Source organism: Dermacentor variabilis, chromosome 7, assembly GCF_050947875.1.
Source record: "Dermacentor variabilis isolate Ectoservices chromosome 7, ASM5094787v1, whole genome shotgun sequence".
NCBI classification, from domain to species: Eukaryota; Metazoa; Arthropoda; class Arachnida; order Ixodida; family Ixodidae; genus Dermacentor; species Dermacentor variabilis.
In genome coordinates, this window is record NC_134574.1 from 167,261,129 (window position 1) to 167,405,307 (window position 144,179).

At 45.9% G+C, this 144,179-nt stretch overlaps 1 protein-coding gene across 1 annotated transcript; it reads left to right on the plus strand.

Annotated features, from left to right (window-relative positions):
* Nucleotides 1–133,477: 133,477 nt before the first annotated feature.
* Nucleotides 133,478–134,176, plus strand: LOC142588928 (uncharacterized). The gene has a single exon (XM_075700739.1). The coding sequence runs from the start codon at nucleotides 133,478–133,480 to the stop codon at nucleotides 134,174–134,176; it is 699 nt and encodes a 232-aa protein (XP_075556854.1).
* The last annotated feature ends 10,003 nt before the right edge of the window (nucleotides 134,177–144,179 follow it).

Below are 144,179 nucleotides of genomic sequence, written 5' to 3' on the forward strand. Positions count from 1 at the left end.
TGAATGTACAATGGGCTAATGGTGACGCACACTGTCGTAGCGCTGCCGTAGCACCATGTCGAGCACGATCTCGTAGCACCCTGTCGTAGCGCTGCCGTAGCACCATGTCGAGCACGATCTCGTAGCACCCTGTCGTAGCGCTGCCGGTCGGGCACAATGACTGTAATGAGAGGATGATCCCTGCTTTCGCATCGCCTGGTTCGGGCACAATGACTGGAATGAGAGGGTGATCCTTTGCGGTCGCATCGCCGCAGTCGCGCCTGGAAACACCTGCCGATGAGCGTTGCGGCGACGATGATCGGGCCAAAATGTCTGCCGCCCCGCCGCAGTCGCGCCGGCAAAACCACGTGTCGCAGGCGAAACGCAACAATACAGATACGGCATTGTGGAAAATATGGCTCACAAGTAACAAAAATATTCTAATGAAGTTTTAATTCGCGATGTTAGAAGCAATGTTGCATTTGGAAAATTGTAGCCTGACAGCCATATGTTGCCCAACAACAACTTAACAAAAATTGTCGTAGGCGTGCAGTATTTTGGCTCTGGGCAGCGCTGAACACAAACGAAAATTAAATAGCCTGTCAGTGACGCCGATCTGCCCAGCCTATCAGAAAACGTCACCTGCTTGCCAGCTGCGTGGGCGCCACTGCGATGACAATTACGACTTATCTTCATTCTGATCCATAAAGCTGAGGTACCGCCAAAAGGTTGGGAACGGAATAGAGCACACTTCGCGTCGGTTCCTGGGGTCACCATGCATAAAATAGAAGGCCGTGATAGAGCCCGTGCCAGCGAAAGCTTGCGCTACTGTTGGTCTGCACTCACAATGGAGAGAATAGAGAGATTGACTCACTGGTGCACTATTTCATATTTCTTTCGGTACTGCCATACTGGTTCGCCCGCAGTCCCAAAGTACTGCAGGCTCTAGTACCAACGACGATTTTGTTTAGATAACTTTTTGTTGAGTTAATCATGACTTTTGGTTCTCAAATCCTGAATTCCTCTGTAATCTATAATTGCTAATTGAGTAGTTATTTAGGATACCCTTATTAATTATCTGCCATATTCGGCACGATACCATGTTCCTAGTGGTCACAAAGACACATAACCTGATAGAATATAGGGAAATATCCTTACAAAATTCACCCTCTTCATAAAATTCCGTGCAGCTGAAACAAGACGCTGTTTGCGACATAGTCGCACAACAACAACAACAACAAAATAATAAAGGATGCTTAGCTAGGACTATGAGACAGTTTTTATTCAACAGCGCGAAAGTGATACAAAAATTTGGAGGACGCTCAAGCTTCTCCTATACGAGTGGAACGCTATAGCATTCAAAGATCTGACTGCTTCTTAATGTAGCATATAATCATAATATAGCATATGTAATAACATATGTAATATAGCATATGTAATCGCAATGTTTACCGGGAAACGCTCACAGCGAACGCTATGCACGAAGGCGGGCTTTCTGGTATAAACGTAGCCCACGCAGCCTCTTGCGTGGACCGCGATGCGGCGGAGGCGAGCGCCATCTGGAAGTGTTTCAAGAAAGCGAGCATGCCGATCCGTGGCCTCCGAGATATTCGCATGCGGACGCACGCAAATGGTGGACGCCGTTGCCGTTCTATGCATGGTGAAAACGCTGGAAAAGGGGTTTCTTTCAGTTTCGTGTAACAGAATTATGTTTACTCGTATATTCAAATTGCAATACGACATCATGTTTATAGGTTCTGTGTAAGTCGTACTTTACAATTTCTCTACGTATTTTAGCTTGAGAAATTCAATTCAGTTACTTTATTGCACCACATGGAGGGCCTGGATAAGTGTGGTTCGAAAATCTTCTTGCCTTCCGACCCCGGATTTTCTGCGATACGGGGCCCTTAACGCTATCGCGTTATAACTAATCTACTAATAATCATGACGGCGGATTTCCACGCGCCTTCTTGGAGCGAGCATGAGAGGGAAAGTGATAGCTTTTAGCCGAACATGTCTCTCGCGGCGCCCGCGACTACGGCCTGTCGAATCGTCATACGCCGCCAAACTCTTCGGCCCCGCTGAGTTTAAAGGCGATCCAGAGAATCGCGGTTCCCGTCGGACGACGGCCGCACTTGTGACCTTTGCACCGTCGCTCTCGAGGCACGCTTCGCCGTAAACGCGATCGCTGGGCGCGCTCGTTCAGCGCCTACAGGGGGACCTTCTCTTGCTGCTGTTTTTGTTCGCCTTCACAACGCGGACTGAACGGAAGAGGGAACCAAGAGCCACATCGCCAGACTGTATGTTTAGCGACGCCCGCTCAGAGTATAACACATCACTCATGAAGAGTAGTTTAGCCATCACTTAGCGAATTAAAGATTTTGGCCCGCACATTCGCGTAACTATTATGTAGAATGTTGATAAAGCTGCAGCCGACAATTCTGTGGCACTACACATCTGGTATATCGGGTACACGAGCAAGGGCTGCTTGTTACCGGAGCATTCTTTATCATTACACTCATTCAAAACGGCGTGAAAAGGGCGTCTTCAGACATATATGACACCCCCCCCCCCCCGTCCCCCTGTTACTACGCCATTTACTGTAGGTGGCGTGTGAGGAACCATCAAAAGGCAGCGCGCTTCGAGTCTTTTGGTTATCAGCGACTTACGATGTTAATAATTACGGCCGTCAAACTCGTTATGCAAACTGTTTCCAATTAAAAGCGAAAAAAAAAGAAACCACAGAGCAAAAAAATGTTAATCTGCATGCACCCTTGAAAGAGATGTGAGATGACATGGGGTTGGTTGATCACATAATACAATGCTTGGGCCTTGTATAATGTGTAAGTCGCGGAGTTATTATTCATACGCAGAAAGAAATTCAAAAGAAACAGGGAATATAATTAAATGCTACTACATACGAGGGGATCCAAAGAGTACTGCGATGAAAGACCGAGCACTGTGCCCACGCAAGGTGACTAACATAGCAACCATGACAGTTAGGACACTCACAGAACTCTTCGCTATTTTCTCATTCATCGATGAGTGCTTCTGCATGCATGCAGCATCATCACTCGACCCTGAATGGAGGCACGTGTATTTCGAAAGCACTCTGACGAGCTGATTTATTTGTATGCTAACTTGCTTGTTTTACAGGTGTTGGCTAATAGCAACTCAGTGTTCCAAAAAACCAGATGGATGCAGCCTCGAGTAACCCAGAGGAGCACAGCTAAACGGAAAGGGCTAAAAAAGTAGGCAATCAAACATGGGGAACGGGATCTGGAAAGCAACCAAGCGTGATTTATTGCTCTTTCACCTCTTCTTTAAAGTTGATATATTCTATGTAAACTAAAAAGAAAACCGTGCGCAGCTTGCATTAGTGGTGCAAGGCTGAAGTCAATAGCGGTGCTTGTGATCACCTAGCACCGCCTAGCACGTGGCTTGCCTAAGTTTATAGGTTTTGCTAAGTAGTTCATAGGCTTCGCTAAGTCGTTTCTAGGTTTTGCCAGTTTCTGGTAGGCTTGGCTCAGTTGTTTATCGGTTTTGCGAGGTTATGCTAGGTTTTGATAAGTTGTCTCGGCGGGCTTGACGCTGCAAGTTTTCGAGCAGTCGCAGGCCGGGATCGCTTTCTCGGCGACGTCGAGTGTTCAGGCGCCGATTCTCGCGTTCCCAGGACTGAAGCTCGGGATGCTCGACTCGGCGTCGCCTCTTCTCAACCGGAGCTTCTGTGTGGTGTTCCGGATAAGCTCGGCGGCGACGCATCGTTTCTCGCTTGGCAGTACGGCGCTCTTCCTGGTAAGCCGCTTCTTCTTCGGGCGTCCGGACTTTCTTCGGTCTTCCCATGGCAGCAGCACGTGTGCACGGAGTGGAGGAAGCGAGAAGTGCGTCGCCGCGCCGGCTGTTCCGAGCTTTTACTCGCCTGTGACGTCACGACTCCATCCTACGCGCGCGGGCTCCGAGGAGGTTACGTGACTTGGTGCTCCCACAGGTGGTTGCTAGGCAAGGCGAGGCGGCGCACAGCTGGGCTGAGTTTTCCGGTAAAGCTCCACGGGGAAACTAAAAGCTTAAACAGTTCTGCTGTTTAAGCCTTTACATAAACAACATTGCTGCTAAAAGTATTAGATAATCGAACTGCATCTGGTGCCATTAGGACCGACTGACGGCAATCCGAGTATACGCGTGCTTTCTGCGACCCGCTTCAAAGTGCGTCGCGGTCTGAGGCGGTGAGAAAAGTCGAAGAACTTCCTACACAACAGCGGAGTCAAAAGCGGAGGAGTATAATTGCGAAAGAGAGTAACGGGAGTGTTATAGCCACGCTTTCTACTTTGAGGCTGCCCATAAATCAGTCAGCCTCATTTGGAGTCGACAGTTTTCTAAGCCGCTGACCCCCAATTGACCGAGTTTCTTTCGTGTTTCCTGAGTTGATATAACTTTCATCGCTTTTAATTCTATCTTGCTTTTTGTTTCTCTTCACAGAAGTGCGGTCATAAAAAAGAAGGCTGCGAAAACGTCAGTGCGGATATTGATGATAGAAGATTAAACATTGAAGGAGATAAAAGGCCTCCCTGCTGACGCGCGAGACTGACTTCGTGTCAACAGAACGCTCACGCGCGATCACATACACACTTGCAGAAACACATGCGCACACATACGCGCGCAGGCACACGCATACACAAAGCACACATACGCGCACGCAAACACTGAGGTACGCAACTGCACACATGCCCCCGCCAAGGTAGCTAAGTGGCAGCGGTGTTGTGCAGCTGAGTACGCGGTGGGGGGTTCGATCCCGGACGCAGTGGCAGTATTCCAATCGTGGCGGAATGCAAAAACAATCATGTGCCGTGCATTTGGGTGCACGTTCAAGAAACACGCATTATCCAAACGAATTCCGGAGTCTGCCACTTCGGCATGCTTTGTAGTGAGATCTTGGTAGGCAAAACACTAAAATTTCAGACGGACGGACGGACGGGCGGACGGACATTCACCGGAAGAGAAATCTCAGGCTAGGAAGGATGTCACTTGAGGGCTTCGTGTATACAGTCGAATATCCCTTATTGCTGGAATTCGCCGACGCGTCAGTTACAGATCTTCCACTGCGAGGGCTCAGCTTCTCGCCGTCAATGATAAATTGCTTGCATGTGGTTAGAGAGCTATACCAGGGGGTCCGATTTCCTTTTTTTTTTGTCATAACGTTACGAAGGCAACAGATAATGGAGCCAAGGAAAGCGTAAGAGAGATTTTGTTCTTAAATTTCATATCTGGAACTGTTCAGGTAAAGAGAAAGGCAAGCAGGTGAAAAGCAGTTGCCGTCAGTGGGATCCGAACCCGCATCCTCCGCCGTCCTCGCGATATGGTCTTACCAATTCTGCAACAGGGAAAGCTCTTCTCGCGCCCAGGTTCTTGTGCACTCATGTATGGGTACGAGATATGACCATAGGAGTGTTAGTCAGCACAACTCATGGTAATAGCGGCAGGTGTGGCACGTCCTCTTGACCGCTATCGACACGTAGCGTTCGAACATTTAGGAGTAGCCGTCTTGCCAGTAAACTCTTGTATGCTGCCGACCTTGCACGAGATCCATCTAGATCTAAGACTCTGGAGAGTCTTTGCTATCCATGTTCCCTCACTGCCATCTTCACCCCCATCATCAACCTCCTTTTTCTCCCGTTTCCCTTCCCCAATACTAAGTAACAGGTCATAACTGCTGGCAGGCCGACTTCTCAGCTTTTCTACAATAATGGGGAGGCGGGACTAGCCAAGCTACCGTTACGCAGCTTTTATCCTGCCATCCCCACCGCTTTGTATACATCAGTGTACTTATGTGGTAAATAAACTTCTTATTCTTAATAAATGTATATAACTCTCTCTGCACGCTGCACCACCTGGCCTACCACCCTCATACAGAAAATAAATGCTGGCTTGGGTGACGGCTTCTTTCCATTCACTGAATCGCTCAAGTTAGGTCAAATGTATAAAATGTCGCTCAGGAGACTTTCAAAGCATAACAGACTCGCTGACGCACTTTCACGAGCATTTTTCGTGTTACTTAATGACGAATAGGAAGAGACACCTCGAAAAACACCGTGCGGTGCTGGCTATCTCGGGCTGGAAATTTTTTAAAAAGTTGACGATGAATGCAGATGGAATCTGGGATACTTAAATCAATAGTTCCACGAAATATCGTCTCCTCGGGATTTCTCATAGTCAAAGGTAAAACCGACGCTGACAAAAAAAAAGGTTAAAATAAAAGAAAAACAAGACCTTCTGCCTCCCATACGGGAACATTTACTTACTGCTTAGACAGCACAAAAATCAATGATGCCCAGCGGTGTTTTAGATGAGCAATGTAGGGAGTTTACATATGGTAATGTACACCACGAAAACTAAAGGAACGAAATAGCGAGATAAACATGCTAGAAGGATATGTTTGAAGTGTTAGCCTGGCTGGTCACCTGACATGCTCATCTAGGGGCTTGGTGATGGTTATATCATCGACAGCCTATTATATCAACTGCAGGCCGAAGGCCTCTTCCTGGGATCTTCAGTTAACGCTGTCCTGAGCAAACCACTCCGAACATGCTCTTGCAAATTTCCTAATTTCATCACTCCACCTAGTTTTCTGCCGTCCGCAACTGTGCTTCCCTTCTCTTGGCACCCATTCTTTAACACTAATTGTCCACTGGATGTCTATCCAACGCATTACGTGGCCTGCCTAGCTTCATTTTTTTTCTCTGTATGTCAATTAGAACATCGGCTATCCCCGTTCGTTCACTGATCCACACCACTCTCTTCCTGTCTCTTAACGTTACGCCTAATATTTTCCTTCCATCGCTCTTTGCGTGGTCCTTAACATGTTCTTGAGCTTCTCTGTCAACCTCCAAGTTCCTGCCCCATATGTTAGCAGTTAAACCGCTGGAATGCAATAGTTGTACACCTTTCTTTTAATGATAATGGTAAGCTTCCAGTCAGGATCTGGCAATGCCTGCCGTATGCGCTCCAACCAATTTTTGTTCTTCTGTGAATTTTTCTCATGATCAGGGACCTCTATGAGTTATTGACCTAGGTAAACGTACTCCTTCAGACTCTAGAGCTGATTGGCGATCCGGAACTCTTGTTTCCTTGCCAGGGTATTAAACATTATCTTTGTTTTCTGCATATTAATATTTAACCCAACTTTTACTTTCTCTGTTAGTGTTCTCCATCATTTGTTGTAATTCGTCCCTGCAGTGATCCTCAACAGGACAATGTGAACTGCAAACGAAGGTTGCTGAGATATTGGCAGTGACCCTTGCTCCCAAGCCTTCCTAGTTTAATAGCTTGAATACTTCTTCCAAGCATGTAGTGAATAGCATTGGAGAGATCATGTTTCCGTGTCTGACCACTTCTTTATAGCTATCTTCCTACTTGTGGGTAATTAAGGTATAACGATCAATATTTTGGCGAGTTGGTAATGGTTGAACATCTTGAAGGGGCAGCGCAATATGACGAAGAGAGAAGACAGGAACACACAGGACAATGCTGAACTCACAACTAACTTTATTCGAAGGCATACACAAACGTTTTTTTTTAGCCTGCGCACTGATAATGACGCCATCGATGCGAGAGCACGTGGCTATGGGTCGTGTACATAAGTTTGTGTTCGAATAAAGTTGTGAGTTCAGCGCTGTCCTGTGTGTTCCTCCTTCTGTTTTCGTCATATTGCGCTGCCCCTTCAAGATATAATTAAGGTAGCTGTGCAATCCCTGTGGACATTTCTCAAGATATTAACGTATGTCTCGTGTACTACTTGATTACGCAATGCCTCCATGACTTCTTGTATCTCTACTGAATCACATTCATCTTCATAATCTGTGAAAGCCATATAGAAAGCTTCATTGTACTCTGCAGATTTCTTGATTCCCTTCCCGATGCTAGCCTGCTCTCTTCGTTGGCTGAAGCGCTGCCTTTATTTTATTGGAAATTATCTTGGTGAATATTTTATACAATAATGAAAACAAGCTAATGGGCCTATAGTTCTTCAATTATTTAGCGTCTCCCTTCTTGTGGATTAGTATAAGTTGACATGCTTCCAGTTGTTTGGTACACTTGAAGTCGTGAGGCATTGCGTATAAAGGGCCAGAAGCTTTTGAATCATGATATCTCCTCCATCTTTGATTAAATCTACTGCTGTTCCATTTTCTCTGGCCAATTTTCCCAGCTCATGATATACGTAGTGACAAACACATAAATAGCAGATACCGAGATGTCACATATCCATTCATGTAAACACATGTGTATAAATTATAGAGATTCTTAAAAAGCCCCCTTAATGTTTGTGGCCCAGAAGAGCATCAACAACGCCTTCGTGGAATGTAACGCGCAAATGGTGCTTTGCCATGGAGCGAGAATGTACCGCATTTCTAAGCTCGAATTCCGTTGCAGATGTAACACTGCCTTAAAAAACTGCCGCTGGGGCAAGTGGCAGCTGTAATGCACAGAGCATGTTGCAAACTGAAGATGTTGCGTTGCATCCTGAACACATTGACGAGTCCGTCAGTTGAACCTTGCAGTTGAAGTAGTTCATGTAAGGTACTTTGAGTCCGATACGGGGAAGGCATGTTTGGTCTCGCCTATTGGGGCCTCGTGACGTATAAAAATCACAACATCGATCGATTTTATATACAGGTCCGTAAAGATGGCTTGCATCTGTCCAGAAGGATCACGGCAAACGCCAAGCGTGTGTAGATACCAGCGTCGCCGAGTCTTTTTATGGGGAAAGGTGTCTGGACCACTTCTTTCGAAGTGTCCATTCTAGCTTTGACAGCACAAACGGCCTGGTCATTGCCTTACATACCACAGTGGGCTCGGAACCTCTGCGGCGCAACATTTTCATGCAGTTCGAAGGGTTTGATGCATAGGTGTCTGATGTCCATAACAAGTTGCTCTTGCATGCGTGGCAGTTTCATTGACTGCAGGGCCACTCTTGAGTCGCTGAAGATGACCCAAGACTCAGCTCTCCGGTCTATAATATAAACAAAAGCTACACGCACAGCACCTAGTTCGGTGGCTGCAGCTGAAGGGCCGTGACTGAGTGGCAGAGATGGCAGACGGAATCGCTCGCAGACGGAATCCATACACAGATGGAAGATTATGTTGGCGTAAGGGAGCCATTAGTGTAAACATGATGGTGAGCCCTGTAGCTGGTGTTTTAATGCTCTCTGGCGAATTATGTCAGCGCTCGTCCGGGAGTATTTCTCTTGCTCTTGAACCCAGATACTGACGTGACAATTGACCCCAAAGATAATTTACACGGTGGCTCCGTCGGTGCAAGAGGGCTTTGATAATTCGCCGGGAGCGAGCTCAGCCCCATAGGACCACTGCCTGAAGCAAGCGGACGACCCGGCACTCCGGCAGCGAATATCGGCTCGAAGAAGCACCTGCTGCAGAAGCACTGGAACCGATAGGCATTTGCTTGCTGCGAGGGTTCCTTTTTTGTTTTTGGGTAGGCTGATGCACAGCCTCAAGACTTTTGCGTGTGTACCAGTGAGCACGTTTATGTTGCTTTGGGAAATACACTGCAGCATACACAATTCAAGTGGAGAAATTATTGAAGGCAATTAAGTCAGCCTCCCATGCCTTTTTATCCGACGGAGGTGTCGCCCGTATAGTAAAAAGCAGGGTTAACTAGCCGGCGGCACTCAATGGTTTGTGAAAGAGTGCGGCAGCTTCCTAGTGTTTTAGGGCAGATGTACCCAGCCGTTTGAAGACAATAACGATGTAAGGTCCCTCAGAAAGGCATTGAAGGGATACATCGGTAACAGCAATCAATCTTCAGCGTTCAAGGCAGGTGAACGTATCGAGGGAGATAATAAAAAAAAAGTTCTATTGAAAAGCCTTATAACCTCGCGATGTGAGAGATACTTTTGAATAGAGAACTTTCTACATTCACTGAGAAAAAGGTAGGAAAATTGGGCGGGAAGCCCGCTTCTGGCACGAGCTTCAGAACGAGCTGACAACCTACTCACCGCTATTACAAATATTTCTCGATGGCACCTTTTAATTTGCTAAAGGATTGATTCGTGGGGTTCAGCTTCAAAAGCAACTTTGGGGCTACGAGTGGGTTTGCAAAATTTTTAGTAGACAGTCGGGACAGGGAGTGGGGCGTGCAAGAGGGGCGGTGCAGTTCTCGACAACTGACCCTGTCAGTCCGAGAAGCCCTCAGTCTGTACTTGCAACGAAGAATTTCGTTAGTCCTGCATGTCACGATTTACAAGCTTCAATAGTTGTCTTAGTAACGCGACCCAATACAGATACAAAAAAATGTGAATATTTCGGGCCTGACACTGAACTATACTAACAACGATAACGAGACCGACTGAATGTATTTGACAGTGTAACGGAAGACAAAAAAAGAACAGCGTGCAACCGAGCTGTCGTATATTGTAAAAATGAAATTTGGTTTATTTTTATTCAGTAGAAAAAATTCAAGGACGGTACATTTGGCTGCTCCCACGGAGGCAAGCCGTGACTCGGGACTTTCACTTGAAAGCCGCGACTGCACATCTAAATTCGGCATGGTTCGCAACGCTTGTTACGAGAGACGCAATAGTGGAAAACCACGACTTATTTTTTCCCAACTGAGATTGTTTAATGTGCACCTAAATCAAAGTACATGAGCATGGTTTCATTTTGCCCAAATGAAAATACCACCGCCATAGTCGGGAATCTTATCCTTGAGTTCGTGCTCAGGAGTACAAGACTAGAACGCCATATTCCCTCAGCTATAGGGGCGGGTGTTTGTCGCAGTCGCAATGCCACATAAACAATGACGAACGAAGTTACAGGCATGGGTTATTACGTAAACTTTTAGCTATTTTATTTCTGCTAGAATTCATCAATTTGGGCCAACTTGCACACATGTGCAATGAGGCAGGGAACAATCATGGTGTGAAGTACGAAGAGTTCTTTGAATGTTGAAGCAATTGAATGTTCGTGCCAGTCCATCTTTGTCCGTTCGTTTGTCCTAGTCTTCGTTGTGTTTGATCGTTCTTTCATCGTCACGAACTAAGGAATCTAGCAACATGCCATAAATGGGCATTCCACATCGTCTGGCTTTGCTCGCGCTATGATGCAAGGAGAAACGCTTGATACCCTCGAAGAGAGCATTCCTTAATCGCGATTTCAGCAGGTAGTGTTTCGGCAAGGTGCCAGAATTCTAAAACAAACTGTACAGCACCTGCTGCTTGACCTCCTGTATGCGAAGTTGTTTTCCCGGAAACGCTTTATTCGCGTTTGTGTTCACGTTACGATTGCTCAGGCGGAGCAGTGGCTGGCGAAGCGAATTTGAGGCCAAACTGTAGTGGCACGACAAACCACCATCGCAGTCGGCCACCGTCGTCTTGGAATAAATCCCCGGGTGCAAGACAGTCAGATAAATAATTCGCCATCCCTCAGTGGTAGCTGCAGATCAGTAGTAGCTGCAGAAATTTCTTGCGTGAAGCAATAGAACCGTGTTCGTTATTTCGTCGAAGCCATTGCGGTTCAGTTTTGAACCACTTACTGTTTATTTGGGCCTATATGCAGGAGCAGTACGTCTAGACTCTCACTCGGATGCTTGCACACTTACGAGTACTCCAAGTGGCGGTGGCATGTTAGGATTGCCAGCGCTGAATGAAATGCATCGAGGGATGACTAGGTAGCATTCTGGTTGACTCTAAGTGCAAGAATTGTGAGAGCGTGCAGTAGCCTCTAGCGAGCGCATAGCGACGCACTTAGCGATGAACGCGCGGAATCGTTGTTCTCATGACATTCTCGTCAGCGTACCGGGCCTGTAGCGACAGCTGGGAAATTTCTGATCAAGGAGACACGCGCTCTCAATATTGGCGAGGACTGAGGCAGTGTGGTTAAATTGTTTCTTTGCATGCGTTGGTCCTTGCGCGCGCGCGTGTTTGTTAAATGGGTTTACGAAAGTATGTGTGGGAGCGCGTGAATCGGTGTGTGGGTGTGGATTCCGCATTTCTGATCACGAGAGTTGGCAAGTTAAGAGATCTTTCATTCTATTTAAATTATTTGTCCAAGTTATTGTTCGTGTACGTCTATTAGTCTGAACATTTGAGGCTGTTAAGCTGATATAGCATGTAATGCATGCAATCAACGTTAAAGTACGAGGTCGGCAACAACGGCATGACATAGCGAAATTATTCGCGTATTCAGCGCCTTTTACGACTGCGAGCGATTCGTGATTGCAGTTTAGCCGACATACGTTTGAGGGGAATACTAGACGGCTCTTCAGCGCATGTGCCTCCTCTGCGCGTCTAGCAGCTTCTTCGTCGTCTTATGGTTCACTGCGACGAAGTCCAGCGGCGCTTTAAACTCCTTTTAGCCTCGCAAGAAAAATGTAATCAACTACACATGCCTCCTCTACCCTATCAGCAGAACACGTCCCATCTGGCCAAGACAAAGAAAAAACCTCACGAACGACGAGTACTCAGACTGCATAGATAATCCGGATGACAGATTAGAGTTCTGTTTCGGCTGTTGTAAAGACGATGGGCGAGCTGCAGTCCTTAAGATTGTTAATCCTTTAATAGTGTGGTGCATTAGCTGAAGTGGCTCGCGAATGAACAAGATCTCTCAAATATGCAGTTGGGTAAGGCGTTTCGTGACTAATGTGAAGTTCACAGAATTATGCTGATTACAGTATACGCACAATCGTGATACTCATTCCAACATTTAATCCTCTCTTTGGCAGCGGGATTAGTATATGGTGGCAGGAAATAAGAAAATCGGCCCATTTGGAAACGGGCGCCGCTAAAAAATAACCTTGTAATAATTTGTGCTTTTGTTCATTACGAAGTGATAAGTCAGCCAGCCGTGCTTCTCATCATCGCTCAGCATTCATTCGTAAACTCTGCAGCCCATAGCTTATTGTGAGTGCCTTCCGGCAACAGAAGCTCGTTTCACACTAACCGTCGCTTTAAGCTGATCATGGCGAAGCGGTTCATAAGCGTGGATTTCGACGCGCTTATAATCCCGGAGCCGTGTAAGGACACTGCCTGCCTCTCTTGATAGCGTTACTGAGTAGTGCACTCAGTAACGGCATAACACGTGGTTCTGACCTCACAAATAAGCTATACCGTTCCAAACTATTTTAGTGTTCTTTTCTACAAGAAAAAAGTTGAAGTAAATCAGATACCGGGATATACTATGCTGTATACAGCCTCTATATAGCTGCCTTAATGTGAATATTTGATTGATTGATTGATTGATTGATTGATTGATTGATTGATTGATTGATTGATTGATTGATAAAAACGAATCGGGGATACCGAGGGGCTCAATATATAGAAACAATCGTTTGAATCCAACAGAGTGAATCGAAGCTAGACATCGAGGAAATAAAATATTTCTATAGCCCTAGCAGAAATGGTTATCGAATGAGGGCTAAAGGTGCGATAGGTGAAGCATTCTTATTAAACGAAAACGAAAGGTAACGTGGAAGAAAACACAAAGTTGGATAGGTGGACGCCGAACCTACGAACCATCTTGTGCAGATTTTCCAAACTGGTGTTTTCGATTCGTGCTGCTGCAGTTTCCCTTGAGCTACAGAGGAGGCCACAACGGAATTATACATCTTTAATGCAGCGTTTCTGTGTTCGTGTTGTCTCTTAATCAGTTAATGAACAGCACCATCAATTGTTTAAAGCAATCTTACAGGCTTTATTGACTGCTTCGAGTTACAAGTCACTCCCCTTATAGTACAACAAACATGTGATTGCACGAGAGTGCTGAATTCTGTTTGCAGTCCCTCAGCAGCCCGCTTATCAGCCTAACGTTTTCCGAAATGTGCACTTCGAAGCATCAGTTTAGTGCCGCCTAAAGGCGGCAACGTCTCATATAAGAAAAACGATTCAAATCAGAACGCAACGGTTATAAATACAGGCAAACTTGAAAGCACAGCAACGCATTCTTGTCATTCCAGACTCGATCACGTTTTAATTGGTGCTGATATTACATCTCATAGTAATTGCTAGTGCTAGCGTACATTCAATAACTTACAGCACTATTTGCGATGCGCGTACGATTGGATGAGGCAGGGCTAGTTTGCTATAGAATTAGCAAAAACAAAAAAATCAGACGGGACATGCTCGCATTGCGCCGAGTGGCAACTTGATAAGTGATAATCCGGTGAAAACGAACAGCGGAAAAATAGATAACAAGAATTCGTGGAAATATGTTAACAGAAAAGCTGTTTACAGTCTAAAGACTGGCGCATGGTGATTTCTTAGCTTCTATTTGTGCTGCTAAAGACTTGCCCCATAGTTTGCACGATGTGTGAGCATCACAGAACTGAGTCTCATTTCACTAGTACAGGACGACGAGGCGATCGGTGTGAAAGGAGCCATCTGGCCTGCGTTTCAAAGATAGCGGGGAGTGCATGAGTTCCCACGTGCTTGTCTTGGTGGTGTTTGTCGAGAAAAATAATGACGGCAGGTCGGCTTCCCTAGCATGGGAACGAGGGCAAAGTAAACAAGAACGAATGAGAAGAAATGACGACGATTGCGACGGAAACAAGCAGAAATACTTAAGTCAATACACAAACGATCGTGTACCAACAATCTTGTACTGGTTCAAGAACTCCAGCTGATCAGCTTGTCAAAATTACCGCTTTAGTGGTTTTGGGATGTTAAACCCTAATTTGGTGTAGAGGGACAATCGCTCTAAGTCAGATTCGCTTTGTTTGCACTCAAGGCAGTGAACAATGTGGACATGATCTCCATCGAAGCGAAAGGCTCTGAAAGCGCTATTGCTTTTTTGTTAATGTTCGCCTGGCTTGTGTGGTAGTCTTTGATCACGTGACACTTTCGTTGCACGCACATTGATTCGGGGAGGGTGGTTTCATTTCTAATTTTCTTTTTCCATTTCCCCTGGTTAGGGCCGACAACCGGGTACTTTTCCAGCTAACTTCGCGATCTTCCTTTATTCATATTCTAGCTGTCGTTAATATCGATCGATCATTCGATCAAAGATTTGCTGGTTCGCGGAATCATCGCTAACAAGATGCAAATAAAGGAACTAACTGTATGAGTAGCCAAACGAAACTGTATATAGAAGCTTTCAGATTGATTCTTGTTTATCCGTTTTCCCTTCATTTTAATTCAGATATCTTCGGCAAACAGGCTTCGCAAAGACGGAGACAAGACCAGAAAATTTACCTGCTCGTTGGCACGGGATCGTGCGAGAAGTTGCTGGGTTTGCTATGGCGCGTGAGAGCAGCGCAACAAAATATAGGGCGTGAAATAAATTTAATTAATGAAACGAGGGGCTGCGGGGAAGGAGACGGAGGGCTATCGCTTTGTACCAGGAAGAGGAGAGCATAATGGGTCTGTAGGGACAGCGTGCAGAGAGATGGAGGTGGGACAAAGGAGGACGCCGGCGCAAGGCGGAGAGAGGCTGTGCGTCCGTGACACGAATACCACTGTGAAGCAGCCCAACTGACTGAAGCAAGGGAACGAAGGTGCGAGCATATGTTCAGAGTGTGGGCAAAGAAGAAACACATGCGGCTCCGCTTGAAGCGTCAAAGAAATTTGACGCCCGGCCATTTGTCGATGGCCTCTTGGGAAATGCGCCGCTCGCCTTTCAGTGTGATGAGAACATCTTATATCGCATCAGCCGCAAGAATTCGGCGCCTCACACATTGCGAATTCCATGGCGCACTCAAATGTGCTTGATTATTTATGATTTCATGATGGTGCATTTGAACGTCCATTGCATTCTGGTTCCCGAAGTGGCCTGTTTAGTATACCTGGATATTGTCTTTCCATTTGATGGTTGCCGAATTTCGACCGCTTATTGAAGAGATAAGATCATTCAGAAAAATGGATGATAGCTACCTCACACGAAACCTTATATAAATGCCGCTTTGCACATGCTCGGAGCATGTGAGTAGTATTGCAAATAAAAACAAACCTCGTTTTCATAAAATCTGATTTTACAAACTTTTTGATTTAAGGAAGTGCTTTAGATTTCACGGCGTATATTCGTAGAGCCAAATCTGTTGAAAAGCTTGCAGAAATTACGTTAACATAATCTTTCACCTGATTTGCGGCGCTTTGGGGAAAAACTTGGTGGAAACAATGGTATGCCGGGTTTGAATTCAAGTGACAGAAGACATTTATCTATAAGAGAGTTTAAGTGCTCCCATAAAGAAACAGTGAGTGTGCAAAAAGGAAACAGTTACGTTTCTTTTTCTCTACAATAAATATCGTGTTATTCGCATGAGTATTTAGGCGCTTTCGAGTTAATATTCTCGATATATTGAAATAATTGGCGTGTTCAATCCAAACTGTTAAATTGAGGCACAACTGCACAACTAATGAAGTCCAAACTAGGCTTACTATAACAAACACAAGTATAATATTATATCGCACAGGTATACTAGGTTCTGTTCGGTGATGGAGAACCTGATGATCGGCCCAGTGCAATCGCCCACGTCCAACAACAGTTAAGAAAGGCAACTTCTTCGTACTCGCTCGACAGCACAGTGTCGGCGAGAGTATCAAAGTGAGGCGGAAGCATTAGAAATTGGCTGCGCGCTGGGTGCAGCAGGTGACAGTGATCCGAATCCACTTAACGCGTGCAAGCTAAGAAGTTAAAACAAACGAGCTATATTAGCGAAACTCATTCTACAGAAGCTATTTTTTCCCGATGAAAAACGAGCGTATCCTCCCTGGTCCTTAAGGTTAACTCCGCGGCGGGCTGGATTAAGATTGGAAGTTTATTTTGTGCCTTCGTTTTACCAAAACATCATTTTCTTGTCTGCTTTATTGTTGCCCCGGTACTTCCTTACAACGTAGCCACATAAATGAGGATTATCAGGTCTGCGGTGCAACAGCGAATACGCTATAACTTAACTTAATCCTCGCCTCCTCCCCCCCACCCACCCATCTCCTTCCGCGTCGTGCTTCGGGTTCAGGCAATGCTCTGCAGGCTCATCAATGGGTTTAGCTATCATTTTTCAGTCCAGAATGTATAAACGCTGTATGTTGACGAAGGGAAGCCAATAAAGAAGCTTTGTGGACTCCCACGCCCCACGGAACCTCCGGTGGGAAAAGCTACTCCGGAACTCTTCACAGCGCTGAATTCGGTGTCCTCACCGTTTATTTAGGTCGTTAAACACCGTAACTCAATCGATAAAGGTAGAACGAATGCGTAGAAAGGGTGACCATGTTCTGGGAAAACGGTATAGATGTCGAAGCACACGGGTCAATTAATGATGCTCTAGCCTACACAGTAGGTGGTAGGAATCCTCAAGGTAACTTTAGAGGCATAAGAACGAAGTAGTGACGCCACATTACTACCCATAAAATTGAATGGCTTCAGTGACCTTCATTAGGCACGAATAATTGAGTTGTTCGGCCTGCATGCTTGAGCTAATCGTAAAAGTGTTCATGTTTTTATATTAATGTTCGTCTGTGCTTAGTGTTTTAGTGATGTTCCTAGAGAACGATAAAACAATTAGAAAGCAGAAACAGCTTAGTTGGTTACGCAACGCCCGAGGAAGGGGGAAGAAAAAAGGGAAAGATTTGAAAAAGTGAGAGGAAGAGAAAACTCGGTGATGATGGTGCTTTAATAGCATCCCCTTCGAAAAGGGGTGGTGATAGTCACCTAGCCTGCTTGATTTAATCAGGTATGCTATACATATCTTTATCTGTTGCTTTTGTATACATCATCTTAACCTTTATTCCCCTTCGAAACCTGCCTTATACCCCTAGCTATGACTACAAAGAAAACTCGTGCATGTGTGCGGATGGCGGCACGCAGAGACGTTCGCACAGGCCGGTCACCCACAGAAAGCACGAAAGTGTCTTCACGGCCTTTTGCACCGACGAACGTTGGGGACGGTGTTGCAGTAACGTTTGCACGGGCAATGGGCGATCATCTGAATGCTTTTTCATCTGAATTATTTTTGTAATTCCCCGCAGGGGCGTCTGCGTCAGCAGGCGTTTGGTGTGTTGCGACACCACATACCCGAGCACACGAGGGTTGGACCCTCCCGCGTGTAGTCGTGCGCGGCTTAGCCGTGTCTGGGGAAATGGGGATCCTGGAGGTTGAGCCGATGCTGGGTGTTTGGACCTTTAAGGCCCCCCGGCGGAGGCAACACATCTCTTTGGCCTCTGCTTATCATAGACGGCACCCCCGGATTGACCCACCCGGGGGAAATCGGCGGTCGCCTTTTCCTGTCCCCCTCTCCATCTATAATCTTTCTTTTGCACCTTTCCTTCTCTCCACTTCTTTTCTTATCTTTTTTCCACTCTAATTTCCTGGCGGCGAGGGTTAACCTTGTGCGGCTAACCAGCCTTGGCTACACCATGTATGGTTATAGTGGTGGCGTACAGCTGGCGTGCGCAAGTCTTGAGATACAAGCCTTGTGGCGTCCCCATGTTGGGCTTGGTGGTGGGCGGCTGGCGCTGCTGCCGAAGACAAATACTTTTTATGGCTACTCCTTCCATTTCCCAAACTGATCGTCCTCTAAAAAGGGGGCGCAACGAAGCAACCACTCGATTTTTCTTCAAGAGCTATGACAACTTTGCAAAGTACCATGTGATCCACGGTGACAGCAATATAACAGCCAGAAAACTATCTCGTTTCAAAGTTTCGAAGTCCCTAAGAGACACATTGGGCCCAGGTTTCAAAGCTACAAGGATGGCTAGTGGCGACATCCTTCTGGAACTGAAAGACAAAGAGCAACTTAAAAAGCTTTCAGACCTCAAATTCATTGGTGACATAGCAGTAACTGTCACGGCGCACCGTTCGATGAACAGTGTTCGTGGGGTAATCTCAGATGAAGACATGCTTGATCTTAGTGAGGAAAAATTGCTTGAAGGTTTTGCAGAACAGAATGGGACCAAAGTTCAAAGAATCATGATCCGTCGGAATGACACCGAAATTCCCACAAAACATGTAATCCTAACATTCGGCTTCACCACACTACCAGACTCAGTAGAAGCAGGCTATGTGAAAATCCGTGTGAGGCCTTATATCCCCACTCCTAGACGTTGTTTCAAATGCCATAGGTTCGGGCACAGCTCTCAGACATGCAGAGGAAAATTAACGTGCGCCAAATGCAGTTCTAACGATCATCCATCTGATAATTGTAATGCTGTATCACACTGCACGAACTGTGAAGGGGATCATCCTGCATTCTCACGGTCATGCCCAATCTGGAAAAAAGAGAAAGAAATTATTGCCCTTAAGATCAATGAAAACATTACCTTCTCTGAAGCGCGAAAGCGACTTACATTTCCTCGCAACGAAAGTTATGCCGCTGTGACTAGGCAGCGCGCCCTCTCACAACGGCCTAAAGAGCCCGCCCTGGTCACACGCAGTGAACCACGGTGGACTTCTTCTGCCCCCACAGAGGCAGCACCCAGTGCTGCCAAATCCAACAACTCGCAAACCTTGCTCTCGTAGGGCTGCATTACTGTGCAAAAACCGAGGCCCGAGACACGTCTCCCAGAGCCTCGTGACCCCGCCTCCACCGCCTCTGAGAAGAAGATGGAGGTTGACGCAAGTACATCGATGCCAGCGGCACCAAAAGACAAGCGCAGCTTGCTTGAGGGACGTAAAAAAGAAAAAAAAAACCCTCGAATAATTCCACCAAAACTAAAATAGTATTATCACTCTACACAGAACACTCCCAAAAACACCTTTGTCATAATGGGTGTTCAGATATTGCAATGGAATGCCAGAGGGCTTTTGTATAACCTAGATGACATCAAAGAATTGTTATCTACGTATAAGCCTAGAGTGTTTTGTGTTCAGGAGACACACTTAAGATCAAGTGACTCGAACTTTCGAACTCAGCTTGGAATTTTTCGTAAAGATCATGATGATGGACATGCTGCATCAGGTGGCGTGGCAATAATAATACCAAAGACTGTTGCATGCCAAAATCTCCAACTTAACACGCCTTATGGGGCAGTAGCCATACGAGCTATTTTGCTGAATAGGCTTGTTACTGTATGCTCTTTGTAAATTCCCCCAGACAAGCGGATCGACATTAATGAGTTTGAAAAACTAATAGTCCAACTTCCTGAGCCGTATATTGTGGTTGGTGATATTAATGGTCATAGTGGACTCTGGGGGGACTCACGCTGTGATGCAAGAGGCCGCGTAATTGAAAAGTTCCTTCTATCCTCTGCAGCAACCCTGTTTAACAAAAAGTTCCCGACTTATTATAGCACTGCACATAACACCTACTCCTCAATAGATCTGGCGATTGGTTCTGCAACACTTCTGCCATTGTTTGAATGGAGAGCTCTCACAGACTCCTTTGGAAACGACCATTTTCCAGTTCTCTTAGAGGCGATACAGACGTATGACCGACCTGTGAATCCAAAAAAATGGAAGCTAAATGCTGCAAACTGGGCAGAATTCAAAGAACTCGCATGTATATCCCTTGAATCCATAAGGCAGCTTGACATTGAAGAAATGACCGCCTATAAAACTGAACACTTTATTCATGCCGCGAAACAATCGATACCGCGAACCTCTGGTAAAATAGTGAATCCTAAGCCCTGGTGGAATGAAGAGTGCAAGCAAGCACGAAAAGAACAAAACAAAGCATGGCGTACGTTTTCCAAATATCCAACAGAAGAAAACCTTATAACTTTCAAACGTGCAAAAGCAAATGGAAGACGTATTCGTTGGGAAGCCAAGAGAGCTAGTTGGAGAAATTATATCGGCTCAATAAACTCATACAAAGATAGCCAGAAAGTGTAGAGTAGGGTTCGAAGGCTGAAGGGGAATACCACACTACCCTTGCCCGTGGTAAATGACAGTGCTACTACATTAGAAGGGCAAGCAGATTCTTTGGGAGAACACTTTGAGCACATATCGAGTTGCGCGAATTACACAAAAGCATTCCTAACATATAAAAAATTAGCTGAGTCAATAGCCTTCTCCTTCCGAAAATCCCATAGCGATGGCTACAATTGCCCATTCACGATGCAAGAATTAAAAATAGCTTTGCGCAACTGCAAAAACTCGGCGCCAGAATTAGACAGTATTAATTATGAGATGGTCAAGAACCTACCCGAGGAAACACTTGAATGCCTCTTATACCTGTTCAGTAAAATTTTCTGCAGTGGTCGATTGCCGTCCTGTTGGAAGGAAGCTATAGTAGTACCAATATTAAAGCATGGAAAAGACCCCTCCTGTGTACAGAGCTACAGGCCTATTGTTCTAACAAGCTGTGTATGTAATGTGTTCGAAAAAATGACAAACCGCCGTTTAATGCACTTTTTGGAATACAATGGAATTCTGGATACCCACCAAGCCGGTTTTAGACCAGGAAGGTGCACAACAGATAGCCTAGTTCTATTTGAGAGTTATATACGAGACGCATTTGTTCATAAGCAATGCTGTCTATCAGTATTTTTTGATCTCGAAAAAGCTTATGACACTACCTGGAGGTATGGCATATTGCAAGACCTCGCGTCGTATGACGTGTCAGGCAACATGTTTAACATAATAAAAAGGTACCTGTCCGAACGAAAGTACAGAGTAAGCGTGGGAACTGCAGTGTCGAGAGTCTTTGTGCAAGAAAACGGTGTACCACAAGGAGGAGTGCTCAGCTGCACACTGTTCTTAGTTAAAATGAACACACTACAAAAAACACTCCCATCATTTATATCCTACTCAGTCTATGTAGATGATATACAGCTAAGCTTTAAATCATGCAATCTGTCCATATGCGAGAGGCAGATTCAGCTGGGAGTGAACAGGCTTTCAAAATGGGCTGACAAGAATGGCTTTCGCTTTAACGAAGAAAAGACGACATGCGTGTTATTTTCTCGGAAAAGAGGCATACATCCTGAACCGAATATTACGATGAACGGGCATGTGCTTAGTGTAAAAAAGGAGCAGAAATGTCTTGGCGTTATATTGGATGATAAGCTCTCGTTTGTGCAACATATAAAAAACATAAAAATGAAATGCTTAAAAACTATGAATATCCTCAAAATTCTTTCGCACGAGTCGTGGGGAACTGACAGGAAATGCTTGCTATCGCTGTATAACAGTTTGATTAGAACACGTATCGATTACGGGAACATTGTTTACCAATCAACTTCACGTTCTGTTTTAAAAATTCTGGATCCTGTACATAACCTTGGCATGCGACTAGCCCTAGGTGCATTCCGTACTAGCCCTGTTCCAAGTTTGCACGTAGAAGCTAATCAGTGGAACCTAGACCGACAACGTAAGTATTGTAGTTTTATGTACGCACTTAAGATTAGTTCCAACCGAGAACACCCGTGTTACCAAATGTTGAGCACAGAAACGCAAACCCTCTTTGCAAAGCGGCCATCATTAGCAAAGCCATTTCCATTAAAAGCACTGTCGCTATGTCAAGAAAACAACATATTGCTGTCGGACGTTCACCTGCATAACACTAACGAGTTAGCAGCACCATGGGAATCAGTCACCATACATTGTGACTTCTCGTTCACAGAAACAAACAAAAAGCATACACCCCAAGAAGCTATAAAACAACACTTCTTATCACTACAGAGTAAGTACAAGTGTCCAGAATTTTACACTGATGCTTCAAAAACTGCTGAAACAACATCATGTGCTGCAATCGGTCCAGATTTTGTAGCCCATTTAAGATTAAACAAATACACAAGTATCTAAACTGCTGAAGCTCACGCTATACTCCTCGCAGTTAAAGAAATAACAATAAAACAGATCCATCAATCGATAATATACACAGATGCCTTGAGTGTGGTCCGGTCAATACACCTTGAAAAACAAAGAAAGAATCCGGTGATAAACACTCTCATCAGCAGCTTAACCTTAGCCTACAAGAGAGGGCTACATATTATAATCTGCTGGGTACCTGGCCATACTAGTATACCTGGTAACGAAGCGGCAGACGCAAATGCGGCCTTAGCATCTCTAAGGCCCCAAATAGACGTAAGTTATATTCCATATACAGATATGAAACCTGTCGTTCGAGGAATACTGCGTCACGCATGGCAAGAAGCTTGAGACACAGAAAATAACAAACTTCATATCATCCAACTCTACGTTACCGAAACACCTGTACACCGGCATAGACAGGAGGAAGTCATCATGTCGAGACTGAGGATAGGACACACACATGCAACACACTCATACTTGCTAACCGGTACTGATCCACCGGTCTGCATTAGATGTGGAAATCAACTCACAGTCATTCATGTTCTAATACAATGCCCTGGCATGGAAGCCACGCAAAAAAAAATACTTTCCTGAACTTTACCGCACCAATTTACTTATGCATCCTGCATTTTTCCTATCGGCTGAGCCGATGTTCCCCCTCGACCGGTTGTTAAGTTATCTTAATGATGTGAATTTTTTGAAGAATATATCTTACCGCTTTTAAACTCATCTTCCCTACGCTACCCGAAATCCGACATAATCATCTTAAATTCTCCCAAGAAATGCAAGCCTTATGTTTTTAATTCCTAGGCCTTTACAGCCACCGCAGTACATCACAGGCATTGCAACCTATTATACCCACTGACATTTTTATCACATTCTACCGCACTACTAAACATCGTTGCTGGCGCTCTTTGGCCGTTGTAGTCCTTGCGCCATAAAACACTAATTAATAATAATAATTTTTGTAAATGTTATTGAGGATGGTATTAGCAGCCGCGGACATGGTACGCAGCACTCTCCAGCCAATTTGACCATAGATGTTGAAATCGCCTAATTTACCTTGAAGCAAAGGTGAACTTGAAGCAAGCAATTTAACTTGAGGTCGCCGCCTCTCTGCGACATTGTCGTGCTGGTGCTAGCAATTCCCGTCCTGGTTTCGCCATGTAGTGCGCAATGTCAGACCTTGAGATGTATGTATTCTTGAACACGGCGTTTTCTTAGGCGAGCTGGTTGACCATAGGCTATAGTGAATAAGAGTAGTTCTAGTAAATTCAAGCACTTGCTGTCATATTACTTGAACCCTTAATCCACCATTGCTGTGTTTTCACTATGTCTTTATGACAACTAGTTTTAGTGTTATCTTTGTGTTCTTTGAATAGCAGACTAGAGCGCACTAGCTCAGGTCGACCTCTCTGTCTTTCCTGTTAATAAATTGTATTCTATTCTATTAAGGATTTTGGATTGATTTTCTTGTAAATTGTTCACGGCACATTGTCATAGATAACCGCATTGTGATAACTCCATGTATATATCCTCCCTTGTGTATATTTGCGTTTCTGCTTGTCGCTTCACTAAGGCATTTTAAACATGTATGCTAAGTCCTTTTGTTCTTATTTCTGTGTGTCTGTATAATTAGGACCATAGTGTTTATTGATGTCCTCGCTCTTCCTCCTCCTCTTCCGCAATAATCCAAAGTAGGTCTTTCAGGGTTGATAAATGACCATAGAAATCATAACGAATAAGTGAAAATCACAGTGGAAGTAGACAGGGGCAACGACGCAGTGTGCAGGACAGGCACCATACGAGCAGTGTGCCGTTGTCCTCTTTGTTGCGCATCAATCCTTCCTTCGTCTTCAACCAACTTGTCTAAGAAATTACCGCAGTAAAGATAATAAGCTGGGCTAGCTGGGTCTTGTTGAAATTAAATTTTTCTAGCGCAGAATGTTTAGGCACAGGTATTTACCCTGGGTATTTGCTTTTTGCACTTGTAAACGTGCATTTCACCCAAGAAACAGTGCTAAGAGCAACAAAACACTTCAATGGAGATATTCGGAGTCGTAATGTAAAAGTACAACTCATGCCGCCCCCCGCCCAACCTACTCCCCGCACCATCATTTTCTTGAACGTGCACAACAGTCTCGACTTACCCTTGCAAGAGCACATTTTATTCTAGATCTCGGCCCCGACGAAACCGCGAAAAACCAAGCAATTACTCAACTCAAAAAATTTTCTAATGTAGAGGCACAAGAAATATTTCATTGTTGTTTAAGGAAAACTGCAGATTAGTCCTTTCGCAAGTGCGCTCGTCGAGCGTCTTCTCATGTAAGCCGTTTCCAGCGAAATTCTCCGCTTTTCGGGTGAATAAATATTCTTGGAAACAAAGCACGACCTGCTCGGTGCGCTAGTTCCTCGATCCATCCTATCCAGAATGGTAATTCAAACACACATAATCGCACAAGAAGGCAGATCCTGTGTGATTCAACTTTGAACCGCAACAAAGAGGATCCAGAGTCAAGTGCTGGGTCGAAGAAAGAAAAAGTAAACAAAAAGTCGCAGTTTCCTCCGAAAGGTGAAGCATCGATTGCGCTAGCAAATTAGTGGACAGCTATGCGAAGTAAGGATAGTAGTTTTATCGCCCGTATAAAATTGTAAAAGTAGGCATATCAACTAAACTAACAAGCACGGTGCCACCCGCGCACAAGCAAAGATGAACATATCTCACTCGATGACCACGGAATCTCGCTGTTAAAACACCGCAGTGAGGAAACGCGGCAGCAGGAGCGAGCGAATTTACCTTCGTGCAGCCGCTCGCATCAATGCGAACTGCGCCGCGAAGACACAGCGCAGCGCGGACTGTCTGCCCGTCGCAGATGGCTTTCCAGAGACAGCGACCTGGCTGGTGGCGCGCGGCGGACCCTGCCGCCCGAAGTAAAGCGCCCCCCTTCCGCTCCTTCACCTCCCCGCGAAGCCTTGCGCACGATGGAAGGGGGCGCGTTTCCTCCCCGCCTTTCTACGTTCCGTGCGCGAGACTGAGTCGCGATCGCTGGCTCACCCTCGCACTCATTCAGTCGCACATAAGTATACCGCTCGCGGACACGATTTTATCACCCTTGGACTTCATGCGAAACCTCACGGCGACACCAGCGGCGACGCCGACGGCAGAAATGTATCTGGAGTGTCCATGTAATTGCTATCGCAATACTAAACAAGCAAGAAAAACAAATCAGTGGGAAGACATTAAAAAGTTAAGCTGGGATTGTCAAATATTTAGGAGCTATAAGAGTGAACTTGAAGTTAAAAGAAAGGTGCGAAGTTTTTAGTGAATCCTTATTCTTCCGACAACAGTGTTTTGGAGGGCTCAATTTTTTGTAAGTCTGTTTTGCTCAACCAATCTTGAAATGCAGTGCAGGAAAAAAAATTTTGGCTTACGCTTAAGCTTCGCCTTCAAGAGTGGAACGTGGCAGCATTCAAAGATTCCTGACTGCCTTTCATGCTTCCCGGCAACTGCAACTTATGCAATCGTAACGTTTACCGGCAAGTGCTGGCGCCGAACGCTATGCACGGAGTCAAGCTTTCTGGTGGAAACGCGGCCTCTTGCTTGGGTCGATCTCCTGTAATTGTTTCGCGCTTTTAATATTAATACTGCACACGCACTCAGTGCTATCTTCCAGTTTCCTCTTTCTGTTCCCCTTTCCCCCATCCCAATGTAGGGTAGCAATACGGGTGCTCGTCTGGTTGACTTCCCTGCCTTTCCTGTCTAAGAAGAGCTAACATAAAAGCTACGCGCTGTCGGTGTTGTTTTTTTCATTACATGCGTTCGTGGACTGCCGTTCTCAAATTTCTGAGGAATAATTTTGTAAATAATGAAAAGCAAGATATCAATAACGTTGGTGGTAGAAGAGGGGTTGGGTATGCGTAGTTCGGAACCATAAATACTTTGTTTAGCGCAATACAATGGACACAAGAAAGGCAACCAGGACAAGGCGCTACTCTCAACTGACATCATTTTATGGCGTCCCTCCTTTATAGACAGCAGAAACTAGAGGAACATGCGCAGTGAGCACCATGTGCAGGAACCCCCTACATCCGATCACGAGAGCGCACTCATGCGACAGAATCTAAAAAATCATATTCAGCACTGTACAAGTTTAAAGAAGGCACACTAATGCACTGTGACCATAACGCCTGTATGAAGAATGCTTCCGATAACACTCTGGCGGTGGTATCACGGCTCTGTTTCAAAATCGTGGTATTACGAAGCATGGGTTTGCATTTGCATATTTTACAATGTTGAGCCAAATGGGAACCTGTGCCTGTTGGTATAAGTCGCTCATGTTCTCTAAGGCACTCGTCAACACAGCGGCCCGACTGCCCTACATACACTTTGCCACATGACAACGGAATCTTATAAACCACACCGACGCTGCAATCTACAAAATTCGCGTGGTTCTTTTCACAATCTGGTTTTTTTTACTTGTATTAAAAATACGGCTGCACAACATTGACAGTTTCTGAGGAGCAGGCAACACCAGCGGAATTTGGTATCTAGTGGCGACATTCTTTCGATTGTGAGCCACTCTATGGCAATACGGCACAACTTCAGGCCTCTTTTTTTGTGTACTACAGTTACTTTTGTGCCGCTTCCCTTTCAGTTTCTGAAGCAATACCTCTGAGACTGACGTCACCACCACACTTGGGTATCCTGCAGCCTGTAGCCTATTTAACAGTGCAATGACTCTGGTTCGCAGAGTGATGACAAGATTTCATTAACGAAGATTCGAGACACATAAAAGCAATGGCATGTTTCACAATCTTTGAGTGCGCAGACGCATAAGGTAAAAGTTTCTTACGTGCACGTGGAGAGTACACCCAACAGGCGTAACCTGCTTGTAAGGATAGCTACAAATCTAAAAACTGGAGTTTACCGTCCCTAGATAGCTCATGTGTGAAATTTTGTTCGATATTATTTCCACGAAAATGCGACGCCGACGCCGGATCTTCTGCGACAAGGGGCCCTTAACGCTATCACGTTAAAAATGTGCACAAGAGAAATGTCGGTTGAGGCGCGATATCCACCCATTACACTCGGATAAAAAGCAGGCATGATTACGTTGTTCCTTAACCATTTTTTTAGGCCGCTAGGCACAGAATGAGTTCATGGTCAGTGCTCTCGCAACATGCAAATAAACATATTTTTTGCAGAAATTGGAAATTGGCCTTTCCACTCAACTAATGTTGCAGCAACCACCAAGCGCAGGTGGACGTAATCTTCATCGCTCTAATTAATGTGCATTGTTTGATGGATGCCTCGCAGAGCGATGCCCAGTTACCCTTATCCTGCGTCCGCTGACTACATAAGGTACGCGCGCAATATATATATATATATATATATATATATATATATATATATATATATATATATATATATATATATATATATATATATATATATATATATATATATTGCCAACTAGTGCTGATGAAGTTCCCCTGCGCTCACCTTCGTACTGCGATTCTTCTGTGCATAGCGAGTCGTGCCACATATTCGGCAAAATAATATATGCATAGGTAGGTCAGTTAGTGAAGGCAAACTACATAATTATATAAATGAGACATTTGTACAAGCGATATGTCTGTGGTCCAGCGCAGCAGGGAACAGTTCTTTGATTTTAAACATCAATTTTTGCCATTTGACATTGTCATTTCACCTGTTTTGTGCTCTGATTTAGATGAGAGAAATGAGAAAATGTGTTGGTGAACGCTTGCACTATCTTCATAATTGTAGACTGTTTTCTGAGAACTTAATTGTGATGAATCGAGTTTTCTGACTAGTGGCTTGTTCACATTATTTAAGAACCAACTGGTCAAATAAAAGGTAGTCAAATGCTATCGGCCGGACTCCTGATGTTCTGTCTATAATTTTTTATTTCCATCGCTCCGTTTATCTGTCCGTAGCCTTCCCCCGAGCTTCTTCGATATTTTCGAAGCAGTTGCATCATATGTTATAACCCATGGAGAATTGACATGATAGCTTTCACTTTGTGACTGAGAGACGAAATTTGGCGGGCCAGAGCAAAATTTGCCTCCCGTAAATTTTCTTTAGAGCCAGCTGGTCGACACAATGGGCGTGGGAGGAGGAGAAAAAAAAGACATTACTGGTGCGTACAATTTTATTTTTGATCGCTTATGTTTACTTCATAACGTGGCCCCACAAATACCATCTAAAATAAAAGCGAGAGACACTGCTAAGCTTGTACTTTTATCTACATTAAAATTTCCTCTAACAGTGAGATGCGACGACAAATGGCCCGAAGAAAACCAGATGAGCATGTCCATGACCGGCAAGCGCTTCCGGCCAGCAGTTTGCAGTGCTGCCAGAAAAAAAAGTCCAGCACAGATAGAGCAACCGCATTCCATCCGCGTGTGCGTTTGAGACAAAATTTTGCCAGCCACGTCCATAGAGAACGCGCTGTATATCCCCGCATTGAGCATGCAGAACGTGGAACTGAATGATGCACTACACGATTCACGAGCCAGAGAATTGAATTTGCCCTGCTCAGTATGAAACTGCACGCATATGTAATGGCAAAATTTAGTGTTTCCTTTGCATACGACAGTCCACAAACCTTTCTCCCCGACAGTATGTTTCCGGATTCCGGAAGGTGGGCTACCTTCCTAAATCCGGCTTCTCGAAAGACCGTGTTTATCACCGTTGACTAGCTTTCGCTTTAGCTCGAAATGCTTCATGGTGCGTGACGGATGCTGCACGACGTCACCTCCTGTTTTGATGCTAAAGCGCAGAAGGCTAGAGGCCCGTCAGAGAGGCCGACCTCTCCACCTTTTTTTAATTGGAGTTACTTTCTCTCTTCCCTTCTGGACAGCAATCAGCGTACGCTTCCTGTTCGGCCACCGAGATAAGTACTCATTACCGCCTAAGTTCAGCACCAGCCGCAACGCGGTCCACTTGCCCACAACTTTACCATGTGTGTAGTTAACGGCGTGGCTACTCAGTTGATTCTAACTTCACAGAGCCGCCCCGTGAGAAGTACAGGGTACGACATTGTTAATATTCTGGCCACTTGCTTTGCTCTGGTGTGCAAACGTAAGATCTAGCCATGACAACACTCGCTCTACCATCGCTTCTCGGTGGGCTGTCACGACTGATTCCATTAGTGGTTTGACTTTGGGGCCTGCCATTCAACCCACAAGCATTGTGGTCCTTACAACACACATTTCACCATCCTCTCGACCTCGAAAGAGCTCGTCCTGTCGCAGTGAGCGTGAGGCATGTAAGTTGTCAACGTTAAACTATACTGAGGAAGAATGAGGGGATCCGAGGTGGTCTGTTTCTATTAGTCAGTCATATAAATAAAGTTGTAAATTACTGTTGAACGAAAGACTAGTGGGTAATAATAAAACCCGCTTTCATTTACCGTTCCTTTAGAACTAAAACGGAAAGGGGTAAAGGAAAGCGAACGAAAAAGACAACTTGCCGCCAGAGGGTAGAGCCGAACCCACTTTCTGCAATGCGCGTGGGATGCTTTAACAAATTAGCCTACCACAGCGACTATCATCCTCCGCGGTGAAGACGCAAAGAAAAGTAAAAAAAGCGCCAAAACAGTTAATAATATCGTTATTTCCTATACGGTCGTTTCCTTGTTTTTCCTCGCGCCTTTTTCCACGGCATCAAGTATGAACCAACTACCTCAGCGGGTCATCCATCTGTCCACTTTCTCGAGTATTTGTGTATGTGCAAGGTTAGCCCAAGGAAGTTGTCTTATTAGTCACTTTCTTTCCATTCACATTATTATTTCTAGATATAAGTTAGACGTGACAATTCGTCTGTGCCTTCTCTGGCTTCAATGCCCGTTTTGTTCATATGGTTAAAGTACTCAATGTTTTCGCTTTTGGATAAATAGAAACTACCGAAATTATATTCGCGCATGTGTCATTTAGGAGAATGAAGTTTGCGAAAGCGGAAAAGAAATAACGACAGGGTTTTATTTTATGAAAATTAATCGCTACATTTCAGTGTGACTTTATTGGGTTACAGGCTCTGACGCCACGTCCGTTCTCACAATGCCGTTCGTAGTGCTCCGCACATGCGGGAGCCAATGCAATGCGACACCGTTCTATTGACATTGGATATGCGTTATTTCAGCTTACGCTCGATATAGGGAGGTTATGCTTTCGTAACATTATTTGGGTTGTGTGAATACTATGCAGAGTTTAGAAGGAGCATGCGTGGTTGAGTCACCCCCGTGCTCCAATTTTTTTCTTCTTAATGGCCACAGTTTTCAGGGGGACAAGGGAATTTTTTTTTCTTCCAGGAGCATAAGCATCAGTGTTATAAAGATCACTGGCACGCTTAGAACTCATATTCAGTACCTTTCCCGACTCCAGTCTCAACGTCCTGCTTCTCTTTCGGAAAGTAGGCTAAAGGAAGCAATGTAGAGCATTGTAACCTCCTACAGTTCCTCTCTTCTGTCGCATTTCACACCTGCAGCAAGATCACCGTGTCCCTTCTGGTGTCTCCCGCCACCAGTAATTGTGCCGCTTCATTTCAGGAGCTGGAAATAAGTTCGATTTGCCGACATTTGCTTGCCCTGCCAGTTTCCATTGGTGTAAACTGACACTGGCAACGTTTAACACTCGAGTTCTCTCGAATGAAGTAACACTCAAGGCGAGTTACAACAAATGATTGAGGACCTTAAGAGAGAGAGTGTAAGAGTGGTGCTGAAGATCAATATGCAGAAAACAAAGATAATGATCAATAGCCGGGGCAACGGAACAAGAGTTTAGGATCGCCAGTCAGCCTCTAGAGTCTGTGAAGGAGTACGTTTACCAAGGTCAATTACTCACAGGGGACCTAGATCATGAGAAGGAAATTTACAGAATAACAATGGGTTGGAGTGCATACGGCAGACATTCTCGGATCCTGACTGGGAGCTCACTATAATTGAAAGGAAGGCTGTACTATCAATGCCTTGTACCGGTGCTAACATATAGGGCAGAAACTTGGAGACTTAGAAAAAAGCTCGAAAACAAGAACTGCGCAAAGGACCGCGCTTTGTTCCGTATAGCTGTAGCTTTTATGCGGAACATTGTTTTACACGACTTCAGCTTGAAGCAAGCTTAAGCAGACGGGGCGATGTCTCGCACACACAGGCTATTTTACTGGAACACATTTCTGCATATATTATGCTTGTTTAAAGCGTAGCGAATTCTCATATAGAGAGAAGACTTCATATATTTTAAGATATTATTTGGAATGCTGTCTCATTAGGTAACAATAATATATTGCCAAAATTTTTCGCTTATAGCTAGAACCTAAGTGGAACAGGAATAGGAGAGCAGCAATGTCTTCTTAAATGGCGTCACAGTGAGTGCATAAAACGTGTCTACGAGGCGCTGGTTGAGCTCTATGCAACAGTGCACGTTACAGCTTTTCGGCATATATGATTCCGATCTGCTGTAGCCTGTAACGGGATCTAAGGGTCCGATGTTTAATGTTGGCGACTACTTGCCATGGGGGCGCAAGAACATGGTTTAGGACATATGCTGAGTGACGTTCTATATTTATATATGCGTCCCAAAAGGTGAAAACTGCAGGATACTCTCTCCTTTAGCATCTGGTGAAAAGTGGGCACAATAATCAAAGGCAGGCAATCATAGCTCACATGGAACATTTCGAGATGAACCTGCCAAGTTCATCTCGAAACGAAAGCTCTGTGTCCCATTGCAACTGCCTCAGGACACGGCACCTGCTACAGGCGCCAATAGCAGAACGCCTACTTCTGTGACATACCTGCTCCTCATCTGCCTCACTCGCCCGTTCTCATTCCACGCGGGAGTGGATGAGGGGAGGGAAAGGAGGCAGGCTACGGGCGAAGTTGTCTGCTTAGTAGAATTAAACCGCTTCCGAGTTGGGGATCACGCCATCTTGTCCTCTGTATCTGAGCGTACCTGCGCCTGAATAAGTTGGAGCAACATGTGTAAGTAGCGAGACAGTTGCCCCCGCTCGCAATATTTCACCTGACGGGACATACCTGACTCGAGGGGGCGAACATTGTTTCCATATAGGATTATTCCACCACGTTCCTTTGCCTTGGTAGCCACGAAATGGCGAAGCAATCAGCCGAGGTTATTACAGCTGTGTTCATCTAGTAGTTGTTCGTACGGGTGCAGTATTTTTGTTCTCGCTGAAACTATCTCTCTCTCCACTAGAGCTTATTCCCGCCGAGTTCGCGGTAATTCTGATTGCGCAATGGCGTGGCTTTAGTTTCACGTTAAAAATCCGTGCGATGGAATGCAAGGCTCGGGAGGAGAGGGAGGGTTACGCAAGTAGATTGGATGCTCAGAGTGGATGAGAGTCGCGAGCGAGATTGGAGTGCGGGAACGGGCGCAGGAGACACGACATAATTACGGCTGCGCGCGTTGAATTATTTAAGACTGTCGCACGGGCGGTGATTCCCGACTCGTACTCGCCGCTTTACCCCATCTGCCTCGGAAAGAAATCTTGTCTGCTTTCATGGGCTCATGAACAGCATCTTCATGAACAAAATCGCGTTCGTTTAGGCGCACAGCTGGAGCAATTCCAATGTTTCCGGTACAAAAATTTAGATCTTAGGTCAGTGCAAGCTACAAACAGCATTTCGATAGCGTCGAAATACGGGCCAGTTTGCTCTCTTTTAAATATTTGTTTAGAGGCTGCAGGTCGCGAAAAGCGCAATTAGAAAATACTGACACACCTATCGGAGATATTTTTTTCCTCCGGTATTTTGAGGCATTAAGTATATAGCGACTATTTGTCTTTCTGCACTCAACAAAGACATATAGGGTACCAACCTAACGAAGCACGAATGAGTTTATTAAATTGCCGTATTACCGCGTACAGATATCAACAATGGAGCGAAACATGTTAGGAGCCTTGTCTGCAGCTACGACAGGCTTAGTAGTGGTGCATAGAAAACTTCTGAATCGGAGGAATACAAATCAAATATTGTAGAACAAATGGTAAAGGAAGAAGCAACTGCACAAGCAGCTTATTGAGGTCTGGTTTACTTCAAACTCTGACAGGACAATGTCTGACAGGCTATTAGTTTTTGCAGCAATCCTTTCATTGAGCACCTGTGGGAAGAACAGGATTAGGGCATGTATGAAGCAATCACACGATGAATGCGTACACAGGTTCAGTTCTCGAGTTTTTCGGCTTTCCGATTGAGATTCACGGAGAGCCAGCAGAGAAAACAAACTTCCGTTACTTTCAGAGTCAGGAGATTTCAACCTCTCAATCGTTACAACACTTCTAAAGAAGAGTTGCACCAATGAGCTGCATTCTGATGAAGATAGACCTAACTCCTTCAAGCAAGCGGGACAGCTCCGTGGAAAGTGTTGAATCAGCTTGAGTCCGCAAGGGTCACAATAGTGTTTTCGTAAGACACGAGGCTTACCACCAGCATAATTTGGAATCATCCGTGGCACGTGACATAATCGATTCGTGAACGAGACATGTCGCAGAAAAGTGCATGCGCTTTTCGCTAAACACGAACTTGCCGATTGGTGCTGGTCTAAATGGCACGTACTAAATGACAATATTCAAGCAAAAGTTACATGCCTGAAAGCCTCAAGCTATCCTGACGGATTACTCGTTTTCTTGCTTCTCTAATGCATTAATTAGACAGGTCCTGCCTCCATAAACTGAATGGCAGTTTTCAAGCACAAGTTACACGCTTGAAAGCCTCAGGCTATCCTGACGGATTACTCGTTTCACTAGCTAAGGTAACCCGCAAAAAAAAAAAGGAAACCTAACAGCTAAGCCATGGTCACCGAAGAGCAGCCCACAGAAAAGGACCCTATATTATAAGGTCACGGTGATTCCATAAAATCAAATTGCCCATCGACCTTAAAAAATCGGTGAGCGGGTTTATGTACCTATAGTGTTTTCTGACCCACACAAGCTTCTTTTCGATATCAAAAAGAAGCACTCCTATTAAGAAACAAAAAGCTCAGTGGGAAGTCAAGCATCGTAACAGTAACGTGGATTGTGTGCAGGGGATCGGGTACAGAATCGTCTTGAAATTCGGCGAATGCTACGGGGGTCAGACAGCCAGGTGTCTGAAGGATGGTCTGCACGCGTGAACATGCGAATAATCTTAAGAATGGAAAAGATTTTTAGGGTCTGCTTCGCAGCGCATACGGATGTACCTCTCTATTAGGAAAAACAAAAGTAGTCTTTCCACACAGGGACGCTAGCATGGCGTGTGAAGTATGCCCATGCATAAGTAAGCAATCCTTGGCCTTTGGCTTTATCACGACGGGAGTTGGCATTCTGAGACAATGGCAGCGCGACCAGTCAGGTATAATCACATCTTTACTGTCATCTTTGTATATATAATGTAGTTTGCCCTTTGTTTTTCTATTGTAACACCTTGTGTCAGACAATAAGATTTCAATTGGCAGTAAGCGCTTGTCCTCGTTTTTTCCTGTCCGCCCTGTCCCGCTTCACGCTGCGCCACACAGAAATTGTAGGCTGTCGACGCTTCTAGATGACCTCATACCACGCACGCGCAATCTAGTAAGTAGTAAGGGCTGGTAGCATTCCCGCCGCTTTCCCGCAAGAGTGCGACACCCGCGGGAGAGGGACCTCGTCGAACAATGTTTAATTGATATGAATGAGGTATCCTGATTTATACCTGTCGCGTGGGAAACTCATGATAATGTAATAACCAGCAAACTTCCTGCCATAATCACCGTTGTGCAACGCGGACATTCCGGCCTATTATGATGCAGACAACTTGATCACGCAATCCGTCGGCATACTTTTTTTTTTGCGGGAAAGATTGCGGTGCACCGTGATGACTCAAGCTTTGCTTTCAGTTTTCTGAATACGCCTGCTGAGCTATAGTAATCCAATTTTCAACGAGCAGGCTGGAAAGCGACTGGCGCTTAAAGCGTTGCCCAACAATGCAAAGTTTTTGCAAATGTGTGGAAATGCTCTCAGCTGGACTCCCTCAGTGGTTGCACCAGCACCCAACGCAAGCGTTCGCTGAATCGTCCCACAGTTCCTGCACCTGATATCGCGCGGAATTGAAGCAAAATGCTTCCCTTTTCCGTATCTTCTCTTTTGATCTCACACAATGGTGCAGTACGTTCAGCAGTGCACGCGTCTTGCTGTTTCTTTGTCTTCAAAGCATGCTCCAACACGTGAAAAACTGTGATAGAAGTTTCTCCACTATTGGAATTTTTTTCAGACATCTTAGGATGTGTGCAGTGCGTTTGTACAAAGAAAGCAACACAGGCCCAACTGCAAGTACACGAATTTCAAAGGAACAGAAAGCTGGTCAGAAATAGGATTGCATGGCCCCCACCATGTCAGCACCACGATGGGTTGGGCAATGCCAGATAAAATAGGGAAGAAGTGAAAGTGTTACAGAATTAGCTAAAATAAAACAGCAAGAAGCCAACATAAAACATCGCCTGCCATACCAACACTGCAACACGATAATGTAAAACGGAGGGAGTTTCCACTTGGTGCGCTTGACAGCACAAAGGTAGATGTCGGCAGCACAGCATATTGTAGGCATAGCTCAATTCCGATTAACCACTGCGCGACCAATCTCAGGCCTTAACCCTTCTCGCTACCTTACATTTGGAGAGGATAAAGAGCAGAATATAGGATATGTGCATCGTTAAAACAGACGAGCGATAAAGGGAGAGGAAGAATAGGCTGGCAGGTTCACGAAACTTTGCGCAGTTTTGCATCCCTGTGCGTGGGAACGGAATGGGAGAGTGCGAGAGAAATACGTGATTTTTCATCAATCCCACGCACTAAACAAGGCGCGCCGTTTCTGCAGCTGGGCACCGAAATATATCGCCTTCAAGCACTGTAGAATGCCTCGGGTGGCTTGCTGGACTGATGATCTGTGACGCCATGCTTGCATGCTTCACAGGTCACCACGGCCATGCTACCACGGAGGGTTTCAGCAACTATGGGGTTGCGCTGCTGAGCTCGAAATGGCGGGATTGAGCCTGGCCAGGGCTGCGGCATTTCGATGGGGCTGAAACGCAAAATCGCTCGTGAATTTAGCTGTAGGCGCATCTTGAAGAACCACAGACGGTAAAAGTTATACCAGTAGTCACACAGTGCGGTGTGCTTCCGAATCAAATCGTGAATTTGTCGCGTAAAATTCCTGACTTTTTTTTTTGCTTCGGTAACAGGTTGTATGTCCAGTCTGCTCAAGACACACTGGAGATGCTGGCGTCGGCAGCACGACCTCATACACGGTCACGCAATCCAATTGACCTCAGAAACTGCAGCAACGCTCTTATGGCTCTTTGCAAGTCCCACGGATGGGGTCGTTATAATATAATCTTTCAAAGAAAAGCGTTCCATGTATCTGGCCTGGGCCGATACTTAGGACAGGCCTTTATATCCCAAGAAGTGTCTGTCGATAAGAAAGTGTTGCATCATTTTATGGTTGCACGGTTCCTCTAGGATGCGCTGCATGCAGCAAGCGTTGCAATTAGAGCTGCTGGCAATGACATGTTCCCCAGCTCTTTAGCTCGCTTTCCCTGTGGCTTCGGCTCCGTTCCGGTCAAACCACAAGTGCAAGAAATTTACTCGGCAGATTAGTTCTGCGGAAATCAACATGGCCAAGGAAGTTTCATGAAAGGCACGGATACTCATCCCCAGGGAAGTAGCACGAGGCCAGAAAAAGGGACCACATAGAGGTCTCTCTTTATGAGAAACTTGTGCGGGCTTTCTTTGCAACCTTAAGCTTCTATAAGCCGGATGACAACGGTTTCGCTTCGATGATGAATTTACTTTTTCGTTCAACCTGATTTCTTAGGCTATACGACGTGAATTTCAAGCGCTACAATTCAGGAAAAAAAGAAATAAAGAAAACCCAGCGAAATAAAGGAGCAAGAAGTAAGGCACACGCCACAGGGCTTTTGTTCTTTTATTTTCTTTTCTTGAATTCTTTAGCTACAAAATCACGTCCCATGAGATCACCCTTTCGCCCAATAAGCTACTCGTCAGTACTAATCTCTTCGGAGAAGGCACTGACACATTTGTGTTCTGAAGAACTAAAAGGAACAGGGGCGTGTTGCATAGCCAAGAGATTTCTCTGCCTGACAGACTGTTCCAATATTTTTCCCGGTGCAGAATCAGCAAAAGCTTCGCCAAGTGTAATTTGCAAGCTCCGGGCTGAACGAACTGTTCATATCGGGTCACAACAATAATATTGCAGCTGTGAAGCGCTTTACGCACAATGTTGGAGCTTAGCGTACCCATTCTGATCATTGAGCAATGCGCGAATCTTTGCCAGAGCACGAATGCGGAGAATAAGTTGCCAGTAACCAGAACAAAATCAGGACTGGAAGACGGTGTGTCTTTGTTTTTACCAGTTGTGAGCTTCCTATTGCTCGCATATATAAGAAGTATGGGTTTCTGCATGCGAAAAAGGTAGGGCGAGTGAAGTTTCCAAAGTGGCGTACTGAAATGTTTTTGTAAGTCTGCAGACGGAACCGAGCTCGTGCAAGATTTGTGTTGCTACGTGCTCACTGTTGGCAGAGAAACTTAAAGTACTGTCGAAACTCTAACCAATATTGCTTATTTCAACTGCTCTGGTCAACACTGCTGCATGATAGACCTAATAATAAAGGGAAAATATTATGTATGACGAGTGGTTCCTGTACAGAAAAGAACGACTCAGTATGCTTTTGTGTAGAATACCCCACACCTCCACCGCTTTTTAGCAACTTCTTTATTCTCGTAGATCCCGTGCCACGACGACTAAGTCGCGGCTCTGATGATATGTACATATATGATGATGATATGAGTCGATGATATGTGCAGATGAGGAAGATGCGATGCGAATATTGTGCTCACAATGTTATGTATTTTGCAACAATGTGACATAATTTTGGTTTTAAATAATGTTAGAGTGAATGTGTTTCATTGCCATCATTCACGGAATGTGGATAGCTTAAACTGCAGAGCGCGGTAACCCTCAGTAACATGAGCCCTTTTATTATTTTATTGTCGTCGACATAAAGAACAAATTCAGACACCTGGATCGCTGAAGGAAATAAAAATTAACACTGATGAACAGATAAAGCCTAAGACTTCATGTGCTGTTTTATTACATTCGCGTATTTTTACTCTGCCTTTTTCGTTCGACGGGAAGTGAAGGAAAGGAACAAGGATACAGAAATGTAAGTAGGAAAATGTGAACGACCATCTACTGGAGAACGAGGGGGCGTGAGGCGACGTGCTAGGAAAGGACCAAGCCACGAAAGGTTAGGCTCCTGTTATAACTTGATTTGTTCTCTCTTCTGCCCCAAAAAATGACTACCTAAAGTTAGAATTGAAGAAAAGCATGTACCGCATTTCAAGAGAAAACGATTCCTACAGCGTAGAACATACAGCTATAAAGAAATCAAACCACGGGAGTTAGAAATGGCCACGAACGACGTCTGCCTGACACCAGCCCATGCGATGCAACTCCGCCAATTCATTCCTTTTTTTTATTTTCTAGTAGTCGTTTCATTCATTCAGTATACTCTGTTGCACCTTTGGTTTGCCTGACTGCCACCTCTATTTTATCCACTTTGCTTATGTGGAGAGTACAACTCGATTCCCATGTCTAGCGCGAACGTGACATGGGGCCGTAGCCAGTCTCTCCCAGCGGGACGTGAGGAAAGGGAGACAGACCAGGGGCGCCCGGTGACAAATGGATCTGGACGGTGTGATTAATCCGCCCACTCTTTGCGCGTCCAACCGCCAAGCTTTCACGTTGCAGAAAAAGTACGATGGTCGCGACCTTCCCAATCCCCGGAGGGCGTGCCCTCTCTCGGGAAAGCTTTAGTAGGCGCACGGTCGTTTTCATTCCAGGAATTCTTTGACGATGAGAGCTTTACCCTTTGATCGTATATTGGGGCGTTACTTATATGCGTATGTAGCGAGTAAATTCTGCGGGTGGTGGTAACAACTTTATTGAGATTCTGCTCAGTTATGATCTGGCAGGCCCGAGTCCTAGGATGGCCCCTAACGAGTATCGACCCTTTCGGCCCAGGCAACGAGCCTGCGGAAGCCTTCAACTTCGATTTAAGTAAGATTGCCTTTAATGCGAGAGTACCACAATGTTACGTAGGAAATCTATATGGTGTTTAGCTAAACTTAGAGGTTAGTAGCGCGTGGGCGCCTGCTACTTCATTACACTTAGGTATGAGGCAAGACGCTATGACTAATGAATGTTACTCAGAAAAATACTTTTTAGCACGTAAAAAAATGAAAAACAAGGAAATGGGTGATGACAAGACACACAGAAGAGCAATATTTCAATGAAAATTAACAAAAATAAAGCTGTTACCCATATAGTACTTTGAAGTTACTCAGTACATTGAAGCAATGTTCCACTAAAACAAAGTATTGCACACCACATAATGCCCATTACGGAATACCGAGAACATGACGCACAAATGATCCCAAAAAGAGTGCATTACTCCACATTTCTCTAAAATTGGCACACAGCGCTGGCTTGTGCGGTCATAAAATTGTCCTAGTTCGGATATTGCATCTGGTAGCAGGATCTCAGCTGCTTATCTAAGACACAAATCGTCTTGGCGTGGGTATTGAATATAAAATCTGGTATCCTGGAGGTCACTTCTTTGTCTCGGCTAAACAGGAGGAAAGCGAATGGCTGTGAAAGGATGAGTTGATCGACAGTTCGAAGCAGAGGGCACTGTATGTTGGCTGTCCCAGCTAACGTTAGACAAGCTGTTCGACAACAAGAAAAATTATGAAAGAAAAACGGTACAAGAAACAATTTTTAAGAGCTACGGTGTTCTGTCGTCAGAGGCACGGAAGTTCTATAAGTGCATCGTGCACCTTGTTTTTAAAATCATTTTTCTTTCTTTTTTCGTTGAACAGCTTGGCTAACGTTAGCTGGGACGCACTGTACGCAAATCAGTTCCGCTGACACCCGCAACGTGGAGGAAGCTTGTTGAAGCCTCCGTCGCGTGTGCGTAGGATGACTGAACTTGTGTCTGGGCTGATCTGTCCGTGCAATTGCCTCAGCTGAATGTAACAGTCTTTTGTGTTCACTGACAATGTGAACTAGCAAAATCATGGTGTATCCAAGCACAACCACTTCTTTTGTACTCGTGCAAACGGTACATCCAGCTTCTGCAGCAACATCGAGAGTTTTCGTCAATCGCGTTCCGAGCGGCGGCTTTCTGTTCCTTCGATGACTTGTCGTATGGCGCCGCACTAGCGACAAGGTTGCTCTGTGATTCGCTTCACTTTGCCAGTCGCTATCTTGTACAGCGTTGTACTACATTCGTTCCTAGGTCTTTCGAACGCTAGGTGTTGCACGCTTCGCAGAAACAAAATGAGCGTATACGGGTCTAAATGAATAAGAGAGCTTTCATTTCTTTTGAAACAAGATAGGAAATGTTCATAAAAGAGAGCAAAATAGGAAAGAAAAACAGACAACGAATGGCACTCCGCCTTCACCAAGAACTACCTACAGAACGATATTCTTCCTACTGCGCTTTTTTCTAACAGAAATGCAATAAAAATGCAGTCGACAACACTTTAAGAAGGCGGAAAATGGAAAGGTCCTTTCCGAGCGAGCAAGAAGCCAAAAAAAAAAGCGATAACGTTGGGTTAGTAGCGGTCATTCGTACTGACGCCCCGAGAAAGCTCTTGAGTGGTGGCTTGCTCTTGAGTGGCCTTTGCTTTCTACATATTGTGAGGGTCAGTTTTCTCGCTATTTCTGTTTCGTCCCTCGCCTCTAATTCATCTGCACTAGTAGTTTTTGAAAAAGATTACTTCTTATGCGACACTGAATCTTTCTGTGGAAAATGGTCTGAAGAAAGGAACTTGGAGTTCTGACAGAAATGTCCTTGCCTGTCAGAATGTCCAAGCCTCGCTTTTTAAGTGAGTATCCAACGGAGCCAGTACATTTTGTTCGCGCAAATGCCGCATCGTAGAAAAGCTTTAGAAATCTCGACTTATTTTCTCGACGGGAAAGCACGCTGAAAGGGTACTTAGAGCAAAACACGTTCTGTTGAGGGGTGTAAGTGAAAGCAAAAATACTATAAGCGGTAATGATGCGAATATTGCTTGAGGAGCGTTGTACGAGAAATGGGAAATAGAAAGGCGCACGCGCATGCGCACGCACCACGCGCACACATCACGCGCACACACCTCCGTATTTGCAAGCACACTGAGAATCTGATGAAATCTACAGTGTGAGTCACGTGCCCCCCTGGGAAGACTGCGGAAAGTTTCCTCTAATTAACTTTTATAGGATTTTGTGCTCTGATGAATGCTGTCACTAAACAAAAACGGTCATAATTTTTTCGCACTAGTTCCAGCTTTCAATGCAGGCGCGATAGAATAAAGCAAAAGAAAATGTGCCACGTATTCTACTATTAAGTTGGGTTGTGTGGCATTTCATCTTCAACTGTCCGGAGCGCGTCGCATACTGTTAAGATGGCAAATTTTCGCTCCCTACAACTTGCTGTCCAGCGTTACTAAATGATAGGTGAACGAGCTTGACTTGCCATCGGCATGAAGAGACCAGGTGGCTGGGCAGGGATGAAGACGATGCCGTTGCAAAAGCTTGAACGATTTGTTCACATAATGATGGGCTTGATATCAGAGGAGGGAGAGAGATAAGCGCATGGCGGGGTCGCTTAAACAGCCCCCATGTAGCAATAGAAGCAGTCATCGGACTTCGGTGGCGGGTGTGGGTTTTGCTGAAAATATGCATATTGTTGCTTCTGATTGGTCACCTAGGAGCCACGCGACAAGGCTTTTTTTCTGTGAGGATATCATTCCCTAACCCCAGGTGGGGTAAGTCGTTGTTTAGCATAGATGCTTTCTTTTTTGGCGGTGCTGACTAGTTCAGGATAGGCGCAAGCACTCAAGGAGGAGGAGGAATGAAAGAAGCCCGCAATGTTAACAATTGCGTCTTGTTGGCTACCCTACGCTGCGGGGCCGGGAAAGGGGGAATGGAAAGGTGAGATATAGAAGGGGGGGAGGGAAGAAAGGAGAGATGCGGTGAGTTAGCGCACGCGAACGGATGGCCTCACCAAATCAAAGGTGTTCGCATGGGCCAGCCACCCTCAAGAAACACAAAAGTGCCATCAAAAGCACTCTCAAAGCGCCCTAAGGGCAACTGATCTCAGCGCGTATTCTTTGGTCGTGAAGTCATCTTGTATATAGGACCAACTCTGTGCTTTCTTTGTTGGACAGAAGTGACGTTTTTCTACCCCCCGCAGTAACTATCACCCCAAAGATAATCTTGCCCTCAGTCGAATGTCCATTCAATTTGTAGGACGGGACTCCCAGGGACTGTCATAGCCGTAAAGCGCGCCTCTTGAGTGCAGACATCGCAGAGAAAAACATAAAGGCTGTCAGTATGTCTATTGAAATTCTGGTTTCATTACTTCCTCCTAACTATTCATTTTGTTTGCCAGTACTTGGTAACAAGTTAATATGCGTTTATTCTCTGGTTTCTCCATAAAATATCTTAGTAAACCGTGGAAATAGCGTTCTTGACAATTCATGACGATCCGTAATATCAACATGGCCGTGTTCATTTGGATGGCCATTCTTGTGTTCGAAGCACACCGTTCGTGCACTCTGCTGGCGCTTTCGTTCCCTTTGCAGTATTTCTTGCAGCACGCATAGAATTGCAATATGGAGTATTCCGATCACGACCTACCGAACTTCAGACCTGTGCAGATGTCTCTTGCCTAGCATGCCTGGTCTTTCAATGTTATGCCACTAAGGACATCACGTACGGCCAGAGTAGCCCTAGTTATAACCTGTTCGCTGTCATGTGCTTCTGCGATCTGTTCCAACGCTCACGCTGCCATTTCACGCAGACACAAAGTGCTTGTATTGGTGGCGACTGAACATATTCACAAATATACGTAAAAATAAAAAAAATGACAATGTTTTGTGTTTGAATAGTGAAATTAGAGGAGGGCGATGCAAGAAAGGTAAACAACAAACATAGGTGGCAGCTGTGATTGTAGACGGCATACCTTTCCCTTTGCTAGCCTCCGTCAGAGGCTGAAAAATGTTTTTTTTTAGAATTCATAGGAAAAGCTAGTTTGTTTTTAGTTGATCACAGATAGCTTAATGTCTGCAATGACATTAGAATTGACTTATGTGTGCCGTAATGGAAGACAGATCTGGTAAACGTGGCCAACAGCCCCACGTGCGACACATGCAACATCGACGAGACGCTCGCACATATTATCTGTGTCTGCCCGCGATATAGTGCTCAGAGGCAAGTGATGTGCAGAGTACTGGGCCAGTTGGACAATCGTCCACTATCAGAACTAAAACGTTTAGGCCAATGCTCCCAAAGAACATCCGTGTTGAAGGCCTTACTCGCGTTATTAAGATTCCTGTGGTCTACGGGGCTTCACCACAGACTCTAAGAATGCCGCCCCCTACCGCTCTGTAGTGTGCGCGCTTTGTTCGTGCTTGTCTCTTTCTACCTCCCTCTTCCACTCTGTTTCTCTTTTTATCCCCCTTAACCCTTCCCCTTGCGCAGGGTAGCCAACCGTGACTACCTTTGGTTAACCGCCCTGCCTTTCTGTGCATTATCTTATCTCTTTCTCTCTCTCTGGTAAACGTTTTCGCAAGTAATTTCTGCGCCTGATGTGTACAAGAAATTGATCGAGTCTGTTTCAAGGAATAACGTGCATAATTTTTAAAATATTGTTTGATGTCCAGGTGAGTTGAAAGCTTGCAACACATCCCGCTGCTTTAAAAAATGCCGCACTGCAGGCCTTGTGTCACGGAACTGTTTCCAAACTGTACAGCTACCTTTTCTGCGCGGTACGGCCGCATCATAACAATGGTGCGAAAGATGAGTATGCAGGGCAGCTGAATGCGTGATTCTGCTCTTAAAATCACGACGCATTCACAGGCAGTCTTTAAAGCGACACTAAAGGTTACTATGAAGTGAAGTTAAAGTGATAACGCAATGATCTAGAACGTGGAAGGCGTCAAATTGCGAACGGAGCTTTAGTAACCGTGAAATTGAGGTAAATACATGATACGATTTGAGAACCCCCAGCGACATTCCGGTACTAGCCCGATGACGAAGGCACTCCTCATCATAATTTATGTGACTAGTACTGAACTATTCGTATTAAAAATAATTTCATTAGGTTATAAGACGGAGAAACATGCTACTTCTGTTTCAGTTCAATTCTAAGAAGTAACATTTTGACCTTACCCTTCAGTAGTATGCGCGGTCGAAAGGTTTCATTTTCGCTCGACTCTACGCGCTCGACTCTGCGCCGCGCGCGCTTTGGAGTTTCAGCTATTTCGTTATCGCGTCGTGCTGCGCTGGTTCTGCTGGCTCGCGAAACTTGCATTTGGAACAAGCTGCGAGAATGCCACGTCCATGTGATGTCGTGGGATGCGCGAACGGTCCGTGGAACTTGGCCAAGGGCAGTTGCAGCGGCGAGTCCGACGTTACTTATCACTCTGTGCCAACGAGTGAACCTCTCCGTTCAAAGTGGTTAAGTGCCGTACCTCTGCCACAGCGCGTTGGGGAAGAGCCGAAAAATAGCATAGCGTGTTCGCTACACTTTCGTTCAGAGGATTAAGAGTTCAACGCCGACTTACTGAAGTCGTGTGGAATGCCTTTCAAAGCAATGCTTTCCCGTAGCACTGTTCCGTCGGTCTAGCCTGCATTCTCCGAAGTGCAAGAACAACTGCAGGTCGAAGACGGGGCGGTAAGTGCGGCATTTGGTTTTGACGAAGGAAAAGCTACAAATGTGCGAATATGTATACAGCCATGACATACAGTTGCCGTCGTAGTAGCACGCAATGACGCCGGCAGCGCGAGCCCTCAGCAGCAGGTGACGTTTATCAGTGCTTAAATCGCTGAAGTCGAGCCCAGCATCGCGAGACAATGTGTCGTTGTCAGGGTCGTCCATTGTAACGAGCGTCAAAGTTGGTGTCATAAAATAAAGAACCAGCTTATCGTCGCGTGCTTTCCCTTCCGCTAGCCACCATAGTACCACTTTCGCGCTGTTGTCGGCTCCGTCTTGGCTCTGTTTCTGGCCGCGCGTTTACGTTTTGCACAGAAAAGCCGTAGCGCCGTTTACGGACGCCATTTTACTCACCGACGGCGCAACGTCACTACGAGACCATGACGTAACCACTCCTCGATCGGAGGGCGGGAGATTTGAACTGTGCTAGAGGTATGCGGACGCTTCAGAACGCCTTTTCTCTTAAGTCTCTTATTCGCATGAAACAAGCGTTTCGAGGTTTCTGCAATAGTATTTCAACAGTCCACGTTGACTTAATATTAAGCTTTAGTGTTCCTTTAATAGCTAAATTGAGTGATACTCGTTCTGTCTTCGTACGTTGCGGTGGTTTCCAGTTTCTAAAAAGAGCGCTAAAGCGAACTTTACAATGTAAACAAAGAACCAGTTGTGAACATTACGAAGTCTACAAACAATGTGACATAGAGCTGTTTGGTTTGTTACTGCGGGAAAAAGGCAATAGGAGCGGCCATTTAACGCTAGTGTATAGAGCAGCGGATCACACGCGCCGCCATTTCTTCAGGTTCGGGCCGTCAACTTCTGCAACTAAGTTACCGATCAAAACCTTGTGACATCACTGTCAATGTACTCGCAAAAATCAACTACGCAAACAGTTCATCTCAACACAACAGCCACCGTTCCAATTACACTTCCCCAGTCAACGGTAAAGTAGGCGGTGAACAGGTCATAAAAGCGGCACGAATGGCCACCGATTGAACGAGAGTGTGCGCAGACCACTTTCATAGAAGTTGGCTATCTGTGCAGGTCTGGAGTTCCGGTAGGTCGTGATTTCGATGTGCACTACATTACCTTGTACTTGCAGCCATGAGCGTATATTATGGCGGTTTCTACCATAGCTTCGTTGGTTGTGACACATCATCAGTAACACAATATAATTATCGCTTAGAATAAAGTATTTATTTCTACATAAAAAAAGTGTGTAGTCTTATGCACAATAGCTGCTTTTCAAACATCACTACGCATCTGTGGTCTGGTGGAACACTGAAAAAATTTTTTCCCTCGTCTTGCCGAGCTGTGACACCAAAAGTACGCATGGTAGATGAGCCCGGCTGTGCCGTCCCAAAGCTGGTCAGACTGCGCTGTGTAAGGTTTGGCAGCGCTGTGGTACCACCCGCCGTGGTGGCGTAGTGTTTTGGTGTTGCGCTGCTAAGCCCGAGCGCGCAGGATCAAAGCCTGGCCGCGGAGGCCAAATCTCAATCAAGGGGCCGATATGCAGAAACACCCCGTGTACTGTGTATTGGCTGCACGGTTACGATACTCAGAGGGCCGAAATTAATCCGGAATCGCTCGCTATGGCGCGCCTCATCATATCCAGGTCTTGGCGTGTAAAGCAAGGTAAATATACCTCGTAGCGAAACTTCCATAGGAGCCCATACGTTCAAAACATGGCGGTCCATCGGCGGTTCATGGCGCTTAGCGCCATCTGTATGTGGTGGGAACACTTCCGGCGGAAGAAAAAATAATGTGACGCCATGTCCGTTAAAAACAGAAGTGAGGTCATTTTGTTTTCGAAGGCGCGAAATTTCTTTTTTTCTGGCCTGCTTTTGGAGCTATATATTCAAATGCCCCGCCAATCGACTTGATTTGCGTTTCGAGCCTTCAGCGCTGAAGCGATGCAGGAAAATCCAGCCGTACGGCTGTCGAAATCGCACCCCTGCACAGAACATACTTTCTTTGGAGGCCGACGAAAGCTTTAGGTGTAGAGTGCTGATCCTATCGTCGGACGCCAAGCCCGTCGGCCGGCGCAGTCCCACGATAACTACACAATTATCTGGCGGTCGTAGCTCACTACTTTTGATTGAACAGATTAAGAAGCGATGAAGCTACCCGCGTCACCAAATTCAAACTTCAACAAGCAAGAAAGCACAGACTGTGAGGGGGGCGTATTTCAACAGGTGAACTTTACGAGCGCGCCTTTCTGCCCATTTCAAGACGTGCATTGCACTGGGAGTGATAATTAGTGATAATGGCGTCAACGCCCCCTCTAACGATGCGCGCTGAAAATAAATGCATTTATTAATAATGATAAAATAGAATAAACTTGTATTTTCTTAACTCGTCACAAATATAGAAAATTGACCAGGACTTTTATTTTCGTTGAATGAATGTAACTGTCTCGCTTGAATTTAAAAAAAAAACGCGTTTTTCTTTCCAAATGTTTGTTCCCTCCAAACATAGTCGCGCTTCAATCGCTGCTCCCATAACCCCCCATGCTGATGTCGGTGACAATCTGTACTGAACCGCTATTCGCCCGAAGTTTCGCGACCTATTTGGATCGACCTTGTGTAAAGCTCCTGAATAAAAGAGGATAGTTTGATACTAAAGCCATCCAAGGCGGAACTGCAGTTGTGAAGCGTCTGCGTCACTGCTCGTGCCGTTTTCTGCTGTCTGTTCTGTAAATTTGAATATCGATGCGCATCGCTGCATCACCACTACGTTCAGTTCAAAGTGTCGCCGGCGCCGCTGTCACCGCCACTGATGACTCAATACAAAATTGCGGTTGAGGCTTTCGTTGGCAGTGCTTGACTTATATTACACGTCGGTGATGGAAACTGAAACAGCAAAGTTGTTATATAGGGATGTCACATAAAACATGTAGTAAATAGGCTTAAGCTTGCCTCTGATATGGTGGCTAGAATTGACACTGGCCGTCACACTGCCCCTCCTATCCGCCATACCCCTCAGTAGGTGCGCTGCTTTAAATCGATGGTACCGCCATCTTATGGTCCGCGAAACAACTTCTGTCAGGCCACTGGCTACACTCAATATATATTTCGCACAGGGATGGGGCATTGAGGTCAGCGTTAAACCACGCGACACACCACTGCTGCGTTATCAGCTTCTTGTCGGCGACCCGAAGTATACTGTATAGTGCCCTTCGAAACACAAGCTTGCCGAAATCAATCTTGCCGTTGAAGCCGGCAGGCTGGTGCCATGCCACTCCCAAATATGCAAGGCGTGAGTCAAGCACAAATAGCAATGGCAGTAGGCGAGTCTTAAAATATATACATAAATATATTTAGCATTGCTGCGGTAGAATTGAAAAGCTGAAAATTCGGTGTGTTGGAAGCATCTTTTTTTTTTCCATTCTATCGTGATTTTAGAGACAAACTTTTCATAGTCAGCTTCACCCTGAACATATTTACCGGTATTGATGAATGAATTTTGGAGGGCACCGACGAAGAAAATAATAAGCCCATTGTTTCTTTGAGATTCTTTTCGTTCCGTGCACTAGAACTCAGGGCGACACGACGCCGTGGCTGCATGGGTACAGTGTTCTTCTGTGTGGGATATCAAGGGTTCGATTCCCGTTTGCAGTCGCTGCTCCATGATTGGGCGGATTACAACTCCGGGCTGTCAATGTAATACAGAGCTGCTTTTAGTGTGGTATCTGACATTTAAATTCCCTTACTTTGATGTTGAACTCCGTAGGTCTCCAGAATTGAAGGGGGAAACGCTGCAAGTCTTTACAGAGAATACGCAAAGCATTTGTGGAGCATAGTACGGCGGTACGACGGCCCGGCGCTTAAAGAATTACCAACCTTCACTGAGAGAGAGGGGCACCTCAGGCCTCCTGATCCGCCTCAACTTCGCTTTTATTGGGCCACCTCCTATGGTCTATCACCAGTCCACTCCTCCGGTCGAAGCCACCCGTCCTGCCCGACTCTCTACCTTTCTCCCTCCTTCTATATCCTTCCCTCCCATCTTCGCCACACTGCTGGCGCTGAGCCGTACTCCCGCAAGGGTTGCAGAAGATAGTGCCAGCGTTTCCTCCTTCCCCCACAAGAACCACTTCTCAGAACACATATCCGGTTTGCTAACCTACACTGGGGAACGGGATAGGGGGAGATAGAAAAATGAAGAAAGAGAGACACAGACCACATGCACACGATCACAATTTATCACGTGTCAATAAATGTGCAAGTTCGTGCATGTGCACTGTGCAAGCCTTTTATGCAAATTTGTTGTCCTATCATAATTTAGAAATGCCGCCTTCAGCCTCTGCTGCGGCGGCTCTTGAAGTCGGCTTTACAAGATGGTTTTAATCTGACAATGGTCTGTCATCAACGCGAGCCTGCGAGATCACGTGCGATCATCTCCGTATCCTGTATCGATGTCGGTCACACAGAGTGGTGCGGCAGAGGCTGTACTCGCGCACTACGGTCGTCACGAGCAGCGTCGCCGGCCATGAATTTATACGGACGGGAAATGCGTTCGTACTTTCCACTCCTAATCATTGCCGACAAATCACGGCAGCCTCGCGGTGGCAGAGTTCGGACAGGATGCGAAGTAGGAGCGAGGAATCCAGGTGGTGCAGACAGCTGTTTTGAAGCTATTATGTTACGCACGCACAATCTGATCGCTTGTGCAAACACGTGCAGTTTGATAGTGGCACCTGACTGTCAACTGTATCCATTCCTGCGTGCTCTGGAGAACAGCTGACCGAGTAGTGTCATCGATGTGCTCGTTGTCTATGACGCCGCATTCACTTGGAAGCTACTGAACTGTGATGTAGCGCCCTTTCTTGGTCAACGTATGAATGAGCTCTGTAATCCCAAAGTCAACCTTCGCAGACCGTCCACATATTCCAATGGAAGCCAAATGCAAGAAACGTTCGTGTACTGCTCTTAGAGTGCACGTGAAAGAACCCGAGCTGCACGAAATTATTGCGGAGGCCTCCGATACTGCGTCCCTCATAAGCAGATATGCACTCAGGGAGTTTAAACAATTTTATATTTTACAGCTGTCGCCAAATAGTGGCACTCCGTATAATCATTTTTCACACCAGTTCTTTTAGTTAGGCCACGCGTTCTTTGCAGCTCCACAGCCGGAAATCAACCGCTCCTGATAAAAAAATTGGCCGCGTGAATCCGTTAAGGTATTTCAAAGCGCAAACAGAGAAAACAAGCAGCGCTCTCTCGTCGAATTCTACTGGGCGCAAAGTGATACTGTCGGCGATAGCGCCTCAGATGGCTGTAATCAAGCCAGCCGCCTTGAGCGCGCGAAAGTGCTCGCTCTTCAAGCTTATACCTCAGACTCGGCTCTTCTTTTGTCCCCATCCACAACGCATTCTCTTCTTGCTTTAGGTTGGTTCTCTCCTAAGTGCCACCGCCCTCCCTGCCTGTTTTTGTTGAGATTTGTCCAGGAATACTGCTACGAAACAAAAGGCGCCGAGGCCATTGAAACTGTCGGGGAGAAGTGATGAGGTTGGGGAGGACGGTGTAAAAAATGAAAAAAAAAAGAGCGTAATGGAAGAGTGTGATTGCATGGCACGTTGAATGTATTCGCACAATCATTCTTCTTATTCCGTTCGGAATGCAACCGCCGCTTCGCTAACAGCCGCTTCACCGTTGAGGTAGCTGGCGTGTATTGGAGCATTAGGCTCCTGGAAATGGTCTGTAATTGTTGCAGAAAAAAAAAAGATGAAAAACCGAGAAAACAAAGGAGGGATGAGCGGGATAGCAGACACGTTGTCAGGCAAGCTGTAATAAGAAATATGAAAAATAGCAGCGAAACAAAGTCGTGAGGTGAAAACAACCTGCAATGTCCCGCACCTCGTGTATGGAATACAGCCCCAAAATTGCGGGTGCGGTAATCGTCGGTGGAGCAGCAGGCTCGGTGCAAGTGCGGAGAACAGCTGGAGTGTGAGGACAACTGCGTGGGGCTAAATGTGGTCGACACACACACAAAAAAAGAAATCTTAGCGGAGAGACTAGTATAAGGCAATGTGCGAATGCGACTAATGTGAAGTGAATGAGAAATAAAGCCCCTAGGAAGCTAGAAATGGCTCATTAAAGCTAACGATGATAGCGAAATGCAAGAATGTAGCGCATGGTACAGCGAAAAGAACACACGCCGTCACAGCCAAGGCTTCATTACGAAAAAGACGGCATCAATGCGACTATGCTGCAGGGTGAACGTACGAAACAAAACACAAGAGTTGAAAATGGGCGAAGAGTTAGTATTCGCTTATTCTTGCATGACTGGCAATGACATGGTGACGATGGCGAGGTTTGATTTTTACAACGGTGCGTAATGTGTTCCAAGGAATGGTTTCCCAGACTTATCGGTCTGCTAAATTATCCTTTAGTCATTACATTGTACGTCAGATGTCGATTCGCAGGTGTCACGGTAGTGCGGTTACGTGCGCCAATTTCGTCGTATGATTGAAAAGCACATGGCTCAGGGGGAAATCTGGAAAATCTCGTGGTTGTTAAGCTACAGAGAGAATTGAATCGGTGTACAAAAGTTTTGAGCAGGAGATTGTGGCTAGTAGAGAGTTTTGAATTCGTACAGTGAGCAGCTGGTAATGCCCCGTTCGGCGGCAATCAAGTTTCTCGTGCCTACTACATGTCAGCAGAAGAAAAATATGCTTGCCACTTACCCACCCGCTCTTTTGCCACAACAATGTTGTGGACTGCAGAGGGTCCTTTGTCGTCTTTTGGCGAAGACTGTAGATTGTCCACAGACGTCTTTTGGGCTTCTAGACTTGGACTTTCACTGCAACAGCAATTGCTCGAAGCTTGGATTTGGTTTTGCAACTTCAGCGATGTTCTTCTGAGGGGCAAAATGTTTATACGCCGTACTCAACCTACAGAAATCGATGAGCTCCTCAGAACAGACCACCGTCCTACCCTGGGTTTCATCTCTGCACATTACCTCATTGCGCCTGCCTCGACCGCGAGAGAAGTGGCTTTGCTTACGCACCACCCCGGTGCACCACGCAAGCGAAACACGTGCCTTGTTCTCAAGTTTGTTCAGCAAACACTGCAGTATGCAACCAATGAGTGCGACAACTGAGCCTTGAACACCCACCGAGCGCATTTTACCAAGTGGGAAAATTATTTCACCAGGCTCCGCGTGAGTTAAATGCAGCAAAATATTCCCGAACCTGGTCTCATTGTTCGCGTTACTTCGTTATCCTTATCACCGATTGCCCATAATTTTCCACCTGGCAATAAAGGATGAACTTGGTGGTCTCATTTAGAGGACATGAATCGCAATTCCCAGTCATGAAGCCATAGCAAAAGATAGCTGGGTGACGTTTTTATATTGCTTGCGCGTGCATTAGCACAGGCAATGACCTGAACTCTGCTCAAAAGTTAACGTGAGAAAGCTCCGTGGTCTAGAAATAACCCGTTTGATAAGTCAGAAAATATGCAGCCACTTCGAAATTCCTGGAAGCCGGATAATTGAAAACGATGGAGCAAGGAAACGCAGACTAACTCTGCGTTCCGCGGGAAATATAATTATGTGTGCGAGCACTGGTAACGAAAGTCGTCGCACTATCACTGTTAGCATGCTTCAGCGATGCCGTGACGGGAAACGGCGTCATTACAAGCCACATATTCCAATGAATCTTTAGGCATCGCCCTCCCCGCATAGCGAAGCCATAAACGCAACCGTTCTACGCTTTGCAATGGATGAAAACGAAGGGAAACGGAAGGAGTGGACGGAGTACGAGCCACAGCTGAGAAATAATCCTAAGCCCTCCACTAGATTATTCTTACAGGTAGACATTACTTGCCCAAGAAATCGGAACATATCATAAACTAATTAAAAGAACACTAATAAAGTTCTTAATTGATTACTTTACAGCACATATTGAATTAACTAATTGTGACCAGTGAGTTTGTAAGGCGTACTTGAAATGAATTTCCAGAATGAAACCATGTAGTTTGCAGACACGCACCATCAAACTTGCCGTAAAAATGCACTGTTGTACCACTTCTTTAACAAAGTGCTCTTTCTGTCCTTAAAACATTGAAACTGGTGTCATCCTGGATATTCATTTCAAGTGAATACGTCTCGCAAGCTCACCGGCTGCAATTCGTAAATAGCAATAAATGTAGTAAAGTATTCGATTGCAAATTTAATTCGTGATATTTTATTACTTAATTGAATATGTGTCTGAATTTTTCCTCCTAGTAATGCCCGCCACTTCAAATAGTGCAGCTCAAGGGCGAGGATTATGCTTCATGGCGATAGCGATTTTTAAAAGTTACGGGAAACAAAAGTTATCACCCCGTATATATGTCATCATACAAAATGGAAGCAACTTTAAGTTTTTTTAATATTTAACCAATTTTAAGTTCTTAACTGCAATCGCAGTAAAACATTTCAAACCAAATGGGGCCCCATATAAACGCAATACATTTACCCCCTACCTAGCCCTCCACTAGTAAGACGAAATATTTATAAGCTTTAAATGAGTTTGTGTACAGCTTTAATATTTGAACATCCATTGCTTACCGAAAGCATAACCGCAGCTCAAGGATCGACCTGTTTTTCTGCATGCCCAATTGAGCGTGCGATATGGCGGTAGAAAAACAAAAGTAAGAAGCGGTGCACGCCGGGAGTGAAAAACTTCCCGAGACGTGCGCCGCTGTTCTATTATTTCGCTACCTCCGTTCTTTCCCCCCCCCCCCCCCCTTGTTTTCAATCTTCCTTTTTTTTTGCTTGCACAGGGGATACGCCACGAATAGGCACTTTGTCATAAGGCTTCGCATTATGCAAAACATTGCTGCCGAAAGCACATCTGCGTGAAATCTGCATTCTCAGAAAGCGGGCGCATTAGAGAGCAGGAAGCGACTGGTAGGCGGTCGGTTCAGTCTATTTTTCCTCTTCTTTTTCAACGTTTTCGTGGTGTCCCACTAAGCTAAAGCTGCCACGCTCTAGTTTCAGAGATCTTTCTGGAGCATACTTAACAAAAGCAACAGGAATTGTACGTCTTGCGAGGAAAATGTTTCCATCATTATCGTTTCCTTTATGGCCGCTGCAGTAGCTATGGTGTTGCGCTGCTGAGCTCGAGGTCGCAGCTTTGATCCCGGTCACGGCGGCCGCATTTCGATTGGAGTGAAACGCAAGTTCGTTGCTCTCGCATTTAAACGCCGGTTAAAAAAAAGCCAGGTGGTTAAAATTGGCCAGCAGTGCACCGCCCCGGTGTGCCTCTTAGTCATATGATGAGTTTGGCACGTAGCACCTACGAATGTTCTTTATTTCCTTAAAAATCCCGGAATAAACCAGCAGATGGCGCTGTAAAGGTCGCGCACCGGTATTGGTCGCTAAGGGAAATGACAAAAAATGGAGACGTACAAAAGCAAAGTTTGCAATAGGGGTTCCGAAAATCCGGTTGTGGGTGTTCATTGCGTTTTTTAAACCTAGGTAGGGCATTAAGCAGTATAAAAGCAAGAGCTCGGTGGCGCAACCCACCGACCCGTTCCAAAGGGGACGATCATAACATCCATCCATCCATCCACCTCAGAATAGCGGAACTTCAGAATAGCATCGCCGTCAATAGCACTAAAAGGAGGAAAACTAGGAAGAGAGCTCGCCATGCAATAGGCTACATCAACATGCAGGGCGGCAAAAGAAAGGAAATGTTCATCCATCATGGAGCCAAATGAAAGAGTAAATTCAAAATGTCAAGAGCATCTTTGGTTATCAGGTACAATGAGTGGGCGAAAAAAAAAATTCTCTTGGCGTAACATATTTGTCGACCGGAAATAATTGCACGGATAATAATCAAGGGTTAGTGGAATGCATAAGTGCTGATATTGAGGGTTTAGAGAATGATGCCGAAATTATCATAATAGGGGACATGAATGCCGGCATACAAGATCTAGATGTCTACACCGAAAACAACGGGAAGTCAATACTAGATCTTTGTGAGCAAGATAACCTCGTTATCGTGAATACAGAGCCTGAGTGGGAAGGGCAGATCACGTGGGAAACCGGCATTTGATCATTGATTACACTCTGATGACAGAAGGAATTCATAATAAGTTGATAGAAATGGTCATTGACGAGGAAGAGTATAGCAGCATAGGGAGTCACCATAAACGCATCATTTTGAAAATGGGATATGTAGGTGGGAAAGATAGGGACTGCAAAATGACCAGTCCAAATTTGAACACTGTACAAATAATATAGTCGCAAGAATCAAGGAAGAACTATGCAAATGGCCAAGTAAAGAGGGGAATATAGCGAGCTTCTATGTGTAATAACGGTAGGAATATGAAAAGAGAAAGATATTCGCTGGAAAGGAAAAAAGAAACCGAAAAGCTGGGGCAACAGGGAGATCGACAGAAAGCATCCCGAGAGCACAGGCAGGCAATGAAGGCGCAGTTGCCGCAAGGATGAAGTGGCCAGTAAATGAGATATATGCCGAGAGAAAAAGTATATGGTTCGAATACTGGTGCAAGCAAATATAAGAGGGGAAAGTGAACGTTGGTTGTCAGAAATAGGTGAGAAAAAGAAGGTTGCACCTAGAATATTTTGGAACCACATAAAATTATTAGGCAACGATACAACATAACCTAGCTGTAGACGGAAACAAACAGGAAGGGGAAGTGGCGGTAAATTACATCCGGTTTGATCCCGGTTATGGGAATTCATCGTGCGTTTTATTTTTATTTTTTAGCCTAGGTAGGACATTATGCAGTATAATAGCAAGAGCTTGGTGGCGCAACCCACTTCCCTGTTCCAAAGGGGAAGCTCATAAGATCCATCCATCCGCCAACAAACAATGACAAATACTTGCTGCCAATTTTTTAATGTAATCTAGGCATTTCAAGGTTATCGGGAAGTTAAGGTTCATGGCTATTTGAAAAAGAAAACCGTAGAGCCGGTCCTCCTGGAACATGCCTTAAAGAACCTTTTCCACACTTAGCGTCCTATATAACGGTTGCACATATCCATCAGCCAATAATCGGGTATCCCAAATTAATTGAGTATACCACATAACATGCAAAATAATTTAACCACTAGTTGGGAATATGTGGTGTGGATAAAAAGTCGCAGTTTCACCCGAAAGACGAAGCATCAATTGCAATAGCAAGTTAGTATACAGCCATAATAGGAATGGTAAGTTTTAACGCCAGTGTAAACTCGCAAACACTCGCTTACTAGTTAAATTGACAAGCATGGTCTCAGCGCGCACAGACAAGCATGCGCACGCCCCACTCGATGACCGCAGATACTCGCTGTCAAAACGCTGGCGTAAGGAAGCGCGGCAGCAGCAGCGAACGAAGGTACCTTCGTGCTGTCTATCGCTTCAATGTAAATTGAGCCACGTAAGCCGAGTCCCAGTTTTTTGATACGGAAGACGGTGCGGATGCACGGAAGACGGTGCGCTTTCCCCGCTTTCCTACCTTTGGAACGCGTTATTGAACTGCGGTCGTCGGCTCACCCTCGCACGCTTTCACCCGCACATATGCAGCACACGACGCGCAGCAATGGTGTTATCGCCCTTCGGCTTTATGCGGAACCTCACGGTGATGTCGACGACGACGGCATAAATGCGCCTGGAGTGTCTATATATTTTCTATCGCAATAAGAAAATCTAGGACTTCACGAGTACATAATGAAAAAATGCATTTATGCTGTGTCGTTCGTCATGGTGTTGCTTTTTGCCGCGCTGTTGTTAATAAAGTGGAGTATCGTCTAGCTTGTCGTGCCTATTTGGTTGAGCACAATGCCAAGGAGGTGGACAAAGGTAAAACTATATTGAAAACTGCGGCGCACCGTCTCATTTTCGATGTGCCGTCGTAACCTTTGCCCGCATCCTTAGCACAGCGCCCAGCCAAACGCGTGGGTATTAGCCATGCGCGCACGCACGCGCCCGCTCTCTCGCACACACGCTCTCTCGCACGCACACGCACGCGCACACTCTCGCGCACGCGCGCGCAAACTGTACGTGCTAGTGAGTGTTGATCACTGTATGTATCATAATCATCACCCAGCATCTGGAGTAGCATGTCAGGCGAAACGCTAGGCTAACATCTCCAACATCTCCATCAAAGCTTCTTTCTCTTTCTCTATAAATGAACGAAGATAGTTAGGGAGCGAGGAATCATGTGAGGAGATTCACATTCGAGTGTTTGTATCCATCAGTGAGGAGAGCTTGGTGAAAATTAAAGCGGTTCTAGAAACCTCATTCAGGGCACTTGACAGTTTCCGGCAACCCTCGCATTCTATGCAAGGGGGAAATATCCTTGGTGCTGAACGGGGCAGGGGAGATGATAAATGCGGCCTTCAAAGAGTGGCTCGCTATATATTGCTGACCTTATGGCTCCACTAAGCAGATAAATTTGGTTTTGTTTTTTGCTCCCTAGTGCGTGTCGGAGTAGCGCCAACAACATGCACATTGTCTTGTATTTTTTTTTCTCGGCCCAAACGTTCGAAAGCCTTATATTCGTGTGTTTAGAGTGGCACACGACGGTTTACTGCCCTTTTTCTTGTTGTTGCCTTTCAATATCTTGTCCTTACCGCTTTAACAATATTGGTTGACCTTCACCCATCCTCTATCCAAGCTGCCTGGAATGCAAAGCATGTGGCCGAGAATGGTATTAAATTTTGTAAGCTTCGCGTGGCAACGATATATCTTGTGTAACAGGGACGCCCTTTCTCAGGACGCCTAGAATACGCTACCGGAACAAAACTTGTAATTTAAAGATAGCAGTTTTCTAGTAACTTGAATTGCAGGGTAGCGTAGTTTTATCATCATGGTCGCCCTCTTTTAATGCGAATTATGGCCCACCATGTTTTAATGAATTACTTCTCACGCTATAGAAGTTTACACTGTCATGACGGCCTTTCTAACGTAGGGTATATTTATGCTAGTGCACTGTTAAGAACCAGTTCTTTCTCCTTCCCGAAGTGTAGAGCAGGTAACCAAGCTCAATTCTGGCTAACCTTCCTAACTTGTCTCTTTCCTCCTCTATTTCTTTAAGCGAAGGGTAAGCTACTTCAGTGGCGTTCTACATCGCCTGCATTTTGTTGCTGTTTTGTTATGATGATCACAGTAATCCTAACCAGATTTCCTCACGTTGGTTTCACGGTCAAGCAATCAGCTACACGCGTGTAACTGCATACCGTCGTGTGGTCTGTTGCGACGGTGGCTTGAAAAGTTCTGCAACAATAACCATGGCTTCAGCGAAGTTGCAAGCCTTCCACGATACCGACAGCAAATGTGCAATTAAGTCCACTGAAACACGTTTTTAAAGCGAAAATACTTGTATTAGCTCTGTACGTAGTAATTGGCAGCGCATTCTAAATGTCGTACATACATGCCATACATTCGCGGCACTCACTTTAGTCGAGCCGAATGCTACGAGCCGGCGAAGCAGTGTAGTATACGTAAGACAACAGCTAAAACATAAATCCGAGGATACCTAAGCATTTCTTACGTGTTGCGAATGCGAAATCATTAATCTCCAATTGAGCGCCGCTGCGCGGTCCTTCGAGTTTTGCGCTGCGGCTAATGTACTATGGCGGCAAGCGCTGCCCGAGCCAGTAAGCAGCAGCGGCCTGCGGTGCCAATGCCGCATGTCACCGACGTCCTGCACGACGAGAGACCGAGGAAGTTGTGGCGGAGGCAGGCCGGCGCGCGCAGTACCTGAGCCCAGTGAGGCAGAGAGAGAAAGATACGACCCGCGCCCCGCGTGCCGGCTTGCGATGATGAGACGGCGGCCCCCGTATGCGCGCGTAACGGGACTACCTCGCCGACGACAACCGGTCTCGGCCTGCGGCGTCGCGTCGCCGTATCTGCTCTGTCAAGGCGCGCTGGTGACGTGGCGTCGCGGCTACGCCCTTTCCCCTCACGCAACACGGTTTCGGCCGCTCTGCCCCGTCGAAGCGCACTTGTGACGTGGCCTCGAGGTCACGCCACAAGATGCGTTTAGGTGCCGTTTTGATGCTACGAATGCCACCTTTTTCGTTCAGTGGGCCATCTGATAATTTTACATCAATAGCAACAAAAAAAAACGGTATATTACTGGCAAGGTTATATCGTGCAGTGATAAAGCGTGCGTCCTCAAGCCATTGAGAGAAACTACTGCTTGTTATGACATGAACGGATACAATGACTCAGTAGTTTATTGCGTTTAATTACCACAACACTCCAGCTGTGAGTGGCGCTGTAACGGAAGGGTGGGTGACTAAGGCCACTTTCTGACCATCTGGGCGCGTGCACCTCTATATAGGAGTGCAGGAGGGCTTCGCGTTCCGCCTTTATCGGAACGCGGCAGGTGAGGCTGCAAATCGAACCTACGACCTCCCGCTCTGTGGCAGAATGCTACAGTCACCGAGTCACAGAAGCGGATAGAGACGTACGAGAAACGGCATAAAAAAATTGGAGGACGCTTAACCTTCGCCTTCAAGAGTGGAACGCGACAGCGTTCCCGTCGACCCGCCAAGGGGTGTAAGACAATAGGCTACGGCGCAGCGACTACGCGCCCCGCATCGGACGCGGTGAGCGTCGAGCACCGCAGCGTTCGGCGCGACAACGAAATGTGCGCCTGAGCAAGCGACGCACGCCTGAGCCTTAGAAACAGCTAGTTTCTAAGGCAACACCGCGTTCACTAGAGGCGCGTTTCTACCACTTTGAAGCATCGCAATAAAGAAAAAAAAACTCGTGGCTCAGTGGTAACGTCTCCGTCTCACACTCCGGAGACCCTGGTTCGATTCCCACCCAGCCCATCTTGGAAGTTGCTTTTTATTTATGATGTGCCTGCCGTGATTTATCGCTCACGGCCAACGCCGCGGACGCCGACGCCGACACCGACGCCGACATCGCCTTTTCTGCGACACGAGCTCCTTAACGCTATCGCGTTAAAATGCAGGTATGGGCACTAACCTCGCACCTTGCTTGTGGTATATTTTACACTTAACCCCGTATTCCGAAATGCATCTTTACTCGAAGCCCATGCTTGACTTGTTATAAATGACTCCTGGCGTCAACGCCCCAAAGACGCTCATTGCGTTTCCTTTTGTGGGTTCCGTGTCATCTAAATCAAGTCAAGCGTGGGCTTCAAGTTAAGACGCATTTCTGGATACGGGGGTTAGTGACTAGTTTTACCACTCTGACGTCCCATCTCTTTACACCGTGAGCTCACAAAGCATAGTGGCGCGTTACGTTAGGCGCCATTATACTCTCGCTCTTCTTCTGTGCCGTGCAATGTCGCTGCGTTAGTCAACTTTCCCGGCATTTAGTTCTGAATCCACAGGAGATTGTGGTGCATTCGGCTTGTTTCAACAGCTCTGCAACTCCAGCTTTACCAATGCAGTGCCCTCTAGAGATTGAAGACAGAGATAGCCTGTGCCAGCCTAACGTCCAGCTACTCCCAGCCCAATCGGAGGATACAGGTGATCGATATCCTGTCGAATAGTAAAATGGAAGAAAATCAAGAAGGCAATATGGAAACCGCGAATGGTGTGATTGATACTTCATAGCGAGATTTATTGAAGCGACGATGAGCATGAAGCAGATCCGCATGCCTATGAGTGTTGCTGGAGTCATTAACCTTCATTAAGGTTACTAATGTTGCAAACCAAAAGAATTCTGCGAATGCCGGCTTCTGATTAACCGAGCGTAGGCTCGTTATAGTGTTTCCGCAGCGGAGGGATACTTTAAGTAGTGTTTCTCTTCTTGTTTTCGTCCTTGCTCTCATGTTGTCAAACTCTTATTAATGCCCTGACCTTTCGGTATAACCCGCTCGCTTGAATCCAACAACTGTTCGGAGAACTAAAATAAATTGCAATCACTGGCAACACCTGAACTTCCTAGCTATGACGCATCTGCATAAGCTGTCTTTCCTTTCTCCTTTTATATTTATAAAATATAGTAGCCCAATGTGCTGGTATTTTCTAGTCAAGGACACTGTGACGATGTTCCAAGGGGGTTGTGCCCCTCAATTTCTTTTGTGTTGCTTTGTGTCGTTTATGAAAACTTGTCGAGTATACACATTTTCTAAATGTTGTGGTTATAAAACTCTTCTATGCGCTGACCATGTAAAAAGAAATCGTTCTCCAGATTTGTATTATCATTTGATGCACGTCCGTATTCTCGTAAATTTGCGTGCTTCTTTCTAAGACATGATTTACCGTTGTACTTATTGCCTGCATTCGGCTACGAGTACGCACGGCAGAAGAGGCCACCTGCAAGGCCGTGTTTTGTCAACCGAGCCATGCGGTGTGACGGTTCGCATCAAAATCACATTGGGCGCAATAAAAGTCTTATTGATCACTTCTTGCCCATAAAAAATAAAGAACTCATCGTCTGTATTTGGATGTAGAAGGTGGGTAAGAAAGTATCAATTCCGATACAATTGCATTTCAGAATCATTTATGGCGGTCCATTCTATGTAGAATACGCCTTAAATGCCAAGGCCTCAAAGGGCTGCTTTTATTGCACACTATACACGTGGCGATTTAGGCCCGCCATAATACATACGGCTGTACACGCACTGGCACCCGTGGTACAGTTGAATACAGCGTTCCAAAACAATTGGCCTTCCAGAGATGGCGGCGCCATAACTCGCCTTGGGCGACAATAATGTTTTACGATCGTTTCTTGACAGATTATTGCTTCAATTTGTTGCCTTTACGTGACGCTTTCTTCGGCTGACCGGCTAACTTTTATAGCTTCAACGATGCCTCCGAGATGGCCCGCCGGCTTTATCTTAGTACACCTGCTCCGCTTTATTGTCCCTTTGTCTTTATTCAATCCCGTCACTTACGGTCATTCTCGAAGCCGTAAATGGCACTTTGGCTACATTTTGCCGCAGTGACTTGAGTAACCACGACAGATTTGAAGGGGCTCTATAGGAGTGGCCCATAATACTGATGGCTGCACGCATTCTCAAATAGAGTCGCTGGCCGAGGCTTATAGAACAATCCGTTTTATTGTGTTTATTGATACTTACCATCGGTCCGCCGTTTCCTTCTTTCATCTGTTCTACCGGTCTTGCTCCTTCAAGTGGGCGTTTCCAATTGGTCGCCGCTCGTTTAGCGACGCCTGTCTGACCTTCAAACGCGCCTCTGCTTAAGACCGCCAGTTTCCTCAGTATTCATGTCTAAGGTTTTTTCAGCTTGGCCCGACGTTCGGGGAAAAAAAATACTGAGGCGTTAGCTATTTTCTTCAAGACGTGCTACAGAGCATGCTTTGTGCCGCAGCTTCCAAGCCCATTCAGGTACATTGACATAAAAAGTTTCTGCCGTTTCAAATAGGCAAGCAATAAAATGCACGATTAAGTGCGGCATCGACCGAGAGTGTTAAAAAATTGGAGGACGCTTAGGAGGAAGCTTTAGCTCGGGGTCCCGTGTATAAGTGCATGAGAAAGGAAAAATTCCTTTTCTTGGGAACTACTGCACCAAATGTGATGAGGTGTGTTGCTTTTAAAAGAAAATTGCAGTCGTTCAACTATGATGGCATGGAGGAAAGAAACTGTACGATTTCATACAATAATTGCTAGAGGGAACTCTGCCGCTAGTGCATACGGGAGCTGCATTATGAGCGGTTGTGCCAACATGGGAATTATGGGTAATACATGGTTTTGGCTAAACTTCGTACTTCTGGCTTCAAATGCCTTGGCGACTTTGTAAACTCGTCATTTTCAGGAATGTACTGCGTAATAAATAATTACATACCAATTAGTAAAATTGTCCGAAGGCACGATGCGAACACAGGACCTCTTGCAGAGGGGCCTGATATTGAAACCATTGGGCCACGGGCGCATGCATCGACCAGCGACGTGAAACGACCTTATGAATTTATCGCGGGCATGCCGGTGCCTTGAGACGCTTGGCACGTTTCGATTTGGCCACCTCGACAAGCTCAATCGTTGCAATTAGTGGCGACTGATAGCGATTGTGCGTGTTCGCGGCGTCAGACGCCGGCCACGTGGGGACGTGGTCGAGACGTGGCCATGTCACAAAAACATAAAAGGCATGCGCTGTCAGTGTTTTGTTTCAGGACATTTGTTTATGAGCTGGATTCTCAAAATTTTGGGGAATAAGTTTTTAATGAACGTAGGACAAGGCATGCGCGACGTGGAGTGCCTGCGCGGATGTGGTTCAGTATAATTATTCACCAAGCGACCCTCGCGGCGATGACACCGGATTATCTGCGACACGGGGCTCTTAACGCTATCGCCTGATGACTTGACGGGAGTGCGGCACAAGGGAAAGACGACCAGAGAAGCTGGTGTCAAGATTTACGCAGTGTCGCATCTGCACAACGCCCTCTGGACGCCGTAACTATGCGTGACCCCTCATAAATGCTTTGCTGGAGCTGCCGCGCTTGTCTCCGGACTCACCCGCAACAGCAACGGTAGTAGAGGGAGGTGGAGAGAATATTAGAGAGGGAATAGTGTGTGTGAGAGAGAGAGAGAGAGAGAGAGAGAGAGAGAGAGAGAGAGAGAGAGAGAGAGGAAGCAGTTTTGTGAGCTAGAACGTTACAACCCAGAATGAAGCCGAAGCGTGCACTTAGTGCTGACGAGAGGAAGGCTCGCTTAAAGCGTCAAATGGAGCAAGAACAACAAGTAAAAGTGGACTGGGCAAGGCAACATTTCACGCCCTGTCACAAACTGTCGTATGCCGTCAGTATATCACAGCCAAATAACGTCGATGAACGCAAGCAGCAGACAAAGCTTTGTTTGCATCGATTCCCACACTGCGTAGGATCTGTGTATGTCTGTTATAATGTGAAGATATCTTCCCAGCGGTCGATTTAGGCACCTCTGGCTTCCTTAAAGCCCTTGCGTGCTGTTTGAGCGGGGAGAAAGTAAATAAGTCCGCTATAGAGATTAGTAAGCGGCGATTGGATGATTGGGGGAAGAAAAATAGGGAAACGACAAACAAGAGGCGTACAAAGACCAATTTCCCAATTGGTGTGCAGAAAGCTTGGTTACGGAAATTCTTTGTGCTCTTTTTTTTTGCTTTTAACATAGGTAGGGCCTTAGGCAATATAATGAGAATTTCGTGATCCAGCCCACCATCCTCTTTCAAAGGGTAAACTTGTAGCATCCATCCATCCATATCCTATTGTGGATTGCAGTGTATCATATTTGTAAGCCCTGCCTTGGTGATTCCAAAAAAGGAATGATGCAAGTTCTATATCAGTGAGGGCATTCAGCTGTGCTGATAAACACGTGTGTATAGGAGAATAGCCTTCACATGTGATCTCAAGCCTCAGATCAAGCCGGTACGCGTGTTCCTAAACTGATTCCTTTCAAAAGCTCTTTGGCTGCTCCATACGTAGCATGAGCTAACTTTTCGTTTCTCGACAGGCAACACTTTCCTGATTGGCGTACAAAGTTCCACCTTCGCGAAGTTTACCAGGGCGTGAAGTGTGGCCGTCCTCCGGACCATTCTTTTTTTCTTTCTTCGTCCTAGTCAAAGGTGCGCTTTCGCAAGCGTCAGGCCCGCATTTCAGCACCACCGCATCGCACGCTTGGCAACAGCGAACTCTGTGAACTCTCGAAAACAGCGCGCCCGTATATGACACGGTTCACCGCTGCCTCTGTCGGGCGGGCATGCGCCGCGGTGTTCTCGCGTTTGCGCGTTCCCGTGAGAAATGTAGTGCGGTTGCAAAATCTGGGCCTCGAGGCGTCGCCGTGTACTCTTTTTTTCCCATGAACGAACGCATACAAAACCTTCAACGACAGGATGTCTTCTGCTGACAGGCCCGCTATATTCTCTGCTAATGAAGATGGAAGAGCAAGCACGCTGACAGCGAGGCTTAGCGCGGCGTGTGTCGTGTGCAGGTGCTGTTGATTCTCAGCTGCAAACAGCCGCGGAACGCGGGAGAACTCCGCCGTGTCGCCGTTCGAGGCCTGCTCGCCTAACCGTCCGATACGACGGGTACGCAAACGCGACGATTTTCGCCGGAGCGTCAGTGTAGGGATCCTTCGCGATGTCGTGGGCGTGACTTCAAAGATGAAGCACGCCTTGTTCAGCGCGTTGCCCTGTAAGCCAACTCATCAACCCGGATCAACCCACCTAGACGGTTCAGTCGCTAAGCAGCACCCTGTTGATGAAGCACGAGGTCTCGAATTCGATTCCAGGAAAATATCGATCGAATGCGCAAAGAATTTTGGCCTGCAATGGCTCCCACACCATCTTTGGTTGCAGGCAATGGAAAACCATGCAGTCTAGAAATTAACCTAGAAACTTCCACGACTGTTTATCTAGTGGTTCTTCAGTTGCGCTGGGACATTAAACCTAAGTAATATATTAGCCACGGTAAGTCAAACCATCGCAGCCAAACAATAAATAGTACTCCTTATAAAGAATCCGATCTGCGTTAAGCTGAGCTGTGTGATTACACCATCGGCGGACTAAGCCCCGCAAGCAGTGGATTCTATGATCCCATTACGTTTACTATACGTGAGCAGGACTACGGATAGCATGACCTACTGAGTAATCCTAACTACTGCGGTTCTCGTTTCGCGCATTCAACGACCAACTCGACATTTCCTCTCCTACCTGTTCATTTCCTCCCGCTCTCAGCTAACGCAGCTAACAGCATGGCATTCTCTTTAACTTTCACCTATATTCTTCTCCATCTTTGTCACTAATTATCTGCGCCGCCGTCTCTGTGGTAGGTGACTGCTTTCGGAAAAAGGTCACGGGCTCTGGCCGGAGAAGGAACGATCGCCAACACAAGAAGACAACACAATACATATCAGTAAGCGTAAAGATGCAAACAGAGAACAGAGGGAAAACACGGGGAAGACGGGAGATGGAAATTCATGACGATTATGAAAACAGGAATAAGGTGAAAGCAGGAGCCAAGATTTCGACAACTGGACTTGTCTTCTTCAAGGCGACAAATGTTTTCCTCGCCACAGTATATATAGGTGCGGTTCTTCTAAAGGGGAGAGGGCGTAACGCGGGTGGGTGCGACAACGAGCGAATGTGTGTCAGCGGTGAGGTTGCAGAATTGAGAGTAAAGGAGTGCTGTGCACAAGACCAGGGACGTGGCCGTCTGTCAATCGTGTGCCAGCGCCCTTGTGTCAGCCGGCCTGTCAACGGCGTTCACAGCAGCCCTCTAGTACCTGTTTCTCTGGTGGCCGTGGGCTATCGTGTCTCTGAAAGAGATAATAGAAGCAGCGGCAGTAACTGGTGCTCGTAAAAAAAAATAAAATACGTAAATGGAATAAATAAATAAATAAGTAAATAAATCTAAGCAACCAAATTAAGTGTTGTTGCCTATAGCTTGAAGTTTAGCAAGCAAATAGATTCTAAATCTCCCTTTGAAACGTTTGTGTCTATTGGTTGCAATGTCTTGAACTTATGGATGAGGTATGATTCTCTGTATTTTCTTTCTCGCTCAGAACGGAAATTTGACTGAGATGTAGAGTTTAAGTTCATCAAAGGTATGACCTGGTATGTTGAAATTCTCGGCGACGGCTTTGGGCAAATTGTTAGGTGTATCCGCGCGATTACCGTTCAATCTGATGTTCATTAATTGTACCGTTTCACCTATATTGTTTCTAGCAGAAGGAACATTCAAGCATATAAATCACATCCGCACTTGTACTAGTGAAGCTATATTTGACTTCGTATTATAAATATTTGCGTGCTTTTAATTATAAAACGACCGTGTCATTGGCTTTGTGCATAGCACTCAATTATCAATTATAAACCCTCGCCACCAGCACACCTTCGTTCATTGCCGCACCCACCCGCCTTACGCCCTCACCCCTTCAGAAGAACCCTACCTATATATACTCTGGCGAGGAAAGCATATGTCGTCTTGAAGAAGACAAGACCACTTGTCGAAACGTTGGCTCCTGCTTTCACCTTGTTTTCGTTTTGCTAAACAGAGAAACTAGTCACTTATGCGGGAGAAAGGAAGTACACTTGGGCATGAACTGAAGAGTCGGCTTCAGGACGCATCAAACGATTGAGCGAAGACTGTGGACGGCTATTATCTCCTAATGTCGAAAGAGAATAACCATCGTGCCACGATGTGGGCGTAATGTCAGAGCGAACTGGTACATGCAGGAGAAACTCACATGTGTTGCTTTTTTATTTTGTCCTAGCTTTCTGTTCTTTCTTTCGTTCTTTATTCCTTCAGATTTTCTGTCATTTTATGTTATTTTCGCTGTTGTCATGTCTTTCTATTCTATGTATATTTCCATTTGGATTTTCAACGGCCAACTGCAGTCATTCGAATATCACCATCTTTCTATAGCTGGCATGCTTACGCGGTTGACAGATCTATCCCTTTTCCCTCTTGTGCAGCGGCATTAGGTAATGACGTCCAAAATATGTCGAGATGTCACTACTATGCACCCGATGTAGGTGAATGGATGTCATTTTATGTCATATTCTGCGGAGAAAGTGGACGTGTTCCAAGTAATTCTGGCCCCCTGGACGGGGGCCAGAAAATAACCGGCAATCCTGCACACAAAGCCTTAGTCTTGCTTAGGACTTTAGGCGTAACTTGCGAAAGAATGCAGAAATCAATCATTCAATAAATAAATAAATAACTAAATAAATATATAAATATATAAATAAATAAATAAATAATCAATGAATCGAATCTGCACATATTCCAGTCCAGTGCTCTCGCCCAGTTCATACTGCAGTGACGACAACGCTGTCGCCCAATCCGACTAACCGATCACCGTGGCAACCTCCCGAATAACGCCTACGTGGCCAAACGTTGGAGTCTACGGTAGCTAAAAAAAGAAACAAAGAAAACACAAGAGTTCATTACAATAACAGACTTGTTCGTCTCAATGCGAGCTCCCGACGAGAACTTCGCGACTGTATTGCCCCACCCCGCTACCACCGACGCACATGCGCTATGGTCAACTAAACTTCCTTCACACGCCACCTGGCATGCTCGAGGAAAAGCCGAGTGCGTGGCAGAAATCAATGAGACTGGCGGCCTGGAACGCATGTATTATTTCCACCCACAGAAGATCAATAACACGGCGTGCCCGCAGCGTGGATGGTGGCCTGATGCTTCGTTGCCGTGCGTCACTGTGGCGCACTGGCTGCGGAACGAAACTTGTGGGGAGCGAAAGCGCCGAGATAGGGCGGTGTGCAAGTGATCAGGTTTGGCCGCGTGCTGTGCATCTCCAAGCGTACGGCACGTGCGACAGCCGATTGAGAGGGAGATTCGATGCGGCTTTCTCGTCTTCCTCAATCTGTGGCTTCGTTTTCTTCTGCGCTTGCTGTCTGTTTGTCTAATATCACTTAGGTCGATATTTTACCGTGCTTTTGAGTTTCAATTTATCAAGAATTCTCTTGTGAGAAAGAGGGATTAGGCCTGTGTCACACAGCACGAAGATATTCGAGAGTCCTGTGCAAACAGGGGGCAACGCCAAAGTATTGGCACCCCGCACCAACACCAACACATTCTCGCCTCGCTTATGTACTACAGGTCCAACCGCTGGCTCGAAATGTATGGTAAACTTATGTAAATAATGTCACCCAAGCTCAAAATGGTAGTCATTACCTCGAAAAATGCTCATGACACAGTTTCAGTCCAAAAAGTCTAGGGACTGGAAGAGAAAAAGAAAAGGGCCTCAAGGAGTATATCGGGCCCATCAAAGAAGCTATTACACCAAGAAGCAAGCGCAAGGGCCCGCAGATTTTCTTACAAACTCGGAAGCTTCGATGCCAACATCATGGTTCAACCAAGGCTAGCAAAGGGACCCCTTTCAAAGTAGAGAGTTCTGGGTTTTGGTGCACCAATTAATTGTCAACAGTCACTTTGACCTTCGAGACCAGTCTCACAATAGCATGTGCCCCTGGGGAAACGTCCATATACGTGTAATCGCAGTCACTTTAAGAAGATTCTGTGAGTAAAAAGGAAAATGGAATGAGGCCTACACGGCGTAACACGACTATTCCAAAACTAATGATGGTTTATGCCCTAACTTGCATATACTTGGGTCGTGGGTGACGTGTTCGCCGTACATATTAGACCGGAGATGTCTGCTAACAGTTGAATAATATACACCCGCCGTGGTTGCTCATTGGCTATGGTGTTAGGCTGCTTAGCACGAGGTCGCGGGATCGAATCCCGGCCACGGCGGCCGCATTTCGATGGGGGCGAAATGCGAAAACACCCGTGTACTTAGATTTAGGTGCACGTTAAAGAACCCGACACAAGCGACATCAAGCGAACCCGAACGACAAGCGACATCAAGATCAAGTCAAGCGTGGGCTACAATATGCATTTTAATACACGGTACGAGTTTAGATTGATAAAGTATTCTTAAAGAACTCTCGTTTCATCCAGCTTCGCGGTAATATGCTGAGTTCTATAAACGGAAAGGACGGCCAAGTATCTTTAGTTTTTGCGCCAAAACCCCGGGATCTGTACGTCAGTGTGACATCAAGGATCATAAGGTATTGCTTTCTACATTTGCGCCGTTGGGGATTGAGTGAAAGTTTTTTTTTAAATTTCCTAAGTTCAATCTCTGGCTCTTTTAGAATACGATGTAACAAATCCTTACGGATAAAATTTTAACGAGGTCTGAACTGATGGCGTCAATATCTGTGATGTCAGGGCTAGCCAGTGAAGAAATTTCAAGGTGTCGTCGCCACGCGCCATTCGTTTTAGCGTCTTTTCTGGCTTAGAAAGTGCCTTTTCACGAGTATGAGTGGCTGATCTGGCATTGTGGAAATGTGATTTACTAACACAGCTGACATCATTTTCACTTTAGTGTCATTTATTAGCATACATTTCTGAAATGTACAATCGCACCTTTTAGATGTCGAATCTTTTCAATCATACCTTTTCAAAAGAAAACTCTAACTTCCTTGTTATTTCTTCATATTTAAACCTCTCCTGAAGTGAACATTCACTGTCATTAAACTGCTACCGTACCATGCATCAGATGTCGGCTCTCATTCCATAGTAACGTCTTTCTTCATACGTACTCGCGGCACAGTTGCTCGAGCGCCACAGCATACCCATTCCTCTTTCCAGGAGAGACGCTGCTAGGCAGCTTGGTCGACTGGCACGAGAACTCTTTATAACAGAGCGGAACACCCTAAATAAAACCCGCAATAGGCTACACGAACAAAACCCATCGCTACAGCTCCGGCCTCCATCCCGGCTTCGTCACCGGGAGGCTTTGCTTCTCTGCAGGTTGAGCTTTGGAGTGGCTTTCACGAAGGCTTATTCTACATTGATTGGAATGACCAACGGCTGCTCGTGCGACGTCTACGGCAGCGAAGAGAACATCGAATACTTATTGTGCCACTGCCATTAATTCCAGTGACAAATACAATGCACTGCGACAACTGCACGATCGGTCGCTGTCCGTGCAGACGCCACTCAAACACTGTCCGCATCGTTCGTCGGTCGACAAGGCGCTTGCGTTTCTTGGAGGACCACTGGCCTGTGTGTGAACGCCTTTGAACTGGCGGTGCGCATCGCACGCGTGCGAGATTGCAACACGTTCTGTCTTCCACTCTTTCTTTCTTTCATTTCTTTCCTCCCATTCCCCTTATCCCCACCGTAAGATAGCCAGCCTGACGCTCTTCTGGTTAACATCCCTACCTCCTCCCTTTCTTTCCGCCTCTGCGTAAGAACTATCGAGCTATCCCAGAACGCCTTGTGAAAGCAGAACGCGCACGCTCTGACATTGTCGTTGCCTTCGCGAACGGTGAGATCAAGCGAAGAGTGACCATAGTTCTCATTAAAGTCATATTACTCATTCTCCTTCATGAACGCCGCACTGCATGCTTGTTCGAGTTAATAGCGCTCACATTTGGTGTTTACTTTTGCTTCACCGTATCACTGTATTCATTATTCACTTTCAGGTGGATCAATAAATGTCGCTGTATGGAAAAGTAGGACGTACACGTTGTGTCTGAGTGCCAGTGGCCTTGTATCTTCGGTCTAGTTTTCTCAGAAACGGCATAATAAAAACCACTCAGCTAATGAGGGGGGCCTGTTTCAGGCAGTCAGCAAACACGAAACTGTGGCAAGAACTGAAAACAACTAAATAGCGACACTGTATATTAAAAGCTACCAGCCACTTACAGCGTGTCTCGCATGTGTCGAAATTGCGTGCGGTAACTTTCGCGGCTATTCCGTTGGGCGCGGGAGATATGTAACAGGTCTACGATATAAATCCGTACCTTGGAAGTGCAGATATTTTTTCTTCTTCTGAAGGCATGAAAGAGAGGAAAGAAAAGTAACTTAAGAGGAAAGCTTGATCTGAAGATCGCGTGTTTCGCGCTGAAAAGAACCGCAGTAATATTTGAGCCTGTGCGTTTTACCTAGATGATTGGTAAAAAACAACGTAGTCATTGGAGGCAAGTCAGCATGTATGCAGTCGTCAATCCTTTTCAGAGACTTTTGATACGAATTGCCAACTTCATAATAACCTCTGTTTGCGCGGGAAGGTAGAACAAACTGGCTGTGGGCATGCGTGCTGACGACAGCTTGGGAGAAACTGGGCCACAACGTACACGAGTCCTCAGTTAGGGCGACGTGCCACTGCTACTTGTGAACACGGTTGCACTTGTCGATTAAATTTATTCTTTCTCAAAAATTCGTTACGTATTTACACCTACTGTCCCGCTGCAGTCGCTTGACTTTGAGACCCCCGCCTGTACACTATTCACAACTAACTAGGTATCTTGAAAGAATAATAAACAAACTGAACGCTTGAACCGTTTGTACTCTAGTAGCGCCAGGCGCGCGATGCCAGTACTGCATCGAGAACAGAAGCCTCACTTCGAAAAACAGGTCAAATGGTCAGTAGGATTACCAATGAGCTTAGCTTCGAAGATTGGAAAGAGTAAAAGTATATATTAGTACTATATAGTAATAGTATTAGTATTAGAATAGTATTCATGTCTGTGGTACACGACAGCTAAAGAAAAAAACTCATAAAAATCTTCAATCCATGGACAATATCACATTTACTCTCTATGCTGTCCATAAATAACTACGAAAGAATGAATTGAACTTTATATTTAAGAGAGCGCTAGTGGCCCCCATCACATATCTATGCAAGCGAGCGATATCCTCGGAAAATATTGAACACAGTTTCTGTAATTTTAATGCGAGTTTACTCTGCCTTTTAATTAACTTGACTGTTTTATTATAGGCATGGCTTTATGTGCGTTTCTGCGACCTTAGTGCCTTTTCGTTTATTTAAGTGTGTGTGCGTGTGTTTGGGCGCGTATATAACAATATTTTATGTTTAACTGTGTTTATGGGATTTTTTTCCTTCCTGTGACCTTCCGATGTCTTTAATTCTATGGGAAAGGAATTCACCAAGGACACTTTAACGCACCAGCATCTCCTTACATTATGTATTTAAAGAAGTAGGCGGATCCCATGCGCTGTGGCAATTGATGTAAGCGAAGCTTTCTGTGCTGTTTACTTTGATTGACGATAATTAGCGGCAATGTTGAAGGCGAATATTTAATTTCTTCAGCGTTTATTGCAATATGAGAGTGGTGAGTTGATGGTGAATGTCACCGTGCGTGCAGCACTGCTGTTTGTCTGCCTACTACACAGAACACACAGCTAGGAGTGTTTGCCTGAGGCGTTCTTGCGCCACATTGGTCATAGCCTCTGAGAAGGTTATTATTGTCGTTGACACACACAACACATCGCATCGTGGCACAAGTGTTAAACTTGAATTATTGTACTGTACGTGCCAAAACGCCAATCGGATTATGAGGATTATTAGTTTGGACCTTGGGCTTCTCCAACGAGCAGCTAAACTTAAGTACACGAGGGTTTTGCATTTCGCCGCCCTCGGAATGTAACTGTCGTGGTCGGGATCGAACGTGCGACCTTGTGCAATGCCATAGCTGCAATGCTATCACGGTGGGCACAAAAGTGTTGAATTGAAATGCGACGCCTAGGCTCTATGTGCTACGGTGCTTTATTGCAGCTTTGAGTCTGCACACCATGCGACAGTTCTCCTCTTGACAAATTGCCATGGCGTTTATTTTGCGTAAATAGCGCAAACGCACTGTACCTTGAACATCAATTTATCCAGTTTGTCCGCAACCGCTGTCGAGTTTAGTTGTAACTAGGGTGCCTCGAAGGCGTGTGCACCGAGGCACCCTAACAGCAGCATTTCCTCGCCTTCTCGTGTCGCGTTTTCCCTCTCCCGCTCTCCACCATGTATGCGAGTGGCCAGCGAAGAGTGCCAAGACTGTTACTCACCCGCTACGTGGTTGCGTTGGTTCTCCCATTCTCTGCCTGCTTTCCCACCTTCTCCCTACGATTCTATATACTTTTCGTCTGGACTGTTGCACGTTAGTAGAAAGGTAAGCGCTGCAGTTTCTGCAGTGCTTTTGCGGGAGGTCACGGATAATTCCTGCCGTCAAGAGGTCACCGTGGCGACGCCCAGGGAGCTCCAGAGGGCATTGCGCACATTCGACATGTGGCGAGGAGAAAGTTGATAACAACAAGGAACTGAGGCAGGGGAGCCGTTTCTCCCCCCTCCTGTGTATGTCTCGCACATGGTGAGGATGTAAAGGGCGCTAGAGAAAACTAATATCGGGTTTAATGTCTCCTACAAACACGCGGGTACAGCAGTAAAGCAGCAGCTTCCAGGTTTATTTTATGCGGACGATATTGTGTTGCAAGCTAACAAGCAAAGTGGCATGCAACGTCTGGCTAATATTTGTGGACAGGAAGGCGAGAATTTAGGTCTAAGATTTAGCGTTAGAAATCAGGTGTTACGGTATTCAATAAAAACAGTGAACAGACAGTGTCAATACAGGGCCAGGAAATATCACGCGTAAGAACATAAATACATTGGTATATGGATAAACGAAGGCAACAGTTATATGGAAACGCAAGAAAAAACGATAACAATAAAGGGGAAGAGAAATGCGGCCATAATCGCACAAAGCGTTTGGGGATACAATAGGTACGAGGTGCTCCGAGGTATGTAGGAAGGTGTAATGGTTCCAGGACTTGCATTAGCAAATGCGGCCGTTTGCTTGAAATCAGAGGTACAATAAAGACTCGATGGCAACCAAATGTCAGTTGGATGCCTCACACTGGGAGCTCACGGGAAGACTACAAATGAAGGTGTGCAGGGTGATATGGGCTGGACAAGATTTGAAGTGAGGGAAGCCCACAGTAAAATTGATTATGAAGAACGACTGAGAAATATGGAAAAAAGCAATGAACTTGGAGAGTGTTTAGGTATTTGTACAGGAAAAACATTAATTCACAGTGGAGGAAGAAAACTAGGAAGCTTACCACCGAGTATGTGGCCTGTAGGGTAAGCAACACAGCAACAAAGAACGTCAAGCGGAAGATCACAGAAGCTGATATAATCTCATGGGTGGAACCAATGGAAAACAAACCTTTCATGAGTAACTACTTAAAAAAATGAAAGCAAGAAAGAAACAATTCATGATAACACAAGAGAGCTCATTACTTTTCGAAGCGAGACCAGGATGCCTTATAACACGCACTTATAAAGAGAAATATAAGAAGTAAGCAGCATGTGCTTGCTGCGGTAAAACTAGGGAAACGATGGAGCATGTTTCATTGGAATGCGAAGGCATGTCCCCAGTGGTCGACTTAGGCACCTCTGGCCTCCTTGAAGCCCTTGGGTTCAGCGAGAGAAGGGGAAAGTAAACATGTCCGCAACATAGATTAGTAAGAAGAGATTGGAAGATTTTTAGAAGAAAAATAGCAAAACGACAAACTACGGAGGTGTACAAAAACTAAGTTCACAATAGGAGTTTGAAAAGTTTGGTTATATGAATTCATCGTGGGGTTTTTACAGCGAAGCTTTGTATGTTCGCGCTATTCTTGGAACCGGACGCCCCAGTAGGAGAGTTAGGGACTTCCTACAATGAATTTACTAACATATCTATACAAAGCGCAGGCCACTGTCCTGCACCAAATTCAAACTAACACCCTGTGCTCTCCTCATCACTTAGCTATCTTCACAAATGAACAGGTTGACCAAATATGCAAAAACAGCGATAAAAACGCCATAGAAAACAAAAGCCACATCCTCTGGGAATGCGAGTGCGTTCCGCCACCCAGGGAGCCTCTACCAGCTTCCTCAAAAACGACGCGGGAGACCCTAATACGGTCGCCCGAAGAAAAAGTACAAAAATCAATCCCTACCTGGGTAGGAGAGATCGCCGCAAACAATCGGCCATATATGAAGCCTGAAATTTCTCTTGAATAAAGTTGTTTCCTTCTCATTCAGTTCAAAGTGGTGCCGGCGCCGCTGTCACCGCCGCTGATGACTCATTACGAAAATGCGCTTGAGGCTGACATCGGCAGTGCTTGATTTACATTGCTCGTCCTCGAGGTAAAATAAAATGTCCAAGTGGTTATCTGTTGCCCATAAAATAAATACAATAAATAGGTTTCAGCTTACCTCTGATGGTGGCTAGAATTAACACTGCCAGTCATTGCTCGCATGGCATTTTGCTGCTAAACACATGGTGGCGGGTTCGAATGTGGCCGTCTCGGCGGCCACATTCGTATAATGGCGAAGTGCAAAATAAATAAACATAACAAAGAAAGAAGCCTGTTCGTGCATTTAGATTTAGGTGTACGTTGGAAGATTTCCAGTTAGTTGAAACTAATCCGGCGCAATGCACGTACGCCGGCTCTTACAGAGACATCAGCCTGGGCAACACGATTTGGTTTTATAAAGTTACCAAAAACCGTTTCTGAAACGCCTGCTCTGAGGCACAAACATCCAAAGCTGAAACTCATAAAGTTGCAGATGTCAAGTCCTCACGCTTCCGACGACCTGATCGAAGACCGCCGGGTCAACGGAAGCAGTACACACTGCAGCCCGCCATACGTCGTAAAAATGGCCAACGCAACCCCGATTACAGTCGAGAGCATAGTGCAGCTCATAGGGTATAGGAGCCATCAAAAGAAGCTTTGCACGTCTGCATGGAGAGCGAAAGGGAGGAGCTCATTTAGAAAGGAAAAGCTGAGAGGTTTGCTTGAACACATTTGTTCTAGCCAGCTACTCACGCTGGAATAAAGAAATAGGGAAACAGGATGAAAGAAAGAAAACGGTGATGATGGCAACTACCAGCAAGAGAGCATCTCTAAAGAAACGATCGCGTGAGTGGTTGGAGCAAGATAAGGTGCGAATGTATTGACGTTAAGTGGCAATAAATGTCTGCACCTTCGCTCAACTTTCAATGTAATGACTTCGATGACGTCGTTTAGCTTTACGATGTTATGAGAGAATACGTGAGTATAAGGCCACCTGTAGTGTCTTATTTTTGTAATAAAGGCACAAAGTACACAATAAGCATAAACGTAGCGGAAAGGCTATTACAGAGAGGAGGAACAGAAAAACGTTTTATTGAGGTTAATTTTTATTGAAGCTTAGTCTTTAAGCGGGTAGCCAAAAAACGGAACAGGAACGGACAAGGCGTTATACTTGGATTTCCTGCTGCTATGGACAGAGGTAGCTACAGCAAAGCAAACACTCCAATAAACAAATCTAAGAAAGAATCACGTATCTCTAGTGAATATCAATAACATGAAATACGCCGCCCTAAACCAACATATTCCTGTACGTTCGGTAGCCTCCACAAAGAAATTGCACTGTAGTAAAATGGAATACGTTTCAAAGTCCTTACACTGTAACTTAACAGACGTTCTGAAGAATACAAAGAACCAAAGAAGTATAAAATGCAGAATGCGTTTTCACTGCTTTCAGTGTGGGCTGACTACATGCGATCTGAGTTAATATCAGACAGCCGTACGACGATTACCCAAGTGTGCTATTATTTCGGTTGCTCTTACTGATGTAGTAATGAATATTGTGTTATAATACGAGCATTCAAATTGGGTGCGAGAGGGCAAGAAAAAGACGTTATTTTGTCCAAAATAATGGGGTTTTACGTGCCAAAACCACGATCTGGTTATGAAGCATGCCGTAGTGAGACTCCAGATTAATTTTGACCACCTGGGATTCTTTAACGTGCCCCTAAATCTAAGTGCACGGATGTTTTTTCGCATTTCGCCCCCACCGAAATGCGGAGGCCGTAGCCGGGATTCTATCCCGGGACCTCGTGTTTAGCAGCACAACACCAAATCCACTAAGCAACGACGGTGGGTTTAATCGTTTCCAGCGATTTCTTTGACCAGTAACCCACGCAGAACATCTTAAGCTGCACAGAAAACATCGACCACTTGTTGTGCCATTGTCATCGATTTGATTTACAGTGACGTCAGCGCTTTGCGACGACTGGATGATCTGCCGCTGCCGACCCAGGCGCTACTAGAACACAGCTCCAAACGCTAGTCCGGCTAAGATGTAGTGAAGGCACTTTTGAGCTTCTTGTGTACGACTGCAGTGTAAACCAATTTACACCCTTGATGGTCCGTAAGGATGCGAATTAGTCTATAACTCCCATTCTTCACCCGTGAGGGTGTAAAGGCGTGAGCTATAGATCATCCGAAAGCCTTATTAAGTGTAATTTTAAGGTAGTATCAAATGTAAACAATATTTTTCACGGCCTTGCGGCCTCATAACGGCCTTGAGCGCGGAAACTCGCATCTTCTCTTGTTCTCTCTTTTATCTTTCTACTTCCCTATTTTCCTCCGCCACCGTGAGGTAGACAAACACGCTTTTCTAGTTAAAATAAATCTTTACTCTCTCTCGGCGTCTACATTTAAGTATGTGTATGTGAATACTCGGAAGTTTGCCCTGCGACATAACACATTTTCTGCGTGCATGTTATATATGCGTATATGAGAGAGAGAGAGAGAGAGAGAGAGAGAGAGAGAGAGCAGGGACAGGAAAGGCAGGAAGGTCAACAAGACAAGCACGCAGTTTCCTACCCTACATTGGGGGTGGGGGAAAGGGGAATATGCGTATATGAGTATTTCAATAATTTCTGAGACTGCTGCTCTCAAATCGTGATTTCTGGAAATTATTAATGTACACTTTTATCACTTTGTCTATATTCCACACTAAGGGAAATGGACGCATCTCACCGTCTCTACCAAGCGTAGATAATGAGTCGAGCCATCCTTTTACGCGTACTTAAAATCCACCTGCAATGTTTTAACTGCATCTGTCTTGTACCCTGTTGAAGAATGCTCTTTTAATGTGACAGCGTTAAGGGCCCCGTGTCGGAGATAAGCCGGCGTCGGTGTCCCGCGTCCAACACCCCTTACCTTTTTTACAGCCCAGGTGCGGCCCTCTACGACTTCCTTTTGTAACTCACGGTAAAAAGGGACATATTTTCGACATGAAACAACAGACAGTTAGGACAATGGAGGCGACTTTGATATAGGTGCCAAAAATGGCTTGACTCGTGTTATGTCCTTGGTAGAAACGTCAGCACGCGTCCATTTAGCTTACTCAGATGCATATAGAAGGGAATAAAAGTGCGGGGGAATAATTTTTAGAAATAAAGATTTCAGAGCATGAATCTGTCTTTATTCAACCCGCGTATGTGTATAGTCGGTTCTGTCCGATGAAATCCTACAAGGATCTATGGTCCTATATTTAAAAGCTTCCGTAGAAACAGCAGATGAGGACGACGATAATATGCGCCGTCTCGCATCGGGTTTCGATCTACGACAGAGAAACGACTCATCCAATTGCGCGAGGCAGGCAAGAAATGAGGCTACGTACGAGGGCAGAATGGGCCGCAGCCTTCGTCGACTGGCGACGTGCACGACGATTGCGACGCGACGGAAGGACGAGTCATCATCATTTCCAATCTGCGAAGCGACGGAGCAGCAGCAGCAGGGGGAGAGTGCCGGCTCGCGCATTTCTCATGAGTTAGCGAGATGAGGCGAAACTTGCTCCGACGCGAATAAGAAAGAGAAAGTGTGAAGGAATATTAGCGTGCACTTTCTGCCGCGTGGAATAATAAAAAAAAGCGATAACCAAACAAGTACAGACCTACAGGCTAGTGTGGAGGGAGGCGCTCAAAAATTAAATAAGAAATCGCGGAAAAAAAGATGCAAGGGCAGTGTCATTTACCCCAGTGCAAGGTCTAAAGAGAACATTGGGCAACTGGAGAGCAGCCGGCACAGTCATCTTGCTTTCCCTCGGCATTCATGTTGCCATGCCAGAATTACACGGCTAAAATAGTCTTCGTACTGAATAGCTTGTTCTTCCCCCGTTTTTTTTTTCGTTAAACCCCTGGTGGGGGTGGTCTGGTGGCTACAGCGTTGGCCTACTAAGCACGAGGTCGCGGGTTCGATCTGAGTCAAGGCGTCCACATTTCGATGCGAGCTGAGTGCAAAAGAAGCTCGTGTACCGTGATTTGCCGGCACGTTAAAGATCACCAGCTTATCCGAAGGCGCCCCCACTCCCTTTCCCCTTTCTCTCATGACCCACAGTGCAGCTTCGCGACATTGAAAGCCTACAGTTCAACGTTTTAGCCTTTTTTTATGAGTCTACATTTGCTTTCCTTTGAAGATGTGCATTAGATCCGTATTTCTTTTATCGTTTCTATTTTTAAGCGGTAGTATTCGCGTGGTAGTAGCACGACGTTGGCAAGGAAATCGCTCTTGCAGCGCTGAGCATCTTCTGAGCAGTAGAACGATCTTCACGACTGGCCCGACAAATGTCCGCCCCTTGTGCTTAAGTTGACGAAGTCGCACGAATGAAACTTTGTGTAAAATTAGCCGTATCAATGATAAGATATAATAGTATCTGCCGGTCTAAGGTGCCTTAGCACATCGTTCATTAGCGTATGTGTCACTCTTGCGTAAGTGTCGATTTATTTATTAGAGTGCACATATTAGGCTCCCGTTCCTGGAATGAGTGTCCGTCTCCCTCGGTGTAACCACGCTCGTGCCGCTGCTCGCGCGTCCGTCGTCTTCTTCCACAGCTGGCTCCGTTGCCGCCCATCATGCTGGCTTTCCCATATTAACGCGATAGCGTTAAGGAGCTCGTGTCGCAGAAAAGCCGGTGTCGTCGGCGTCGGTGTCGGCGTCCGCGGCGTTGGCCGTGAGCGATAAATCACGGCAGGCACTTCATAAATAAAAATCAACTTCCAAGATGGGCTGGGTGGGAATCGAACCAGGGTCTCCGGAGTGTGAGACGGAGACGTTACCACTGAGCCACGAGTTCGGTGCTTCAAAGCGGTACAAAAGCGCCTCTAGTGAACGCGGTGTTGCCTTAGAAACGAGCTGTTTCTAAGGCTCAGGCGTGCGTCGCTTGCTCAGGCGCACATTTCGTTGTCGCGCCGAACGCTGCGTTGCTCGACGCTCACCGCGTCCGATGCGGGGCGCGTAGTCGCTGCGCCGTAGCCCATTGTCTTACACCCCTTGGCGGGTCGACGGGAACGCTGTCGCGTTCCACTCTTGAAGGCGAAGCTTAAGCGTCCTCCAATTTCTTGCTCCTCGCTCTGCGAAGGCGCTGACGGCACTGGCCCACTGCCAGTCGGTGCTGTGATCTGGCGTCAAATTCTTTGCCTCACTGCATCGCGGAATGAAAAGACATTTACAGCTGTGCTGGAATTTCGCATTAGAGAGTATCGTAATTGTCGGACATTTTTCACATACCCATTGATCCAAGTAATCGGACGGGTCATTTCAAACTCGATTCCCTCAGCACAGCCTCCTGATGCTCCACCCACTCGACAATAGGCTGACTATTCGCCTAACTTGTGAGCTATTCGGCAAAACAGCAGAACCCAGCCAGCATTGACGGTCATGAATGTCTGGGAGAGATCGCAAACAAAGCTTCGCTTAAAGAAATACAAGTCTAGGAGATTTATTTATTTATTTATTTGTTTATTTATTTATTTTATTCATTCATTCATTCATTCATTTCAGAATTCAAATTTCGGAAAAGTACTGTTTTCGCCCGCTTCACAACATTAAATTACATGAATGGTGAAAGGTGAAGTGAAACCTTCCGACTGTCTATGCTCTGTACTCTTTCATAAGCGTAGCGTAGCAAACCAGAATGTATTCCGCTTAACCTCTCTGCCTTTCCCATCCTATTTATCTCCTCCTTTCTCTCTCTCTCTCTCTCTCTCGCTCACGTGTAAAACACACAGTGAAAACATATCTTTCCTAGCATAAACTCATGGCGTAAATTATCTTGAAGGAACATGCCTGCCATTGGGCATACTTATTCAACAATCTGCACAAGCACGTGATCATATCCACGGTGGCTTTCTTGCCTATTTGTCCGCGTCTTCTGTGGACGCTGTGCATGTAGGTGCTCGAAATTAAAGGTTATAGACGAAGAGCATAGGTGACGAGGACGTGAAAGTTGCTAGACAATACATGGTATATGCTTTCATTGCTTTTCACTCGCGTTTATTGTGAGTGATCCAGAAACTTGCAGCATCATTTGTCGAAATCTGGGGCTTAACCTCCCAAAACAGTGTACAATGGATTATGCGGCGGGCCGTAGTGGAAGACTCTCGAATAATTTTGAGCGCCTGGGATTCTTTAACGTGCACCCGAAGGGTGGTACACGAACGTTTTTGCAGCCCACACCCATCGGAATGCCGCCGCTGTAGGCGGCATCGAGCCCGCGACGAGCAGCGCAACGCTCGTCGGCGCAAAGCCACAGCCACTGAGCCACCATTGCGCGTTCAAAAAACCGTATGCACAGCTTTCTCAGTTCTTGGTCCTGAAGAAGAGTGTTCATTATCTCGACTTCTCGATAAAGTGATTGAGGACGAAAATAAGTGTCATACCTACACCAAATGCCACGAAATGGCCGACATTTCTCACGGCAACAAAAAAAAAAAAATAATTCTAGACGACACATTCCGTGGCCAACGCATCTCATATGAGATCCCGCCCAGCTCCGAGCAGTTCTGCGAATCCAGGTGAGCAGTTTGACTCAAAGCACCGCTACGGCTTTTGTTTCAAGCTTCGAGTTCGCAAAATGTAGCCTTCACAAGAACGCAAATGCACGAACGGCAGAAATCTCTAGGTGACGCAAAGGAGGGCGTTGAATGAGATTCCACATGGAGTGAAGAAGTCTTGAGGGAGCACTATTCGGTCCACAAAGAGCGAAAGGACTAAGCTTGAAAAGTGAAGGTAAACCAACAAATAAACAACAAATTCGAGAACGCGGTGATGGTCGGAAGGAAATAAAACCGCGTTTATTGCCACGTTTCCCTTTGATGCCGGCCTTCCTCGGGCTACGAAAAAAGTTCCCGCATTGCGCAAACTTGCGGCAGCAGGCTCACGCAGACGCTCGCTCCCTTTGGCAAAACTGTAAAAATCAAGAGACATAAACTCGTGTACCAAAAACGCACTTCACGGATGGTATTCCCTGAAATTTTAAAGAAAGCGCGCTCAACTCAAAAAAGCACCGAGTTCGTGGTTTCTGAAGATGAAAAGCGCCGCCTTCGCTCTTTGAAGCATGATCAAAGTATTTGAAAGTAATTAGGTCAGAAGCGTCTGTTTTCTAAGCGGGTGTGTTAATTAAAGATAAGCTGGCTATGAGCGTAGTAAGCACAACATAGTTCACGAAGACTACCAAAATTACACTAGAAAATTCTGGCAACGGGGCCGTATTCTTCCATCAGTTTTTTTTTCTTAGTGTGAAGCATTCATTGCCTCATTCTTGGCACAAAGTGCCAAGAATGAGGCAAAGGCTGCAAATGAGCGAGGCGAGAAGCTTACCTTCTCGCCTCGCTTTAATAAAAGAACATAACGTGTGACTGATGGTGAAATTGAACCTCTGCCTTCGAACAGAGCAACTTGGTGCTCTAAGCATCAGACCACGATTACTTTTTTTTTCTTCAATTGCGAAATCGTTTCCATGCCTACCTAACGAACTATGCCTAATACAAAATCTTATCTACAGGTCAAGCACGTCGACTCGTCGAGCATTCTACCATTATCGCTAGTGCCCACGTGCGTTGTAGAATGCAAAACATGTGCACTCTTCGCCCCAAGCACGCAATCTGATTACGCAAGGTCCGGCGACAACATAGACAATAGATCTGATCGGCGACAACATTCCAGAACTTTACAATACATGGAATGTGTACCTTGCGTTGAGCGAAAATCTGGAAAGTTTGTTAGCCCGCGGTAAACGGTCACGGAAAAACGCGGTGAAACCAAGTTTGTATAGGACAGCCCGGTTTTGCTTGTTTTAGGAAAGGATGAAAGTATTGACTTGCAGAGATCTTTCTGTAGCAGCAACTGCCGCGTCTACAATTCCACCACAAGACAATGCACCGGCGCTGTTCGGCGCCGTCGGCGTCGTCGCCGCCACCGCGCAGTGAACTTGGATGCAGCCAGCGTTTCTGGCGGTGGTGGGACGAAAAACTTACCCCGAGCTACTGTAAGTTTGCACTCCATAACGCATTAGGCAGGCTAAGTACCAGTTATACCTTGGCTGAGCTTGAAGGTCAGATTTACGGAACCAGGGGGGAGGGGAGGGGGGTATTCTGTAAGAGTCCATCTAGTGCACTGTGCATTTCGGCCGCTGCTGATTGAATGCAGCTGTACGAGAGAGGAGGAGACGAGCGGCCCTAGCCAATCAGTAGCGACCGAAATGGAGAGTCCACTCGATGGACTCTTACAGAATAGCCCCCCCCCCCCCCAGGTGTTTTCTGGGTTTGTACCTGGGGTAGCAGAGCTATCGCTCTAAACATTTCAGAGCCTTTCCACTATGGAAAGATGGATGACCAGCGAAGCTGTTCAGTGCACGACACAGAGGGGACCCAGAATATTGAACAAAGACATGAACGTATCCACTGTCCATATCTACGGTCATCGTAGCGATATAGGTACGCACACACATTCGCGTATCACCCCTGTTATTAAATGTGTCCGTCACGTAAGACAATCAATGCCTCATGCCCCCTTAAGCAATGGCTCATACCCCAGCAAACGCGCCCTCCTCATTACTACGACCGAACTGCAGTGAAATTCTACGCTGGATTGAAGAGCGGCAACGGAGCCTGCGGTGGCCGACCACGACGGCGAACGCGCGAGCAGTGGCCACAGTTTCCTACAAAAATTTTTGTAGGAAACTCTATGGCAGTGGCACGAGGCGTTTGCGTGGTTGGCGCCGAGAATTTAAGTCCGTTTAGAACGAGGCTGTTTATGCGGACCCTGTCCCGTGGTTGTCGTGTTTCCCTGAATATATCGTCATCAGCAAGGGCTCGAGCGTCGTCCTCGTCTTCCACAGCTGGCTCCGTGGCCGCTCGTCGATCCAGCGTAGAATTTCACTTCTGTCGTCGTAATGGTGAGGCCGCCTTTTCGGGGGTATGAGCCATTGCTTAAGGGGGTATGAGCCATTCCTTCTCTTACGTGACGGACAGATTTAGCATTGAAGCAATTTAATTTTGAAGACTCGCAAGCGGCAATGCCGGGTGGATTCTGCTAACCACGCCGCCGAGCAAACTCTAGACATCGAACGCACGCGGCAACGGCGAATTACGGGCATACCGTCACTGACGCTGTTCTCTCCGTCGTAGCCGAACTTGTGTGTAACCTCATTAAGAAACACGAAGACGTCAATCGGCAAACCAATCCAACCAATTGTCAAAACGATTGCAGCGCCTGCATCTCCAGTGATGGGCCCTGAGTGCAATATCTGGAGCTTTGAATTAGTGGTTGCCCACTTTCCATCCCAGCTACAACTGTGGGAAGACCACGAATATATAGTGCGTACTCCAGAGGATGCAACTGCATACCGCGAGCATCAGCGAGAGTTGACTCATGAACGGGCTCATCGTCGTAGGGCCTGCGTCACGCACAAAAACAAGACAAAAAAGGGAACACCGGGAGAACAGCAAAAAAAAAAGACTCCTAAAGCACGCTCACCACGCGAAGCACGAAAAAGCGAAAATGAGGAGAAAGAATAGTGAAACAAAAGATTTACGATATAGACTGCTTGCGATGTTTGACTTGCATGGTTTGACATTGCTTCGCTGTTCGACCATCTTCACGAACTAGAAGGGGCGGTGATTTTTGAAAAAGTTGTACAGAAGGTTTTTTTTCAAAAACCAGTGCTCTTACCCTTGTGCCTGCGCCCTTCTTGGGTCGCACGTGTGGCAACGCTAGTTCAAGGGTGTGTTACAGGATCCACGCGCTCACAGGAGAATGTGCCGTTGAGCTTGGACCATTTCTGCACTACCACCAGGATGGATCCACATGATTTGTTTTTTTTTCCACTTCTAAGACACATTTTTTTCAGATCCTAGCTTTAGACAGTTTCGCTGTAAAAATACGCCTCCATTCAACCCTATGAAAGTGGCTGTAGTACAGCGAAGCTGTAGGCGAAATGTAGCGTCCGTGACTGTGTTCGCGCCCATTCCAATGTATATGTAAACTGGTAGCGAAGCTTTCATAAGCTTTCATAGAAGCCCACATGTCAAAAAAGAAAAAAAAAAGATGGCGCCTCGTTGCAACCGTCACCATTTGCGCATTGGTGGGATAGTTAGCAGCAAGCAAGAAACAAAGAAAAATGGCGCCACAACCGTAAATGAGTGACATCAAGATCTTACGCTGCTTGGCGCGAATGTTTGAATTTCTTTAGCGTACGGCATGTGGACCGCTAGGCAAGCAGTTATTTTTCTTTTCACGTTGAGGCGCCAGCGTGTCATTAAATCGTATGAGTGGCTAACGTCTTAATGTGAACTAGTTAGCTTGTTATTGATGGAACTTACTCCATTATATATATATATATAATATATATATATAATAGCGCTCGTTAGGAAGGTGAGCCAATAGGATGAAAATGAGTGCCACAGAGGTTTCAAAATCAACTTCACTCTTATTCGTCTAGTATAAGGCAAGCAATATAATTGACCAAGCAAAACATATGTTACGATGGATGAAAGTATAGGATGACCAGCACACAGTTGTAATGTATAGCATCATATGCGAAACCCTTTCCGAGAATCATTCGCAATTCCGTGCGACACCATGTATTCGTATCCAGCAGTTGTCAGACAAGACAGCATTGCCCCACATTGTAATTTAGAAAACGTTCGGTTTGCTAATTTTGATACCCGTCGGACATTCAGAGCATGTGTTATGGAGGGTGAACGACCACAGCGCGACGTTTCTTCGTGGCACTTATCGCCACGACGAGACCGGGCGCGTTGGATGCCGCAGCGTAAATTTCGCACGATAATAAAGCGTCCGCCCTCATAACTTTCGCCCGTGAATGCCGCGCTATAAGTCACGCAAAATTTGAAGTGAAGCACACGCCACGCTTAGAAGAAACACGCAAGGAAATACAAGAACTGCGGCGAAACCGCCGAGTTAGAGTTAGCAACGCTACCTCCGGCAATGACCTCGCCAATGAAGCTACTAGGAAAGCACACGAAGGAGAAAACCTTGTGTCTTTACCTTTATCGAGGGCTGACGTAGCCCATTATTTAAGCACGTTAGCACAACGTATGACATCGTAGAAGTGGCACAAACCTGAATTCACCCAGCATCGATCGAATTCTCTCGACGCATCCATGTAACTGCGGCTGATACCCGGACTTCCGCGAAATTACGAAACAATGCTGTGCCACTTACGCTTGAGCGTCGCATTCACCAATGCATGTATACGTGTTTGATTGAAACGGCTGATAGCGCCGAGTGCAATACCTGGAGTGTCGAGAAGACTATAAAACAACTACTTTGCTACAGCCCATCTTTTTGAGTATGAAAGACATCACCTTTGCACAGCTCTAAATCAGTTAGATAGAAAACCGTTCACGTTGAGCAAGATTTGGGAACCATGACCCTGCATGCAGCAGCTACAAAAGGCCACGTAAGCGCCGCTGCGACTTTTGAAACCAACCGGATTGAGAGGCCGTCTGTGATCCGGACTCAGTGACCGTCAGTGATGAAGAGCAACGATATCCGCAGAAGGCTTTCTCTTCTTCCTTTAAACTTCCCCTCTCCTTCTCCCCAGTGTAGGGTAGCCAACTGGGCTCAGTCCTGGTTGACCTCCCTGCCTTTAATTTATCATTTTATTTCTTTCTCTAGTCAAGTCTTGCGCCAGAATCACTGGTTGGTAGAAGTCGCCAAGAGCGAACTAATAAATTGTAAAATAGAAAAGTTAACATTTGTTGTTTTAGTGCAGCAAAAATATTTAAAAGAGAAAGTTACTCGTATAAGACTATTCTGATTATAAATTTTAGAACACTTTTTCTCACGTAGGTTTTCCAGTTTGTGTTCGTCACGCGCGCACATACAGGTGGGAAACTGCAGCATACATGCTCATTCTAGCAGGCCCTGGCGTAAGTACGTTATTGAACTAATTTCTCAAAGTGCATTTCAAAATTTCTGAACTACGACTTGCAAACCGATGCTGTCATGTCTGCAGGTTGTGTGTAATTCGAATATACTAGAAAACCTAGTCCTGTTAGGCTAGAACTCGGACACAAAGCCTTCCAGCTGCCGTTTGCTTTTGTGTGAGCAAAACATGCCACGCGGACCGAAAAAATTCTGCCTAACTAGAGACTAACAGCTTCGCTGTAAAAGACAAGCACGTACATTTGTCAATATTTCCTTTCGTGCAATAAACCCACAGTTAACTGATAGTCAGCGCTCGTGACACGAGTTCCTTAGTTCTTGTTTCTGGTGCTGTTCCCACTACTACTTTCAGAACTTCATATTTCACAAGCTCGTAATACAGTCGCTAGCCATGCCTCGAGGGATAAGATTATGCAGCAGCACCTTCTCTACGCCTGTCATTGCATTAGTGCTATCTGAGTTCCATACCGCCTGTTTCGGTGACGAGCTTAAGATAACACACACGCACACAAACACTCGCACACACAAACACACACAAACGCACACACACACGTACACATACATACATACACAAATACTCGCACACGCACTCGCGCTAACAACACTGGTTCCATAGCGAGGCGTCTTTTTTTGGAGAATCAGTGGAGCGCGATTCCGCAATGCGAGTCGGCAAACAATGCGGCCGCGTTTTCTTGGTACACGTCCATCCTCCGCATACAGCATATTATATCGACTGCCGTTAGTTTCGTCCTCTGAAGCAACCACCCTTTTCTCTTTCGGCTCGTTTCCATTCTTTATGTCATGGTCTCCGCGTGCACAAAGACTACCACTTTGTTTGAAGTACCCAATTTTAGGAACAGCCCATCCTCGCACCCCATTCCCGTTCCCTAATCTCCCTGCATCCCCATCGTTTCGTCGTCGCCTCTTTCCTGCATGTGCGGTGCAGGATGGCTGCCGTCGATGCATTATGTTGAAACGCAGGAAATCGGCTAAATATTTCACAGCTCCATTTTCCGCGGTATGAATAACAAAATGTTTATACACATAGGTGAGGACGAAACTGGGTGCGCTGTGTTTTGTGCTAAGGTTGCACGAGGGCATGTGTGAACTTGATAGTGTCGTATCGTGTTTTATCATATCGTATTATCTATCGTGCATGGGTATCGTACTAGAATGTCAAGAAAAACGAAGGAATATCTGAAGGTAAACGTGTAATAGGGCCAGCGCTACGTAGCTGCGTAACCAGTGTTGACAGTATTTGTCGAAAGCAGCCACGAGGGAAAGCCAAACCTATACATGTTTCTGGATCAAAAAATGACAACCATTCCATGGCAGCGAAAGCTGACAACAGTCAAAGCTCTCAAACGAAAAGCCACGTGCTTTCACTTCCCTTCCATCTTCACAGAGTGGAATTGTCATTTTTTGCATTGCGAGCCTGGCGTCGTTACCCGTCCGGAGGTGCCCGGGCTCGGGATTGTGGTTTTCGTTCAGCATCGCGGCAACGTTCTTCGTCAGTGGTCGTTTCGCTCCGGCGCCGTTTACATTCTCGTTGCTGTTCCCTCCGGCGCACCTTGCACGCATGTTGTTCTTCATGTGTACGAACTATACGTGTCCGACCCATCGATAACGCAGCTGTTTTTAGCGCCGATATCTGTACTGCTTATATGCTGCGATAACCTTGACGTCACGCTATTGTTCACAGGGAGCGTTTTAGTCTGTTCCGCATTTTGACATCTGTGCCGCCGCACTGCACCCGTATGGATTTGTTAGAAATTTCCAAGTCCGTTTCGGTTGCCGGACGCCAAGAAAAATAGGTTCTTACCCTTGTGCCTGATACCTCTTCGGGCCCCACGTGTGACAAGGGTAGTCCAAGGGCGCGTTACAGGTCCCCAAACCCACAGGGGTATGTGCCATTGAGCTTGGGCCCTTTCTGCACTACCACCAGGATCGGCCCACATGATTTATTTCTGTTCACGGGCACCGAAAAAACTACGGCTGCTTAGTCATATACAGCATTCGCTGTAAAAATATATTACAATGTACCCCAAAAAAGCTGTACTCGGTTAGTTCATGAAAAGAGATTGCAGAAGTAGCGCAAAATTATTGAAGAATAAAAATGAAGGTGACAAGACAGAGCATTCTGCCCTGTCATCTTCTTCTTTGACTTTATCCGCGACTTCCCACATCTCTAAGCAAATTTCAGTTAGAATGTATTTCTGCACTTCGCGCATAAAGAAATACAGGGATAGTCCTACCTATACTCCAATTACCCAATATCTTCAAGTGCGGCAAAGGCTCAGGTTTGTGTCAGCCAATCAGTATATATAACGAGAGCAGATTTCGCGTTATAAGAATGAAGGAAGCCTCTTACCCCTTGCACACTGTAGTAATTGTACTAGTACTAATTCGCGGAAGGATTAGTATACTGATCCTTTCATGGAGGTTCCATTCAGGTACAGTCACCCGCCGTGGTTGCTCAGTGGCTATGGTGTTGGGCTGCTGAGCACGAGGTCGCGGGATCGAATCCCGGCCACGGCGGCCGCATTTCGATGGGGGCGAAATGCGAAAACACCCGTGTGCTTAGATTTAGGTGCACGTTAAAGAACCCCAGGTGGTCAAAATTTCCGGAGTCCTCCACTACGGCGTGCCTCATAATCAGAAAGTGGTTTTGGCACGTAAAACCCCAAATATTATTATTATTATTATCAGGTACAGTCGCCCGAAGGGCGATGAGAGGCCGACGTAGAGAAGCCCTTCTTGTTCTTTCTTTCTGGCTTGGTGAGACGACTCACAGCTTTCACTATACAGTACAGAGTTCGGAGGCAACCCGCCGTGGTTGCTCAGTGGCTATGGTGTTGGGCTGCTGAGCACAAGGTCGCGGGATCGAATCCCGGCCACGGCGGCCGCATTTCGATGGGGGCGAAATACGAAAACACCCGTGTGCTTAGATTTAGGTGCACGTTAAAGAACCCCAGGTGGTCGAAATTTCCGGAGTCCTCCACTACGGCGTGCCTCATAATCAGAAAGTGGTTTTGGCACGTAAAACCCCAAATATTATTATTATTAGAGTTCGGAGGCAGAGGATAGTGCCCAAGTACAAATCATTTTCTGATCAAATAAAAAGAAATCCCTTGGTCTGAAGTCAACGCTGGGGTATGTTGCATTTCAAATTTGCGTTGTTTATGCTGGCTCTTAGTGCGAACAGGTATAAGTTGAACTGGTAAAAATTTGCATCCGAATTAAAATCAGTCTGTGCAAAATCACCTGAGCGATTGGTGAAAGCAGCGTGACAGGGTGGCTGCCGTGTGTTACAAACGATCGGGCAATACGTGGCAACCCTCTCTGGTCGGCTGCTTTCTGTAGCTAACTGCAGGCGGTGACACAAGTTTATGCTTGCGCTGTGACGGCAACAGCTCGCATCCCCATAAGCGAAGGCAGTGAGTGAATAAACTTTATTTCGGAGACCAAGCTACTGATGCCCGAAGGCGGGCGGCCACCCTATTTCAGGTAGCCATGGCCTTGTGCTCATAGCCTCGTCGGGTTCACCAGGCGTAGTTGGTCCGCAGGTTTTGGGCTTCTCAGCTGTGCCTCGCACTGGTCTTCTGTTGGTTGGTGCTTGGATAGGCGTTACCCGCGGGTTCTTCTTGCATTCGAAGACCATGCGCTAAAGGTGTTTGGTGTATTGCAAAACTGGCAGACTCTTGCAAATGTTCAGGGGTAAATCGCCTGTAGTACAGTGCCTGGGAGGTAATTGCCTATCTGAAGTTGGCGTAGTCTGTCAGCTTCTTCTGTTAAACTTGATGTGTGGTGGCGGTTATTTCCTCCCTTTATTTTTGTAATGTTCCAGAATTTTGCAGTGTTTTCTTTGTGTTGATTCGAAATACTTATTCTGGCAACCGAGCATCCAAGCTCGCTCAGTTCGATAAGGCTGTGGGCTGTCAGGCCACTTTATGTCGGAGAATTCCAGCCCAGCTGATCCTACGTTCCTGAAAACATGCTTGAATTATTCGCAATATACGGGTTTTGCTGATCGCATGAGGTGGCATAACATAGTATTTCTCAATGGTTCTAACATCGTGGCTTTGGAGTCTCCCGTACGCATGCGGCATTAAACGCGGCTAGAAACACGATATGTTTTCGGCGAATTTGAACAGCACTTAAAAGTAGGGTGGGAAAAGAAAGAAAATAAGAAAAACGAAAACTCTCAGGCCTTACCGGGAATTGACGAGTCACGTATGGACGGAAGCACACCAAACAGCTTACGGTCTCGCTTGCCTTTGTGTGGGGTGCATTTCATATTGCTATTTTGCGAGGTAAAGAAGCGAGGCTAAAGCACAAAACTTCTATGCATCATGTTGCTCCAACGTAAACCTAGGATATATAGTAGGTTTGAAATGCATGAGAGCAACACCAGTGGCTCAGGCCAGTATACTCACGATTGGTTCTTACATGATTGGGAGTTGTATACAGTTGACCGTGCATGATCGTAATTGTACTTTGGTTCCCGCGCTAAGCGATCATGTGGTGTGAAGTTTTCATATGATGTTAAGCTAATGATTTCACCCATTCCGCATTTAGCGGAAGAGTCACCACTTTTCCGATGAGTCCCGACTTGGCCTATGGGGACGAACCAATGTAGAGATTTTTTTTGTACTGAATAAAAAACAATGAACTAATTCTTTTCTTCTATAATGCCCGACAGCTGCTTCGGTTGCACCTCTTTCTATTTTGTATTTTGTTACATCGTCACTAAGATCAACTCGATTTTGTTTGAGTTCTTTTTTTTTCGTTGTTCTAGTTCTTTTGTACGCCAACCACTCGCAGTATCTCTCTAGGTGTAGGTAACTGTGTTAGCCAGGTGACTGCTGCACTATATTTTTTTGTATGTTCTGATATGGTGCGACATGAATATATGTACTTGTAGACTGGCCGCTCCTGACGCTAAGGGTCGGTCGTCGCTGATTATGGTGCGAAATATAGTTCAATAAATACGATAATGATAACATGTTTACCATGTACGTTGTGAGAAGGACTTGCATTTAACCGAATGCGACGATAACTCAGCACGAACTGACGTTACCCAACCCACGATCTGATTATGAGGCATGCCGTAGTGGAGGTCTCCTGAAATTTTGACCACTTGGGGTGATTCTTTAACCTCCACTTAAATCTAAGTGCACGAGTGTTTCAGCATTTCGCCCCTATCGAAATGTGGCCTCCATGGCCGGGATTCGATCCCGCAACTACGTACTTAGCAGTGCAACACCATAGCCGCAGTCGCTAAGCAACCGCTGCAGGTAATCTTGAGTTAAAACAGTGCAGTACACGAATACGCTCCAATGAAGGGAGTAACAAGTGTCTTGGCATGGCCACAGCTGTTAAGAAACAAATTATTTCTCCACCACGTGTGAAAGAGTTCACAACATACCCCCCCCCCCCCCCCCGCCTTAGCCATGTAATCTTGACAAAAAAAAAAATGGAGGCGCATCCAGAAACAACTCTGTATGCGAGCATGAAGTTGGACCTCGAAAAATGTGTGTACGTTGAAGAACTAAAATAAAACAACGAAAAGAAAAACTCTCATTTTCCTCCCGTGAGAGTCATGTGGTTTGTTTCCATTGTCTTTCTGCGCTCTTGTTTCGCACCCTTTTCTCGGCTATCAACCAATTTATCCGCTCTGAGTCCCTCTCTCCTCCCAACTTTTCATTTTTCGGCTTCTTGAAAAATGTGCTTCTCGCTTCTTTTACGGCGAGATGGCGGTAGGGTAAGACTCAGGGAACGGCCGCCTTTTTTCGCATTCCTTCTTTCTTTTTCGCCGTCTCTCCCTGAACAATCCCTACGCTGCCGGCTATTTTACGCTTCAGACTTTTAACTTTATTTGCTTGCTTTTCGGCCTCCTCAATTTCACCGTCGCCATTGGTACACTACCTCGAAAAACCCTCATCCGCCTCATCGTGGCACGGACACGAATTTTTGCTGTTATATATAGTTTTCTTTCTCGAGTCCGCATCTTCCGCACCCATTTTCGAGAACAACCTTGCTGTCAAGACGAAATCTTTTTTCATCTTCCACCTGCTAGCAAAACAAAGCAACAGGTAAACAAACGTTGCGAAGGTACAAAACAATCTTGAATTTCTCATTATTCTCTAGTCTCTGTCTTCCCCAGCTTTCGCTCTGCTAACATTCTTTCCTTTCTCCTTGTCAGTCTCCCGTTCTACCCCGAGGCATTTCTTTAGTTTTCCCGCAAAACTAAACTTTCGTGTCATAGAACCCCTCGAGCACGTGCTCGCGACCTCTGCCTGTACCGTCGTTTTCAACGCCTGTCCTGAAGAGCGCCGCCAACTCTTTGCCCACGATATTTCTTTCTCTTTGTATCATATTTTTAATCTGACCTTTCGCACACGTGCATAACATGCCAAGGAAGCATCACGTATGCTAATCTAAGCTTATATAATTCTACCTCGTATACCTTTGTTCTCCCTTAGACATAAACGGGTGTGAACGGTCCAGCAACTGGGTCCGGAACTCGGTGTCTTTTCTAGAGAAACACGCAAAATACGATGTGTGGAATCGAGACTGACCCGCTTGTTTTTAGGACCCTCTGGCTGACCTCGCTAACCTCCTAAAATATGATGCAAGAAAATAACGTAGAAGATACAGAAACCTGAACTATGTGCCACAAGGAGCAGCCGCACACTAGACCGAATACGCGCAGCTTCGAGTCACGTTGTTCGGAGAGCTGCCCTACAGTCTCGTTTCTAAAAAGCACGCTGTTTACGACTGTCTTTCGATAAAGGCGAGCTCAAATGGAAAAAGCAAGACTTCCGTAGGAAAAAAATCAAGAAAATAGGGAACTGTGGTCATACTTGGTCGTCAGGGGTCCTTGTGTTCCATGTTTTTATGCAAACTTCCGAGTTACCATAGCGCGTGCTTTCAGATTGTGTCCCACTTTTCAACCGTAGGGTTCCCTGTTCTCTCTATACACTTAGCACCCCACAAGAAATAGCCTTTCGGAGGTGTGCGCGAGGCATTTCCCGTGCGAGACACGTGGGTAGCGCAATACTCTAAGTACATAGGAAGGGAAATTGCCTTCTTGGGAACCCTTACACCGATTTTGATAAAGTTTGTTAGATCGGAAAGAAAAAGTTCAGATATAGTGACTACAGAAAGCATATATTTAAGCTGTCGATTTTTTAATTAACATTGTAGAAAATTTCGCAATTTTCCTTGGTTTCCTATCTTTTTCAGGCTATCTCACACCTAGTGAATATAAAGAATAACGGCGGTTTTCACCAGGACATGGCCGCTAGCTGTCGAAATTTCATGGGGGCATTTTATCGATCGTTTCTGCTTGAGAAGCATTTCCTCCACCGACACGAAAACATGGTTACGATATCCAGTTTCCTTAGAACACGCTGTCTGCGTTGGAAACTGCTGCTGGTTGAGTCTGTAAGATTAATAATTAAAACCGAGCACACCGTGCCTGCCACTGACCAATGCATAAGCAAACCGTCACTGTACACTCTAAGAACAGTTTACACCCTTTGGCTTGCCCCTTCTGCCACACAAAAATAATCGTCATTTGCCTTGATGCGTTTCCTTTCTTTATCGCTGCGAGCCCAGAACTTTCCAGTAACGAATGGCACGCGCGTTATCAGCATAGAACAGTTTACACCCTTTGGAGGGCCCCTTCTGATAATGCGCATGCCTTTCGTCACTGGAAAGTTCCGGGCTTGCAGCGATAAAGAAAGGAAACGCATCAAGGCAGATGACGATTATTTTTGTGTGGCAGAAGGGGCAAGCCAAAGGGTGTAAACTGTTCTTAGAGTGTAATTGTCCGCGAAAGAAGTGAGTTAATTGCGCATGACTTAAGAGCCGACTTCATTTTCAAAGTAAAAAAAAATTTTCAGATCCCACGCACAGTGGGAATCGGTGTAAGCGAAGCTTTCCGTGCTGGATGCTTTGATTGGCGATAATTAGCGGTCGTCATCATCATCAGCAGCAGCAGCAGCAGCAGCAGCAGCAGCAGCAGCAGCAGCAGCAGCAGCAGCAGCAGCAGCAGAAGTAGCAAAGGTGTCTTCCATGCTTCTCCAACTACCGCGGTCATGTACTAATTCTGGCCATGTTGTACCTGCAAACTTCTTAATCTCATCGCCCCACCCAACTTTCTGCCGCCCCCTGCTACGCTTCCCTTCCTTTGGAATCCAGTCCGTAATCCTTAATGACAATCGGTTATTTTCCCTCCTCATTACATTTCCTGCCCATGCCCATTTCTTTTTCTTGATATCAACTAAGATGTCATTAACTCGCGTTTGTTCCCTCAACCAATCCGCTCTTTTCTTATCTCTTTCCATAGGTCGTTGCGTCGTCCTCAATTTAAGTAGAACCCTTTTTGTAAGCCTCCAGGTTTCTGCCCCATACGTGAGTACTGGTAAGATACAGCTCTTATACACTTTTCTCTTGAGGGGTAATGGCAACCTGCTGTTCATTATCAGAGAATGCCTGCGAAACGCAGCCCAGCCCATTCTTATTCTTCTGATTATTTCAGTCTCATGATCCGGATACGCGGTCACTACCTCCCCTAAGTATATGCATTCCCTTACCACTTCCAGTGCCTCGCTACCTATCGTAAACTGCTGTTCTCTTCTGAGACTGCTAAACATTAGTTTTGTGCAGATTAATTTTTAGACCCACCCTTCTGCTTTCCCTCTCCAGGTCAGTGATCATGCATTGCAATTGGTCCCCTGAGAGAGAGAGAGAGAGAGAGCAAATGATAAAGGATACTAAGCAAGGCAATATCATCAGCGAATCGCGAGTTACTAAGGTATTCCCCATTAACTCTTACTCCCAATTCTTCCTAATCCGGATCTCTGAATACCTCCTGTAAACAGGCTGTGAATAGCATTGGAGAGATCGTATCTCCCTGCCTGACGCCTTTCTTTATTGGGATTTGGTTGCTTTCTTTATGCAGGATTACGGTGGCTGTGGAGCAGCTATAGATATCTTTCAGCATTTTTACATTCGGCTCGTCTACACCCTGATTCCGCAATGCCTCCATGACTGCTGAGGTCTCGGCTGAATCAAACGCTTTCTCGTAATCAATGAAAGCTATATATACAGGTTGGTTATATTCCGCACATTTTAGAGCGCAGCTCTTTGGCGTCCGTTCCTGGGTTTCGCGTCGTCGTCGGCCTCGTAACCAGCTCCGCCCCCCTTTCATCCCCCCAGCGCTAGCAGCGACCGACTGATACCGCTGGATGCCGCTGACGCCGCTAGAGAGTCAAGATAACGTGACTGCATAGAACACCGTCGCCGCCATGCAGAAAGAGGAGGAAAGGGTCCCCCCCCCCTGTATCGGCGTCAGCGGCATCAGTCAGTCGCTGCTATCTCTTCCCTCCTCCCTTTATCGTGTTGTCCGCTTGCTGCGCGCGCTTCTGCCCCCATCGTTTGCCGCTGGGTGTACACGCCGCCCCACTCCCCCCTCTTCCTGCGAGTCTCCGGTTGTCAAAGCGCCGGCTCGAACTTAATTCCTTTCTTCGCTCCTCCTCCAATGCAACCCGTGTGCGGTGGCAATCAGAGAGCCAGATCGGTGGCGGCGGATCTGTATATGTGCACCGCCCGAGCCGAAATTGCCGCTGCCGTTCGCCCTGTGCGGTGGCAATCAGAGAGCCAGATCGGTGGCGGCGGATCTGTATATGTGCACCGCCCGAGCCGAAATTGCCGCTGCCGTTCGCCACTGCGAAATTATCTGCCAGTTCTTTCTGAGCCATGAGCGAGACGACCGATGGAAGTCCTCCGTCTGCTGCTGCTGCTACTGCTGCTAAACGAGCTACCAGAGCAGAGGCCCAGCGCCGTCGCCGTCAGAATCCAGAGGTGCGTGCCGCCGAAGCAGAAGCTTACCGTCGCCGCCGTCGAGATGATCCAGGAGTACGGGAAATATAAAAAAAAAGAAATTCTGTGATAGCGCATACATGTGTTGCTCGATTTCTTTGCCTCAATCTATCGAAAAGGTGAAACAGCTTATTTGCTGCGCTCAAATTTCGCATTAGGAAGTAACGTAATCGTCGGTAATTTTTTCTATCACCTGATTGATAGTGTGAATATGGTCTATTGTTGAGTAGCCTTTACGGAATCCTGCCTGGTCCTTTGGTGGACGGAAGTCTAAGGTGTTCCTGATTCTATTTGCAATTACCTTAGTGAATACTTTGTAGGCAACGGACGGTAAGCTGATCGATTTATAATTTTTCAAGTCTTTGGCGTCCCCTTTCTTATGGATTAGGATTATGCTAGCGTTATTCGAAGATTGCGGTAGGCTCGAGGTCATGAGGCATTGCGTATACAAGGTGGCCAGTTTTTCTAGAACAATCTGCCCACCATCCTTCAACAAATATGCTGTTACCTGATTCTCCCCAGCTCCCTAGCTCCAAAGGCTTTCTTTACTTCTTCTGGCGCTATTTGTGGGATTTCAAACTCCTCTAGACTATTTTCTCTTCCATTATCGTCGTGGGTGCCACTGGTACTATATGAATTTCTATAGAACTCCTCAGCCACTTGAACTATCTCCTCCATATTAGTAACGATATTGTCGGCTTTGTCTCTACACGCATACATCTGATTCTTGCATATTCCTAGTTTCTTCTTCACTGCTTTTTGGCTTCTTCCGTTCCTGAGAGCATGTTCAATTCTATCCATATTATACTGCCTTATGTCAGCTGTCTTACGCTTGTTGATTAACTTCGAAAATTCTGCCAGGTCTATTCTAGCTGTAGGGTTAGAGGCTTTCATACATTGGCATTTCTTTATCAGATCTTTTGTCTCCTGCGATAGCTTACTGTTATCATGTCTAACGGAGTTACCACCGACTTCTATTGCACGCTCCTTAATGATGCCCATACGATTGTCCTTTATTGCTTCAACACTAAGGTCCTCTTCCTGAGTTAAAGCCGAATCCCTGTTCTGTAGCTTGATTCGGAATCCCTCTATTTTCCCTCTTACCGCTAACTCATTGATCGGCTTCTTATGTACGAGTTTCTTCCGTTCCCTCCTCAAGTCTAGGCCGATTCGAGTTCTTACCATCCTATGGTCACAGCACACCTTAACGATCACGTCCACATTTTGTATGATGCCAGGGTTAGCGCAGAGTATGAGGTCTATTTCATTTCTAGTCTCGCCATTCGGGCTCTTCCACATCCACTTTCGACTATCGCGCTTGCGGAAGAATTTATTCATTATCCGCATATTATTCTGTTCTGCAAGGTCTACTAATAACTCTCCCCTGCTATTCCTAGTGCCTATGCCATATTCCCCACTGACTTTTCTCCAGCCTGCTTCTTGCCTACCTTGGCATTGAAGTCGCCCATAAGTATATTGTACTTTGTTTTCACTCCACCCATCGCCGATTCCACGTCTTCATAGAAGCTTTCGACTTCCTGGTCATCATGACTGGATGTAGGGGCGTACACCTTTACGACCTTGAATTTGTACCTCTTATTAAGTTTCACAACGAGACCTGCCACCCTTTCGTTAATGCTATAGAATTGCTGTGTGTTACCAGCTATATTCTTATTAATAAGGAATCCGACTCCTAGTTCTCGTCTCTCCGCTAAGCCCCGTTAGCACAGGACGTGCCCGCTTTTTGGCACTGCATATGCTTGTTTTAACGCGACAGCGTTGAGGAGCTCGTGTCGCAGAAAAGCCGGTGTCGGAGTCCACGGCGTTGGCCGTGAGCGATAATTCCCGGCAGGCACTTCATGAATAAAAAACAACTTGCAAGATGGGCTGAGTGGGAATCGAGCCAGGGTCTCCGGAGTGTGAGACGGATACGCTACCACTCAGCCACGAGTACGATGCTTCAAATCGGTACAAAAGCGCCTCTAGTGAATGCAGTGTTGCCTTAGAAACGAGCTGTGGAAGGTTATACTGCGGTGTATATCCGTAATTATGAACATGTAACTTACAGAAGTCCCAGTTACACGAGTAGCGAAGTGCCTTTCCGCTACATTTCTTCTGCGCTTTCCGCACACGCAGAGCCATCTTGCGGCAAACACAGAAGACCCCCCTCCTCTCAATGTGCGGCGCTGCCCCGACAGGTGGCGCGCCATGCGCGCATTGGGGCTGTGCGGGGACCGGTGCGAGGCGCGTCGTGGCCCGGACTCCCTCTCCCCTGACGACGCTTCGCCTTTGTCCCTCACGGGTTGCAGAATCAAGCGTCCTCCTTTCTTTAGAAAAGTCTTCCGGTCTCGGTCTTCCGATGTGTGCGTCTACAGCGGCAACGATTGTCATAGCTAGAGGTCACCCAATATCAACGTACTTGGCAACCGACGCTGAGCGCATATTCGCCGCGTTGCCCGACTACCTTCTCGCCATCTTGCCGCTCTACCCGCAGAAAGGCCACACGCAACTATCAGTCGTATAATTGTTGCCAATCGTACCTCATCGCCATCGAACTACATGCCTGCAGCAAGACCATCCTCACCTTTATGGTGCCTGCACAGACCTGAAATACGCCTCACCATCCCAGGAATCATGAAGAAGGCTAACATGCCGTCGTTTGCCCTGAAGCAGGCCACATTAGAACTTCTACATGAGGTGCACAGTGGCCGCGTACACGTTTACATCGATGGCTCTGTCACAGCTGCAAGTTCAGCTGCTGCTGTGGTGATACCAACAAGATCCGTCAAAATACAGCTAAAAACGTCACATGTATCATCAATGACAGCTGCTGAACTGGTTGCCTTGCGTGCAGCTCTTCATTTCATTCAGGAGGAACCACCCCATGCATGGTCAGTCTTCTGTGATGCCAAGGCAGCCCTACAGAGTGTACTCTCACCACTGCGCCATGGATCACATCACAGTTTTTGTTTACGTGCGTGTGTGTGTAGTTTTTTTTCTTTTTTTATTCCTCTCTCTCACCTATCGCATCCCCTTGCGCCTCCCTCAGTACAGGGTAGCCAACCGGAGATAATCTCTGGTTAACCTCCCTGTCTTTCCTATGCCTCTCTCTCTCTCTCTCTCTCTCTCTCTCTCTCTCTCTCTCTCTGCCGGTGCGTGCTTCGAGGACGGTAACGGCGCCTGCTGCTAATTCATGGTCGGTGAGAGCACGCGGCGAATATTCACCTCCACTGGCTGATACAGACACGGAGTGGCATTTGCTGCCCTCAGACCCACGGCCACGACAGTGGGCCCTAGTGGTCCTCTGCGCCATGAAGCCAAGAATGATAGGGCAAATTAAACCGGTGACACTACGTGCAAGCAAGGAGACGGACACAATGAGAAGGAAAGCGTTCAGAAAATGATGAAGCACCCGGTAGAGTCAATGCGCGTGATTCTCGATGGTCTCCAGAGACCGGCCGCTAAAATTGCCCTGCAGGTGCTCGTCGTATTGGAGCCGTTTTTCGCAGCTCTTTACATGCTGTAAAGCTTTTGTTTGCCGCCTGTGCTGCTCACGCAAAAAAGGCCCATACACCAGGTTCATCTAAGCGCCTTTATCTCTAGGTTCACTTGAACTTGTGACTACAGACAAGATACGGAACTCGATAATGGCTTTATGGATGACAAATATAAATGTTTACCATCATATTACTGAACTTTCTTTCACCGTTGTGCATCCCGCTATGTCATCATACCTCGTCACACCTTTATGTCCCCGTTCCCCCCCCCCCCCCTCCCTGTGCACACTAGCAGGTTAGAGCGCGTCAGCTCATGCCTACTTTCAAATAAATGCTCTCTCTCTCTCTCTCTCTACTACGACACACGGATAGCACACAGAGGTTGAGCCGGTGTACGTGTACGTGGTTGTCCAACAATTGCATTTACTTCAAAGTTATCGATGTGCTTCAGAGACAGTAAGACCATGCCGACAGCAAGCGGGAATGGAGTGCGGGAGCATTGGAAGCGTTAAGTTTCCGGGCTATGCAAGGCATAAAAGCGGGCTACAACTATAGATATAAATAGGAGGAAGGAGCCGCCGATGTCCATTCCATCTGCATTTTTGATTTATACGACTGCCGAGAAGACTGATTGATCTTGAGGTCATTATGTAATACGGCAGTACCAGGGCACCACGCACCTGTTTCCTTCGCTTCCATATACGCGCTATTTTCGGACCCGCGCCAACTGCCTGGCTAGGACGCTACACACATTGCGCCTGATCGAAGTTTGCACAATTTCTTTCCTATCGTCCACACACAGGTTGTGGATAGCAGAGGTAAACAAATAACATTATAAATTATTTTCACGAGCATGCTGTAGTATACTAGAAGGAATAACTCTTCTCAAAAAAGGTTTTTCCTTCAGTACATGTTGATTTGTTGTTGTTTCAGAGCGTACTGTAATTGAAAGGTTATTTTTATAATTTTTCACGAAGGGCTAAACTTTCCTCATAATATTAACCAAGGACTAATTTTTCTGCTATAAATTAAAAAAGTCGACCCTTGTAAAGTGGTTACTTGATTGATTTTGTTCTAACGGCGGTCAGTTTCGTGTATTTGTGAACATACACGAAATGTGTATATATATATATATATATATACATATATATATTACATTCCATTGCTGCAGCAGTGCTCACCCTCTGTGTTTGTTCTTTTCTGGTATTGTGTTTTACATTTACCTATGATAGAGGGCTGGGAAACGGTGAAGCTGCCTAAACGGCGGCTTCAATCGCCCAATTATTTCATTTTGTGACGTAATAAAGCGTTGGTTTAGCTTGACTTTATTGGGCCTCCTGCCCAGCACTGACGGTTCCCGCATGCCCCCTAAGAACAGCGAGTTCCGCCGGTCAGATCGTGCACCTAACACATTCGTGGCCCCTCCCTAAGAGGCCGTCACGTCAGCTCACTTAAAATATAGGGCACCATTTGGGCGCTGTTTACTGCCTACCTGCTGCAATCGCGGTATTTATAACTTTTTTATTGTGGCCTGCTCGGATGGGCGCATGTGAGACCGCTATGCTTCTATGTTCTGCACCGACCTTGCTGGAAGTTGGTGCGTGCAAATTAAAGAAAAATAAATTAAAGGAGCGAAATGGCTGGCTTTTTGGGGATGTCCATATCATTGTAACTTTTGTACGCTTCTGTATTATTTTCATTAGTTTTGTAACTTGTACCTAATCTAGGGAACCACAGAGTGCGTTGAACTGTTAGGTATTTTTTAGGACTCATTACTAGACACACTTTCATCTCACTCCATCTCAACCTCGTTCAATCATTCAATGGAGTTATCGTGTGTAGAGAAGCCAACTACGTAATAGTTGTCAACAGTTTTTTTTTTTTTTTTGTACTTGTCAACAGTCAAAGAAAACAGAAAAGGCACGTGTGCTGCAACGCATAATTAGGTACATGGTGGTAATCATATGGTGAAAGCAAGCAAGTTTTGGCTTGAAAAATGAAGGCCACACTTTTCGCATTATATTAAACAAGGACTACTTTTTCAGCTATAAATTGTAAAAGTAAACTCTTGCAAGAGTGGTTACTTCCGGTGACTACCGGAATTTCTTCAATACACGAGCCCTTCACTATTGGCGCACATGACAAGCTAATAAAGATTACTTGTTTCTTTTTTTTTACTTTTTCGTGGTTATGGTAATTGTTCACGTTCATCTCGCTCCCTTGAGTAGCACCTGGCAAGGGGGCTTTAAGAGATAATAAATGACGATGGTGATACCACAGTAAGACTGTTTTATTAGCGTTATATGAAGAGTCCGCGGAGGAAATCCGATATTATTAGGAAATGACTTTCCTGACCGCAAAACTGAACACCCGACACGCACGGCCAACTAGTTTCGTTCACGTCCAAGGACGCGAAACGGGTGTAAGGCCAGAATGGAGCTGGCTGCATATAAAGTGAGCGCGAGGACGCGTTCGCGTTTATGGGACGTTTAGAAGAGACGCTTCTTCACAGTGCTTCTAAGTGTGGCAGGAAGTCTACATCAGCCAGATCATGGAGTTCGGACTCGTAGGGTTACAGCATCAGAATAAAACTAATCCGGAATGGGTTAAGGGGCCTGGCTCGTCGACAGCGCGCCAGCCCTTAGCTATTTACTACAACGGTAATGAGCAGGCGTTGCGTCACAGGCGTTGTAGCGAGGAAAACTAGTTTCGAATGCTGATCGCATTGTCTTGTTTCTTCTTTCTTCTTTGGCCGCAATACGCTACTTCGTTCTTTGTTAATGGAAAGGTCGCTAACAACCGCAGAGAGTAAAAAAATAAACGAGTACAGGCTGATGGGTCGGACTGGACATGCTAAATCTTCTGTTGATGTGTTTCGTGTTACGCTGCCGGCTCCAACTACGGCTTGGAGCGAGGTCTTTCCGAACTGTATTGTTTATTCAGAGCATTTGTTCTTGCTTGCTTATTCTGGGCCAATAGTCCAGAATGAGCATGTCTAACTGATGGCATAAGAGGTAGACAATCATTAAATGTAGTTAGATATGCACCGTACATTTATACATACAACAGTCATCGCCATCATCCCCTCGACAAACCTCATACACCGCCTTCATCCTCGGTACAACGCTCTGTAGACGTCTCACAGCGAGCGTCCACCTGATTTGACATTCTGATTTCGCCATAGCTTATGAGCGGTGTTAGATATAAATATAAACCTTCCATGTGATTAAAGTTGTTACTTTTGTAATCGTTAAATATTATCATTAAATTTTGTTACAGGCTGAAAGTAAACACAAATTTTATCACTGTTAAGTGTATGTAATTTATAGTAGACACCGCTAGACTAAAGCTTTGCGTCATATAAATTCCAACACATGTGCTGGACCTGCATATTCTCTTTTTTCTTTTTTTTCTCCGTCTGTCGTCTTTCTGCGTTTTTTTTTCTTTCCTTATGTATTGCGGTGTGTGTATATTGTAACTGTTCAATTACTTTCTCAGAGCAATGTGACTAAGAAATATTTGTTGTCCGTTGCTATAAAGCCAGGGATATATGCCATACTAGTTCAGTGTCTATGGCGTTGTGCTGCTGAATACGCGGTTGCAGGTTCGCTTCTAGATGACGAGGATCGCATTCCGACGGAAGCGGAATTCAAAAACTCTTGTGTACCGTGCTTTGAATGCAGATTAACCTCAAAGACTCAAAATCAATTCGGCAGTTCTCCACTAGTGCGTTTAATATTATCCACTGTACGGTTTCGGGACGTTAAACCCCGTACTTTCATTCCTTAAAACAGGAAGCATTTGCCCCGTCATGCTGCTCAGTGCAGCAGCTTTTATGTTGACTTGATTCCTCTCTACAAAGGAAAAATAATACTCAGACATAACATTGGATATGATTTGAAAACGACGTCATGGAATGTGTTTAGCTTCATAAAATTAATTGATACAAGCCTTGCGCTACCGATCTGGCCGGGGACATCTGAAGGCACAGGCGTCTCTATCGCTTATTAACAGTACGAATAGCACTAAAAAGGCTATGGCCCATTTTCTCTAGTAACTATATTGTGGCCTACGCTTCTAGATTAGCTAGAATTCTTGCTCGCTCGCTCGCTCACTCACTCACTCGCTCACTCGCTCACTCGCTCACTCGCTCACTCACTCACTCGCTCACTCACTCACTCACTCACTCTTGCATAGGCATATAGCCATGGCTTGTCTTATTTCGACCTGTCCACCACTTTAAGCTGCGTAATCGACGCCAGCATTTCATGCGGTGCCCCGTGTTTCATACTTGCTTTTTCGGACGCAGATTGATCAGTGGAAAACAATCGGCGAGTCGCGCCCAGCGCCCTCTATTGCTCTCTGCCTGCTCGACGCGATACCCTTGGGCGTCATTACTTTCCCAGAAAACAAACAACGAAAGAAGATATTGCGCGCGGCAACGCTCGCCTTCCCTGCGATGCATGAAAAATGCAGCCCTAGTGACTAATTGAAAACGGTATTAATCTTATACGGTCCACGCGCCCGCGTCACCCTGTGATGATAGTTAGAGGCCTGCCTACGGTCATTTCATTTTTCTTTTGCGACAGACAAGCACGTCAACAAAAGTGGAGAAAGCTGGCGTGCAAACCAGCGTGTACGCCTCTATGGATTCATTTATTAATTCATGAAACCCGGACGGCCGAGTGGGGAGCGCGAGCCTGCTGAGAAACGCTGGCGACGTTATTATGTCGCCTAGAAATTCTCGCCTCTTTAGCTAATCCATCACTGACATTTGTTTAGCAGCTGTAGAAAGTACAAAAACAGACGATATTTCTTTTGTTCTTGGAAGTATACACACATTGCATCTATAGCCGGAGAAACTGCTGGCCCTACTATTCTTTTTGTCGACTATTTTGTATTTATGTTATGTAACATGCTATTCCACTTAGTGGTATAGGATCTGCATCACAAAGAATACACGCAGGTTAAAACGCCATTCGCTGCAAGTTTAAAGCGACTCTGCACCTGTTGATCACACAAAAGCTCTGTATTCTTTAAATAACCTATTCGTATGTCCATGTTCGACAAATAAACTGATGCAAAGGAACTTGGCGACTCCTTCCTCTATAAAGTCTATACAGCGGTTATATGGCTGAAAGAAATACATGTTTATGAAGTCAGTGATCTGTAGAGCGAGTGAGGAATAAATGAGATGGGTAACACTGGGGTGTTCACCGGAAGTGAATCTTCTGGTATCTGCAGAAATTCTGTACACTCTGCAGACTTGGAACGATAGCATGTCCAATTAGCTGGTAGGGATTCTCGGTACTTAAAGACATACACTCAGAGAAAATACGGAATGAAAGGACGCTGTCCTTTTCATTCCTTCTTGTGTGCGTGTTTGCACGCCTGCCTTTCAGTAACTTGAACATTCTACGGACTGTCAAACCCTGTCAGGCAGAAGCCACTGGACGTTTATTTGTGTGACCGACATCCAAGACACAAAAACACGAAACATATGGCACGATTCCTCTGGTGATCCTACCGAAAAATGTAGTACAAGCAGCCGAACCCAGCAGGTTTTCAAGAGGTGCCGGGATTACGCTACACTGTTACAGCAAACTCGAACAATGGGAGCATGCATCTCGCAGGTCCATCGCAAGCCGTACGTATCGGACACTTCGATATATCCTGCATCTTCTGTTTTGAAAAAGAAAAGCGATGATAAAAACAATAATCATAACTGACTGTGAGGAGCTCATGTTGAGAAAGATGCGCGTGGCGGCCGCATCGGCACAAGCTGCAACCTGTCTAGGTACAAGCATCGGCCAGCCTTCGGCGCGACTTCTCTCTTCTGCCATCTCCGAACTGTTCTCGTAGACCTACGGAATATCTTGTGGATTGTCCCAGACTGCGCTCAAGAAGGCGCCACTACCAATCAAAAGTGGGGTTACACTCAAGCCGCCCACCTGAATACCATCTGCAGTTCTATGGTTCTCACCATAGATCCCTGCTGAACTGAACTGAACAACCTACATTTGAGCAGTACAGCCGTTTTATGCTGCAGGGAAGACTTTCATATTAAACGCAAACAAAGAATAAGACAAGTGAGAGAAAAAATGGAAGGCAAGACAGGAAGGTTAGCCAGTGTAAGTATATGTGACAGAAGAAACAAGAATGCCGCTAAGCAACATCTCGGCTATCAGGAACAACTGAGTAACACCTTCGGATTAATGCTGGTAGCATGTAGTTCTTCAACACGAATCAACGTATATGCGTGCATGTATGTTCAAAACTGTCACTTCTTGCTCAATAATAGAACATCATAGCGACTGAGTCATCACGTTCGTTCACTTCAGAAACCGCCGTAGTAGCTCTGTATGATAGAGGGACAGCCGCATGGAAGCTTGTTTTCTTTACAAAAAGAACTCAGCTTACATTCCGGCATGGGCTTTCAAGGTCGGCTGTGTCGCTTCTCGTCTTGCACGGAGTATAACGAAATTGGCGACATAGAGCACTTCACCTGGTACTGCAAGTGCTTTCATGTTGAAAGCAATATGCCTCCGAACAGTATGAGGAGACGAGGGCTTCCTCACGAACGTGTACAATAGTTAGTTTTCCCGGAACAGCAACGAGTACAGGACAACATTCATTCGGGCTAGATGGTGCATACTTGAATTAGGAAGGAACAGCGCCAACTAAGACGATCAAGAGAGAAAGAACGACAAAGGACAAGCGCCGGATGGCGCTTGTCCTGTGTCGTTCTTCTTCTCGTGATCGTCTTAGTTGGCGCTGTTCCTTCCTAATTCAAGCAACGAGTAGTGCGCATGGAAATGTTGTGCATTCTGCTCACATTTTTGCTAGATACTCGGTTGCTCGACAAATGGTGAGAGATAATTATGACACGTAAAGTGAAGATCGAGTTCAGCAATTACTGGCGAAGCATGCCAGGTTAACCCTAACTGTAGCAACACCACCGCCATGGCCGCCTCTGCAATTGTTGGGAAAGAAAAGAGCGGCGAAAAATGAGGCCGCTCAAGAACGCAGTTAGTGAGGCGGAAATACAGAACACATTAGGGCTATTATAGTGAGAAGTGGCATATGCAACCATGTTATTTGTGCCGCACGCTTCGGAAATCAGATGGCCAGTTGCTCTAAGAAACGTCCGTCGGGTGCAAAAATGAGTAAACAGCATTTATACATGCGTTTGCACACACACGCACACGCACACACACACACACACACGCACATTCACTGATACAAATTGGTAGACCCTGAATGTTGTGCTACTTACCCTTACTTAAGCATGATAGCTGTGTCAATCTCATTCTTTGTGGCATTCGAAAGCACGGCTTCTCCTAGGTAGCCTGAGTTTCAGAGGGCAGGAAAAAAGAGATAAATATGGAAAGCACAGACCAGCAGATCTGGACCTTGATAAATAGAGAGCGAGTTCATTTCTCTGCCTGCCTGCTTGCACGGCGTCTGATGGCCCCGGGTGCGCAGCTGAGTTGATTATGCGGTGGAGCGTAGGAGAAAGCCTCATGTTTAAACAACGGTCTCAGCCAGAAGTCCTCGCAGTATTCTATTATATTATGTTTTTTTTTCTTCGCCCCCTCTCCAGCTTCTTCAATGCCCCCCGAGTGGTATAGGAACGATCAAAGTTCGCGGCCGAGGAAGCTTTCTTACCAAGGCTATCTGGGAGGTTCGTCGCGAAAACACGTTTATTATGCGAGAACGTTCCTCCATTCTGGTTAGGGCTGCCGGCATATATATCAGTGGTATAGTCTTGGGTCAACCAGAAGCCTATAACCCTACGCGTCCAAGGAAACGGGGCGAGGGCACTAGCATCCCCGTACACCTCGTAAATAAGATCGAGCTACGTACGCCTGGAAAGTTTGCATGCTGCTTTCCTTAGTTTGTCGCACCTTTTTTATATTTAGACTTGTTGCGAGCCAGCTTGCGGTACGAAAGGAAGCTGTAACCTCAATTCTTTGGCGCAGCCTTGTGGCTTAAGAACAATGTTCCAGCATGAAAAGAAAATTTTGGTTTCTTCTTGGCTCCCTGCACATCAAGTCACATGGCCGTTTTGTATGTTTTTAGATGACGTCGCGAAGGTCAACTTCATTCAAGGAAAAGAAGAGAACTATGTGTGTAAAGTAAGAGGGTAGGTAAACGTGACAAGATATTGGGAAAGATGCAGTTGTAGTACTTTGCCTCTCACCAAACACAGAGAAGAGGTGCGTAGAATTCAACAGACAAGAAGCTGGCAAAGGGCGCAGAGTCGAGACAGAGAGAGAGAGAGAGAAAGAGAAAAAGAGTAGTGGAATTAGGGCAGCTGCTCACACAGTGAAGGTGTTGAAACTGGCACCGCGGCTGACGACCCCAGCCCCTACAGTATGTGGCAGATCGCGTAGCGGTATGGTCTCTACCACCGTGATCCAGGTTCTACAAAAAATTGGGCGCCCCTTATTTACTGCGTTGGCAAAGGGAACGTGATGTCGGCGCCGTTACGCTGCCTCCTACCCAGTGTCTTTTGCTCGACTCCCCTTTTTTTCTTCTTTCATTTTTTTCTCTCTGTTTTCTATTTCTTTCCTTCTCCGTGGTTTCTCAGGACACATTTCACGATGCTCTGGAGTTCTTGTTCCCTGACCTCCCTGGCTTTTCGAGAAAAAGCGAGCGCAGCGGCGAGTGGCGAAACATGTACGAGCAAGCAAATTTGCTTGCTCGTACATGTTTGCTCGTACAGGCTTGCTCGAACAAGAGTAAAAGTCACACAAATGTAGTCAGTGTCGTCCCCCTCTACTTTTTCGTTATGTCAGCCCCGCATGTTTTGTAAATATTTAACGTGACTCCTTAACTGATTGCTTTGATTAAATGCGGGCATGCAAACGGCATATAGAAATGATCAAAATTATGCGAAATACAGATAGTCACACACGCCTGCAAGAACCTATCCCAGAAAGCAGTTTGCCCTTTCCTGCGCCCTGTTTCTTTCCTTTCTTTTGTGAGAATATTGTGAGGTTATTTGATAATTTCTATTTTTTTCTATTGAAGCTCTCTCGTTTAGTGTTCTCTTTTTTTGAATTAGGATGAAGTGTACAGCAACACCTTGCAATAAAAAGGAAGGACACACACACCGCACTAAGTCATTTCTTCTTCTTTTCCTCTCATGATGTTCATTGCACTTTACCTAAACGTACTCAGTCCTGGTTAGCCTCCCTGTCTTCGAGTTATCCTTCTTTCTCTATCCAATTCAGTAAGACACCGACATGCTGAAATCCCCACTCTCAGCAATATTTAAAGCGATGCGTTATTTGCTTCCTTCCCCAATTTTTGTCTGCTGGCTGTTGTATTGCACAAAGGGGTGGTGCTGGTAGTAGGCAAACGCAATACCGGATATAATGCAAAGGCAGGTGGCCCGGGGTGCTAAATCGTCTGTGCAAGCGCAGACTAGAGCTTCAACACAGAGACGCCTTCGCTGTCGTGCCGTCATTATTCCTTGGTCCTCATTTCGTCACATTCATACCCGTCGTCGTCCTACATTCGTTGCGGTTCCGTCGTCATCGTCGTCACTCTATCGTCTTCATGCAGTAGTTTTGAACCCATGGTCGTCATGCCTAATTTCTGGTATCTTCATCTCTTTGTCATTGTCATTGCGCCGTCGTCATGTAATCATCGTAATTTCATCATCGTTACTTCCTTGTCATGATTTCATCATTATACCGTCGTCATCATTCCGTCATCGGCATATCGTCCCCTTCAATTGATCGTCTTTGTAATGCCGTCGTCATTATTTCATCTTCGCCTCTCCTTCATCGTCATCGCTGCGTCGTCATTTGTGTAATTTCGTTTCCTCGTCTTCATTTCATCATCGTCATTCATTTATTGACATGCCACCATGATTGTACCGTCGCCGCCTCTTGGGTGTCGATATTCCATTGTCTTCATTATGCCATCGTCGTTCTCTGGTGTCGCCAGTTCGTCAATCCATTAGCCTCGTGTCTTCATCGTTATGCCACCGTTGTCATCGCGTCACCATCATGTACTTATCATCACGTCATCACCGTCCCTGTTGCCGTCTTCACGCCGTGATCATTAAGCAATGGTCATCGTTTCATTGTCATGTTGCTGTCGTTTGTTCGCCGTCATTCCTGTGTCATTTGTTCGTGGTCATTTCATCACTCCGTCACCGTAATTCCGCCATCGTCATGCACTCGTCGTCAATCCATTATAGTCCTGCCTTCGCCAGTCCGGCCTTCGTCATCGTCATTCGTTTCTTGCTATGCCGCTGTCATCGTTTCGTCGTCGTCTATGACGTGTCATCATTTCATCGTCGTCATGCCTTCGTTATTATGCCATCGTCATGGTTCCTTCATTGTCATTTTGGCGTCATCACTTCACCGTCGTCAATTCATTGTCCTCGTGCCTTCGTCATTGTACCATCGTTGCCACTGAGTCGTGGACATCATTTTGCCGTATTCACGCCATCGTCATCAGACAATTGTCGTCATCACGCCATTGTAATTGTCTTCGTAATCATTCCGTCGTCGTTCTGCAGTCGAAATCATTCTGCCTTTGTCAATTTGGCGTCATCTCGCTGTCGTTGCCGTTACATCATGGTCATGCAATTGTTGTCATGCCGTCATGGTCATACTATTGTTTTCATGCGGTCGTGCTCGCTCGATCGTCATCGTTCCAAAACCATCATATTGTTGTCACCATGCCGTCATCGTCATATCATCGTTGTCATGCCATTGTTATTGCTTGGTAGTCATTCCAGCGTCGTCATGTGATTGTCACCATGCCATTGTCGTCATACCGTATTTATTCCTTCATCGTCATGCGTGGGACCCGTATATTAGTGTCATATGTTTACAGTGATCGAAGCATTTCCTGATGAAAATGTGTCCAACTTAGTCCTAGTTTTTGTACTTGCAAATGGTCACTAAATAGGTGAATTGTTGCTTGCAAACGCCGCTGAAACGGATTCCCAGTGTTAGGTGCCTGATATTTTTTTTTATTTAGCAACAATTTTGAAATAGCAAGCATTTACATAGCTACCTTTCTTATACTTTCGAAGTTAATAAACAACAAAGAAATATACGGTTGAGTGAGAATATTTTACTGCCAGAATATTCAGCATATGAGTCGTATGAGACGTCATATAGACGTTGAGAATAACTAAATCAAGGTGAAAGCAGAAGCCAACGTTTCGACAAGTGGGCTTTTCTTCTTCAAGGCCTTGAATCGAGACAAGTTCATGTCGAAACGTTGGCTCCTGGTTTCACCTTCTAGTTTTGCTCATCATCTTGAATTTCCATGTCCCGCCTTCCCCTTGTTTTCCCTCGTCATATAGACATTGTATGAGAAGGGCGATAGAAAGATAAAACATAAGCGGTAGATCTCTGAGGATTGTTTCTGATGACCATCCATAATTTGGTTTGTAGCTATCGATTTGTGCCTGCATGGAGGTCATAATATGCCAGAGGACTGAAAAATTACCTGCCGCTTCTCCAACCGCTTATTTATTCGCGAGAGCAGAACGCTGCTATGCGAACAGAAGTTTCGATCAAACAGACAATTACACGGCTCCTTTGCTGCAACCTCGCGGCATGTGGCACATTTATATACACAGAGAAACGGCGAGACATTCATATGCAACGTAATTATTTACGAGTCGGTGTTGCCGTTTCATGAACTGAGTAGCAAAGCTACAGAGACAGACTACATCACACACACACACGGATCATGTCAGCAGTAATGCAAGCAGGTTTCTACTGCCAGAGAGGACCCACATTAGGACGAGAGCCATAACCAGGAATTTTAGATGGAAGGATGCTATGAGCGTCCCCTTTCAAACGGAGCAGTGGGTTGCGCCACTAAACCCTATTGCCTAATGTTATACTTATGTTAAAGGAAAGAAAAAAATAAAAGGGGAAAGAATACCCACAAAGCATTCCCATCACCAAATTTTCTGAACCCTATTGGGAACATTGTTTTTCTACGCCTCCGTCGTTTCCCTACATCCAACAATCTGCCAATCGCCTCTTACTAATCTCTACTGCGGACATGTTTACTTTCCACCTGCTCTCACTGAACCCAAGGGTTTCAAGGAGGCGTGAGATGCCTATATCGACCGCTGGGCAGATACCCTCACATTCTAAAGAAACATGCGCTAATGTTTCCATAACTTTACCACCGCAAGCACATGCTTCTTCTTCTTTTTATTTCGCTTTATAAGTGCGTGTTCTAAGGGACCCTGATCTCGCTTCTAAAAGTAATGAGCAAGTTTCCCTTTGAGTTATCATAAATTGTTTCTTTCCTAATTTCGTTTTTCCTCTTCAGTAGTTACTCATAGCTGATTCCTTTTCCATTGCCACCACCCATGATATCATCTCAGCCTCTCTGACTTTCCACTTTACGTTCTTTGTTACCATGTTGCTCACCATGCCGGCCGCATACTTGCTGGTAAGCTTCCTAGTTGTTTTCCTCTGCTGAGAATCAATGTTTTCCCGTCCAAATATCTTAAGACTCTCCCAGCCCATTTACTTTCTTCCATATTCCTCAGTCATTCTTCATAATCCATTTTACTCTGAGCTTCCCTTCAAATCTTGTCTAGCCCGTATCACCTCGCACAGCTCATTTGTGCTCGCCGTGGTTGCTTAGTGGCTGTGGTGTTGTGCTGCTAAACGCGAGGTCGCGGGATCAAATCCCCAACACGGCAGCCGCGTTTTGATGGGGGCGAAATGCGACTGAAATATAGCACTAATTTTGAATGTTGTATTTGCAGAAACCTTCCAAACATTGTAACAAATTGACATCGGTTGTAAATTCATGCGTAATATTTCTTCGCTTTTCATGCTCAGACGGATGCAGTTGATAGAAATGCGACGTTTGTTTTTCATGCTGACTTACGGATTTGTAAACTTTATGCTTCTATATATTTCTTTAATTTACCAATTTGCTGCAATTCTTGCAGAAACTTCCCTGCTCTAAACGAAATTGTTTTCTACAGTCAGTGTAATTTATCTTTCTGTATTAAACGCAACGAATCTCATTCAAACTGGTTCAACCGTTTCGTCAAAAACGCGTTCCTGCTTTTTACATGTATTTGAGTCGCCGGCATCGGAGACAGTCCCGAGCTAAAGCTTCCTCTTAAACAATGCATCAGGCCGGTTCTATAGGAAAGCCGTGAAATAGAACGCTGTCCTATATGCACGCCCATGGCGACCGTGGTGCACAAATAAAAAGAAAATACGCCCAGGGAAAAAAATTCAGTGTAAGCCTCGCGGGAACCATTATCTCGTCCAGACATCTCTCCGGAACGCCGAAGAGCTGTCTGGGCAGGTGTCTAGCGAAATCGTCGATTCATTGCCAGTCGAGAAAGTAGCTGGCGCTCTTCGGAGATGAAGCTCGTACATACGCGCATTCGTTTCCAATTACCGAGGTGAAGCGACAGTCTCAAAGTGTGCTTCTTTCTGTTGCGCTTTCTTTAGTTGTGCGTCATGGCATACGTCATAGCGGCAACCTCGAATTCTCTAAGGTCGATACGCCACGCGGTCGCGAAAAACGAAATGTTCCTAATTCACTGGTATGACTTCTGTTGGTCAGTTTGTTGCAAGAGATGTGGTTCTAACCAGCCTCTCTGTCGACTCGAAAGCAGAACCTCGTCATGGACATAACATAACGAGAGCAGAACGTTGTCTTGGACATGGTCATGCAAGAGAACGATCGCCTACATAACCGAAGCTGAAGGTGAGTCTTCACTTGAACACGAAGGTACACTGCTGTATAACTGTTGTCACATTCTGGGCAACTTGATTCGAAGTGACTGTTCAGATCGTTCATGACAAGCAAAAATCTGTAGTTCACCGGTTCTTCAGATGCATGAATCAGGAACAGCTGCTCCAAACGTACTACTCAACAACGAAATATACGGAGGACTTGTGTCGAACCCAATTTATTTATTTATTTATTTATTTATTTTGCAAGAGCTTCCATATGAACGAAGGCGTACGGTAGCATGAAGCTGCGCGCTATAGGTTTTTGCTACATTGGGGTGTATGAGCCCTATTTTATTTAATCAACCTTCCTTCACCTTTCTTGCTTCGGAAGATCTGATTTGCCATATTCTTTGTCCCTCTGCTTCAACTTGTCGACTTATTCCACCTGGCTCTTCGATCTGCTAGCCCCCTGGTTAGCTCAGATGGTAGAGCGTCCACCTCGTAAATACGTTGGTACTGGCTACAATCTCGCGACCAGGACAAAATGTTTCTTCAACTCAGACAACACATACACATCTTAGAGCGCAGCCCTTAGGAGCCCATTCCTGGGTTGTGCGTCAGTGTCCCTTGGCGTAAACGCGCGAACGCGCTCGTCGTCGTCTTCTTCCACAGTTGGCTCCGATGCCGCTCATCATGCCAGCACTCCCATACTGCCCCTGCATCTGCGAAGGCGTTGACGGCACTCGCCCACTGCCAGTCGGTGCGTTGATTTTGCCTCAAAATCTTTGCCTAAATATGTCGTGACGAAAAGAAAAAACGTATCGAGCTGCGCTCATATTTCGTGTGAAGCCGCCTACGTCTTAGTGCTCTCATGGTCGTTTCGTTAGTCGGTAGGTATCAAAATCGGCATAGTATGACAAGAGTGTACGGTGAACATAAATGATAGGTCATGACATGAATTTTATTTCATGCGTGTCATGTAGGTCATGAAATAGCCGTCTACGTCTTGGTATGTACTAAAATTGGCATAGTATGACAAGAGTTTATGACGAACGTAAATGATAGGTCACGAAACAGCCACGTACGTCTTAGTATGTATGAAGATTGGCATAGTATAACAAGAGTGTATGACGAGCATAAATGATAGGTCATGACATGAATGTCATGACATACGAGTCATGTAGACCATGAGACATCCGCCTAGGTCTTCGTGCTCTAATCATCGTTTTGTTCATTTGGTAGGCTCCCCGCACGCTGCTTGGCATAACATCGATTCCCACAGGGCGTGGGACCTGCCGGATTTTTTTCCCGCTTTGACACTCGATCCTAATGTTAATGGATTAAAATGTCCCTAGCAGTTTTTGACACTGTAGGTAACGTTCGTCTATTGATGGTCTTAATTGAGGGCACCCACTACGTATTGACAGGTGCAGAGCAGACAGTAGCACATCGTCTTCACAAATATAATAAAAAAAATATTGCTATGCCTCTCCGCTTTCCGTTTAATCTGTTTCCCCTCACCCCTCCTGCAGTGTACCGTAGCAAACTGGGTGCTTTTCTTACGGTTTACTGCTTTGCCTTTGCGATCTCATTTCTCCACATAACTGTTTTTATATTGACAGTTATGGGGTTAGCACGTTTTCTTTTTTTACTTTTTCTTCTACTCACTCTTTTGAACGGGCATTTTAACAGATTCTAGGCCACTACAAGCTCAGAACGCTGAACAGCTTGAGGCAAAATAAAACTAACAAAAGGACACACTGGAATATTCACTGCCGTATCAAGGGAGGAGACATAGGTAACCACAGTGGGCATAATCTGTGGCAGGTAGATAGAAAAAGAAAGTTCATTCACTTAGGTATCCTTACGTGAATTGAAGGCGAAAGCATGAGGAATTCTCTGAGTTTTCACCTTAAACCCCACCATATTCCACGTTGCGTTAATCTGTACCAACCTTAATTTACCTTCATCCACCTTAATCCAACTTTAATCCACAATAATCTACTTTATGTCACTATAACCCACATCGTGCACTTAAATAGTTTTATTACACTTTAATCAACCTTAATTCATTTTGGGGAGTGGGCCAGGTCCGTTATTTGGGTGTGGGCCACGGCGTCCGGCCAACGCTGTGGCTGCTAACCGTCTGATTTCGCAGTGCGAGCTGCAGCAGGTCCAGCGCCAGGAACGTGGTATCATCACTTCGTCACATGTGTTTAGGTACCATCAGATAGCGCTATACGGCGGCTTTTTTCGCTTAATGGGGCATGCAAGGCTTTCGCCTCAAAAAGCGAGCTAGTGCTCTCGAAACTGACTGCTCGAGCGGGAAAACAGGACGTGTACTCGAATCCAGCAATCCTTCGCGCTTCAACAGCCTTGAAGCTGAAGAGACAAAAAAAATGGCGCCAATGTGGAACTGGCTCCTCAAACGGTGAAAGGATATTCCTGCCGTCTCCCGGGCTTTGAAGCACGTGCGATGCAAGTGGTCGAACATGAAACGCCTTAGATGCCGAAGTGAAAGCAGACGCCGTGCCCAGATAATTATGTCGCTGCCGCTTTGGTTGTTCCTGCAGCGCACGACAGGCGAGTTGTGAAGGCCCCACTGGGGCTTTCAGTGGGAAAACCTAGGGGCTGTAGCGAACCAATAAATAGGAATGTACTAGAACATGCAGAAAACAAAAAATAATGAACGTATAAAGGGAGCCGATATATGGAGCAGGGAAAGCAGAGTGATTGCGCGTTCGGTCTGCGAGACTCGCATGCGTCGATGGATAAACATACTGTGCCTACAGGACGGGTGTGGGAGCCCAGCTTATGGTATAGCTCATTCTTTCTTCTCGGTCGTTTCGGCAATTCGCGTTCTCACGTGTTTATCTCTTACTTGTAGATGAGCCTGCTTTGTGTGGTGCGAGCCTCCAGTCGTGTTTTTTAATACTTTATTTTTATTTCTTTTGTTTTCTTTATCTCTCTTTTCGCCGTTTGATTTTGTGGCACGCGAATTCCCATTTGCGTGCCTGCCAGCAAAAGCATGTTCAATCGCGTACCATGCTAATATTTGCCGTGTCGCCGCTACAAAACCAGCTTCACAACCGAGCTGCTGCTTCTCGAGCCGCTCGCGACAACACGAAGTTTTCGTGCCCCAACCTCGTCTTTCCTTTACGCGCATGCACGTCCCCATTCATTCAGGTTACCTGATGGAGACATTCGTGAAGCGAAGAATCATCTCACTCGTCCACACGTTTACCAGTTTACTAGTGAATTCGAGTGTCCCTTCCACTTGCTTCAACTGGAAGTTCCTGGGTTTCCACTCGCGGTTGCTTAAAAAAAAGAGAAAAAGGAATGCAGTGAGCAGCGGAAATGAGATATAAGGAAAACGCTGAAGAAGCGAATTACGCGGAGCTATTCAAAGGATAAGGTCTCGCCGCGTAGTGTACAATCTACAGTTCTCGTGTTTGCGTTTTCTATTGAGCGACGCGTACCTCCGACGCATTGGTCGGTCGACTTGCTCAGAAAGAAGACCTGGAAGAGAGAAAATTGCTTTCGTGCCGGAGGCAAACGAGGAAATCGCAGAGCTGCCCGCCGCGACAAGTGGGGTAATTGCGGTTGCAAGGCAAACAGCAGGAACGTCGATTCTACAATGGCGTCGGCGCGAGTTTGCCGTCATATTCGAGGCTTCGTGAACGGCCTCTTTGAGGCAGTCCCGACACAAAGTCGATTGTGAGTCTACGTCATTACCAGCTTGCCGCCAACCAAACAAGGAGCGCATCATGAGAGCTCACCAGTGTTGTTTATATTCGTTTGCTAATTCGAAAAGATGCGTCACGTTATAATACCTAAGATGGCAACGTCATCTTTTGAAGGTCCTGACCATTTGCTCAGCCTCGACATCAGAGCCAAATACACCAAATGTTGCGATGTCAGTGGTGAAATGACCAACCTCTCAAAACAAATCATGCACGTTGGCCAAGCTGTTCACATAACAGACCGCTCCCATGCCTCCTATCTTTCAATCAGGAGCAAGGTATATTTTTTGTCGCGCGTTATGGTATGTTCAGACTGTGGTCGTAACGTTACCAAAGCGCGCATCTGTCGTAAAGCCCGTATCACGAGTTACTAGCGTTAGGATCATTAACAATGCTGTTCATGCACACCGTAAGTTGCATACTATACGCTTCTTAATACCGGCCAATCCTAACGTGAGCTTGCGAGTGTCGTCTCAGTGGATTTCAACATGGCGAAGCCACCGAAAAACTAAAACCTAAGGCACCAAACAAATGCGGGGGCCGTTGCAACTCGAACAACGCGCATACGCATACCCAGTCATGGCTGTTGCTCTAACTGGGGATACCGGAAGTCGCGTCACGCGAAATTTAAGACCGAAAATGCGGCGCTTGTTGGCTACGTCGTAAATCGTAATTGTTGCACCTGTATGAAACATAAACGTAGCGGGCCTTCCAACAAATACATTTGCGTGTGTAACGACTGTTGCTCTCTTAACGCTTCATACGATTGTAGTCTGAACAATTTAGTTGCACTTTAGCAATTGCGCTTGCGTTTCTTGAGAAATGTCTGCACATTAGGTACGTATTCTAAACCTGCCTTAAAACGGTTGGTCGCGAGTCGGCACCTATACTGTGTGTTTAAGAAAATGCGTTTGAAATTTTTTAAGCAAGGAAATAATACATGAATTATGCGAACTACGCAGTGTTGCATTAACCAAAGAAGTAAATATTCTAAAATTACCCGATGGTCGTAACTATAAGCAAGTAATTTCGAAAACCGCACTAAATAAGTTATTTTTTTCCGACAGGGTCAGACTATTCATCCTAATGCAAGACTTGAAGCCCGCCATCCGGGAATTTCATAAGCCGCCCCCGAACGCAAATCGTTGTCAGTGCTAATTTTTGCTGCTTAATATAATCCTCCCAATATTGTCCAGAAAATATAAACATTGCATGTCTGACTTCTGTTAAGAATTCCTCGGATGATGGGCTTCAAGCTTTTATTTAGGAATTATTTAGCGTTAATTATCTAGGATTAATTAAGTGGTGTTATCTTATTTTTGATTTTTTTTTTTTTGCCATTTTCTTCTGTCCTCGTCCTTCTAGCCCCTTTTTCTGTTATTCCCTCTGTGGCAGGATAGCATGTGTGTGAACACTCCTACGCCGGCAGACCTCTGTGTTTTTAAGTAAAGAGCTCTGCCTTTCTCTTTTTTAAAACAAAAAATCTGTAAGTCTATTATTTATTATTACCTGTCTCATTGTTACCGCGAGCAATATTGTACGCATGATTTTGTTGCAACAATTAAGCGATTGTTTCGTGACTGATGTTACATCTTACCTCTCTTTATTGAGATAAGAAAGCATTTTCTTCAACACCCATTAGACAAGTAGCGCCGCGTTATGCTCGATGTCCGTTTTTCACTGCGCTTCTTTATAAGTTGCTCCACCGATGATCTCGTTAGGAGCGAAGGATGTCACTAACCATAGTCTATGCAAAATGACATTCATAAACCAGCGGGGAAATCTTCTTCACAATGGAATGCTTGCTAGACAGGAGGTTGTTCAGCAGCTTTGAAGCTGTGAGGATCTGGAAGCGTCAATTAGTTTTCACTGTGTTGTGTGACTTGCTTCGTATTTAAAAATGCTTTTACAAGACCGGTCTGTGTTTTCTCGAACTCGCGACTACAATCTCAAGTCCAAACCTTTCTAAAGTTGTGAAAGTTTTCCGCATAGGACTTCTAAGTTTAGCTCATTATCGACATTGGTGATGGCAGGCTTGGGAAGAACGAAATTTAATCTAGGGAGTCTCTAGAGATGCGTAGTGGAAGGTAACAGCACAGCTAAATAAAAAGGGCAAGAGAAACAAAAGAGCGTGTTTTCGCCTCGAATTCGCCGCAATGTTCTCCGTCGCCACCCGAGAGGGCACCTTTCTTAAAGTGCGGGCCATCAAGGGGGTTTGCGCAATCTAGTTTACGATGCGATCGGGAAGTACTCTCCTCAGCTTTATTTTACTTTTACCCCAGCGCAACTCGCTCGCTCTTAAAAGCTAGCCTGCAAATTACTCTGCCCACTTTATTAGCCTGCTAGCCGGAAAGTCACAAGGAGACCACTCGCAAAATTTTATTGCCTCAGTGTTTCGTGTTCTCTTTAAATGTCGCGTTTATTTATGTAACGATTATCCGCGCCGCCACTTACGTGCACCATCGGTGCTCCTGGCGAAGCAGGGCCCTTTAATGGCCACTGTTCAACTCGGTCCCGCTTTTACATAACTTTTTCCACTGTCACTACCTTGGACATTTTCTTAAACAGTTTGTTTAAAGAAACTGCCATGCATGCGGAAGTAACCGGAGGTTCTGTCGAAAGTTTTCGTCATTCGTTAGCAAAAAGGAACTCGTCTTTTGCTCGTAGCTCTGTTTAACTTGTGCGCTGCCATCACTGTTTCACTGCTGTGCTGGAATATGCAGACGTCTGCAGAGGCCGTTAACTTCGCACTAAAAACCCTTCGACAAGCTTAATGTCATTTGTGCGTGTGTGTGTGCGCTTGTGTCTGTTTGTGTGCTTGTGTTTGCCTGTCGATTTGGTTGCTAAAAGCGTTAGTTAAACTGCCTATAGCTGAATCCGATAGGATCTATCTTCCAAATCTTGTAGTTTATTGTGGCGTCCATTTGAATATGAAATTTTCAAAGTCTTGACCTGTGGATTGTTGCAAAATAATGTTTATTTTTTTAATTCGATCGTGCTGTCCGAGCGGGAAAACGTTATTGAAAGTTAGGGTTGTTTGTATGGCTAATCGAGCTGATTGTCCGTTCACAAGGCTACTGCGCCCCCTCTCTCCCTAAAATTATCGTCACCTTGCTTAAGTTCGCTGCAAGATGAAGCCTCTCCCTGTGATCTTTAGTTACACTTGCTATGCCTGCATTTTCACGCCTGCAAATTTCCTAATATCATCACAACACCCAATTCGTTACCGTACTCGTTTGCGCTTCCCTCCCCCCTTGGCCCATTTTCTGCAACTCTCATGAATCACCGGTTCTCTGCCCTACACAGTACATTGCCTGCCCAGCTTCAATTTTTCCTTACTATTGTCAACTGGGATATCGAGTACGACCGTTTGCTCCTGTCTTCGTGTCTCTTGACGTACGGCGTAATATTTTTCTTTCCATCGCTACTTGCGCGGTTCTTAACTTCTTCTCGAGCTTCTTTGTTAACATCTAAGTTTGTGCCCCCTATGTTAGTACCGGTGAAATGAAATAATTATACACTTTTCAAGGATTGGGGTAAGCTTCCAGTAATGATTTTGTTATCCCTGCCATATACGCTTCAATTCATTTTATTGTTCTGTACATTTCCTTCCCATGATCAGGGTCTTCTGTCAATGAGTTAGCTCCACAAACATATGTTGGAACAGATCCTAGAGGCTGAGTGCCAATCACGAATTGTAGTTGTCAGGCTATTTAACATTCCGCTACTCTATATCGACACGCGTCCAAAACCACCAGAGTCTAAATGATGTATTTTGGACGTAGTACTATTTCCTGGTGAGAGTTTATGCTTATTAAATATAAAAACAGGCGTCAAATGCACTAAGACTCTTCTGCTTACTTAAAATGAATAATATCTTTTAATATTCACGCAGAATCTCTTCTGGGAGTTGTCAAAGTATAAGTATTGAGCATTGTGCCACTTGCCCATGTCCACGCAGCCGGGTGTCACTCTCAGTGCTATGAAACTTCATCTGACCAATACAAACGACAGCGCTGCGGCGACGCGAACTGCTGCGGACGGGAGTGCAAGGTGAATTGAGGTCGCAAGCAAACAAGTTCAGGTGGAAGCGCCAGGTGCGCTGATGACGTTCCGATCATTATAAGACGTTATCGCTCGTTAGCACCTTGTCAACTCGCGGTGCACCATTATTAACCGTGAGCAACCACACTTTAGCAGCGGCTGCGTATGGCGCGGCGTTCACTATCTAGAGAGCGATCTGCGATGGAGACAGACTGTGCCGAGTGCTGATAGCTTTGTGTGCGCTGTTTTCTCGCTGTTCGCGTTGAATCAAGAGGCAGCACGAAGGTCAATTCACTCGCTGCTGTGCGCCGTCTTGAGAGCGATCGTCTCACGTGACGGACGAGTGGACGGACAGACGGGTTTCGTCGATAGGTAGGTATAGAAATGCTTACACATTTAGAACTTCCCGATTAGGGCACCGTTGTTACGCATAAAACTAGTCATTTTGGTTTCGATTCAGACACTCGGAGAGCTTGCAGCTTTCTCTGCATTTTCAGTGAAGTAACAAAATGTTCTCTTATGAAAAACACATCATTCAGGAAAAGACAGAAAGACGACTTCAAAAAAATATATTTTTCAATTAGCCCTTCCACTTTGCTGCCGCTGAACATACTTCAACAGGTCTACACGGCCTTACATTACGCATTGCGCTCAAAATAAATCCCGGAACGTCGTGTGCCTGCCCTATTTCGTACCCACATTCATTTCAGTGAACCAGTTCACAGCCTCCAACTCCGGCTTCACATTGCGACACGTTCTTGTTCAGGGGCTTTCAGCCTGCGTGGTAACTGTGTGCGCATACTGCGAAACCCGCTTTGTGCTATGCTCCTCGTCTCTAAGGCTTCTTACTGCGACAAGTCAAGCAACATGGCATGTTCTTGAATTGCCCACACAGCTGGCAAAGTTTCTTCGTGCGGTTAACTTTTCTCAAGACGGCATTCTCGAATATGTTTCAGTAGACCGATTCTTTATTCCCGACTTGCCGGGGCTCAGCAGATTTCTCGCCGACCGACTGCTTTGAAAGGATGCCTCGCAAAGTTCGAGTGAGTCCTCCGAGAAAATGCTAAGACCGGGCTTGCCCTATTTCTTCCAGCGCCACGTGGAAATTGTTAGTCTTGAAAATAAAGAAAATGAATGGTGTTGCCACGCGGGCGCATGACTCCCAAGATGGGTTTTTCAGGAGCTCGCTAGGAGCTGCTGCGTCGGAACAGGTACTTGAATTTCGCGTCCCCGCACAAAAGGCAACCTGACCGAGAAGCAGTCACTCTCCTGAGCTCTCTTGAATAGCGAAGCGGTCGTGTTGGTTGTCACTCGGACGCCTAAGAGTAAACGGGCCCAGAGGATTGCGGAAGCACGGCAGGAACAACTTGTTTCGGGAGTAAATTACTAAGCAGAGACGCGTTCTTGCGTTGCGCCCGTACTACCTTACAAATTGCTTCACTGAAATCCGCCGACCATTATTCTTCAACGGCCTCCCATCGGTAGGTCCTGAATGCGATGCCCTCCCTTTAAGCCGCCAGTCTCCCGGTGCATCTCTGGCTGTGTTAGAAATCGAGACGGCTGCACGTTCCTGTCGCAGCGCTGTCGTGGTTTCTTTATATGAGTGCCAAGAAATCTGCATCCATATAACGAATACTTGGAAACTCGAGCAAACTTCGAGTGAAAATCATTACTAAGGCTCTCCAAAGAAGCTTGGAACATTGACAACCAGTCGAAAGAATTTTGTGAAGAAGACATCAACGAACTCATGTGGGGAGCAAGGAGAAGGAAAAGCGTGTTGAGGTGGGCCTTACTCCTCACGTATTTTCCTGCATTTTGTCTAGGCGAGTCCGTAAGACCTCTTGGTGTTCTCGGTTCATGCAACTATTCAACAGCGACAGATTCGGTCTAGTTGAAACGTAACTGGTCTATTCTCGAGCGCTGTGCAGATGAAAATGTTTTCGTCTGTTCGTCTCCTTCCTTAACGAAAACATTTCATCTTGACAGTGCTTCAAAATGTTCTTGTTCGGGAGCTCTTTGGTCGTACCTGGCCCTTGCGCCATTACAATTCTTATATCACGCGTTCATACTTCTGAGGCGTACTGTTATTGTCTGAGCTCACATGACCATGTTTTTGTTCTCTTTCTTTTCAATGTGCTGACTCTAATTTCACAGAATGTTTAGCAGTAAACTTCATTTCCTGTTTGTCGACTTTCCGATTGTTCCATTCTTTTTTCGCTTGCTCCCTTTTAGATTCTAAGCTTTGCTCATTTCAATGACTGTTTTCGCTAGGATTTGCTCCAGGAGACTTCTGCTGTTCGAGAAAAATAAAATTTTATGGCTATCCGAAAAAAAAATCCTCCATCACATTTCGTCCATATGTACGCTCGCGTAATATCATACGTGGTGTTTCATTTAATGCATTGGTAGTCGGTCGTTTGAGCTAACATTCGAGCAGTTAAGCCGAGCTACGTCTGTTTAACCTCCTTTTGTGTTTGTAAATCCTATTTGTCTCTCCCTCAGCTAACATTGAAAATTATTTTTAATAACATTTCGATAATGCAAACAAGAACGCCGAATGTTTAGCAAAACACTTTTCTCAACCGTGAGCATTAAAAGTAGTCTCAGTCACCAATTTATGCTTTGGGAATGATCGGTGAGAAATGTGATCAGTACACCACGATTTCAAGGCCAAATTTTAGGATATCTCAGACATATCTTGGAAAACGATGTAACTCGGGCGAGAATAATGCTGCTATGTACGCCTGTGAGCATTTCTAGGCAAGCGCAATCAGATGCTATCTTCTAGCATCTACACAGAGTAAGCACGCAATTAATACGGTAGTTACAAAAATATGTATGTAAATGGCACTCTGAAGTAACATACGGGCTCTGAAATACGGTGTAATGGGGAGGTTCCGGATTAAGTTTGAACACTTGGGGATATATGAGGTGCACCCTAAGCACAATACACGATTGTTGTTGATTTCCACCTTTAATGGAACCCCGCAGCCTTCATCCGGAATCCAATCCACGCCCTTCTGCTTACCAACACACCATAGCACTAAGCCTCCACGGCGAGTTACCCTGGACTTACATTGGTCCAGAAGTATTTCCTTCTTAACGATAGCTTATAAATATGGGCCTCCGCCGAGTCGTCCTGCAACATTCCGTACATTCGGCTTCTGATAGCGCGGCCGCAAAAAATAGCCCTATGTAGTTCGAACGTACATACCTTGTCACAAGGAGTACAAGGCAGCACCTTCAGTCCGACGATATTTACTACCATAAGAACACTGCTACCACAGCGTCTTCTGGTATACTTATACCACAAGTTCACGGGTGACACCTGCGTCTGAATGACAGCATCTCCGACAGAAACTATCAATAAATACTATACGCTAGGCAAACCGCTGTAACAGACCCGCCGTGGTGGCTTAGTGGCTATGGTGTTGCGCTGCTAAGCACGAGGTCGCGGGATCAAATCCCGGCGGCGGCCTCATTTTGATGGGGGCGAGATGCGAAAACGCCCTTGTCCCGTGCATTGGGGGATTGTTAAAAATCGCTTAGTGATCAGATTTAATGCGGACACCCCACTACGGCATACCTGATAATCAAATCGTAGAAATTAGCACGTAAAACCCTAGAATTCAATCCAATTCAAAACTGCTGTAACAGTTCCTTTTCTTGAGCGTAAAATAAACCTTTCCGCTCAACTCCTCGGTCCCAAAAGCAAAACTAGAAGGTCTCATTGCAAAGACAATCTGAAGCCATTAACTCACAATTCATCAACAATAAACGAAAAGTAAAGGTCGACCACATCTGTTTTCCCTTGACATTGGTGACGACCAAATAACGGAAGGGGTGGCCTTTACAGATTACCCTCTGGAAAGATGATTTAATATGAAAGAAAGCGACGCAATGCCGATGCATACTTCTGCTTATTCAATTCTTTCTCTTTGAAAGATGAAGCCGTGCAGCTTAACCCAGTTGTCAGTTTTGTATCATGAAGTTGACACGTCTATACAGAGCCATGGCAACTTATTTAGGTCACACATGTGACGAAGGGAAGGCTTGGTTTGTTTCCTTGAGGGTACAGTCACTTTTAATACTTGCAGAAAGATAACAAGCTTGTCGGGTCTCCAGAGACGCTTACTGATCCTACTCAAATAAAAGCCCTTTTTCTTTCCGCATCATTACTGGTCAATCTCATCGCCTTTTTCTTCCTTCCTGCATCCTATGACGATTTCCTCATTGTCCCACATTTGCTCGGAGTGTTGTTGTCTAATGGCGTCATTTCTTTCTACGAGAAAATCGGATCAATGTGAAGCTGCTGTCAAAGTAGCCCTTTCTTGTAGATGTACTCCGGAACCACCGACGTGCTTAAAAGCACTAACAGGCCAGCATTCCGAAAAATGGGGCCAAATGTAGTGCAAAGGCTATCCCCATTCATCGGAAGAAGTTCTTCGCCGGTTATTTTTGCCATAGCGCAAAAACACAAATAAAACTGCGCTTCTCAAGACCAGATAGGGGCCGGGACTTTTTGTATATAGCAAGCTCAGTGCTGGAAGCTTTCTCAAGTGCGCTTTTCTGGGTGATACGGACTAAACCGACCTGGTCTCCGTTCGTTCTGTAATGTTAGCTTTATTTAGCTGTGAAGTCTACAGGTTGCTATCTTGCCCAGTGCGTTAGCGTCAAAACTGAGAAGCTGTCTCGTTTTGTCTTTTTTCGCTGTCTGCCTCGCTCAGCATGCAGCCGTGCACTCCAACTTTTTCATCTTCGCCCTGCTTCCTCATTACTGCTCGTTTTGTTTTCACGGAGCTTTATTTGTCACCGCCTTTGTTCGCGCTCTGCTGCTGTTTCCAAAATGAACCCTTACGTGCCCCGAAATCAGGAGTAGGAAACTGTCTGATTACTTTACGTCAGGGTTTGCTCATTTATTTCAAGTTGAGTGGCTGAAAGCCATAGGTCCATTTGATTTGCCCTGCACTTCTTGAACCAGTTCTCTGTGGTTAAGAGCCAGCGCCATGCTAGTGCATAACCAGCCTGGCCCTGTCGGAGCCTCCTGCACGAGCAGTAGACTATACCTGTCGCGCAAATGTGCAGGGATTGCTGTGAACTTAGCCTACACGAAGCCGCCGCAGCCGGGGCCGGTAACCATTGTGTCTCAATGACTGCGTAGGCGTATCTGGCTGAGTTCCATGGGTTTAGTGAGTGCACCTGTAAATTGAATAAATGAATAAAATAGAATAGATGACCATTCATTGGCGGAGCATTCTCCAAATGCGTGAAGGACTGGAGTTAAAACAGAGAACAATTATTGGACACTGCGAAGTCTGCTACAGGTCGTAAAAGATAGGCGCCAATTAAGCAATTTTTTTCCTGTCTATGTGCGTTATGAACTTGTAATAACCCGCTCATCTTGTTCGGCTTAGACGACGAACCACACTTGCAATAGAGTTGACTTTTGCCAACAGGCACAGTAGAGGGCTGTTTATAATCATGCGGTGTGATGAAATTAGTGTATTTCCAGGCATAAAGTGGGACAACCTGGCGCAAGAGGGGCAATTGGAGATCTCTGGCCTTTGTCCATATTTTTTTGTCTTTCTGTGGACACAAATAGGATGATGATGATTATTATGATGGTGATGATGATAATTCCATTACGCCATTAAAGAAATCACTGGCTCTCCCGTAATCGAGAGTAGTAAGCATGAAATGGCAACCGGCAAAGCAGATTGGCTGGAGATCATATTAGCCACAATTTTAAAATGGGTGTAGTGCATGTTCGCAACGGTACACCTCACCACGCCATACTGTGCACTGGTCGATAAGGACGCTGCCTAGCTAGAAAAAGAAAACCGGCTGAAGGCCGCACGACAGGCAGCGAAAGACGCCAGGGGGACAGAGCGCACTGCCCAGCTAGAAGAATGAATTCCGGTGTTTTTTACGTGTAAAAACCACTATTTGATTAGGAGGCACGCCGTAGTGGGAGACTCCGTTTAATTTGGCCACCACGGTATCCTTAACGTGCCACCAATGCACGGAACACGTGTGTTTTTGCATTTCGCCTCCATGTGGCCGACGCGGCTGCGATTTGATTCCGCGGCCTCGTGCTTAGCAGCGGAACACTATAGCCGCTAATCCACCGCGGCGGAGGCGCCGCGCAGCGTGACGCCATCTCTCGAGGGACGCCAAACTTTCGCCACCGAACTCGCCGACCAATGGTGTTCAAAAGAGCGCAGGCAACCCTGTCTCAGCTCAAAAAGATGGCACTCAAGTGTATGCTGCCCTTTATCTACCTTTTGATTGTCATTATTGGAAACGACCAATAAAACATTAACGTGCTAGAAGTTACAGCTTGAGTGATATTGCGGACCATTAAGAGGAAATCAAAAGCAATATTTTTTGTAACTTGTTTGCGAAGCAACTAGCGTATGTAATGCAGTCCTGTGCCAAGGGCTGGGGGTCGGAGATCGCATTTTCTTAAGTTTGGACTGGTTGCCCGGGTGATCTCTCTTTGTTCTCGTAGCCTGGATAACGGCTGTGGCTTTTGGTTTAAGGTCACTTGAAGGCTGCGACAACTGGAACTGAAAGCATTTCATACTTAAAACTAATGAAGGAGAGAGAAGAACGGCTATAGCTGTGCATTCACGCATGGGTGTTCCTCACGTATGCTACCAATCACTAAGGTCGGTTTCACTTTCAAAAATTGTACCAATACTGACGTTGCCTTCTCAGCTATAGACATGAGTGCATGTTCCAAGAATTTTCGTTCCCGGAAATGCCAATGGACACGTTAATGCGATGACGAGGGTGAGCGTCATGCTGCTCGCTAGAATACTCTAAAAACTTCAACTGTTGCTCATACAGACTCAGTTTTCCATTACCATTCCAATTACTTAGATTAACTAACACTGCCTTGGCGACTGTGGGTCGGAGTAAATTTCAATAATTTGTGCTGCCGTCGCATTGGTTTGTCTGACTCATCTACGTTTGCTCAGTGTAGAAGGGAGGAGGTGTTAGGTATATTTGATAGATTGCCAAGCATTTGTCTTTTTCTGCTACTCCGCACTGATACACTCGGGTTAAGCAATCCGGCACCGTTGCATGTGAGTTACGTGACCGTGACGAAGATCACGTGCACGCAGGGCAAGCTTCGCTCGCTTACCCCTATATTCCGGTAGGCGAAGGGTTGGTCATTTCTTTTTATTTATGCCATTTGTATTATGCTGTAGCCACCCAGTAAAATTAGAAATTAAGTTTGGAGGCACATATTGTCATTTTAAAAAGCAAAATGCTTAATTTTTTATTCCGACATGTGATGAACAGTATCCATAATAAACAGTCACACTTTCGCCCGAAAGGTGAAGCATCGATTGCGATAGTAAATTAGTACACAGCTATACGACGTAAGAATAGTAGTTCTATCGGCCGTATAAACTTGGAAACATTCGTTGACTAACTGAATTAACAAGCATGGTGTCAGCGCGCACAAGCAAACGTGGACACGTCACACTCGATGAACGCGGACACGCACTGTCAAAACGCTGGTGTGAGCAAGCGCGGCAGCAGCAGCGAGCGAAGCCTGTCACGGCGAGAACACAGCACGCGCAAAGGTGCGAGCCGCTGCAAATCCCTTTCAAGATACGGCGCGCGCGACCACGCGCGGCCGTCTAAAGTGCGCTCTTGTTGGCGGAATCGAAGCCGCCTACCTCCCTCGCGCGCTGTCTCCCTGCTTTCCTCCATATATGGGGCGCGACATTGAGCCGCGATTGTCAATCGCCCTTGCACCCGGTTGCGAAATGCGCAGTTGCTGCTGGAGCACAACGCCGCCGCCCCCCCTTCATCCCATCCCCCCCCGGCCTTTCGTGCGTCTGAAAACTCCGCGTTTGCTCTCTGCTTTTTTTCTTCGCGCGCACCACATTGTGCCGCGATCGTCGACTTCCCTCCCGTGCTTTTACTCGCCCATACAGCACGCGGCAATGCTGTTAACGCCCTTGTGCTTTATACGGAACACCACAGAGACGACCACGGTAAAAATGCCCCTGGAGTGTCCATATAGTTGCTATCGCAATAAACAAGGTACAGTGATATTTGTCACTCCACAATAAAAAATCTTAGATCTGAAAAATCTTCACAAATTAGAGCGCATCAGAAATTAGCTGTAATGTTTGTTTACTCAGATTATTCACGCCAAAGCAGCGCTACTAATCTAATCAACCGAGCTTACTTACAAACGTTGTCACAACGCCGAACCATATAAAGGTTAAACTTTTTGTACCTACTTTTTCACGGTCATTTAAAATCATAAAATCATGATATTTACGTCCTCCCTTCAACCATTCATCAAGGGCTAACCATAGTAAAATCTTTCATCAACCAATCAGCCGTGTAAATGCCCGCAAGTACTCCACGTTTCGAAGTGCAATTTTCTGATGGAATAAATTACTAGAAGATGGGGTAGCGTGTATGTCCGTAGATTCATTTGTTAATTTCATTCAGAAACTGGAATTTTCTGTTTAGTCATCTGCGTTTTTTTTTAGATGTGAGAACACCCATATTTTTTGTATTTTTTTTTTGTTTTGAACACGATAATCCTTTTGAACTCTTCTGCATTGGCCCGAAAAGGACCTGCACTATGTTTGAATAAATTCTCTCTCGCTCTCTATTTCTTTTTCTTGATCGACGACTGTTCTTCATTCTCTTTGTTCTCGTGCCATTTTGAACATACAAACCCGGCCACTAGTATGCACCAGGGAGCGGCCTTGCGCAAATTTCTAATCACATTCTGATGGGACCTATCGCGTACAAACGTGCTCAAGACAGAGGATTTTTCTTGCCAAACAAAAATTGCTTCCTGTTACTCCCGTTTGAAACATCGTTTGTTGCAGGGGAAATGCTTTGTGCCAGTGTGTTCTCTCCAGAAACACCTCGCAAACTAAGACCCTGACACACGCTTTTCCCGCCTTCATTTTTAATCCCACGAGCCAAACCAAGATGTGCTTTGTTTTGTATTTTGTTTTCGCGAAACACGTGGAAGCAGTACGAAAACATGGAAGCAGTACAGGAGCAACGAGTTATAGTGCCTACCACATCGCAGAAACTACTGTTTTCGCAATGCCGGTTCGGGCACTTTTTCCTACGCTGTTCACAAATTTGATTTCGAAAGCAAGAAAGTATCGCCCCGGGGCTGCGCCTCGCGATATACTTACGGCACATTCTGTCGGGATGCACCATTCACCTCGTCTTTCAAGGAAAGAACTTGTGTTGTAATCAAATTTTTCGTATTTCTTTTTTTCTATCAGAGCCGTGCCACAATGGCTTCTCAAAGCATTACATGTTTAAACTGTATATTTTTCCGTGAAGGCGTGTTCCAATAACAGAATTTTCGATTCAAATTGAATACGAATGATCTTTTAAAGAAAGTGTTCAAATAAGTAATCGGATCTCTAATATTTTCTCATTTCTGAGCAAAGTATAAAATAAATTTCGCGTGTTGCTTTTGTAAAAAAAGCTGTTTTCAATATTTCGTACACGCATGTAATGCCATTTGCTACTGGAAGACCGGTCAACTGACGCCCTTCCAAATAAGAAACGACCGCTTTCAGTTATCCGCCGCACCATGAAAGCGAGAGTAATGATCGAAATAAGGGAACAGCACTTCAGCAGACGCACTTGGACCGTTGTCTTTCTTTGAACGATAGAAGTGCGATACTGCAACACTGCGCGTGGCTGTAAAGAGATACACGAATGTGGGGTGACGCTGGTTAGCGAAATCAAATGCAAACACCTAGTAAAGTCGTACACAGGCACAAACAGGCATGAGGTACTGAAGAGTCGCTTTAGAATGCGGTCGCGGATATATACCTCCCCATAGGGCCGACGCAGGAAGAGGATTATCCGCAGATCGAGTGCGCAATGGTGGAGCAGCTGGACGCACCCTTCACAGAATCGGACATCAGGGCGGTGCTCTGCAATTTAAACAGCAGATCAGCTCCGGGTCCGGATACGGTTTCTAACAGGCTATTACGAAACCTGGACGATACGCCAGTTCAACTACTAACTAAGGAGGTCAACAGGGCATGGGACACAGGACAGGTGTCCGAAGGATGGAGGGTGGCTACGGTGATCATCATCATCATCATCATCATCATCATCATCATCATCATCAGCCCGGTTACGCCCACTGCAGGGCAAAGGCCTCTCCCATACCTCTCCAACAACCCCGGTCATGCACTAATTGTGGCCATGCCGTCCCTGCAAACTTCTTAATCTCATCCGCCCACCTAACTTCCTACCGCCCCCTGCTACGCTTCCCTTCCCTTGGAATCCAGTCCGTAACCCTTAATGACCATCGGTTATCTTCCCTCCTCATTACATGTCCTGCCCATGCCCATTTCTTTTTCTTGATTTCAAGTAAGATGTTATGAACTCGCGTTTGTTCCCTCACCCAATCTGCTCTTTTCTTATCCCTTACGTTACACCTATCATTCTTATTTCCATAGCTCGTTGCGTCGTCCTCAATTTGAGTAGAATCCTTTTCGTAAGCCTCCAGGTTTCTGCCCCGTAGGTGAGTACTGGTAAGACACAGCTATTATGCACTTTTCTCTTGAGGGATAATGGCAACCTGCTGTTCATGATTTGAGAATGCTTGCCAAACGCACTCATCCTAACCTTAATATACTCATCCCTAAACCTGAAAAACCCATTCATTTGGACAAGATGAGACCAATATCACTAACCTCGTGCAGTGGCAAGGTAGCGGAGCACGCGATTTTGAACAGGGCTTCCGGGTACATACAGCGCAGGGACCTCTTCCCACATAATATGATTGATTTTCGGCCCGGCATATCGACGCAGGACGTTATGCTAATGCTGAAGAAGCAAATCTTTGATACCGGCACCCGGGACGTGACAGTTATTCTCGCCCTGGATCTCACTAAGACGTTCGACACAGTGCTACATCGATACATACTGCAGGACACAGCCAGAATAGGCCTGGGAGTCAAAGTCCAGGCCTTTGTCAGGTCTTTTCTCATGTATCCAACCGCTACTATTGAGGTGGGCCATATTCGGACGCCCGTGTATGGATTGGGGGCTCGGGGTACCCCTCAGGGATCACTTATCTCACCACTGCTCATCGATATAGTCACGAAGGGTGTTTCAGACATGCTGGGCGGCCTCCGCGGTGTAAGGCGCACACTCTACGCAGATGGCATCACGATCTGGGGCCCAGGGGGCTCCCTAGAGGAAATGGAGCAAGCTCTACGAGCGGCCTTGGAGGAGACGGAGGCTTGCCTCGCGGACACGAGTCCCAAGCTGTCTCCGAGTAAGTCGGAGCTGTTGTTTTACAGACCTGCAAGGCAGGGGGTCAGGGGTCTGACACCCCTCAACCAGCTACCCGTAGTATTACACGCGAATAATGGGAAGAACATTCCTAGAGTCGACTCAGTTGAGATGCTAGGCCTGCTGATAGGTGCTATGGGCTGTAATACCAGAACAATTACCCACGTTACAGGCAATGCGGAGAATGTGCTGCAGTTAATCACAAGGGTGTCCAACTGAAAGAAGGAGTTAGGTGAAGAGAACCTCCTTCGGATGTACCACACGTTTCTCAAGAGTCATATTAACTATGTGGCGTCAGCTCTAGTATGGACCAAAACGGAAAAGACGAAGTTAAGTACCCTCATGCGCAACAGCATCAAGAGAGCGCTAGGCTTGCCTATTGCTACGAGCTCCAACAGGGTAGCTCAACTCGGGATGCACAATAACATAGACGAAATCATAAAGGCGCAGGTCACTGCCTAGGTGGTTAGGCTATGGCCGACCAAGGCTCGCAGGCAAATTGTTGAGGAGGTTGGCATGGCTCCCAGGATAATAGAGGACTCGCACGTAACACAGACCCGGGAAACGAAGGCGACCTATCTGGTGAGGCCCTTCCCGCGAAACGTACATACACAGCATAACTAGGGTACACGTAAAGCCAGTGCACGAGCCATATTGAAGAAAGTTAGGGTTGAAAGAGACTCCGCGGTCTTTGCAATGCGGCACAGTACGGGAACAGGAGAATGTTCGCGTTGTTGGTTGCAGACAGGCGGGGGCTGCGTCGCTCCTCCGCCTCGGTAAGAGCGGCCACCCCAAGTATAACAGTGCAAATTGTGGTTGCGCTCGCCTTGTGTGTCCCAGAGCGTTCCTACATTTACACCGACTAGAGAGACGCAATCAGAGCTTTCGAATCGGGTAACGAGAGGCAGTCTCTATTCTAGAGAAAAGTGCTTGCCCCTGTTCTAAATATATCACGTGGTTATCCCCACACGTGGGGACGAACGTTCTCGAGGGCTTCCCAAACCTCAACGACCTGGCCCACGACCGCACGTGAAAACTCACGCGCCGCGACGGTCTGGAGGCTCCGGAGGTGCAGGAAGGGACTCAGCAGAACGATCCACTTCTCACATTTAATGAAAACTAAACATTACCAACTTGGTAGGAGAGCGTAGGTTAAGGCGTGTTGGTTCATAACTGAGGTTTTTAGCGCACGAAAAGGGACGAAGGACAGTGGCAAGACGTGGACACAGCGCTAACTTCCAACAATTGTTTTATTCCACGAAACGGTACACACACACATATATATATTTATATATATATATATATATATATATATAGGGAACAGACACCACCGTACGCATGCGCATATGTACTGATTTTTAGTAAGATGAGACAGCAACGAGACACCTGTAGGATGATATCGAAGATGAAAAACGACCATGTATAGCCCAAAAAATTTTTTGTACTTGCAAGATTAAAATGTCCTCTCCATCAGGCCACCCCCAGTGTCACGTTTAAAAAATCAAATTCTTTTTTCGAAAGATCAATTGAAGGCGCGCTAACACAAGCGCTCCCCAAACTAGCGATCTTCGCCTCTTCAATTATCTCACGTGTTGTTTGCGCCGGGCTTCTTCCTATCACCGTGCACTGTTTATAAATGGGGATGCATCCATGTTTTCTGCAGTGAAAAGCCAGATGCACCACTCCTCCAGTTCGCACATTATTTGCGTGTTCACGCAACCTATCATTTACGCACATTCCGATTTGGCCGGTGTATTTTTTGCCGCACGACAGGGGCAGTTCATACACGATATTCTTCTCACGAAGAACGTAGCATTCCTTGTGATTTGTCCGGCAACTGGGCTTCTCAGAACCACAGTAATTGGCCTCTACATGTCGTTAGCGTAGACGGCACGCCCATAGCAAGCAGAACTTACGAGCGGAAATCTTTGTGAATTTGGCCTCCGGTGTCAGTGGTGGAGCATATGGGTAAACGCATGTAGTCATGAGGCGTGCACCCCAGCATGCCTAGCAGGCCTCACTCCGAAGGCATCCTGCATCCGAGCAGATCAAAGGCCACATTTTACTTGAATATTTACCATGCGTGATCCATCTCAATAATATATCGATTTGTCAAACCAGCGGATAAGTCTCAGAGCTACTGCCTCTTCAGTGCTGAGCTTTAGGTGAGGGAGAGGATAAATCTTCCGGATGAGCCCCTGGATCTCGAGGCGTTCGCCGTAATTGGATGACAGGAGCACGAAGGTAAACGGTGGGGATTGATGGGACGATTGGTTTTGCCCCGCTCGGTTGGTTAGCGCTCGAGCTAAGGCGTTCGCCCTTTCGTTCCCCTCCAATTCCGCGGCCCGGCGTCCACGTGATTCGATGGGATTGTTGCAGCCTCGGGCCTAGGATCTGAGCCGCCAGCAGCGGTGTTCGTCCGTTGGCAAAGTTACGGCAGGCCTTTTGCGTGTCGGTAACGACGTGAACTTCCCTGCCCGCCCTGTCTTGTTGCTTTATTACTAGCGCCACGGGTACGCCCGGACGGAGGGCGCGAAGGTCAAGGAGTTCTCTCCCATTCACGGTGAATACTACTAAGGTACCATGGATGCCACGGGGCACGCCGCTACCTCCACGTACATTACGTACAGGTCACCCTTGAATTGTCGGCAGGGTCTGTCGAAGCAGGGCCTCAGTGTGAACGCGCCGCCGTACATCGGTGACGAGAACGGCAGGAAATGCAGCCTTTCCCGGTCATCAGAATGCGAAAGCGAGAAGCATGCGTCGGTAGAGCCATCGCAGAATGCAGAACCATGCATAGCATATATAATGAACAGAGTAGAAGTACCAAGATCGTATTCAGTGAAACATCCGAAAAGGCGCGGCTATAACGAAAGCATAACACTGCATATAGTGAAGCGTTTACAATGTCCTCGGTGGCTCTCTGGCAGTCACGATAAGCCACTAGGACATCTCGAGAGTGCTAGAACTCTCTGGTACATATTTGCTGTCTTTCATGTGCTGAGGCTCGTTTTTTTTTTTGCACTTCGGCTTGTAGCAACATCGGAACTCGTGTCTCAATAGCCAGTCTTTGCAAGACACCAGAAGAGCTAATAATAGCCCGAAGCATAAGTAAACCGTTAAAATGTCAGTAAGAACGCTTAACAACTGAATTTTTTTTAAATTTTCTGCTTTTCATTAGATTCCCTTTTCCGTCCTCATTTGGCGCAAACCTAATCACCTGTTTTAGATCTGCTTGCTAGTGATATGATCTTGACCGGGTGAGGTGCGTCTTCACTGCAAGAATCAGGAAACGATTACGAATCTCAGCATCGTGACGATGAAAAAAAGTTGAAAAGATTGTATTCACTTCACTGGCAGATGCTTATGACTCTCATCCGAGTCTCAAGCGCTTATGATTATCACGGAGGCCCGGACTGCCTTAAATAAGCCTTGGTGGTCCTGTAGTAGTCGACGTCTTCGTGGGCGCATGCTGAAGTAGGTTCTGTCGTCGAGCTCCTGGTCTTCGGGTTTTCTTTCTTTCGTCCTACCCTTTGTGTCAGATCGGGGAATAAAAGGGTTCAGGCTGTTTCGCAGAAGAGGGCAATCATGTCGACATGGGCACATCCGCTTGAACGCTTCTCACACTTCCCAGCTCAATCATACGGGCGCTAAGACGACCTAAATTGCGCCTTGCGGTCTCCCAGTTGCCGACGTTTTCCCGGGGAGCCTGTGGAAGCATTAGTGCATTCGTCAGGCTCTGTCGTTGATGACCTCCCGCCCTTCGGTTTGTCGTCCTTTTGTCCATCCCTTTATGTCAGCTCGGGGAATAAAAGGGTCACGCCGTTTAGGCGAAGGGGGCAATTATGTTGACATGGGGACGCCCGCTTGAACGCTTCTCACACTTTATAAGTCGAGGTCCAGGTTTACCGTAACAGCCTTTTTCTGGGACCAAGAAAATCGTCTTGTCATGCGAACGTACGCCTGAATGTCTCACTCTTGACAGGTCGATCATAACACTACTCCTTCGTCAGTTCGCGAATTCATAGCGGTGAGAGAACCACAATTTTTGTGTCATTCGCCCTGTTTTATTTTTTATACTCCGCTGAAGCTTATAAGTGACCATGATGTTCTGTTATTGAGCATGAAGTGGCGCAAGTAATTCGGACCACGTGGAGTTTTTGGCGCGCATTAAAGAAATCTAGATGGTCTACATTAATCGTGAACCCAGTACTATGTATCATCACCATCAACATCATCAGCATCATCATCATCATCATCAATAGCCTGGTTAGGCCCACTGCAGGGCAAAGGCCTCTCCCATACTTCTCGAACAATCCCGGTCAGGTACTAATTGTGTCCATGTCGTCCGTGCAAACTTCGTAATCTCATGCACCCACCTAACTTTTTACCGACCCCTGCTACGATTCCCTTCCCTTAGAATCCAGTCTGTAACCCTTAATGACCATCAGTTATCTTCGCTCCTCAATACGTGTCCTGCCCATGCCCATTTATTTTTCTTGATTTCAACTAAGATGTCATTAACTCGCGTTTGTTCCCTCACCCAATCTGCTCTTTTCTTATCCCTTAACATTACACCCATCATTCTTCTTTCCGTAGCTCGTTGCATCGTCCTCAATTTAAGTAGAACCCTTTTCGTAAGTCTCCAGGTTTCTGACCCGTACGTGAGTACTAGTAAGACACAGCTGGTTATACACTTTTCTCTTGAGGGATAATGCCAATTTGCTGTAAATGATCGGAGAATGCCTGCCAAACGCACTCCAGCCCATTCTTATTCTTCTGACTATTTCAGTCTCATCATCCGGATCTGCGGTCACTACCTGCCCTAAGTAGATGTATGCCCTTACCATTTCCAGTACCTCGCTACCTATCGTAAACTGCTGTTCTCTTCCGAGACTGTTAAACATTAGTTTTCTGCAGATTAACTTTTGACCCACCCTTCTGCATTGCCTCTCCAGGTCAATGAGCATCATTGCAATTGGTCCGCTGACTTACTAGGCAATGCAATATCATCAGCGAATCGCAAGTCACTAAAGTATTCTCCATGAACTCTTATCCCGAATTCTTCCCAATTCAGGTCTCTGAATACCGCCTGTAAACACGCTTTAAATAGCATTGTAAAGATCGTATCTCCCTGTCCGACGCCTTTCTTTATTGGGATTTTGTTGCTTTCTTTATGCAGAACTATGGTGGCTACGGAGCAGCTATAGATATCTTTCAGCATTTTTACATACGGTTCTTCTACACCCTGATTCCGTCATGCCTCCATGACTGCTGAGGTTTCCACTGAATCAAACGCTTTCTCGTAATCAATAAAAGCTATGTATAAGGGTTGGTTAAAATCCGGATATTTCTCTATCTGATTGATATTGTGAATATGGTCTATTGTTGAGTATCCTTTACGGAATCCTGCCTGGTCCTTTGGTAGACAGAAGTCTAAGGTGTCCCTGATTCTATTTGCGATTACCTTAGTAAATACGTTGTAGGCAACGGACAGTAAGCTGATCGGTCTATAATTTTTCAAGTCTTTGGAATCCCCTTTCTTATGGATTAGGATTATGTTAGCGTTCTTCCAAGATTCCGGTACGCTCGAGGTCATGAAGCATTGCGTATACAGGGTGGCCAGTTTCTCTAGAACAATCTGCCCACCATCCTTCAACAAATCTGCTGTTACCTGATCCTCCCCAGCTGCTTTGCCCCTTTGCATAGCTCTCAGGGCTTTCTTTACTTCTACCGGCGTTACTTGTGGGCTTTAAAATTCCTCTAGACTACTCCCTCTTCCATTATCGTCGTGGGTGCCACTGGTACTGTATAGATCTCTATAGAACTCCTCAGCCACTTGAGCTATCTCATCCATATCAGTAATGATATTGCGGACTTTGTCTCTTAACACATACATCTGATTCTTGCCAATTCCTAGTTTCTTCTTCACTGCTTTTAGGCTTCCTCCGTTCCTGTAAGCATGTTCAATTCTATCCATATTATACTTCCTTATGTCAACTGTCTTACGCTTGTTGATTAACTTGGAAAGTTCTGCCAGTTCTATTCTATCTGTAGGGTTAGAGGCTTTCATACATTGCCGTTTCTTGATCAGATCTTTCGTCTCCTGCGATAGCTTACTGGTATGCTGTGTAACCGAGTTACCACCGACTTCTATCGCACACTCCCTAATGATACCTGTAAGAGTGTCGTTCATTATTTCAACACTAAGGTCCTCTTCCTGAGTTAAAGCCAAATACCTGTTCTGCAGCTTGATCCGGAATTCCTCTATTTTCCCTCTTACCGCTAACTCATTGATCGGCTTCTCATGTACGAGTTTCTTCCGTTCCCTCCTCAAGTCTAGGCTAATTCGAATTCTTACCATCCTATATGGTCACTGCAGCTCACCTTGCTGAGCGCGTCCACATCTTGTATGATGCCAGGGTTATCGCAGAGTGCAAAGTCTATTTCATTTCTAGTCTCGTCATTCGGGCTCCTCCACGTCCTCTTTCGGCTATCCCGCTTGCGAAAGAAGGTGTTCATTATCCGCATATTATTCTGTTCTGTAAAGTCTACTAATAACTCTCCCCTGCTATTCCTAGGGCCTATGCCATATTCCCCACTGACTTGTCTCCAGCCTGCTTCTTGCCTACCTTGGCATTGAAGCCGCCCATAAGTATATTGTACTTTGTTTTGACTTTACCCATTGGCGATTCCACGTCCTCATAGAAGCTTTCGACTTCCTGGTCATCATGACGGGATATAGGGGCGTAGACCTGTACGACGTTCAATTTGTACCTGTTATTGAGTTTCACAAGACCTGCCACCCTCTCATTAATGCTATAGAATTCCTGTATTTTACCAGCTATATTCTTATTAATCAGGAATCCGACTCCTAGTTCTCGTCTCTCCGCTAAGCCCCGGTAGCACAGGACGTGCCCGCATTTTAGCACTGTATATGCTTCATTTGTCCTCCTAACTTCACTGAGCCCTATTATATCCCATTTACTGCCCTACAATTCCTCCAATAGCACTTCTAGGCTCGCTTTACTAGACAACGTTCTAGCGTTAAGCTTTGCCAGGTTCATATTCCAATGGCAGCCTGTCTCTCATATACATTGTTATATTGGCAGGCTCAACCTCATGAATTAGGCTAACATCTTTCTTTTTTATCCTTCTGGCCCATTTTTCTTCAGGCCGTTTTCTCTCGGTAGTTCTTGCCGTGCAGGGCAGCATATGCGCGAATATTCAAGCTAGAAAAGCACTGTGCTTTTTAATGAACTTTCTCTCCCTCCTATTTCTCTCACTCTCCCGTCATTCATGCTGTTTTGTGGCGTTTAGGGTCACGGAAATACATAAGCAGATACGTAAGGCAAGCACCAATCCGCTCGCAGGTGTAAATGTGCCACGTAGCGGTAACGGTGCCTTAGCGTCACCACTGGAGGGGTGCGGAACTTCCGTGCGGTAGTGAGTTTTCCTGTTTCCGCCGGCTTGCCCGTGGAGACCGGGCACAAGCAGCGGTCAGTTCGCGTCGAAATCAATACAAGCGACTTTTTCGACACCACTAAAGAAACACGTTTCGCGTCCCTTCCATCGAGGCCACAGATGACGCAGTCATTCTGTATCCCCATTCGGTTTTCTGTCTATCCTGTTCACGTGGTTTCCGGCACCCTATTGTAAAGGACTCTATAGTGCCCGTAATGTGACTTTACGGAAAACGTCTTGTTGTGCACTGAGCTGTATAGCGGTCTACGCATGCAGCCGCCAGTGCTGCTCATCTCCTATGGAGGCGTGTTGCCGATCCTTGGGTCACCAGTTCAATACCTTGCGCACTCTTCAATTGAATGAAAATGCAAAACCAGCTTTAAAAAATAACAAGTACGGAAGCTAACAAAGCGACAGCAAAAACGTTGGACTTACCGGCCTTCGTTCATATATACGAAGGAAACTTGAAGCCGTCATTTACGTTACGTTTATTGAAGCACTTCTGATGGGAAAGCAAAGGATATGACCCTGGAATGTGAGCTTCAGGACAAAAAACTCCTCCAGGCGATCTCGTTGTTTCTTAAGCTCGCTGGCAAAGAATGCAAGCAGTTAGAGGAATTCGCTAACGTCGAATAATGTAAGATGGCGTTGCAGTGCTGTGGCGCATGAGGGAGGGATTTATTTGTAGCAACCTAACGTTTGTAACTTCAGTATTTGTCCTGTACCCATTTTTGCCTCTCTCCTTGTCCTGTTCGAGATGGTTTTGTGCCTTTAGTAACAAGACCATGCCAACAGGCCCAGAGTTGCAGTTGACAAAATGGCGATGACACTATTCGTTCTAAAGAAAAAGTGGTGATACTCACTTAGAATTATTTAGCTAGCTTCACTCATGTGTTTAATGCGAACTTGCTGTGCAAGAAACGCGGTCCTTATCGCCAGCATAATTGTTAACCGAGTGTCCTTGGTGGAACGAGACATGGGGTTACCTGGCTAAATGTTCGAAGAATAAAGTGCATAACTTAATAGAGCATGTGTTGTCTTCTTGAACTTCTCTCTTTTTTCCCTTTTTCGCGCTGAATATATTTTGCAATTCAAACTTGATAATGTTCGCTTGGCCTTGCCTGCACTTGTTTCTTAGCCTCCGCCAACGAGATATTTCGCGGAAAAATAAGACTCATTGTAAAACTTAAGACAGATTTAGTTTGCATTGACAGCGTCCGTAATTTTTCTCTATCAATATTGGGAAGTCCAAATTAGTTTTTGCTTCTATATGTGTGAAGAGCTTTACGGTCTCTACTAATTTTATTCAAATCGGCTTGCTAAGCGTGCTAATGAGCGTATTTTCTTACATATGTATGTGCATCGAGAAATTCAAGTTGGGACCAAGCTAAAGCATTATCTTTCAGCGAAGCGTAGGTCAAATGGCGACCAACTATAGAATGAAGGGCAGCTCCACGGCACAGTTAAATTATTCTGTGCACGCCGTCGTAATTATGTGTTGACGCCCACATTTTAAAATGCAATCTCCATCCCGCTCGCCCTGGACGAGCAATGCGCTTACTTAAAACCTGTCTCTATCTCTCTTTCTCCCACTCCCTTATGCCTCGGCGTGTTTCTTAAATTACTGAGAGCACCGTTATGCAAGCTACATTAACGCGAACATGGTAGGTGTCCCCTTTCCAATGCGATGGCTATGGTATGTCCGCTTAAGAAGAGTCACGCCATGAACTTTTAACTGATTAACTGAATGTCTGTAATATCCCGTGCTCAACAATGCACCGCTTAGTGCTATGAGGAAAGTGTACTGGGAACGAATTCCATTTAATATAGGCTTACTGTACAAACATTAAACTCGAGTCGACATACACAAGCCAGGATTACTTGCAGCTTAGGAATCTGCAGCATATTTCCACGTTGTAGTGATGGTGAAAAAAAAATCACCGATTGTTACGACACTCCCTAATGCGAAATTTGAGCGCCTTTCTATACGGGTTTTCATTTCGTGATATATTGGCTGGCGCGGACAATCTGTCGCGTGCGGCATCTTTCAAACAGAGCGAAGTGTGGCTCAACTACCTCGCTAATCGGGAGATCGCGATAGGCAGTGCGTGGGTGAGGCGTGGACGCGATTCCCAGCGGTCGCCGCAGACAGACCTTTGCTCATGCACCGCTTTGTTTCCCTATATGTTATCGGTGGCCTCATCGATGGACGATGCACGCTACTCTGGCGCCACCTCATAGAGCCCGTCTTGCGCGGCACTTCGTTTTTCTTCTCACCCTTTCGCCATACCCTCCTCCTCCGCTTTCCTCCTCGCGCTCTCTTTGGTGTCGCTGTCTTTCATCCCCGCTGCGCTCCGCGTTCACTCGGTTACGAGGGACGCTGATGGCGACACCGACGCTCGCCGCAGGAACGGGCGCCTAGGATTTGAGCTCTAGTATCACAATAGCCAAAACTGTGAATCGCTACACAAACTCTTTATCGGGCGAACCTGTGCCCAGAAAAAAAATACACTTACACTCAAAGCACAACGATAGCGGCGAGCACAGTCGGCGATCGTCGAACATCTATCTGATCAGCGGGTTCAGCCCGCTGACTACATGACTCGTCAAAGCTTCCAGTTTAATCGGGGGTGCCCGCGTGTCTTCCAGAGAGTACTACACAATTCGCGTCGGGCACATAATCAGGTTACACCGGCTTCGGTGACTAATGACAACTGATAGAACCATCGATAACAATTGAGAAACTTCCCATCCTTGC

Bases quoted from the DNA above. Each gene is read 5' to 3' on its own strand.
- LOC142588928 (XM_075700739.1), top strand. From the start codon at position 133,478: ATGCTAATGCTGAAGAAGCAAATCTTTGATACCGGCACCCGGGACGTG.